Source organism: Thamnophis elegans, chromosome 4 (genome assembly GCF_009769535.1).
Source record: "Thamnophis elegans isolate rThaEle1 chromosome 4, rThaEle1.pri, whole genome shotgun sequence".
Classification (NCBI taxonomy): domain Eukaryota; kingdom Metazoa; phylum Chordata; class Lepidosauria; order Squamata; family Colubridae; genus Thamnophis; species Thamnophis elegans.
The window spans coordinates 91,754,859-91,878,011 of record NC_045544.1 but is presented as its reverse complement, the minus strand read 5'-3'; the positions used below and the strand labels follow the sequence as shown (position 1 = coordinate 91,878,011).

The following is a 123,153-nucleotide window of genomic DNA, read 5'->3' as shown; positions in this document are numbered from 1 at the left end:
AACTCAAATGAGTTTTTTCTCACACTTTGTGTGATATTGTTTTTGGCAATTTTTAAGGGCCCTGCTATAAGGCCCATGTTATCAAGTTTAAGAAAAAAGTGGGATATATTTTACTATCATTTAAAAAATCCATCTGTAAGCATTGATTCAACCTTACATTTGCCTGACATTCTCCTGGGCATATTCATTTGTCTACCTATAGGAAGTGGCTGTATGTGACATCTTTACGTGTGCTATTGGAAGAATACCATTATTTGTATGTGTGTGTACATACATACATGCATACATACATGCATACATATAAAAAGGGAAAATAGTATAAATAATATAAATACAGGGGAATTAGTTTGCTAAATTGGAAATCTGGAAAGTTGTTTCTCAGAATTCTGATAGGAAGGGTATGACAGATGAGCAAAAGGAGGGAAGTAAAGTGTTAGGTCAGATAAGGTATGTGCAGACCATATGAAAAACGTCTAAGCATTGTGTGTGTTGAGTCAGAAAATGCACTATAACTTTAATAGAACTTAATTCTGGAATGTTTCGCATGAACATGGAATTGGTTGGTTGCTGAATACAAATAGAATGGAATATGATACAAGTAAAGTATACAGGAAGGTAAATAGAATGCTTAGTGAATAGTTCAATACTTAACAGAATAATATATGGATTGTGATGGCCTCTTGGTTTAATTTATTTATGGATAAATGTACCAGGAATGCTTGCAATAATGTTAGTTTGGGTCATGAATATATGCATGCTTTTTGTGCAGATGATGTATAAAATATATCTTTGTAAGCAGATATTACCAGGGCTGAGAATCTGAATGCTTTTCAGTGAATATCACATTGAGAATTAGAAACAGAAAATTAATGTATCAAAAGCATCTCATATTTGACAGATATGGTTGATATTATACGGCCTTTTGTAAGGAATAACTTAACATGCAAATGGCTATGTATAAGTGATTTGGTGGAAATAAGAGATAGATACATTAGGAATAAATCACAAAACCAAAACAAATACATGAAGAAACATCAATAAAATAGGACACTTATTGAATGAAATTGATAAGTTCATCAAAAAAATTAAGTTGAAAGAAGCAATTGATATGTGAATTAAGTTTATGGCTCTAGAGAGAACAAAAATGATTTGTAAGCATGGAAAGGTATGATTACTACATTTCTGTTTTCCTTGTCTTATTTTTCTGTATTCCTTACTCATTTTCTGTCCTTAATAATAATAACAATAATAACATAATGTTGGTTTTCAAAGGGAACAGAATAATAGGTATGTTAAAGTTAGTGACATAAGAGATAAAGGTTTTTTATAGAATGATACTGTCCTTAAAATAAAAATTATGTCCCAAGAAGAGCAAAGAGAATGGCAACATTGCATCAAAGTTTCATGAAATATCTAAACTAATTGTGCCACCAAGTTGGCTTCATATTTTGGTAATCAAATTTATTTGTGGATATTCTCTAGAATTATCTTACTAACCTGATAAATAACTACTAATAAATAAAAAGCTGCAACATAGGAATGGAAAATATTTACCCCCATACTTTTGTTAGCTTAAAACCAACTTCCAGGGGAGGTAATGGGTCAATTATCAGTAATGGGGTATAAAGATTCTTGGAGTAAACATATCTATCATCGACAAAAAAAATATAAAATAAAAATCATAATTAAAATGTAATAAATATTTAAAAAACATTGAAGGGCAGATATGATGGAGCAGTGAGTCTGCCGTCAGTTTTCTATTTTTCTAGATTCCATTCCAGTCAGCATGAATTTGCCAGAGCAGTTGGAATGTAGAAACATGGAGAGCCACAGTTGCCCAGCCTCTTCTTTAGAATTTACAGGAACTATGCAAATAGGCAGTTCCCATACATCAATCTTATCAATATCTTTCAGTACTGTCTGTTCCAGCACTCCCTAACCATTGGCCTTTCAGATATAATACATATCGGTTTCCATAATTGTCTGCTAGGCTAGAATTAGGATACGATCCAGTACATATATAAATCACTAGATTGGGGAAAGCTGGTGTATTTCAACTGACAGAAACTCAAGTTCTTAACGGAGCGCTTCCCCTTACCTACTGCTTGATTTCTTTTATGGAAAGTTATGGAAATAAAACAATGGTCCTTGAAGCATATCTTCACTGTGGGATTATTGTCTCCCCAGTCAGTTTAATCGCTCTGGTTGTCTAAAGACTATGAACTGATCTTACGCTTACTTCAGACTCAACAAAGTTTATAGATATCATGAAGTGTCCTTGTATATTAAAGCACCAGGGTTGTTGGTTTTTTTAACAATCAGTATTCTACTGAACGTTTGCTACCACTGATTTCAATGGAAGTGTAATTCTTCTGGCTAGTCTGTGCTGAACTTGGGTGGTGGTTCCAGAAGAGGAATTTTCCAAGAGAGGCTTTAAAAAAGTTTCCAAAAATGAATAAAGGTGTTTTCTGCAATGGGGGAATAAGGTAGAAGACAGAGATAAGCTGCTGAATCTCTTTTGACTAAGTTTTTTGGGGTGGGTGGGAGGAAGGTACAATTTGTAGAGGAGAAAATTGTAACAAAAAACAGAAAATGTTTATTATTTATTAATCTCTTTCCCAGAATTTACATTTTTATCAGGCCTCAATCCTATGAGATTAAAAATATTTCATAATAAATACCTTTGAGCACGTGCAAAATACTTGGTATGTTTCCCATGAGATATGGAAATATAGCATTCTTTATCAATATGATGTAAAATTTATGTTGAAAATCAGGATTGGGATTTTGATAGTAGTTTCCTTTTCATCCCAAAACAGGACAGAATTCTGAATAGAAGGTAAGATGAAGTTTGCACTCACATCAAGACAAATATTGTATGTGATAAATGCTAAAAGAAACTAGATACTGACACTATGTTCCTTCATAGATATATAACATTGTGTGTAAATTCTTTCATGTCAGGAATGTCCCACTAGCCAGGCGAGACCTTGCAAGCCAAACTATGCAAGTCTGAGTGTTATTTACAGCAGTGTTTTTCAACCTTTTTTGTGCAAAGGCACACTTTTTTCATGAAAAAAATCACGAGGCACACCACCATTAGAAAATGTTTAAAAAAATTAACTCTGTGCCTATATTGACTATATATAAAGTGTTTTTCCCACGGCACACCTTACACTATGTCACGGCACACTAGTGTGCCGCGGCACAGTGGTTGAAAAACACTGATTTACAGGCTCTATTTCAGATCCTTGAAGAAAGGAACTGAGTATCAATGTGGTCTGTTGCATCTTATTCTTTTTAATGCAAATTAATTTGAAATAATACCTTCACAGTGTTCTTCTCAGCTATGCTTATATGTTTTCCTCTGATCCATCAATTGTATAATATGAAGATAGCCATTTGTTTATTGTTCAATTCAAAATGAAGTCAATAGATTGTCCTTTCTTCAAGGTTTCCCTTATTTCAAGGGTATAGAATGATGAACAATCAACCAATGGAACAGCTTGCCTTCGGAAGTTGTGGAAGCTTCATCATTTGAGACTTTCAAAAAGATTGGACTGCCTTTGTCAGAAATGGTGTAGGGTCTCCTGCTTGAGCGGGGGCGGGGTTGGACTAGATTACCTATAAGGCCCCTTCCATCTCTTAATCTGTTAATGTAAAGAAGCACAAGAAAGGTCAGCAACAGCTTCGGTATTTCCCATCCCCTGGCCAACAGTCCGAGGAGGCCTATTTCTTACTATAATCTTAGCCAGTATGGTAAAATGCATATTTCCATTTAAATTATTTCTAGCCATGCTTCTCTAAAAATTAACATTGGGTGAATATGAAGGAGAAATAAACTTTTTTAAAAAAAAAAAAATTATCAATGTAGAATTAGCTACAAGTGACACCAAGTCAGGGATGCTTTTCATCAATCCCCAAAGCAAGCATTGTTTTTTATCTATGCCAAGGTCATGTCTCTTGTTTTAAAAAAAACAATAGAAGGTGCTTAGTAGTGCACAAGGGCATGCACATATCTGTCTAACATTCTTTAAAGCAGCCAATTCTTTTACCAGGGTCACATGGCTGTTACATATGCAACCCTGGGAGAAAATCAAGCTGCTTTAAAGAGTTGTTAACTGCTTCTTTGTTAATATTCCATGTTCCACTTTTCCACATATTTTCAAATCTCCCCCCTCCTCCCTTTGGAACACATTTGGTGTAATACTTAAGGTGCTGGCTAGAAACCAGGAGACTGAGTTCTAATCTCTCTTTAGGCATGAAAGCCCGGCTGAGGTGACTTTGGCTCAGTTACACTGCCCAATCCACCTCAAGGGTTGTGGGGAAATTAGGAGAAAGGAATATGCATGTTGACCACCTTGAATTAATAATATAATAAATGCAGGATAAAAATAAATACATACCTAACATTTAAGGCTTGAGCTGCATTTAAAACACTGACCAAACTATTTTAAATTGATAACTGCTATCCAGAAGAACTTCAGGAGAGCAATATTGGATGAAACTGATATCTTTCTCATTAGTTAGCAAATTTTAAATTATAGGTTGATGGTTGCTGTTCCCTCTGATATCTGAAATAAAGTACAATTACTTTACTCTTCAGCTTCCTATATAATCTGTCAATTATATTGCCACCTATCTTGCAGTGCAGACGATTTTAGCAGTTTACATTTAAGCAAATATAGAACAGCCTTTTCTAAAGCTAGATTAAATCTGTTCCTATCAAATAAGTTGTACAATAGATTTCAAAGTATTAACATCTCTCAGAAATGTCTCTAATGGTACTGGCCTTAAAATGTTGGTGATATTTATTGCATTATAAATTTTTGTAGGATAATTATCTCACCTATTAAAATCAAGACCAGGAAAAGACATTTCCAAATATATTAATAGTTTATGCTCATATAAAAATCCTCAAATAACAGTATTGACAGTCACATTTTAAACTATTAATAGAGCCATTTTGTGTACAATAGTTTCAAAATGTTTGTGATAAATACTGCTTTCATTTTTGTTTATTACATCTTTAAATAATATGTATCATATTGGCATGCAAATAGAGCAGATTCTTGCTTCATTGCCATTGTTGCCTTATGGACCCAACCTACAAGCATGGGAAAACTATCCCCAAAAGATCCTGATGACAGTATTGGAAATAATGTCAGACTATAAAGAGCAGCCCATAAATACCTCAGGCCCTAAACTATAAAGCTAGCATCTTATGATCAATAGCCTCTGCAAGATCAACAAAACCCTATCTCGCTGGCAATAAATTGCATTTATGGCTGTGAAATATGATTTGGTAAATAAGTAGTCTGGGCTCTGCAGCTGTAGATAGCAAGGACTTGGCTTTCCCGGAAAAGTCTCAGCGCATTGGCAGAATTGGCTTGCTTTTTTCTAAATCCTGTTAATTGCTTTTGTCCTTGGTCACAAACCTTTCTACATGACAGTCACCATTTTTCACTCTATTCAGGCTTCCCAGAATTAGAATAAAATGAAGACTGAAGGGATGAGGCCATCCTTGCATGACATTCTGTTGAAAGGATGGCCCATATATTTGTCTTGTCTCAAATGAACTCTTCATGAAGTGTTGCTAGAAATAGCCCATGGGCCATTGTAGGCAGGCTGTAAAACATTTCATCTGCAATTGCAGGAAATAACATATTTTAGTCAGGGAAATTCAGCCCTACCCACATAAAGAGGCTTTCCTTTATCTAAGGCCTGTCTTGCTTTCCAATACATTTCCTTTTTGTTGCCAGGCAACCATATTCTATGTGGTGAGGGAATGTTGTGTAACCTCTCCAGTTCTGCTTTTATTAGAAGTATATGCACCTTGGCCAAAAATGGATATTCCACCCCACCCCCACACTCCTTTTTTTTGTAGGCAAACACACTGGAACATAACAAAGCCAGACATTCTTTTTTAAAACAGACCCTAAACATTTTAAACAACTGCTCAATAGAAATTGGGGACTGTCAAAAGATTTATCAGTTGCATAGTGGCTATGTTTCATGCCATTTCTGTCTTTGATTTTCTGTCAGTCCAAAAGGACACATGTTTTTCGTAGAATTTGAGCAATTTGTGGAATTAGAATAAATATGTTTAAACAATATATTAGTGTGCTTGGGCTCTACTAATTTTGTGCTTGTAAAGATATCTTTCCATTCAGTATTAGATGATTGGCATGAAGGAGCAAGTGATTTTTTTTAAAGAATATGTGGAAGTTCTGAAACAGGAAATTATTTCATATTAAGGTTGTGTTTGTAGAGCATGCTGGATTAAACTCAGTTAACAAGTACAAGCTCCACCTTTATAGCTACCATTGTACATAGATTTTAAACTAATGTTTTGATTTACCAAATCATGAAGTTAATTAAAAATGGCTATCTTTTGGAGTTTCCAGAAATGGAGGGCATGCAACATAAATATATAGTACAAGTCTCAATTTCCAGGAACCCAAGATGGTAGTCATTTGGCTTAGACAACGAGATAGCTATAATCACATGCCCACTACTCAAGGTTTTTAGTGCAACATTGCTAAAACTATTCATTCTAGCATGATAAACTGATATGTGTTAGCAAAGATACATTGGGAAAATGAAAAACCTAGTTGTGGCAGCCTTAATCATTAGGAATTGAGAAGGAGGAGGACTACCTTGACAAGGATATGCAGAAGCTGTTGGTTAGGCAAAAGGCTGAAGCTTTTTAAAACCCAAAACTGTCACAATAATATACTGTAATATCTATATCCAAAATATACAAAAACAGCTGAGCTATCTCCCCAAAGGTATAAGAGGAGGAAATACAACACAATATGAGATTCCAACATTATGCTATTATAGTCAATATCAATGTAAAAGTAAGTTTAACCTGTAGAGTTGATTTCCTGCTGTATTCTATCTAATGGGACTGTTATGAATCTACCTAGTTGATCTGTAGTGGATTTTGTGATCTCACAGTGAAGCCTGTAAGGTGCAAAAGCTGCAGATAATGTGTAGTATCAATTAATTAGAATTATATAGTAGCTGTATGATGCATATTGACATAATAGTAGGAAATATATCCATTGTGTCTAAGAGGGCAATTAAGTATGATACTGTTAAAGCAGTGCACCATTGCCAAGCTAGCAGTTGTTTTTTTCTATAGAGATCTTGAGTGAAATGACAAGATGCTAGGCATGCAGCTACTTATTATTGTCCTTATATTGTGCTCACTTAAAGTTTACCATGCTCTGAAAAAGGAACTATGATGAAAGGCTGTTTTCTACAAAAGGATATTACAGTGATGTTGCTTCTTGTGTGTGCTGGGGAGAGAGACATGATAACCACATCTCCAGTTCAGCTATTGTGGTTGACTTCCTCTGGATGATGTGGAGACATCTTCAGCATAACCTCTTTTGATAAACAGGTTGCAGGGACAAGAGAAAAATAGCTGGCATTTTTGCAGTTTGTAAAATAATTCTTTCCATTTGCCTTCTTCCTGGAACAATGACCATACAATACTCAAAATAAGCACAGAGTTGATTTCAAACCTAGTAGATTTTATTTTTTAAAAATCTTCAACAGCCCATTTCCTATAATTCTCAGTTTCAGATGTATTGTACCCCTTGGGAATAAGTGTGCACATTAGACTTAGAATAAAACTCTTTTCAGCACCTAGATTATGTTATTTTCCGTATGAAACTGGTGGTATCTCATTTTCAGCGTTGTGTCTTTAATCAATTTAGAGCAAATTAAATTTGGAATAGATACCAGTTACCAACGGAAAATATTACTTTCCTAATGGTTAGTAATCAATACTGAAAATAACAACTGTGAACAGTGGACTATGGTATGTGGTATACAATAAATAATTCTATACCATCTATCCAGCTCAGGATATTTTAAAAACTCTTGTGGGCAATGATGGATTATTTTTGTTTCCAGTTTGAATTACATTACTTTATATGTGACAAAACTAGTCCATTAAATGATTGACAAATAACTGATTAGATCCCACATAGTTCCTGGCTGTTAAATTACAAATGGGAGGAGGTAGCACATTGGTTATGTGCTGATCAAGTAGCCTATTAGGCAGCTTCATATTTTTATTAACTGACTAACCAATTCCATTTGGTCATTTTTGGATAGGATTTTCCTTCTTTGAATCTCCCTCCATTCTCTTTCTCCTCTGAATGCTTCATTAACTGGCATTATTTTAACTGCATGAATCACAAACATTTACACAAATAAGACCTAGGCTTAGACATTTATTTTAAACCAATTGATTTCTAATTTTTGCCATTTCACTGTGCTTGTTAGATTCCCAACCCTGTGTTCTGACCCAGCTACCCCAAAATTGACAAACCCTCTGAATTTAACTCAAATATTACTTTATTGGGAGTGCTGGCAGCCACCACCCCACTGCCCTTCACTGCAGGCTAACAAGTCCATCAGTAGGGAGATGAATAGCTATCTGTCATATCTATTCATCTCCGCCCCCTACCTTTTATCCCAAGAGCTAGGGTGGGGTTTCGCTAACAGCAGTGGCTCTTCCTTCCCAATGACCTGCCCAAGGATTTCTACTGCTCTGCTCTCCTCTCTGCCTTTTGTGTAGCCACATGTCAGGCACTGGATCCAGCTGTTCCTCCTCTTCTAAAAAATTACATAACTTTAAATGTAAAAGCTCTATCTCAAAAACTAAAACTTTTCTCAGGAACTCCTTTAAAATTCCTTAAAAGACATTTTGCATTGGTTTGAATGGTTCCTGGAGTTTGTAAATATTTATTGAAACAGTGTACCTTAGATTGAGTTCCCTATGGTTATGAAATAGTACCAGATTTCCTGAAACTGGACGTATCAAATAACATACTTGATCTATAGATGGGAATTCTGTCTACCAGTCAACATAAATCCATTTGTCTGCCCTTCAATCTAATAACACACTGTTTCTAACTGTAAATTATGGCTGGGTTCATACAGTGTTATAATCAAGCTTTTCCTAACCTGATGCCCTTCAGATGTGTTGGGACCCTGGATTCTATAAATCCCAGTCATTCTACCACAATACATGAATATATGTGGTATAGTTTAAAGTTTATGGCTGGGTGCAGTCATAAAGACCACCCAGCTAAATCTGTTTTATTTCTTCTAGAGCTGCCTGAAAGTTCTGATATCATAATTTAGTGACATGATTCTCTGTGGGAAATACATAGAAAAAGAATAAAATCCTTAAATAGGCTTCACGTGTTTTGAAAACAAAACATAATGTAAGCTCTTTGCAAAAATACTCAGAAGGAAAAAAAAATCCTGGCCTTAACCACTGCAGAATGTTGCAGCCCTGTAGAATGTTGTGTGAACTTGATCAATTGCTGTTTTGATGTCTCATCTGAAATATCACAATCAACTCTAGATGTGACCCAAATGGTGTAAAAAGAACTAGGGCAGTTTCTTTAAAAAAAAGGAGGGGGGACAAAATACTTGAACCTTCTGCATCATCCCAAGGGCCTGAGGTTTGATCAGGATTTCTGAGCAATAATGCCTTGTGGAATGTTACGATATCCAGGGCATGTCATAGCAAAGACAATTTAGCCTTTTCTTGCCTATTTACGAAGCTTGTCTGTAGCCCATATATATATATTTGTTTGTCTTGACACTTGGAGAAGAATTCTGGAGAACTCAAAAATCTACACAGAGAGTGGGGGAGAGAGATGAGAGAGAGAATAGATATTCATGAGATTTATACAAATATTAGAACTATTGTTTCTAGAGCTCACAATGGCTGCATTCATGAGGTATGATTGTAATCTCATTTCTTCACTTATATAGTACATTTTGGATTTATACAACATGTTTAGCCATAATGTGATTTGTTTCCTATTGGCTTAGCATATTTTGTTACCTGTCCACTTTTATTTGTAAATCTTACCTTATTGAATTACGCTAACCAATTGAATTTAGTTTATTCAGTATACCATACTTAAATAGATACCCTCATGTCCATGATTGGTCCAAGTTTATAGGTAAAAGCAAAGCCCTGGTTTGTTTTGTTTGGCTAACTTAAAATGCAGTACTCTATACATCCAACCCTTGTGATAAATAAACCATTATAATTTTGCATATTGACAAATAAGACAATTGCAATTTATTTCACAAAGTAGTTAAGCAGACCATAGATTTCTGTAATGTAGTTATTGAAACCTTGTTATTGAAAGAGAGTCTTTTCTAAAGTCTTTCCAGTATCTCTAGCTGGTGACCTCCAGTGAGCAAATTCACAGAAGAACCAGGTTCTTTATGGCTGAATGGAAAGTCCTTAAAGACCTAATAAAGCCCAAAGACCGAAAGTCTCCCAAGCCTGCTTAAGTGTATAAGCTTCTTAAGTAATTAAGGCAACAGTCCCCAAACTCTTCAGCTCATTAAACCCTTTATGAGGTTTCAGATTGTTCATCAACCCCAAGCATTTGTTATATGAAAACAAGATAAATAAATACTACTTTAACAGTACTAATAACATCAATTCTTTGGATAGTCCCATCAATTCTTGGAAGTCAATAGTCACATTCGAAAACCCTAAATTAAGGAAGGTGAAACAATATCATTTCTTAAAGAGATTGCAACACTGGGGAAAAATATCTTATGACAAAATAAATGATCATATTTTCAATGGAAAAGAGCCCAGTATGCTTAAAAACAAATTGTGGCATATATTATATTTATTTATGCTTCCTGGTTTGTATCCCTTGTCATGTCCATTGCTTTTTAACATATTTTTAAAGTTACAATTCTAAGTGGGTTTAAATTGGAGAAAACTAACATTAATTTGATACTCAGAATGTGTAGTTACATTCAGCCTCTGCTTCATTGAAGAATGTTAACTTACAGCTGAATACAGCACATAATATTAATAAGATCTGAGACTGGAGTTTAATTTGTAATTCTACTGTTTTGCCTCCATTATTGATAGTTTCATTAATATTTTCATATTTAATATTTTTAAAAGTATTGTAAGATTAGAATTTCTTTTAACCAACTTAACCAAGATTCCCAGCATTTATTTATTAAATTTACTAGGTGGATACCTGTGCTCTGCTATGAAAGTATGTGATTGGGCTTGATAAATTGACACAGCTTGAAAATTAATGAGTAGTTACAGTCGGCCTCTTCTCTCCCCTTCTCTCCCTCAGGCTTGCTCCACAGAGGCCTCTCCTATCTTATCCACTTCTCTCCCTCAGCCTTCTCCCACAGAGGCCTCTCTTATCTTACCCCCTTCTCTCCTCACTCTTTAGCATCAGAGTGTTTTTCAGGTGGAGAGGGGGAGTAGAATGTCTAACTCCTTAGCATCAGAGCATGTTAATAATAATATAAGAAATACTAATGATCTGATGGTCATTTCGAAAAATTCTTTCTTAGAGAGCACCTAGAAGCCAAAAGGAACATACATGCCAAATTTCAAGTTTGCTGGCTTTGTGGCTCTGGAAATTTCATGATGATGCATGAGTAGTATTTCACTTTTATATATATAGATTTGCTATGGGCCTTCTCTAGATGGCTTACAACAATAATTGATAATAATACTACAATAAACCAGAATTGAGAAGACAATGACAGATAGCAAGTGCCTCCTCTGCAAAGAAGCTGAAGGAACAGTGGGCCACCTGTTAGCTACTGGAGCAATTGGAGCACCACTTGAACACTGACATTGACAAATTCACCACATCAATTGCAAAAAGCAGCTTTACTTTGAACAGTTTACATCCTGAGACGATATCTGTAAACATCATCCACAACAAATATTCACATCTGCCTATCCCAGGTCCTGAGAAGGACTTGATAGGTGGACAACAATGCCAAATCAGTCTGAACATCTGGCTGAATATGTGGCAAACAATTATTATATACATAATAATTTGAACCATAAGAGGTTTACATACAATCAGGCATTGCAAATACTCTAGAGCAGGGGTGTCAAACTCACGTCATCACATCGTCGTCACATGACATATTGGAAATCCGCCCCCCTTCACTAAACTGGGCATTGGCATGGTGAGCGCATGGTGCATCTGGCCCGCATACTGGGAGTTGACAGCCCTGTTCTAAAGTCTAGACTGAGCAAACTAATGAATATTTGTGCATGGAGTAAAGCAGAACAAGTAATTCACTTGGCATTATCTCATCTTATAGTCAATTGATTACACATTAACTATTATTACTTTAGTGTGTTCAGCTGAAATCTGTGGATATTTGTAGGTAGATGTATCAATTTGTGCTATAAACTTCTCTCTATAAATTTATATCCTATGCCATGATATTTAATTGCATTAGTAAACATGTGATGTTGTAATCAAGGCTTTTATCTGAAAAGTACGGTATGTAAGAATGGCAAAACTCCCGGTGGTATAGGTATTCGTTCAAAAATCCTTTTATTGAGGCAAAGGTTAAATCATGACTATGTGCTTATATTCATATAACCCAGCAAATTTGGTTGATTTTAATCTGTGGTTAGTTCCCCCCCCCCCAATTCAATCTACTATGCAAACTGTATCAATATAATTAATATATGGTTCACTAAAACCAGCTGTATTATTTTATTAAAGCATGTTAACACTATCCAAATTTAATATGGTGTATGAAGCAGCCAGTAAAAGGCTTGGGGGTGGTATTGAGTTTTACTTCCAACAGGCCAAGGTCACAATACAAAAAACAGCAGGGTTTCAACCATACTGTTGTGGTCTCCATCTTAGCTTTTTAAGGACAGCTTTGCAGTTTGTAGGTGCAGTTGTTAGCTCAAATCATTGTACTCTGGAGAGGGATCATTACTTTTGACAGAATGTTGACTTCCTTGTAGATTGTCCACATTTCAATCTCAGGTGAAAAATCACTTAGGAGTTGGCAAGAAGACAATACTGGAATCAAATGTATTTCTCTACATATGCTTGCCTCTCCCCTGTTTTATTTAGTTCCTTGTTGTTTTTACACACCAATTCACCAAATTATATTAGGAGGCAGCAAAGGATTACTCATCTCTAGCAGAAGGTGTGTTTACGCTGAATATATCTGATGTTGAAAACCTGTTTTACAAAAAACACAAAACAGCTAATCAGGAGGCATACCGCATGTTCATGAACTCTGAAAGTACCAGTACCATTTAAAGGAAAAAAAGAGGTAGCTCATTGAATAGTTTGATATATTGAATGTTGCATACTTTATTCAATAAATACTTTTCTAAACAGGGATAATCTATGATTAATTGAATCTTTACTTCAAGATAAAACATAAAATGCAAATAAAAAAATTATATCCATTGTAATAATACTACTGAAATAAAATAATTAAAAGATAGAACAGTTAACACAATACTATAAAATTGGAACACTAAAACATCTCTATAAAAACTTTAATTATTAGAACAATACAGTAGACTAAATAAGGGCCTCTGAAGGCCATCAAAAATGTAAAAGAGACAGTCTAATAAATACCTTACAAAGTTATAGAGTATTACTTCATTCTTTAATCCTTTTGTTTTCATTAATAAAAAATATTTTACTATTTAAGAATAGTTCCATAGCTACAACAAATCTGTTTTTTACTCCTTGCTAATTAAATGAAGAGTTAAATTCCTGCTCATTGCTGGTAGTCTTTGGTGATATCCTGAGCCACAAGATAGGCAGCCACATGTTATGAAGTATATAGATATAGCCTTAACCTGTTTTACATGTACTAGAAAAAAAACTGTTTCCTCTGCTTCTTTGCACAATGCACACTTTGAATGTGCATTTGATAATTTTTGAATTCTGGCCTTGATTAGATTAGTTTGGATACTTTTCTCTTTTGCAGCCAAAATCAAACCTTCAATATCTTTTTTTTAATGTTTAATATCCCAGTTGTAAACTTTAATCTTAATCTCCCATGTTTGTACAAATTGACCATGTCATAATTTTCTTTGACAGAATTTATGTTTTTATTACATCATTTTGATATTTATTTTTTGTTTCCTGTACATTTATGTGTACAATGTACATTACAGGTACATTAAGTACCTGCACATAAAAAATCCAATTTTTAACTGCATCAATGCTTGTTCTTTGACATCTTTTACGTAATCAAAGAGTGCATACTTTTCTTCTTTGACAATTTGACCTAAAGTGAATCTCTGCCTTCATTTCTCATACCATCTCTGATAGGTATATCTATCAATATCAGCACAGGGATGTAATACATACAGAATAATGATCGGGTTTTTTGTTTTTTGGTGCAAACTGTTCATTTCAGCTTGTGTTCAGTTAATCATTGCAACAGGTATGGCCTAGGACAGCGATGGCAAACCTTTTTTGGCTCGTGTGCCATAAGTGAGTGGAGCACAGGGGGGTCGTGTGTGGGCGTGCCACACCCATAATGCAATGCACGACCCCCCAGTGCGCATGCGCGCACTGCAGGTGCGACCCCCACTTTTTGCATGCTTTTTTCACGCTCCCCAGACTCCAGAGGCTTTATAGGAGACTGGAGAGGGCAAACACAGCCTCCCCCCACATTTTTAACACAAGTCTTTGAATATTGGTCTTGGATGGGGTTGCACTGCCCCAAAAAGACCTAGTACACAACCTAAATATTTTCCTAGACTCACAACTCTTGCTCAAGGAGAAGGTGGCAGTCAGGGCTAGGAAGTCATTTGCCCAACTCTATGTTATGTGCCAGATCCTTTCCTAGATCGAAAAGTCCTTTTTTCAGTCATTCATGCACTGTTCATCTCCCATACAGACTACTGCAATATGCTCTACATAGGGCTACCCTTAAAAACTACCTGGAAACTACAAGTGATGCAGAATGCAATGGCATGAGCATTCTGGGTACTTCTTGAGTTTGCATGTAATACCTCTACTATGCAAGCTGTATTGAGTACCAGTTTTTTTCCAAGTCCAATTCAAGTTGTTGGATATCAGCTTTAAAGCTCTTTACGGCATGGGACCAAGTAACCTGAGGAACCATCTCATCCCAATTTCATCTGTCCATCTTACTCAGTCAGGCAGGGAGATATGTTGCAGATCCCATTAATTAAAGAATTTCAACTGGCAGGATCCAGGAAGAGACCCTTCTTTGTCATTGCCCCTGCCTTTTATAACATCTTAGCCCTAGATGTGAAGAGTGTTAAAATCTATCTCTGCCAATTGGGGGTAAAAAGTGATTTGTGATTATGGGGTAGTTGGTGATTTGAAAGCACTACATCCACATTTTAAAATCTGTAATATTTTAATTTTGACTTTGTTCTTACCTCCATTTTATTTGTTGTTTTTAATTTTTTTCTATTGTAAACCACCCAATCTCACTTAGGTGAGATGGGCGGTATAGAAATGTGAATAAATAACATAATTGGTCTTGGGCTCTTGCCACTGATTCTTTTAGTAATTTAATACTCTCCTAATGAAACTATCAAAGTACCTATGAACCATTTCCTTCCCAGTGTTTGTTAACATATATCCTGTGTTTTCCCAAGAGTTCTTCACTAAGATAACATATGTCAGTCAGAATACAAACTCTATTTTGGCAATATTATCTTAGTAGCCAGCTGTTAACTTTCAGAATCTGTTGTTCGTTTTGTACCAAGTCAGGTCTAAATATTTTTTTTAAAAAAACTATGTGCTCATGGTTTATTTTTTTATTTGTATACCATGTTGACCTGTAAGCTACATTAATCATTAAAATAAATCAAGGACATTTTCTTCATCTTCCTGCCCAAAGAGCATCTAGAGATTAGAAATTCTTGATAACTGAGGTCAAAATTTTCTCCTCATATTATCTTGTCCTTAGCTGCATGACTTCTTAGGGACACTCCAGGATTTTCACACTTATAAATCTATTATAATGTATGTGTCCAAGATCTATGCAAATTAGCTCTTTCTAAAAAAAAGAGCTGTAATGAATCAATGGAATGTACGTATCATTTGCTTAACTCTTGTTCATTAATTATGGCATTAAATTCTGGTATGAATTAGGTTGAACTATTCTAAGCCTAGGTATTTGGAATTCAAAATGTACAGCATATTTTTGTTTCTCTGAAAGGTTACATGTGTGTAAATTTATGTAAAAAAGAATAAGGAAGCAAATATTGATAAATGCATGACAAAGAAAAGTAAACCTGACTACTTTTTGACACACATTGAACAAGATCTATGTCAGAAATTTTTAAAAAAGAGAGAGATTTTATGGGTTGGAACATCAAATAAAAGTCACATTGTCTGCTTGTAGATTTTTAAAAAATACCCTTTGCTTCTTTGTTTTGAACAGAATCCCAGTGATAACACTGTGGTCTCTTGTTTAAATTGAGAAGTGAAGCTGGGAGACACAATGAAAGGCAATCAGTCTTCGACAGAGCTTCAACACGCTGGACCTGGAACAAAATGTCCTAATACATCTCAAAACAAACCAGCCTCGTTTCTATAAACACTGACTGGTTGTAACAGGTGAGATTTCTCTCCAGTTAAGTGAATGCTTTATTAATTAAAAACAAGGAAGCAACAGCATTTGGATTAGCATCAAAGAAGCAACATTAGTGGCTTTTAAGGTTTGTATTGTAAACATGAGGTTTTATAAAAACTGCAGACATTAATGCCCTTTGATTACAGACCTGTCACGTTTTTAAAGGACATGAGAGCTAGGAGAAAAATGAAAAACAAACACAAATATTCTGAGATTAGACAAACCTGTTAGAAAAATAATGTATGGATGTTCCTCATTTCTCCCATAATCAACCAACTCTTAATCTGTTTTGGCCGAGGAGGTCAAAAGAGTCTTAAGAGCTGAATTTGAGGATAGCTATCTAGCTTATGGCTGATAATTGTTATGTTGTTTAATTATGCTCCCCCCATCTGTAATTAATTTATAAAAGAGTGGTTTCTTGAACCTCTGCCTATTGAGTTTGAATAAAGGTCTGGATGAAGCCTGACAAGAGATTGGAACTAGATTCCTTGAACTCTGTTTTTGAAACAAAACGTTTACTTTTGTGGAGAACTGTATGGCATTAACAGAAACAATGATTAATTAATTGGATTTTTACCTTGCCCTTCCACCAAATATGAGCATTAAGTTGTTAATTATAGCAAAATTCAAATAAGGAGATCTACAACCAGTTTAGATATATTTGGTTCTTTCAGAGAAGGAAGAAAACAAGTGATATAGTGCTTCAGGCATTGGACCAAGATCCTACTTTTCTTTCTGGCCTGATTCATCCAGGTTCACTGTTTGATCTTTGGCTATTCACTGTCTCTCACCCAAGCTTCCGGGGTGGGGGGGGACGACGACTAGAGGACAAAATGCTATATACATCTAAAGGAAAGGTAAAGAAGCAATCAATCAACCAATCACTTAAGTTATAAGAATGCTTAAACTAAGAACTAATCAATTATTTTTTTTCCTACCTTCTCAAAATCTTTTATTTTTATATCATGGCAGGATCTAGCATGTCTTTGACTAATCTGTCAAAGATTACAAATCTTTGTAGGCTTTTGACAGAATCAATCATATAAGCTTTTCTGGCAGCCATTTTCAGTGAAAAAGTGAGGTAGGAATGCTGTATGTATGTGTATACACACACACACACACACGTGTGTGTGTGTGTGTGTGTGTGTGTGTGCTTCAGTCAGTGAATCCCTATTGCAGTAGAACTTATTCTATTACAGTGTAACTTTTTTGACCCAAAATACCTGTTAATCAGTTCAGACAAAAACAATTTTAATAATAGTCTGTCAAATTTCACTGAAAACAGAGATGCATTTCTTTTAAAAGTTTGAGTTATGCTTAATTCAATAAACAAACAGCAAGAAAGCAGAAGCCAAAGGATAAAACATTTCTTTTTTCCCTTTTTTTAAAAGCAATTACCATTCTTGTTAATTTCCTTCAGCAATCTTGGCCACAATATATTTTTTAAAAATCCAACCTAGCATGTTTCTAAAAGAATAACAGAGTTAGGAGGGACCTTGAAGGTCTTCTAGACCAACTCCCTGCTCAAGCAGAAAACCCTGTACCATTTTAGAGAAATGGTTGTCCAATCACTTCTTAAAAACTTCCAGTGTTGCAGCATCCATAACTTCTGGAAGCAAGCCATTCCACTGATTGATTGATGTAATGTAACTATCAGGAAATTTCCCCTTAGTTCTAGGTTGTTTAGAGAAGACCCCCTCTTCTCTATGGCAGCATCTTAGATATTGGAACACTGCTATCGCATCACCTTTAGTGCTTCATTAAGCTAGATGTACCCCATTCCTACAACTGTTCTTCCTATATTTTAATTTTTAAATGTGAGCTGAGACCACATCAATCTATTATGAACATTTAAATACCCATTAAGCCTTCAATTTATTTAATCTGCAAAAAAATACATTCAGCAAGGACTTGAATTTCTTGTTCAGTATTGCAAATGGAAATTTATAAATAAATCCAGTGAGGGAGAACACTTATTTAAATAGCACTAAGACTGTAGCTGCACATGGCCCTTTTGGCTAGAAATTCAGATTTGGAAGGTTGAAGAAAGGTAATTGTTATGATTGTTATTATTTGGCCATGTGCAAACCCTTACTGTAACTGCATATTAACCAATGAAGAATTAAAATATTATAAACAGAATTTCAAAAGCCTTTTTAAAGAATGGTAAAATACTTTCAAAAAGCAATATTCCAATATTTGTAATATTAAATTAAACATACAGAGTTGTCATTGGAGATTGTAATTATCTGTGGTAACACAAAGCAATGGAAATAAGAAAAGGCCACATCCAAAACAGAAAGTGAAGTTAACTAACTGATAAGCTGCTATTTTTAAAATCTTTTAAAAACCATAGCTCTAGCCTACAACTTTTCAAACTAGAACCCAAGAGAAGGACATATACATATACTATTCTTAAATTATTAAGTGTTATTAATTGTTACTCTAATTAAGAATGGAATACTATATTTCCATATATTAACTTTTCGCCAGGAGCCAAAGCTGCATACATCATTCTTTCCTTCTATCCATCTCATTTATCTTTACAACAGTTCTACAAGGTAAGTTAGACTGAAAAATAATGACCTCAACTTTTTCCGGTTATTAAACAACTATAGGGATATAATGGTTAGAGGCCACAGAGTTTAGCACATGGCGATTGTGTGGACATATGCTCATCTCATCTCTGTAAAAAATCCCTGGGTCTTTCTAAACACATACTAGCAATTTCTTTGATTCTGTTTATCTGGCTTATCCATTCCTGTCTTCGGCTTTCCCCAGTCTTGCCAAGCATAATATTTTTTCTACGCCATTACCTGCTCATATCACCTGCTCAAGGTATGCTTGCTGATCTTTGCCTCAAGGAGCAATCAGTTTTTATTTGTTCCAGTACTTAAGGATTCTTCTTGCAATCCTTGTTAGACTTAATAGCAATAGCAATAGCAGTTAGACTTATATACCGCTTCATAGGGTTTTCAGCCCTCTCTAAGCGGTTTACAGAGTCAGCATATTGCCCCCAACAACAATCCGGGTTCTCATTTTACCCACCTCGGAAGGATGGAAGGCTGAGTCAACCCTGAGCCGGTGAGATTTGAACAGTCGAACTGCAGAACTGCAGTCAGCTGAAGTAGCCTGCAGTGTTGCATTTAACCACTGCGCCACCTCGGCTCTTGACTTAACAACCATTTCTTTAATCATAATTAGTACACAACTATCTTTTTTCATTCCTTGTCATGTCCCTTTTTCACATTAAGCATTACTTCTGGAAAGACCACTTTTAAATATTACAATCTTTGTTCTCATTCTTCATGATCTGGTTTGTCATTCTTGCTGAAATTGATCTTTTTTTTACTTCTCTGTCTTTCTTTATTCTTGAGTCGTAGAAAACCAAGCTATCTACCAGATACATCCACATCAACTATGAGTTTACGAAGCATGCAAGTTTATATCACCTTAGTCTTCACAGTATTTAATAATAACCCAGTTTTCTCACTTCTTATTTTTACTTCCATAGAGAGGTCTTAATTTTACCTACTTTAACAAAGTAATATCATCTGCATATCTCTGTTAGTGTTTTAATCTCCAGTTTTGAGTCCAATTATTTCATCCTATCCTGCCATTCTTATAATATATTCCCCATAGAAATCAAAGAGGACAATATGCATCTTTGCTGTACTTCCTTTCCTATTTTGAATTTTGTTTTTCCAAATTCACAAGTGAAGGAAACATATTGAGGGATCCTTCAGCTTTGTTTGCCCTCTTCCTAACATCACCTGCCAAGAAAAAAACAACAACCTCCAATTATTCTCCCTAATGTATGGTAGGGCAAGTCTGGAATAAACAGGATGGAAAAAAAATAAATTCAGTAAGTTAAATAGGACAATCATTAAAAACTCTGGAAATCTTCTAAGAATCAGGCTTATTTTCTTCATTAAATGTCCTGAGAACTTCTCATTAAGTCCTAGACCCAGAAAGAAAGGTATGGTCTCATAGGAAGAAATGCAGCCCCTTGGACAAAAAAAAAACTGCTATCCCTGACTTGATATAATTAGTGAACCCAACCATTGTGTATCAAACACTTTGAGATGCAACCTTAAGAGGTTTTACTTAAACACTGTAAACTGCATCAAGCAAAGTTTTCCCCCTTCACATGGCACTGGACTGCACACAGGAAAAGAATTATATAAACTATTAGATTGCTGGGTTTGATGTTGAGCCCTGGTGGTGCAATGATTAGAATTCAATATTGCAGTCTAACTCTACCCACAGCCTGAAGTTCGATCCCGATGGGGCTTGAGATTGACTCAGCCTTTATCCTTCCGAAGTTGGTAAAATGAGGACCCAGACTATTGTGGGTATATATATACAGCAGTATACAAGTCTGAATGCTATTGCTATTGGTTTCTGTTTACTATTTACTATATTTTCCTAACACTGTTTCTTTAAGACAAAAAGCAGAGAGAGAGGGAGGGAGGGAGGGAGGGAGGGAGGGAGGGAGGGAGAGAGAGAGAGAGAGAGAGAGAGAGAGAGAGAGAGAGAGAGAGAGAGGGAGGTGAATTGTGCCTGTAAAAAACAATCTGTAGGATAGAAAGCCAACCCAATATATCAAGCAAGGATAGAGGGGGGGAAACAACAGTATGTTGTGAAAGCTTTCCTTTAGGACAGTAACTGATCGCTTTCACACAGCACACTAATTTTGGTTTAATGGTTCTCCTTAAAAAAAACCCATAAAGTATGTACTTATTTCTATCAACAATTGTGCTTATATCAATCATGTAAAATTGTACTTATTGTAAATCCTCTATTTGCTAAACATTTTGGGGTTAGTTGTCACAAAGGAAATGCTAAAAATAAATGAATAGATGACAAAGCTAGAGAAAGTTGATCTGGCCTATTTTGGTTATTATTATGTAATGACAAAATGTTCTTACTATATTTACCAGAGAGATATTAAAGCCAGCCTTAATTAAAACACTTTCTTTTTTCTTTTTTCTTATAACCCATATTCTATAAAAAGAACTATTAAAAGGAATTTGCCACCTGAATTATTAGAGCAATTGCAATTGCATTTTCAAAGCAATAAATTCACAGTTTAAAAATTACAATTACAAAGTTATGCATGTTTTAATGGTGGCATTTTTAAAAAAAACTTAAGTGGTAATTGTTAAGTGATATAAATGCTTCACCAGATTGGACTTGTGCAAAGACATCTATTCCTGTAAAATGGCAGTACATCAAATTATTAGGATTTATAATCTATAGATACAAGGGAAAGAGTATTGGTTAAATATAATAGAAAAAAATCCAACATTGGTCTTTTAAACAATCCAGTTCCTGGCAATATTTATTCAATGGCAGAATCACATGAAATACAAATGACAACAGGTGAAGGCACCAAAGCCAAGGTTGCAGATAAAAATGCAAACTGAAGAGATTATTGGAGAGGATTAACTAAGCAAGGCTGTACTTAACTGAGCAATTCTATACTCTAATTATATTGGATGGGAGCAGAGTGATATACTCCCACTCTGCTAACAGAATTGCCATAGTATCTTCTACTCATTCATTCTGCAGGAGGGTAGGTAATGTACAGTACAGAAAATCAGAAGATGGCATTCAAATAATAGAAATGCACTAAACTAAGCACCATAATTACAGTGCTAGTGTCAAGGTCCCAGTATTCCACCTCACCCCATATGTGGGAGTTTAATTGGGTGCTAGAGCATCTCAGAATAGAAATGTCAATCATGCAAACCTCTAAAACTCAAAAATGCCTGTCGTCATCATCATCATCATCGAATATTGGAGAAAGAAGGATTGGCTCTAAACCCCACTGGATCTGAGGATAAATTTCAGTCTCACATTGAGAAAAGACAATCAAGTTATCTAAACCTAAAGATATTTCATTCCAATATGCATTAGACTCAAAATTCTTACCCATTTCCTTCCCTAAGGAACTTGACACAATCTGTAAATTATAATGCAACTAAACAATTCAGATCATTAATCCAATTGGGATAGGCAGTTATGACCCAAGGATAGCTCTAGATAAAGGTTTGACATGGAGGAATATTGATTTTTTTTTTAGTATATGTTTATCCCATGTTCTGTCTCCCCAAAACTTTGCCTCATGTTGTCAGTGTTGTGACATAACTATGCAAGTAAAGTTGATCTTTTTTTTTTACTTGACTTCTGTAACTTGCCTACCTGAGACAATCTGTGATATTTGATAGCATACACAAGAGATTATAAGGTTCTGATTTACACATGTTGCTGGGAAAATGTACTTACTGGGAATTCTGGGCAGTCAGTCTACGATTTAATCAAAGCATATGGTTGTGCTTTACAATGCAGCATTAACATTTCACCTGCTTTTTGGGAGCTAGTTTAATGTGCCAACACTACTCAGATAAGTGCTAGGGATATAGTTGATGTCCTAGCCATGCAGGAATGCTATTTCTCATGCGTTTTCCTCCATTCCTAGTGTCCCTTGTTAAAAGACAGGGGAAATGACAGATTTAAATTTTACAAATCAACAAATATTAATTTGTGGCTAAGACACTGAGCTTATCCAGAAATGTCAGCAGTTCAGTGGTTTGAATCCCTAGCGCCACGTAATGAAGTGAGCCCCCATTACTTGTCCCAACTTCTGCCAACCTAGCAGTTCAAAAGCATGTAAAAAATGCAAGTAAAAAAAATAGGAACCTTTGGTGGGAAGGTAACAGCATTCTATGTGCCTTTGGCGTTTAGTCATGCCAGCCACATGACCACAGAGACATCTTTGGACAGCAGTGGCTCTTCGGCTTTGAAATGGAGATGAGAACTGCCCCCTACAGTCGGGAACGACTAGTGAGGGGAATATGTGCGAGGGGAACCTTTACCTTTAAGTAATACAATTTAAAAATAAGTGATGAACTAAAGGAAAAAGAAATAGGGACTTTAAAAAATTGTTTCCTCTGATACGTTTGCTTCCCCCCCCCATACATTGCATCCATACAGACTCTGTACTCTGACTTATGAATTAGTTCTCAGAAATAATACACATTTCACCAATAGTACGTGAAGTGCCATTCCTGTGTTAAGATGAAGAAAGAGTAAAACCATCTGTTTCAGACCCATAATACCTATCTGCATTTAATATCTGTATTGTGTTAGCACTGATCTTTCTTTTCATTGAAGAAACAAAGTATCAATACAGAACATAACAAAATTACAATACAGTTTTCAAAAGAAAAACTAAACCATGCTAAAAACAAAAGCAAATGAAAAAAACAATAGAAAGCCAATTGAGGAAATTCTACAAATAAACACAATCATTATTTAAAATGTTTTTTTAAAAAAACTTACTTTCACCATGTGCATTTCCAAACTTATTTTCTCAAAAGGATTGTATTGTTTAGGTTGTATTATCTGTCTGTCTGCCTGTCTGTCTGTCTGTCTGTGTCTGTTTGTCTGTCTGTCAATACATTATTTGAACCATCAGATGAACTTTTGATAAATATAAAGAGCAGCAGACAGTTACAACCTGATTTATACAGACTGTATACTGAGATACAGATCACAACAATGATTACAGTTGAAGCTGACTGTAGCTGATTGCACTCAGACAGGTAGCACAAAGGACAATGGCTTCTAGAGCCTTTGCTGAAGTCTGCTGAAGGCCTTGTTAGATATATTGGGAAGATATTTATGGAGATCTTGATATGCAATACTTTGTATTAAATGAAATGGGCTTTGTTTTAAATTACTCTATAGCTCTGATTCAACATTATGGCTCTGGATGACATTGCACATAGACAAAAAATTGAATTGTTTTGAATCATTATTTTTTATTATTAGATTTTCATCCCACATTTGTCTGTTTACCTATCTAAGCTTTCTAGCTAAAGATGGCAAACATTCCTAATTCTTCCACTTCCTATTCTCCCATAACAACTCAGGAAGTGGATTGGGTTGAAAAAAAGAATGGCTCACCCAAAACTCCCTAGTCAGCTTTCATGCATAAGGGAAACCTAGAACACACAAGTCTCCTGACTTCTAGGTTAGTCCCTTAACTATTACATCAAACTGGATTAATTGAAGAAAATAAAAGCCAATCCAATTTAAAATACAGTAAAGCATATACATATAAAATATTGAAATATATTGAAACATATAAACTAATAGCCATGATACTTGACTGGCCGTATAATATGACAATTGCCATGATTAATCAAAATGTTTTGGTAGGGGCCTGAATTTGAGCAAGCTGGATAACTATTTATTTTGCTGAAGTGAGAAACTGGGCTCTCTCTGTCCCTCCCTCCCTCCCCTCTCTGTATTTGTGTGCCCAACTCCCCCCCCCTTAAATTCTACTGACCCTTATCTAACTCCTAGCAGGTGCTAACTATTAATTCAGAATATTCCTGCTCATAGGCATGAGTAGCATTATTACATAAATTTAATTGTGGATCATCTTTCCTATCTGAAAAATCCTGAGTTCTCCTATGTCTTTTTAGGGGGGAAACAACAGATGTGTCCACAGTTTAGCTCTGCAAGAACCGCTATCTCATATCATCCATGTTGGAAACACCAAGGTGTTTCTGGGGTGAAAGAATTAGTTGGTTAAATCACCAATGCCTAGGGGATGCCCGGTTGGGGGCTCATTTCATATCCCCATTTATATGCTCACTGAAGTGGTACCTATTTATCTCCTTGAGTTTCCATGCTTTTGAAGTGCTAGCTGGTCAGGAGCTGAAGAGAATGACAGGAGCTCACCCTGTCACACAGCGGCATTCGGATCTCAAATGCGGGCTCATACATTGTCAACCGAGCATTTTAATCACGTGATCCCATGCTCCTTTTAAGAACTGTTATGAATTGGTGTCAGTGTTGAATCTCACAGACTTGAGAAATCACCAGACAGAAATGTTAGATACATACCCACTAAGTAGAGCAAGGAAACTCACATGACAAAGACAGTCTGGATTTCACCAGTAAATTAAGAGGAAATCACAACAAAAGAAAAACATTATTAAGATTAATAGCAATCAAGTTTGAGATATTTAGTGGATCTACATAATTTTCAGACTAAGTTCCTTGACAAGATGGCAGTGATTTTTACTATAGTCCAGTGTTGGCAAAGCTTTTCGGCACTGAGTGCCAAAACGGGAGTGTGTGTGTCAGTGTGTGTGTGTGGGAACACCGGAAACTGGAAGAGCATCTTCCCTGCGCACACGTAGGGGAGTGCCAGAAACTAAAAGAGCAGTTCCCCAAGGCGCATGTGCAGAGCTGCTCTTCTGCTTTCTGGCACTCCTGCACACATGAAGACTAACTGGCCGGCATGCATATGCACACTGGAACCTGGAAGAGCAATGGGCAACGGCTGGCATGCCTGGAAACATGGCTCCATGTGCCACTTCTGGCACACGTGCCATAGGTTCACCATCATGGCTATAATCACTTCTTCAAGGTGAAATTTGAGGATTTAGCATGAAAACTCTAGTAAAATAAATGAATTGAACAGCCTTTTCAGTTTGGAAAGTTACATTAAGAAGTGTTCCATTAGTGCAACTTCATTGTGATATATTGAATAACAGGATACTCTGATCTTGTGTTCTTAATGGATATAGCTCAAGTTAGAATCCATAATAGATTAAATATTGTATATACAGCAAGATACGGTTTCTAAATGCATATTTGATTATTGGCTCATGATTATTGGCTCTGCAGGAATTTTGTCTTGCTCCAAACAATATTGATACAGATTGTATTTATAACATGAGTTGATGGGAGCATCAACCAAGATGTGGAGGAGCAGAGTGGAACCAATCCATCATTTAGGATGTTGAATGGGGTGTGAGACTAGATCTCAATAAATAAATGTCAGTAAAGCTTGCCAGAAATAAACCACTGCAAGCTACAAAGACATCATGCACACATGGTGGCATCATCACACAAATGCTACCAAAAATACATTTTAGTATCTGATACAAATACATATGAAATTTGCATGATTATGTCAACATTGATTTATTTATTTTATAGGGTTGTTATAGACCACTGCAAAAGCCAATTCCAAGATGCCTACACTTACCCAAATCTGTAAATCGGAATTAAAAACAGAAAAATAACCACATTCATTATTTAAGTTTTGTCATTTAATCCCCTTAGCGGACACCTACGATTGCATAACACATCTAGCTCTTTGCCCATTTACAGTTCTATTGTAGATGGATTCAGATGCTTGGTTTCCGCTTCCCTCTTCCGCTTCTCCATGTTTTAGGCTGCTACATGGCAGCGTGGAGCTTGCACGAACGGTCCTTTTGGAGCCCAGAAACGGTAGTCTTACCCCTTTTCTTGCTTTTGTTTTCACTTCGAGTTTTTGGAAGCAGAGAAATCCGTCGAAGTCAGAGGAAGAGGCAACCTGGCAGAGTTCGCACATGGGCATGGCAGCCAGCTTTAAGCGAACGGTGTTTGACTCAAATAACCCCAATCAGTATTTCTCAATCTCAGAGCCTTCAAACTGCACGGACGTCAACTCAGCCCAATGATCTTCAGCTGGGGAATTCTGGGAGTTGAAATCCACCCAATTCTTAGATTGAGAGACGCTGCTACAGATTCTGATCTCTCCCGAATCCTAAACTCAGCGCACCTGCTATCGGGGGTCCCCAAACTTGACAACTTTAAGAAGGACTTCAACTCCCAGAATTCTCCAGCCAGCATAGTATAGCTGGCTGGAGAATTCTGGGAGTTGAAGTCCACAAGTCTTACAGTTGCCAAGTTTGAGGACCTCTGGGCTAGATGAAACGTCGCAATATAATAGCTGGAGGCAACCAAATACATAGCCGGAAAGGGCAAAAACAAGGGAAGGTTCAGAGTAGAGAGCGTTCCACAGCACGCTCAACAGTCGCAGAGAAATCTCACCGAAGCGGCTCCTTTGCCAAAAGGCATCGAAAATAAACTTCCCCCTCAACTACGGCTTGGCATCCTCCACTCCCCCCCCCCCGCTGCTCCGAGACCCAATCGCTTCCCTCTTTGAGACGTCCACCCTCCGTCTTCTCACGTTGGGCCGCTCCGCTGTCAGTCGCTTCGCCTCCTGTAAAGCCGGCTGTTTTCTGTTGTTCCGCCTTCTATGGTAATTACGAAAACCCCGCGTTTCTCCATTGGCTGCGTGCTCCCGTCAATCGCTCTTCGGCCGGCCTTCCTCTTAACGGTTGTTCCAACCGCTTCCTTTCCCCCTCCCCCGCCCCCCCTCTTGTTAATCCCCTCCCCCTATTCCCGAGTTCTGGCGCTGCTTCTGGCCCCGCCTCCGCTCCAGACTCGGAACTCTTCTTGTCCTTGTTGCTCGAGCGTTTCCAGCAGGTTGCGCGCTGGTTCTGGAAGCGTGAGCTTTTGCCCTGCTCGCAGTTACGCCGGGCCTCCCTGAGCTCCAGGAAGGAGGAAGCGGCGCTTACCCTGAGCAGGAAGAAAGCAGCGCGACGGGATGTTGGCCCGAGAGTCCGAGGGAGCTCCCGATGGGGGCTGAAGGGCTGCATCGCCCGGCGTCTCCGGGGCTTCTCCCCGGGCTCTTTGTTAAGCTCCGGTTCTCAGCCGCCAGCTCCTGGCAGGGCGACTCGGGCGACCTCTGAGACAGCTCCCCGCGCAGCCGACTCCGCTGCTCAAAAGTTTTGCTGCTCGCGGGCGGGCGGCGAAGGCGAGGCGGTGCAACCGCAGGGCGGAGTAGAAACTTTCCTCGGATTCTTGTTTGCTGCAGCTCGGCGGCTCCGTCCTGGGGAGCCCGCCTGCCTGCCTACCTGACGCAGCGCGGTATCTCCTCCGTCTTTAAACTTGGAGAGGATCGGATTTGGAGCCTCCCTTTGCGGACAACATCGGATTAACAAGCCTCCCGTCGAATCGGAAGCCCCGTCCCTTCGGAGGCTTCTTCCAAGGGAATCTCTCCCCGAGTTTGGACCCCCTTGGACAAGACTTTCGGGCACTGGCTCCCAAGCGTCCCTCCTTCCCTTCTTCTTCGTGTCCCATTAAGGGGCGACCCAGCGCTACCCGCCACTGCTTCGTTTTCAGTTTCCGGCGTGGAGTTTATGCTTCGAGGACGAAACGGGCCCGCCAGTGTCTCCTGCGAGCCCCGCCATGTCGACGGCGATCACCGCGGCGGAGAAAGTGGACGGCTTCACCCGGAGGTCGGTGCGCAAGGCTCAGAAGCAGAAGCGGTCGCAGGGCTCGTCGCAGTTCCGCTGCCAGAGCAGCCAAGTGGAGCTCTTCCCGCTGCCCCAGCTCAAAGGTGAATTTTCCCCGGATCCACGAGGCGTCGCGGCGCGCTTGGCCTGGGGCTACAGGTGCCGTGGGTGGGGAGGGTGGCTTTCCCGGGCCTTTTCTCGAGTGGGCGGCCGCTTCCTTAGCGGAGCCCCGTAGTCTCCTTTTGGCGCCTTCTCTGCCTTCTCTCTTTTTCGCCTTCACACTTGGAGACAAACTTCTCCACGCTCTTTCCCACCTTTTAATCTCCTTCCCTGTCAAGGAAAAGGGGGGGGAAAGGGGGAGTTGGGGGAAGAACAGCCTTTCTTTTCAACATTTCATTGTTTTTCTCCTGTGTCGAGGACCTTGCACTTGATAGGATTAAGCGCTCTCGTTTGGTCCCATCTAAAAAATATCGGCGTTTGCACATTTCTTTTGACGGTTATACAGGTAGATGTTGGTTATTCAAGAGGGTCGGGGATAAAAGAGGAACTGATTTGGGCCTTATATAGAGCAAAGCCTGCGAAGTTTGTTCAGAGTTCAAGCTGTTCTTTTTTCTCCACTCTGCTTTGGAAATCTTGTGCTTATTGTTTTCTTCCTGATCCTGCCCTGCAGCTGCTTCTGTTTGCTTAAAAAAATATCTGAAAAGTTTATTTGCATTAAAACTGGAGCACTATGCTAAATTTACTGCTGGCCTTCATGGTCAAATAATCCATTAATTTCCTACAAGCTCTTATAATTGTTTATTATATATTTCTGCACATTTCTTTATTCTTCCTTCATGGTTTATATAGCTGGTGCATTGTAAGACAGAACATAATTTTATACACTTGTAGGCCTAAATGTGAGATTTTACTTCTAAATACCAACATATTTAAATTGAAGTAATTTTAATAAAAGAAAGGAATGTGAATTGGATACTAAGTACTAAAATAGATGCCATGTACTAATAGCATATTTTATTCTATATAGGTAGTCCTCAACTTACAACAATTTCACTTAGTGAAAGTTCAAAGTTACAATGCCATTGAAAAAAGTGGCTTAGGACCATTTTTCACACTTACAACCATTGCAGCGTCCTCGTGGTTATGTGATCAAAATTCAGATGCTTGGCAACAGACTCATATTTATGACAGGCGCAGTGTCCCGGGGTCATGTGATCACCTTTTGACAAGCAAAGTCAATGGGGAAGCCAGATTCACCTAACAACTATGTAACAACTATGGCAAGAAAGTTCATAAAATGAAGAAACACTCATTTAAGAACTGTCTCACTTAGCAACATAAATTTTGGGCGCAGTTTTGGTCGTAAGTCAAGGACTACCTGTAGTTCAGACTGAGCACTTAAATATTTAAATATCTCAAGTACAGGCCTCGCTCTTCAGACTTTAATATATGAAAGGAATACTTACTCCGTTTTGAATAATTTTATTGCGGTATTGTAATAGATTATTTGCCATTATGATAACTTACATTTACTATTATGCATTTTATGTGAAGGCGTATATAGAATCAGGGGGTCCATGGTGTTCTCTGAGCTTGGTTGTTTTCTTGCAGAAGTTTCATCCAAACTAGGTAACATCATCAATGCCAGTATCTCCATTATTGATACATAGAATCATAATGTACGCATATACTGACAGTTTGTGGGTGGTGCTAGATGATCTGCAGAATCGGCACAGTACTAAAAGTGGAGTAGCTTTGATTTGGTAATCACTGTGAGAAGTTAGTAGGACATCAGTTTAAATTTCATCAGCACTGGTGGTTTTACAAAATAGATTGTGTTTCCTAACGGGTACTTGGAAACTTCCATATATTGTAATAGGTTGTTTTTCTCTCCATGCATTAAAAAAGTGGTAATGGTAAAACATTTAAAATGTAGAATTCATCTCTTTGTAATGTGGGGGAGGAGGTTGCCTTCAGGTCAATGTTGACTCCTATGTGGATATGTCCCTGCAATTTTCTTGACAAGATTTGAGAAGTGGTTTGCCATTGCTTCCTTCCTAGGGCTAATTGACAGAGACCTTGCCCAAGGTCACCCGGTTGGCTTTGTGCCTAGGGAAGGATTAGAACTCATGGCTTTCTGATTTTTAGTTTGGTGCCTTTAACCGTTAGATCAAACTGGCTCTTCATTTCTCTCTTTGTAGAGTTTATTGTAATTATTACATGATGTAACTCTCATTTAAACCCTGATAGCATTATTGTGGTATGTTTACAGTTTAATATGTAATCTATTGAGATGCATGTACTTTAATAACTTTTTTGTTTGTATTTTGGGAGCTGACTATCTTTTATATATTGGCTAGTATTCAAAAAAGGAAATAAATGATTGAAGAGTAGGCTTAGAACACATGTAGCAGTTGTACCCCATTGTAATTTGCTCACCTACCAGTAGATTGAACAAGATTAATATTTTTGATTGAATAAATACCTTTGGATTTATTCTGTTGGAAACTTCCTAGTATTTTCTCAGTTTTTATGATATTTACAATAAAATAAATGTTTAAATAAAATTAACTTGTCAACTATCAAGATCCTTTAATAAATATCTAAATTTAGGAAAGATAGTAGCATTGCAGACTGGCATGCTACAGAGGGACAGTAATTCTGAAGGACAGATATTATTCATACAAGCAGTGGCATAATTAAATCTCCACCTCAGTTTTCTCATTTTTCCTTTTCCTGAAGTCCCTTCAGTTCATAGATATCCTTAGAAAGGAACACTTATATCATTCTCAATGAGCTTCTTTGAAAGGAGCAAAGTGGTAGTGATGTTGATACAGTTTTTGCAAAATTGTTTCTTCTTTCTAAATTGTTTCTACATAACTCAAAAGAGAGAGGCTCTTAATGGTTTAAAACAGTAGCTAGAGAGCATACCAAGCCAACATTTGTTTTACCTGAGTATGTTCTCTATGTTGAGGAATCCATCTAGAACTTTTAGTTAACATATGGAATATTGGTACCATCCTTTTTGTCATTCTGATGCTTGTGAATTAGTTCCAATTGTTTATTGTATATTGTATGTTCTAAAGAAGTATCTTGTAAACATTAACTTGGTTTCTATTTAAAAAATAGAGCTCAAATATAATACATGTACTATTATAAATATTGATGATTTTTTTGAATTGCATCTTTATAATGGATTATAAAACATGCTAAAAGATAATAATTGAGTTTGATAAAATATCAAGTTCTTCTCAAAGAATAATTTATTTTCATAGATGCAGGAAAGACATACAGCTGAGCTTTTTTAACCTCTAGTTTCCTGTAACAAGTAACGTATAATTTAGATATGGAAAGAAATCTTGTTTGTGGAAAGAAGTCAGAATTTATGATGTATCTATCACATGTATCTCACCAGTCTTAGTTAAGGTCTTCTATAAATGTTTCATATTGTCTTTTTGCAATCCTGAGAATATAGCAAAAATAAGGAAAATTAAGAAATCTGCAGTTAGGTTTGATTTCCCCTACTTGGTGCTTTTCAGATGTGTTGGAACTATAGTTCCAGAATTTTAAGTTAGACTGTTGGCAAAGAGTAATTAGCAGTCCCAGCATATCTGGGTATACCAGCTTGATGTAGATTGACCTATGGAACAAGATAAAGCATCAAATTATTATGTTTATACATAAATATTGCATTGGTACAGGGTTTGGTAAAAATTGAGGAGATAGAATGGGGGTGCATGCTATGGATTTATTATAATGGAGGTGAGTGAGTTTCTAAATATGGCTTTGAAACCTTGAGTTTTCTTAATAAAAGTTTTGCTCTGATGTGGATTTTGTTCTGTGATCTAGCTTTTCTTTTTTATGTTCCTTAGTGCTGAATTTAGTCGGTGGGAATATACATTGAAAGTAAAGCATTTAAATTTGATTTTATTCTGATAGGGTACATTTTCTTGAACATCTAAGTAAAGCTAAACTACTCTTACCAGGTGTACCACTTACATTTTCCAGATTATTAAACCCAAAAACAAATGCTGGACAACAAAGATTTGTTCCTGAATACTTGGGGTCCTCCAGGTTTTTGAGCCTAATCATAAAAATAACTGCAATTCAATCTATTATGTACCATTCTATAGAAGTCTTTTCTTTTTGCAGTTTCTTCTTGTATATAGTTTAAAGCTACTAATTTTTTGCTTGCATTTTAAGTTGCTTTGTGGAAACATGGAACTGTTGTCGAGGCACATCCACTACACCAAGTACAACTGGAATATCTGTGGAGATCTAAAAGTAGTGGCTCTACTACTTGGAATGCAGCTTAGATATACCAAGTACTGTTGTTACATGTGTAAATGGGATAGCCATGAAGAGAGTAGCATTACATTAAAAACAAATGGCCATTCTGAAATAATTTGATTCCAGGGCAGAAAATCATGCCACATCAACCACGATGATCTGACAAAGGGTTTTGTTTTTTTTGCCTCTGTTTCACATAAAACTCAGACTGATGAGAATTTTTATGAAAGCAATGAACAAGTGAGGGTTTTCATTATTTGAGACAGATGTTTCTAAGAATAACTGATGCCAAGATTAAGGAAGGCATTTTTGTTGGTCCACAGATGAGATATGTCATCAATGACAAGTGCTTCAAAGATCTGTTAGTGGGCCCAGAAAAAAATCACCTGGAAAGCATCCAAGGATGTCGTTGAGAATTTTCTTGGCAGAACATCAAACTGCATGCAGCTATTTGACAAACTTTTTACAACATGAAGACCATGAAATGCTACATGTCACTGAAGATTTATTTTCTGCATTCACACTGAAAATCTAGGTGCAGTCTATGATGAACATGGCAAAAGGTTTCATCAGGATATTGTCACAATGGAAAACCAGTATCAGGGCAATTGGAATCCATCAATGTTGGCTGACTATTGTTGGATGCTGCAGCGAGATGAATTTCATGAATTTTAAAAAAAGTTAGTTACATCCTGGGATCTATTTATGTGAGATTAATTTAAAAAAATATAAGATGAATGAAGAAGTGGGATTGAATTGAATTTTCATTCCCCGGTTAATATTCTGCTTGAGGAATTAATTAGTCTTTATAGAAGATTAGTGCAATGAGCAGCGTGGTGACTTAGTGGTGAAGACGCTCAGAAAGTTGAAAGTTCAATCCTAGGGAGCAGCAGATGTTTCTCTCCTAGGGTGCAAAGAAAAAATATCTGCTGTGAATTCTGCAAAGCCATAACCCAGGATTGGCATCTGGCCAGTAAATGCTCAGCTCCATTCAGTCACCTCGATTCTACCCCAAATCGAAAGATTACAGGGTTCTAAAAATTGAGTTTTATAAAAGAATAATGCAGACATAAATATGGAATGTGCATTTAACTTGTATAATGGTTCAAAAAAACCCAGAGATTTTAAAATATGTAGGATGAATACTATTGTTTGTAGTAGAACATATTGTGCCATTCATTTTGACCAATTCTGTGCTAAATTATTACTGTTTATTGGAAATGCATACTATATCATTTACTTGATTTGTGGTCATTTAGTGGTCAAACCTATATATATTTATTTACAGTAGATTCATTTTATACCTCTGTGGTATGTAATCAAACAGTGTAAGTTGGTGTAAGATGTGACAATTCTTTTTGACAGCCGAATGTTATGTACTAATTGAAATGATGACTAATGTTAGCCCTATCACAAATTTTATCTAGATGTCTGATTTTGCATATTTTCATGAAGTTACAGTAACAAAACAGTGAGAAAATCACTCCTTGCTTGTGATTTTGGCTAGCTGCCAAATGCCAGCTTTGTTTTCCTTAAGAATCTAAATCCATTTGAAGTAGATCAGTTGTTCTTGCCTTAAGGAGAGCCTCCCTAAGGAAATGGGATAATTACCATGTAAAGGCCAAGCCTTTCCTGACAATTTTTGATCGAACAAATTGCACAAAGTCAATGTCATATAGCAGAGTCAGTTTGGGGATATTGTATCACTAAAGGAATTGCCTTCCCTAGTCAATCTTTTAATTTTCATGTAGTGGCCTTATATAATCTCTCTCTCAATTTATAAGTGTATTCAAATTTGTCTTCAAGAAAGCAGATGCCATGCTCAAGATCCTAACAGGTAAATAACCCCAAGAGAGAGAGAACATCCTGAAAAAATATGATACTGAAAGCACAAGCACAAACAAACAATTCACAAAAAAGGAAAAATAGAAAGAAAAGAATTAAGAGATCTGTGTGGATGAATAAAAGGCTGAAAACAAAAAAGAAATGTGTAGAAAATGGCAATTAGGGACTAACAGTTAAGGGGGGGGACACAGACTGGTAATTTGAAACAGCAGGAATAGAAGAAGGAGCTTAAAGTTAAAATGAGATGCATCTGATGAGGAATGCAAAATAGAATAACAATTTTGGGAAAAGTAGATCCAAAATAAAAGTAAAGTCAACTAGGATGTTGATCTGTTATGCAGGAAAAATGGGAAGTAATAACAGGAAATAGGAAAAAGGTGGAACAGTTTAACACTCTTTGGATCTGTCTTCTCTCAAAGAGAGGGAGGGAGCCACTTTTAATATTCCTCAGGCAAACAGGAGGGGAAACACAGCTCAGAGAAAAGGATCCTAGGAATTCTCTCTGCCACCTTAAATAAACATACTGCATGTCTTCAGGGCCAGATGAAATATATTCTAGGCTGTTGAAGGAGCAAGTGGAAGTGTTATCAGAATTATAATCTAAAACCTTTGAAAACTCCTGGAGAATTGATAAATTGTTGGAGGAATGAAACCAAAGAAATTTAAGTTTCAATATTTAAAGGAGAAGGAGGATCTGGAAAACTACAGACCCAACTAGGTTAACATCTGTATTTTGAAAGATATTTGAATTGGATTGTCAAGTCCATGTCTGTTAGGAAAAGAATGAATGCTAGGAGTCACTAGGATTATTAGGAGTCATCACTGATTTTTCAAAAGTAAGTCATATCATATCGGTACTAGCTTTATTTTTCTTATGACAGAGTGAATGGTTTCATAGACCAAGGGAGTATTTTAAGTGTAGCATATCTTGCTCTCATTTAACGAAGTCTCTCAACATATCAACGTTCCCTGGTTTTATATACTGTTGTCTACTCATAGACAGCAAACAATTTTTGATAAATAATACCAAGCATGCAAATGGCAGCATATAGGGGTGAGAAGCAGAAGTTTGATTGTATTTTATGTTTGTTAAATGGCACTCTTTTATACTTCAGAAATTAGATTTAGAACTCAGTATTATGAATAATTTCCTGATAAACAGCAGTTAAGCCATGGCGCAATCTGCTTTGAACAGTACACTAGTATGTGTCCCTTGCTGGAAATGGAGATGGTTTAGTTAGTAGATCCCTATGCTCACCATGTAAAAGTGTGGACTAAATGTTTTATCATATTCTTCTTGACTCATTTATCATTCAAAAGTTAGTCTGATTTGAATACTTGAAGAAAAAGACAAAAACATAACAATGTATCCTGCTTGATGTATCACTTTACATTGCCTTACAGAACTATGAATGGCTCTTATTTTCTGGGGCCCCATTGTGCCAAATTTGTGAAATCCTCCTATTAAATAATGGATGATACCTAAGTTGGTAAATAAATTATTTTTTCCTAAAGAATTAATAAAAAGTTTTTGGAAAGTTGACCTCTACTTTTGAATCAATATTCATGGAACTTCACTCTAAATTGCAGTGATTTCAATAGAGCCTATTTACTTTTCAGGAAGAGATTCCTGAATCATCTCTCTAGATTTAATCAAGATCTATCATAATTCAGGAACAAGATACTGGGTTTTCATAAGTATTAAAAGTAGAATACAAATTAGGTGCATTTTGCTGTACAAGTTTACTTTTTAGTAGCTTTTGCTGTGGCATCCTTCTGGGCCAACTTTGGGAGTGGGAGGCACTGTGCTCTGGTGGTTCACCTTGTTCCTCATTGGTGTTGATGGGAGGGAAGAGATTGTACCACAACACCAGACCCAGGCTTTTTCCTTGCTGTTTAACATCTACATGTTTTCTGAGTGAGGTTATCCATTGTTTTGGGGTTCAATATCATCATTATACCAGTAATGCCCAGCATTGTGTTTCAATCCTGGGCTGTGCAAATGAAGTTTTGAGTTACCCAGTTTCTGCTGTTGTTTTTTGTCTGTATAGGTAGAACAGGTTTTAGCTCAATCCTGTCAAGACTGAATGACTGTGGCTGTGGCTATTTGGTAGCCCCTCCTCTTCAAAGGCATTTTAATTGTAGGTGATTGATGGAGTTGAACTTCCTTCAAGATTAGGGCTTAACTTGTAAAGCACGATGGGCCAGTGTATAAGTCTAAATGCTATTGCTTTTGCTACTGCCTTTCATGACAAAAAACTCATTTATCTAAAGCATGGGTCCCCACTCCCCAGGCCACAGACTGGTATGGGTCCATGGCCTGTTAGAAGCCGGGCTGCACAGCTGGAGGTGAGTGGCAGGTGATGAGCGAAACTTCATCTGCATTTGCAGTTGCTCCACAGCTCTAGTATCAGTGCCTCAATTCCACCTCAGATCATCAGGCATTAGATTCTCATAGAAGTGCAAACCCTATTGTAAACTGCACATGCAAGGGATCTAGGTTGTGGGTTCCTCTTCCTCCTCCTCCCATTCACCATGGAAAAAATGGCTTCCACAAAAGCGATCCCTGTTGTCGAAAAGGTTGGGGACTATTGATCTAAAGGACTATTTTTCTCCATTGTTTCTGCCCACCTGGTAATTGGGTAGAGTGGATGCTCTCCAGATCCATTCTGTTAAATGTTGTCACCTTATGCAGCTTAGCAAGTATGTTTTCTTTGTTGTGGCTCCATCCTCTAAGTTTATCCTAGAGTAAGGTGTCTTCTATCTTGGAGTTCTTCAATGCTTTTAAAATCTGGCTTTGGTGCCATGTCTGCGGTTAATATGTTCAGGAGATGGGTAGTTGTACTTCGTTTTAATGGTTACTCTAGTAGTATGGACTATTTTATTTTGCTTATGAATTACATTTGGTAAACTATCCATGTGTATCTATATGAAATTAATAATAATCACTATACATAAACATTGAAAATGATTGATACCAAACTCTTATTCTATTTAAATTTGTGGTCATTGAAAAGTTAAAAAAAAAAAAGCATAATTTCTCAGTGGAACATCTGCAATTGAATGAATTGAAAAGAACAATTGATTTTAAAGTCACACTCCTTTAAAAAAACATTTGTTGCCTTTAGGAATGGTTTCCAGTGCAGCTTCTATCGTGGCATCTGCAAGGATCCAAATGATGAAGAATGTGTAACAATTTCATGCAAATACCATGTTGTGTCAGATTTTACGATGCAAGTACAGAAGGTGGCATTTGTGTAATGATACCTATGTTACTAGTTTGGGATTGTGTTTTGGGGATACACCACTGTCTTTGAAATCACAGTATAAACTCAGATGTTTATTTTTTAATTTCTAAATGAGGTGATACAAATGAAAAAAAAACCTATGCTTTGTAAAATAAAGAAACCAGAAGAATGATGAAATATTTTAAAGTTTGCCTGAGATTATTAGGACTATTTCTTCTAGTTTAAAATGTGGACATCCACATATGGGAGAAGTGTTCGTTCTTTGCTATCAAGGTAGATAACTCATTTGCATTTAGACCATTTTTAAAGCACATAAGATATTTTTTGGGTCAAAAGAATATTGAATTTATTTGAATTGTAGTAAATTCTAAATTGTAGACTACAGTGGCACCTCAGCATTCAACTGCTTCAAAACTTGTTCAGTTTGATACTTGATGCATTTTGATACAAAAATGTCCAGGTACTTGTTGTTTGTTTGGTACTCTATGTGCTGTGATAGGAAAAGGTCACAGAGGGCGGACAGGAAATCCTCCATATTGGGAAGGACGCTGACATAGGAAAAGGGACGGACAAGAAGTCTTTCCCAGCAGAAAGAAAAGGTAACATAAGTCACATGGTTGGTTTGGCACTCATTTTTAGTATTTTTTGCACTTCCCAGAACCAGTTAACAACAAATACCAAGATATCACTGTAGTATATTTTAGCATATTAATGAAACTGTATTCTTCCCCACCACCAAAAGTATCCATCAGCCTTACTTAAACTAAGTCTTTATTCATATGATTTATACAGTCCTCCATTTCATATAAGTCATTCTGAGCAGCTTACAAGATTAAAACAAACTTCCCAAACAGGCCACCCGCTCACTCACCCTCCCCCCTCCCCACCCAGCTCCCAAAGATAAAATGCTAACTTATCAATAGCAGTGGAGTTCTCATCTACCCCTCACCCAAATGCCTGGCAAAATGCTTTCTGCAGATAGATAGATTAATTGCAGGCTCCCTTTGTTCTTTGCAGCTACTCCTTTGCCTTACCCCTGGAGAATTCTTTTAGACTTGGTAATCATTTTCTGGGATATGTAGGGTCGTTGTGCTGGAGGTAGAGGTTGAAAAAATGGCTGTTGCTGTGTAGTGACTGCATAGCCCTCTCATTCTGTTCTTGAAAATTAAAGCCCCAATAGCTATAATGTGTATTGGAAATGAATCAACAAATGAATGTTCCTTATTGTGAACATTCCAAGAAGACCTGATAGTATTTGCAAGGGGCATTGTAGCTTTATATCTTTACTAGACAACATGTGACCCTTAAGTCATCCTTTCACAGATATTGTCAGATTCTTCAATGCGTTCACAATGGCAGAGCTTCTAATGTACTGCCTTCATTGGAAAAGCTGGGATAAATTCAAAGTTTGCCTTGAAAATAGCCCACGTTGAACTCTATAGCACAGTCAAAACATCAGCGCAGGAATGTTATGTTATGTGATAAACTGTTTTATGATAATGTTTATGCCATAAAATGTTTTATAAAATTTGCCAAATTTCAATTCACAGTTCAGATTTGGGTCCATTCTGTATGTTCCTCTATTTCAGGTACCTTGGTTCAAAAAGTGTCATCCTGTGATGCACCGTTTCATCCAGTTAAAGGTTACAAGAATCAGAATTTTAGTAATATATAGATATCAGTGGCTCCCAAGCTTTTGGGCATCAGGGACCCATTCTGTGGAGAGAAGTTTTTCTCCAGATGGGAGGGGACGTGGTTTCACATGCTGTCTACATCCCATGGATGGGGCTTCACTTGTTTGTGTGGCCCGGTTTCAGGCATGCCGCAGACCGTGCCAGTCCATAGACCAGGGATGTTGGACCCCTGATATAGATGGCTTCATCAGAAAGCCACAACATTGCTCCCTGTTTATATGTGATTATTTTAATAGGGTTTGTTTTACTTGCATAATAACTAGCCATTTTTCACTGGTCTCAAAAAGCTAGGCAAGGTCCATTCTGGTTAGCATTTGGAAAGAAGTTTCTGGGAAATACCAAGGCTGCATAGGGCTGGGAAGTTTGAAAATAAAAAACAACTCTGGAAGAAGAAAATGACAAACAACTTATCTCGTTATTAACATGAGAAATACATGGAGTCTCAGTTGGGAATTGAATTCAACAGAAGAGATTTTACATTTTTCTATATTTTAGTAATTGATTGTTATATTACCGAATGCAAGTATTATTATATTTCTGTGGAAGAGAAAATTCTATATTCATTTGTTTTTTAGAAATGAAAAGAATTGTATCTTTATATGTAATATTTTGAAGTATGGTTCATTAAAATTGTTTTTGTGCAGTAGTTTTTTCAGAGGCTGTTTTTAACATGAGTTTTTCAAGAAGTGACCTCCTTAGAACATTTGATTTTAAAAAAATAAATGTCAGTGAACATTAACAACTAAGTATAGTAGCTGCCCATTGGCAATCTTCATATTAATAACTTCTATTTAAATCTTCAACATCTTGTGCGGCAGCATAGTACGTATTATGTTACTTTTTCCATGATTATGGCATTCAAGTTGTGCTATAGTCTTAACTGTGCAGGCATAAAATTGAATTGCCATAATTTATTGAATAAGATGAAAGTTACTATTCAAATTTACTGGCTTCTTAAAGGTTTGGGTTTCTTAAACTGAAATCTAGGAATAGTTGCAAAATCTGGCCAGGTAGGCAGGGTGTCCTTGTATTTCTAAATAAATGGGTTGTTACTATTGTTATTAAGTCTAAATCTCTCATAATGTTAAGTCAGAAAGTTTGCACATGCTTTGTAACATTAGCAACAAATTGTTTCCTTCTGTCTGTTTTCCATTTTTTGTTAATCTGCATCCTCATCTTAGTTGCTTAGCAGCCCATAATAACCAAGATAAAACACTCGAGTTTCCTGTTGCATTTTATCTGGTTTTGCCCCATAGATTATACTACTAGTAGTGGTAAATTATGCTGTTGCAGCATTGATTGTTAATAGAAGCCCAAATCAAAACCATCTGATCAACATCAGCTTACCATCATTGGCTTAGAAACTCTAGAAGAAACTTGTTCTATCAACATCATGTCTAGAATAATAATCTTGAGTCACCAAGATACATTTTTAACTCTAAAATAGAGGCATATTCAGAAAACGCCCTACATGTAGAATACTCCACAAATATGTGTATATATGTAGAGGGTTGGTTATGTACTTATTTAATATATTTTAAAATAGATATAGGCAGAAATATTAGGAAACTAAAATGAGTATGAAATCAAAACAAATTCTTTTCAGTAATTTAAATTATGAATAGGACTCATATTAAGATTGTTCACATTAGGGATTTTATTATGCCCTTACGACACAGCACAGCATAATTTATCTATTGTTTTTTTTAACTTCTAGAACTTGGATTTTAGAAATTAAAATACTGAGAACTTTTTCTTTAGGTTTAAAAATGAATGAAAATAAACAAAATGTCAGAAATATAAAACTAATTGTTCAAATTTCTCTGAAAAGGATAAAGCAGTGCACAAATTATTTAGAAATCCACCCATAAACAAAGTATATATAATTTAGTTAATTGGGCAAAAACAAAACATCCATGACATAAAATAGTTAATGTCTTTTCCAGCATTTTTGTCTTTGTTGTATTGATCCTAAGGCTATGCCTGATCTGCTTTAGTTACTTGGATAAGAATTTATGAAAATGATCAGCATTCTTAGATGCATTGTGGCATTAACACTTCTTAGATGAAGCAAATAACCCCTAGTATTGTGCTCTTTTGTCAGCATTTTCTTGTAGATTTGAATTTATTTATGTGAATATAACACAAACATGTTCTGGGTCTAAGCTTGCGACTGTCTTTAATAACCTTCATGTCAAGATAGTCAGTTAGATTTTGCTCTTGTACTGGAAATTACAGTGTGGTTACCAAACATGCACAGCTCAAAATAGGTCATGTGTTTGGCAGCTTGAGGGTTACACTGAAATAACCTTACTTTAAAAATAACCTTTTTTCCACTATGGGGTTCTTCTGTTCTTTTAGCATAGTCATTTGTCCTGGATGGCAGTTTCGGTTTCATCTAAATTTATAAAGTTTGTTGTTGTTTATTGCTTTAGGATACTGAATTTCAGTATTGAAAAATCAGCTGTGACATTTTTGATCATGCAAGATAAAATGCATTGTTTCAGTACAAGGATTGTCATCTCTTAAACTGTCCATGTGATATTATTTGTTCAGTAAAACTTCCTTATGTATTTATATATTATAAATATGTCAGGTGCTTATTGCCTTTTGGTTTCTGCTGGTTAATGACCACAATAAAGCGATTTGCATTTCCTTTTGGTACAATTCTATGATTCATTTCCCAATTTTTATATTGTTTCTAGTTTGTTCCCTTAAAATGTGGTATTCTAGAGCTTGAGAGTAGTCATTGTCTAAGGTAATAACTGAATCCTCAATCATGCAGATTGTTATAGACAATCTATCATGAGTTAATTTATTTTGAATCCCCACACTAAAAGTGAGAAATTAAATCAGTTATTGTAATGAATAGTTTTAATTCACACTTTCTTTTCCTCTATTAATGGAACTGAGAACACAAAAGGACACAGTTCCTTGTTGAAGCCTCCCCAGCATCATTTTTTCATCTCTTCTTAAATTGAAATTTGTGCTAAAACGAACACAGTGGCCACATCTTTCATTTGATAAGATACTTGAGGTCATTTTCCAACAGCCTTGGCATGCACATTGCTACCCTGATAAAGCTTGAACAGGCAGTTCTTTCACTATCTACAATTATTTAATTTTAAAATGAATATGGTATTGAATCCAAATGGCTTAAGATCGCTTACAATTAAAATATAACATCAGTACCAGCCACGTACATAACAATATGTACATTATATGCATATATACCAGTGGTTGGTTTCAAAAACTTTTAGAATGTCTTCTGTAGGTGTGGCTTGCCAGCCATGTGACCAGGTGGAAGTGGCTTGCCAGCCATGTGACTGAGTGGATGGCAGTCATGTGACTGAGTGGGCATGGCCAACTTGTAAAATGTGGTGAAACTCACTTAACAACGCTCTTGCTAAGCAACCAAAATGTTGGCTCAGAAACTGGCATTTGAAGCACGCAAGTCTTAAAGCTGTCAAGTTACAAGACCCTTGCACCCCTAGTCCTTTAGAAAAAAACACCCCAAGGATGTTCAAACTTGACAGCTTTAAGACTTGTGGACTTCAACTCCCAGAATTCCTCCTCCAGTCATGTTGGCTCAGGAACTCTGGCACTGAAGTGTGCAAGTCTTAAAGCTGTCAAGTTACAAGACCCTTGCACCCCTAATCCTTTAGAACCCCCCCCAGGGGTGTTCAAACTTGACAGATTTAAGACTTTAAGGTTTAGATAGGATTCTTAGAGGTGGGCGGAGTGATTGGTGAGCCAGCCAATCAGTGTGTGGTGGGCGGGGCAAGCATGGTGTGGACAGGCGGGGGGAGGGAGCTGGAACCAGTTCTAAATGGCATAGTAGATTTGTGGAACCTCTTCTATAGAAGAGGTTAGAACTGGCAGGAACCCACCCCTGATATATACCTTAGAGTTCCATGCCTATTTTCAAGAGTGCAAATTGCTGAGTGAACATTACCTCTGTGTTCATTTCAAATAGGGAAAATATTTGGAGAAATTTTGGTTATCTTATTGTATGCTATGTGTGCATTGGAAATGGATATTGTGCATTTCAAACTTTTAATGCCTCATATATGCCTACAAAATCTGTAGCCCTCCACAATTGTTGGATTTTAGCTCACAGCAGCCCCAGCCCTTACACCCAATCATAAGCTGAGTCTGATTCTGTACTCCATTTTGTGGCTTGTGGAGGATTTCACTTCATTTCTAAATCTACTGCTATAATTGACTTCAAACGATCATTTGAGGTCATTTACTTGCTAATTTTAGCCCACAGTCAGAGTCCTTTTCCAAATTTAACTTGTATAATCAAGACTGATGGCAAAATTCAGATTCATGTGGTTTTTGATTGAATTTATTCTGCTAATATGAATAGTTATTAGTGTTTTGAAATAAATCTCATACCTAACTGCCCAGAGAAATAATTTATACAAGTTCTGGCAATGTGATAGATTCCTTTAGGGAACCCCATGAAATAGGTAAAGGTGAGACAGAAAAATATATTGCTGATTATATTTTGTACTGGCAGTGAGATTTCAAATTTTTGTCTAGTTGGGAAAAGAAAGAGCTAAATTTCTGAGGTAGCCAGGAAACCAAGAATAGCGAAACCAACAGACCCAAGGTGTGAAAAAGTTAACCCTATTATACTAAAGTGATCAGTTGAAATTCTATTATTTCTAAACTTTGCTTTTATATTGGGAAATAGTCTAAAGTGGATTAAATAGATGAATCATGTTTTCATATAAAATTCTCATAATTTTGGCAATTAACAATTTTTAAATAAATTTGCTTGAAAAAATTCAACATGTTGGTAGTTCTTGTTTAGTTATGACAATTGCATAATACTAAATGGAAAACCACGTGACTGCTTAAGATTTTACTGCAGCTTTCCTTTTCCCTCACTCCCCCACCCTTTGAAATGCTTACCTAAGTCCTGAGATAATTAGCAAGAAGGGAATTAATGTTTGTATTTACATTCATTCCGCAAGAAAGAATTGCAAGAGAAAAAGCAGGCAGACAATGGGGAATACACATCAAAAGAAATGCATAGCCTGAAGTGTGTTAGGCAAAAATCCTGCATTGGTACATTCCTTATAATGAATATTACCCATTATGTGTTTGCTTTCTCTCTTTTTGTCCCTTCCTCTCCAATCTCTCTGATCTGTAAAAGGGAAAAAAAGAAAATGGTGAGGCATAGGACAATACATGCAAATTGACTGTAATAGCAGAGTAATAAGAGTTGGAAGGGAGCTTGGAAATCTTCTAGTCCAAGCATGAAACCCTACATCATTTCAGAGAAATAGTTGTCCAATCTCTTCTTAAAAACTTCCACTGTTGGAGCATTCACAACTTCTGGAGGCAAGTACCATAGTTCCACTGCTTACTTGTTCTAACTGTCAGGAAATGTATCCTTAGTTCTAGCTTGGTTCTCTTCCTTTACAATACAATACAATAGCAGAGTTGGAAGGAACCTTGGAGGTCTTCTAGTCCAACCCCCTGCCTAGACAGGAAACCCTATACTGTTTCAGACAAATGGCTATCCAACATCTTGTTAAAGACTTTCAGTGTTGGGGCATTCACAACTTCTGGAGGCAAGTTGTTCCACTGATTAATTGTTCTAATTGTCAGGAAATTCATAATAGCTTTTGAATAGTATCCATCCATTGCTTCTTGCCCTGCCTTCAAGTGCTTTGAAGAATAGCTTTTTTCTCCAGAAATTTATTTGTTTTATCAGTATCAGGAATAACATTTTAAAGATTAGGCTAGAAGACCAAAGTTAAATTCAGTATTCATAATACATTTTTAGTAGTTCCTGTTTTATATTTAATTATATTCTATATAGAGGGGCTCCATAGATAAGATTGTTTCACTATATAGGCTGAATAATGGAATATTAGATCAGTTGTTGGACAATTAGTGTTTTAGTATCTGCTACCTTGAACTCCCTGAGGAAAGATATACTATGAATGTGATATTAAATAAACTACATATTTGGCCTATACACTAAATGTTATAGAACAATAAATTTTACTTGACTTTTTTCCTTTGGTAGATGCTACTTCAAATGAACAACAACTCCTCTTCTGTCAGAAATTACAGCAGTGCTGTGTATTATTTGATTTCATGGACTCTGTCTCTGATTTAAGGAGCAAAGAAATTAAAAGAGCAACACTGAATGAACTAGTGGAATATGTTTCTACAAATCGTGGTGTGATTACTGAATCAGCATATTCAGAAATTGTAAAAATGGTAAGTAAGTCATGTGAACTATAACTCCTTTGAAAGGATTTAGAATGAAATTATTTGAAGATTTCTCTGTCTTCTCAATTGCTTTTTTATGGAGATTAGATAGTGCTTTTGCTGTTAATCTCCTGTAGTTAATCTTTAACATTAAAATTGGTCTAAAGGGTGATTATTTTTTTCATACTAACAAAGTTTGTTCAATTATTTATTATATAAATGGAACAAGTTTCATACTGGGGTTACTTTTTCACTTGGATTCAGTTTAGATATCAGTAAGACCCAATGGAAACTCTGATAATATTGTGGGAAACATAAGCATAAATTCAGAAAAACTGAAATAAAACTGAATATTTTATATACCTTCCTACAGTTCTGCTGTACTGCATTTTAGTTCCTAGCTTTTTGTGGTATCACCTTGGTTCTTTCTTGTTCAATACCTTGTGACATCCAAACCCCTTCATCTTTGCACCATCAAAGTTTAATTTTAGTAGTGTGATGGCTAAAAATCAGTGATACAGTTTATTATCACATTCAGGAGGAAAACAATGAATGTGATAATAAGGCTTACTATGGTTTAAAGAAACAAGGGGCCTTGTTGTATAATTTGGAAATATGAAAATCTGTGAAGCTCTCTCGATCTGTAATATACGTTTTTTTTTTAATTTTCCATAATCATGCATCTTATCAGTCTTAAATTTGGCAAGAAACAAAATAAATCAAAATAATACTCCTCCCTCACAATATTTAAGTGTGGCTTCTTGTCATCAAAATGTTGCCTATGCACTTCGATGTTTTAATGATTGACGAATGATGAAATATTTGTGTTTTAAAAGAAATAAAACCTTTGAATTGCGAAAAAAAAATGTTGCCTATGCTGGTAGATATTGCCAAATCCCTGAATTCAGTTCTCCATTCTGGGAGTCTGGTGGCATAGAACTAAAACAAATTAAAGTAAAGCTAGCTATCTAGCTAATTGTGGGGTTAACTAAAAGTTCCTAATACTTTCCTCTCAGGAGTATAGAGTATTTGGATCTGAATTGCCGCTTGTTTAAGGAACCATTGACAGCTAGCAAACACTGTACCCATACTGAATCTAAAGTAGCTTTCCTACTTGAGATCTGAACTGTTCCTTCAGAAACTGTTGTCTCATTGTGGTACCTTACTACATCCAGAACCAGTTTTGTCCTCAAACTGGTTCTGTAAAGGACATTTTGGAAGAGAAAGACATGGAATGATCAAAGAGAATAATCAGAATTGCACTTTGCTTTTTTCCTGTGCGCTGCTTGGAGAGTCCAAGCAAGGGTTAAATTCTGTCCTTCTGCCCAATGGACTGGATTGAAATTTCTGACCATGTCTCCCGGTATATTCAGTTTTTCAATTCAGTCTATTGCCCATTAGGATGTCTTTTCTCTCTCTCTCTCTGAGATTGTTCCAACCATCCTTGTTTAAGGCTTTTATATTTAAGGCCTCCACCCACATAGAGGTGGAGGTTTTCCCGGACCAGACTGCTGCGGATCCCACAGATCACAGTAAAGGCCTGTTTGATGACAAGGTTCCCGCCCAGGAGATTGTTCCTTCTCCCAAGCTCTTTAAAGACATAGTCCAGCGCCACTGGGTCCAGCCTGGGACTCTGGCCACTCTGGGGGGAAATGACAAATGCCTTTACTCAGTGGATCCCACCATGGAGGAGCTTCTTAAGCTTCCTTCCGTTGATCCTCCAGTTCAAGCTCTCACTTCCTCTTCAGTGCTGCCACCTGACCTTTTAGAGAGCCTTAAGGCAGAGGACAAAAGAGCTGAACGGGCTTGCCACAAGACCCATCAGGCAGCAGTTTGACTCATTAAGGCAGCCACCTCCACCTCATTCTTTAATAGGGCCACTATAGCCTGGCTTCGCCAGTTACTTACTAGACTCACGGCAGGGGAAACCAGACTGCAGCACGATGTAAACAAAATTGTGGCCGCAGTGGAATACTCTGCAGACGCCACCCTTAACGCTGCGAACTTTGCCTCGTGGGCCATGGCCTCTAACCTCTCGTAGACTCCCATGGCTCCGGCACTGGAACGTGGACATGCGTTCAAAATGGAAGCTTGCTTCTGCCCCCTTTAAAGGGGGCAAGTTGTTTGGGGAGACCCTTGACTCAGTTTTCATTGAGAACAAGGATAAACGGAAGGTGATGCCTTCGGTTTCCAGGAAACCGGACCGCAATTCATCCTCCTTCTCCCGCAGGCAGACTTCCCGCCCAGCTGATCCTCTGACCAACAATTCCTCCTTTCAGCGTTCCTACTCTCAGGGGACGGATTGCAATCAGGATAGGCAGCCATTTCGGGATAGGGCCCATCAGCAGCCCTACTCCCGTCGTCTCCCTTTTGGGGAGAGTCTGGAAACAAACCCTTCCATCAAAACAAATGACCACCATCCCAATCCTCCCATTGGGGTGTGGCTGCAACTCTTTGCTGCCCGATGCGAAGAGATTACCTCAGATGTGTGGGTGCTCCAAACGATTCGGATAGGCCTTAGTCTGGAATTTCTCTCTTCCCCCGGCGCCACTTCATTTGTTACCTGACTCCCAGGTGTCCCACCAAGAGGGGCCTCATGGAGGCCGAGATCCATCAGCTCAGGGAGATCAGGGCCATAGAAACAGTTTCCCGGGGCAAGAATGCAGGGGGTTTTATTCCATTCTATTTCTAGTGCCCAAAAGCTCGGGTGGGGTGAGGTGGAGAGCGATACTCGATTTGAAGAAGCTGAACCAATATGTGGCCTACAACAAGTTCAAAATGCAGTCCCTCCAATCCATCTTGGGCTGCATTCGACAGGGGGACTTCTTAATATCAATAGACTTGAAGGAGGCGTACCTTGATATCCCCATCAGACCCGAGCACAGGCGCTACTTAAGATTCTTCTATGCCTTCAGTACAGGGCTCTTCCATTCGGCCTGCCGTCAGCCCACGGATGTTTACAAAGATCCTGTCCACGGTCGCTGCCCACTTAAGAATGCAACCAATCCGCCTACCTAGACGACATATTGATTCAGTTGTCGCTGGTGAAAGCAGCATGAGATCTACGTATCACCATGTGGACGTTACAGAACTGCGGCTTTACCATCAACCTCGAAAAGAGCCACTTGGCTCCAGTCACCAGGATTCTGCACCTGGAGACCATGGTAGACACTTCATCTTGCCAAGTCTTCCTGTCACCAGACTGCATCAAAAGTCTCCGAGAACTGGTCCAAAGAGTCCGCCTCTCCCCCAGCACTCGCATTGTCACCCTGTCGCAGTTGCTGGAGAAGATGATCTTGTGTTTCTCAATCGTTCCTTGGGTGAGACTCCACACAAAAGATCTGCAATGGTTTCTCCTGCCAATGCAGAGGGCGAAGACCAGCAATTCACTGGTCAAGGTACATCTACCTACCAAAGTCCTTCAGTCTCTCCGATGGTGGTTGTCCTCAGCCCTCCTGAAAGGAACCTATTTCAAGGAACCACTCAGGCTGACCATCACAACTGATTCCAGCCTCTTTGGCTGGGTAGCTCACTTGCACACCCTAGTGACTCAAGGACAGTGGTCAGCCCATGACCTCTCGCACAACATCAATTGGTTGGAGCTGAGGGCGGTCAAACTAGCGCTTCGGAGATTCCAGCACAATGTCCAGCATCACCATGTCCTTGTCCTGACCAACAATGTGGCAACGAAGGTGCACATAAATCACCAAGGGGGTACCTGGTCCCGGTCCCTCTTGACAAAGGCAGAGGTGATTGGCCAGTGGGTGAAACGTCATCTACTATCCATTCGGGTGGAGCATATCTCCGGGGTGAACAATGTCCAGGTGGACTGGCTGAGCCGAATCATACTAGACAATTCAGAGTGGTGCCTCCATCTGCGCCTCTTCCACCAATTATCTCAGACGTTTGGTCATCCCCTGGTCGACCTGTTTGCCACTCTGGAGAACGCTCAGGTCCCCCGATTTTTCACCAGGTTCCAGTGTCTCTGGGTGGAAAGGGTCAACGGTCTCCGATGCCCCTGCCCCCCGGGACTACTTAATGCCTTCCCTCCACTGGCGCTCATTCCCAGGCTGATCAGAAAGATTCTGGAGGAGCAGGCAGAGGTTCTTGTGATGGTTCCATATTGGCCTTAGCGGACTTGGTTTGCCAATCTGACTTGCTTTTCCATCGCACAGCCCTGGAGGATTCCTTAGGAGTTGATCTCTCTCAGCCAGGGAGCAGTTATGCATCCGGAACCCCAGTGGCTCAAGCTAACTGTATTACGTTTGAGAGGGACCAACTATTCTACCAAGGAGAGCCAACTATTCTACCAAGATCATCAACACCATCCAAGCCTCCAGATAACCCTCCACTACACGGATCTATGATGCCACCTGGGCCATCTTTGCTGGCAGGTGCACGAAGCGTCGTCTTCAACCAACAGCCGCTTCACTTCCTCAGACTCTAGAGTTTCTACAGGAGACCCTTGATAGAGGGCTAGCTGCTAACACCTTGCGACGCCAAGTCGCAGCTTTGTCCACCGTGTTCTCACATGGCAACAATCAACTGCTCAGCAGACACCCGGAGGTACGCAGTTTCCTGCATGGAGCCTCCAACCTGAGTCCCCAGGTTGTCCATCGTTATCCTTCATGGGATCTTGCCACTGTGCTCAGGGCACTTACTTGCCCTCCCTTTGAGCCACTACATCATGCATCCTTACGACACCTGACTCTTAAAACTGCCTTCCTTCTTGCCATTACCTCAGCCCGCAGGGTATTGGAAATTGCGGCCCTATTGGTCCGAGACGATTTGTGTACCATCCACTCAGACAGAGTTGTTCTCCGTCTCGATCCTTCATTCATGCCGAAGGTTAATTCATATTTTCACCGGGCCCAGGAAGTTGTCCTTCCAGACTTTTGTCCACGCCCAAATCACCCAAGGGAGCATTGTTGGCACTCCCTCGATGTTCAGAGGGCAGTTAAGAGGTACATCAAACACACGGCCCCCCTTCGCCGGTCAGAGGCCTTGTTCGTTGCCTTTCAACTGACCTTGTTGGGTCGAAAGGTCACTTCGTCTACAATTGGGAGATGGATCAAGGCTTGCATCTCCCTTGCCTACGAACAGCAGGGCAGACCCGTTCCTTCTCGAGTGACTGCACACTCCACACGTAGTGCAGCCACAACAGCGGCCTGGACCACTCAGGCATTGGCGGAGGAGATCTGCAAAGTGGCAACTTGGGTGTCCCCATCATTATTCGTCAGACACTACAAATTGGACAAATTTGCATCCGCAGAAGCTGCGTTTGGCAGGAGAGTGTTGCAGGCCATTGTTTCTGAGACACATTAGGGTTGAGTTGTTACTCCTTTTTTGTTCCCGCCCTTGGACATATTTTGCTTGGGTATGTCCCTTGCTTGGACTCTCCAAGCAGCACACAGGAAAATGACTATTGGCTTACCTGAAGGGTCCTTTTCTGTGTGCTGCGGGAGAGTCTAATTCCACCCTGTTTTTTCCCCCCTCACTTTCATCGGATTTGCTCTTCTTTTTTCGTCTGTGGACATTGTTGGGAAGGATAGAGCATTGACTTTGACTTACCTTTTCGGGACCATGCCTTCATTGAAAAACTGAACATACCAGGAGACCAGGAGGCATGGTCAGAAATTTCAATCCAGTCCATTGGGCAGAAGGACAGAATTTAACCCTTGCTTGGACTCTCCCGCAGCGCACAGAAAAGGGCCCTTCAGGAAGTCAATGGTCAATTTAGTCTTCCCACAGAAGTTAAACCAGGATTGGCAGGAATCTAGAAATGGATATTATTAACTTGAAAAGATTTCCTGTCAGCTGCCCATGTCTTTTAGATTCTAAAAATCTTGTTTGTTATATTTTGCTACACTAGCCAAATCGGTTTGTAAAGATACAGCTGACATTCTTTGAAAACAGTTGGCTTTCAGTAGGCAAAGCTGAACTGAAGGACTGCATGTCCATGCATAGCTGTATATGTAACAGAATAACAGAATTGGAAGGGACCTTTGGTTGACTCCCTTTTCTTTGTGTCAACCACTTAAATATTGGAACAAGACCTCTAATCTTTCTTTTCATTAAATTAGACATATCCAATTCCAGCAACCATTCTTTATCCGTATGTTTTAACCTGCAGTCTCCTTATCATCTTTATTCTTCTCTGCACTCTTTCCAGAGTCTCAAAATCATTTTTACATTGTGGTAGCCAAAGCTAGGTGCAGTCTTCTAAGTGTGATCTTACCAAGGCTTTATAAAGTGATATTAATACTTCATGTGATCTTGATTCTATTCTATCCTTCTGTTAATGCAGCTTAGGACTATGTTGGCTTTTTTGGCAGCTGCAGCACATTGCTGGCTTACACTTAAGTGATTTGTCCACTAGGACTCAAGATCCCTCTCACAGTTACTACTATTGAGCCAGGTACCACACATCCATACTATATCTGTGCATTTGGTTTTTCTTGCCTAAATGCAGAATCTTACTTTTTTCACCATTTAATTTCATTTTGTTAGATACCTCCCAATTTTCAAGTCTTGTCAAGATCCTTCTGTATCTTAAGCCTATCTTCTGGAGTATTATCTGTTTTTGCCAGCTTGGTAACATCTGCAAATTTGATCCACCCCCTCATCCAAATCAAGTAATGTAAAATTCGTCTACTAGTTCTAAATCTTCAATGGATTAACTGTAAAAAGAAAAGAAAAAGAAAGTAGAGGTTAATAGACTTGATGCTTCATACATTCCCCTACACAGATGGCCTGTGTAGGGGAATTATGGTCAAATGGTCTGTTCTAAATATGTAGCAGCATTGATTTCAGCAGTTGAGAAAAGTTTTTGACATATTTGAACTTTAGTAAGCTACTTTTCTATACTAAAATTAATGGTAATGTTTTCATTTATTTAAGTGGCTCTGAATTTTAGACATTTCACAGAAATCTTTTTTTTTTTTTTGCAAACATGGCAGTAGTCAGGTTTCATTGTCAAGTTTTTTCACACTGAAATAGATGAGGAATAGTGTTATTTTTTTACTAAAGGTGGCTACTTTGAAAATAAATACCAGCCCATGATGGGAATAATTGTTAATATATAGCCCTTCTTTGTTTTGGTTGAATTAAAAATCTTCCAAGAAGCTGCTGTTGGTGGAATATTTTGGGAGAAGTGTAGTCCTTAATGAAACTTTATTAAAATAGAAGGAAGCATTCAGTGGGGTATCTCAAGGTTCTGTTTTAGATCCACTATTCTTCAACATCTTCATAAATGATATAGCTGAAAGGATGGAAGGGGGAAGTCATTACATTTGCAGAAGATTTTGAACGGGGGGGGGGGGGGAGAATAGCCAACACTTTAAACAATAGACTCAAGATACAGAAGGATCTTGACAGTTGAACACTGGGCCCTATCCAACAAAAAATGCAATTCAGTGGTGGCAAAAGTAAGACTTTTCATTTAAGAAATAAAAACCAATGTACAGATATAGAGTAGGTGGTGCCTGGCTCAACAGCAGTAACTGTGAGAATGATCTAGGAGTCCTAGAGGAGAACTATTTAAGTACAAGCCAGGGGTATGCCATAGCTGCCAAAATGGTTACATCCTAGGTTGAATCAATAGAGGGATAGTGTCAATATTAATATTATGTTAGTACTGCTTTATATTACACTGGTAAGACCACATTTGGAATATTATGTCCAGTTTCAGTCACCATGATACAAAAAATATGTTGAGACTCTAGAAAAAGTGCAGAGAAGAACAGCAAAGAAAGTTAGGGGCATGAAGGCTAAACTATACAATGAATGGCTGTGGGAACTGGCAATGTCTAGTCTAATGAAGAGAAGAATGAGAAGAACTGGGAGGGGTCAACCTAGTTTCCCAAGAACCTGAGAGCAAAATAAGAAGTAACCAGATGGAAGCTTAACAAGAAAGAGCCAACCTAGTATTAAGGAGAAATATCCTGTCAGTGTCAACAATTATTCAATGGAACAGGTCGCTTCCAAAAGTTATGGGTACTCCATGACTGGAAGTTTTTAAGAAGAGATTGGACAACCATTTGGCTAATTGTTGAGCAGGGACTAGAAGACTTTCAAGATCCACTCCTATTGTGTTATTCTATGCTCTATGTAAGTAAGCAGAGTCCCAATACAAAGTACTCTGTTTTGCACAAGTAGATCTTCCAAGCTGATGTACTTGAACTCAGAACAAACAAAATAAAATAGGTAATATAGAATAAAAAAATAAGAAAATGGAGAACTATTCTATTCTTGGGAATACTCTCCAGACATTCAATAACTTATAATGGTAGCAGTTTACATACAGCTCTTGCTTAGTTTGGGGAGATTTTGTTTGTACTTCTTTTATCCTGGAAGAGTGATGTCAAATGCCATTGTGACATTCAGATAATAGAATTTGTTAGGTAAGCTCCCCGAGTGCGTGCAGAGAAGCGTAATGAGAGTGGTGTAGAAGAACACATAAACCAGCATACGGAGACACTGAATTGTAAAACAGATAGTGTTGTACTTCTGTAGAAATAGAGGCATGCAGAGTCCAATTCATACACAGTTAAGACAGTCAGTCATCAACGTTCGCAGTTAAGGGGTGATCCAACAAACACAGTCAATACATGACACATCTACAACCATCATACAACAATCAGCCTCTAACAATCAGCCTAGCTCCATCTTATGGCCGCTTGAGGGAACAGCAACCAATCACAAAACTTGCATCAGCATATGCAGTTAAGCTCAGTTCATCCTTAGGCTCTAAATATAAGGCATAATGTACTGTTTGTTTAAGATATCTCAATACACACTTAACAGCTTGCCAGTGCCTTTCAGTAGGTTCAGCATTAAACCTGGCTAATTGATTAACATTATATGCTATATCTGGCATTGACCAATTACTAAGATAAGCTACCAATTAGAGATTGATAAATACCTTTATCAAATATAGGGCTTTGTACATCATTATGGCTAAATTCTTGACCCATTGGAGTTTTAGCCGGTTTACGCAGTTCCATTTTAAAAGTCCTGAGTAACTGGTTAATTTTCTCAGTTTGTGATATTTTATATCCTCCCCTAGTTGTACCTATTTTTAAACCAAGATATTGCTTAATCTCACCAAGATGTTTTATTGTAAACTGTGTTTTCAACAGTGTAATAACCTCAATAGCTTCTTGCTCAATTTTAGTGATTAATGCTATGCCATCAGTGAACAATAGCAACAATGAAATCACACCATCACTTTCTTTTTTAAACAAACATGGATCAGTCATGCCAGCTTTTAAACCTATCTTTGTTAATTCCTTCACTATGCATTGATTCCATTCATATCCTGATCCCTTTAAGCTATAAAGACTCTTTTTTAACTTACAGCAATCAGTGTTATTATCAGAGTTTAATCCTAAAGGCTTTTTAAAATATATAGTATGTTGCAACGGTGCATGGAGATATGCCGTCTCAACATCTAAATGATTCACTACATATTCATGCCTAGCTGCCCAAACTAATGCTGCACGTAATGTTGTAGAACTTAAACTAGGTACAAATACTTCATCATAGTCATTGGCTGACTGATCAAAGCCTTGTGCTACCAATCTGGCTTTATGGGTAACAGTCTTATCTACACTTGTTTTAATCTTGTAAATCCATTTACATCCTATGGCATGTTTATCTGGGGGTAACCTGACATTTTCATACACCTCTAAATTTTGTAAGGATTTCAGTTCCTTTTCCATTGCTGTTTTCCAAGCTATCTGCTCCTCATTTGGATACAGGGTTAATTCATGATAAGTAGCAGGTACTTTATTTACATGACACACTATAGTAGCTTGATATCTGTCAGGTGGTCGTGTTACATGAGTTGAATGTCTAGGCAACTCAGGGCTCACTAGTGGACTCTCCTGTTTCACCTGCTCCCGTTCTTCTAATTCCTCCTGTATCTGCACTTCTTCTTTAATTGCTATTGCTGGTTTTACTATTTCATCACTAGGGACTACCCGGGTGTTGATAACTACATCATTATTAAATTCCAATTTATTCCACCCAACGGTTTCAATAAATCTAGCATTAGCACTACAGTATTCCTTAGCCATGCCTTTTCCCCAAAATCTAAACGACCTATGGTTGGCCTCGTAACCTACAAAAAATAACTGTCGAGCTCTATGTTGCCCTTTCAGTCTTACTTGTGAGGGAATATACACCCATGCCGGAGCTCCAAATGTGTGTAGATAACTTAAATCAGGTTTTCTGCCATGCCACCGAGTGAATGGCAATTCACCAATTGTTGTATTCACCACATTGTTTAAAATATGGTTACTACACATTATAGCTTCACCCCACAATGTTTCAGGCAAACCTGAATCAACTAACATAGTTTGAGCCATGGCTTGTAATGTTTGCCCCCTTTGTTCTATAAATGAGTTATGTTGTGGCCTATAAGGAGCAGAACGTTTATGCTCAATACCAGCTGATTTAACATCATTTGAAATTTATAATTTGTAAACTCAGTCCTGTTATCTGTTACAACAGTAATCACCTTAGTTTTCATCTTTCTTTCAGCAAATCTTAGCCAATTAAAGAAATGTTGGAACGTTTCAGTTTTGGTTTTCCTTAAATAGCAGAAACTGTATCTTGAATAATGATCCATGATACTCAAAACATAACAGGCACCTTCCATACTGGGTTTCATAGGTCCAATTATATCAGCAAAAACAACCTCCAGAGGTTCCTTTGTTTTAAAACCATTCCGTCTGTTTGCTGGAGTAGCCTTGCTTTTCTCCTGACTGCATAGATTGCAGTTTAAGTATTTACTGCAAGGTTTTAATTTTACTTCTTCTGACAATTTAACAGTTTGTTGCAGCATCATGAAATTAATGTGACCCATACGTCTATGTAGTAAATGTATACATTCGTTATGTGGTCTCACATTATTATAAACTGAGTTAGCTATCTGGGCATCAGGTATAACGTATAAACCATTTGTTAATGTAGCAGTAACCCTATTACCTTCTTTTTCAATTATACAGTTATCACCCCTAAAAATTACTACATAGCCAATATTAACTAGAGCCCTTACTGATAATAAAGTAAATTCTAGTTTGGGTACATATAGCATAAATAAATGCTCATTTACAAATGAACAATATGCAGTACCTTCACCAGATGCTTTCACTTTCCATCCATTTGCCAAAAATACATGTTGCTTGGTCGTGAACATTTTTATAAAATTGTTTCTATTTCTAGTAATGCACTGTGATGCTCCACTATCAACTACCCACAAATCATGGTCTATTGGTGCATTGCTAGACATAGCCAAAGTAGACATAGCTAAGTAGACATTAGCGTTTTTCTTAGCTTTTCTAGTATTCTGTTGTTTTGCATTTTTACAGAATCTAGCTATATGTCCTTTAGCCCCACAAGAAAAACATTTTCTAACAGTATAGGCAGTCGAAGATGACTCCTCATGTTGTGGTGGTTTCTCTCTCAGTTGTTCTCTTTCCATCCTTCTTCTTGACTCTTCCAACAGTCGTGTAGTTATGTCAGTCAATGTTAGTTCATTTTGGGTTAGGACTTCAAGGGAAGATACAAAATCATCATAACTCTCATCCAATGAGGAAAAAATGATGTAAACTTGATGTAGCTCTGAAAAAATCAGTTCTTTTTCATGTAGCTCCTGGAAAACTCCTTTCATAAAGGACACATCTCCACCTTTCAGAAGACATGCCCTAAACAGTTTGCATGTAATATGTATATGTGCACCTACAGTGCCACGTACATAAATCCTCTTCAAATTCTCCCAACATCTTGCGGCAGAATTTTCTCCACAAATATGTACTACTTGTTGGTCAGTCAGCGTTAGACCAATTATACACAACACTCATTCATTATGTCATTGAAAATCTGCTATCTTCTTGGCATTGTCCTCGTCATCTGGATCCCAAGAAGTTATATCTGGTGGATTCTGTACAGCATCCCATAATCCCTCCCTACGAAGGAGTAGACTGCACTTCATAGACCAGGAAACATAGTTTGTTTCATCCAACCGGGTTATCAGTGATAGACTTGTTGATTGGTCGTATGCCATCTTCTCCAGGATAGTAACAATTACAAAAAAAAAACAGCTGTTTGTATACGGTATTGCGTATCAATACCAACTCTCCTTTAGCTATGTCTGGTATAACCTGGGCCCATAACTAGTGTTAGGTAAGCTCTCTGTTAGGAGAATGAGTGTGTGCAGAGAAGCATAATGAGAGTGGTGTAGAAGAACACATAAACCAGCATACGGAGACACTGAATTGTAAAACAGATAGTGTTGTGCTTCTGTAGAAATAGAGGTATGCATACACGGTTAAGACAGTCAGTCATCAACATTTGCAGTTAAGGGGTGATCCAACAAACACAGTCCAGAATCATATAAACAGTTCAGCACACAAACATTGCTAACAGTTGCAAAACTCACAGTAATTCATGCTGATCAACACATCTACAACCATCATCCAACAATCAGCCTCTAACAATCGGCCTAGCTCCATCTTATGACCGCTTGAGGGAACAGCAACCAATCACATTTACAGCAGTAATTAAAGATACAGTATTACTATCATGGTTTATATATTGCCAACCCAACTGTTAGATTACATTCCTAACAGAATTATATGTAAGAAATTTTCAATTTTCTCATGAACCTCATGAGGGAAATTTGTAGTTTTGGAATGTAATAGAGCAGTGATAGTAATCAGTGTTTTCAGGAATCAAAAAGTTCTTAGTAGAAAAGTGACAGAATTAATTTTGTGTTGTGTAGCTTAGTGCTGCTTTGCATGTCTGTTAACGAGTAAGCCTGAACTAATCTGCAAAATACCACATTTTCTAAAATTTAATTATAAAAACAAATTTGTTTCATTGATTCATGTTTACAGTAGTTATATAATCATCCTACATAATTTTAAAATTTTGAAGTAGCAGTGTTGGATAAAGTTCCTACAATTATAATCAGTATTCAAAATAACTGAATTTAGCTTTCTTCTAAATACAGGTATTCGGTAGTTAAAAATTTTTAGTTCTTCAGTTAAAAGACGCCTACAAGTAATAATAAAATTATTAGCAGAAGAAAAGAAATGTTTAAAGTTTCTTGAAAAAATCTTCTTGTGGAGATTACTGCTAGTAAGGTTTGCTCACCAGGTTCAAATTTGCATCTCTCTCATGAGCAGAAACTGGGGATTATTCTGTAATATCTGTGAAATTCAGTCATTAAAATTCCAATAATTACTGTTAGCCTAATGTGAGACATTGTATCTATAATTATTTCCTGTCACAGTGTTGCTCTTGATACCAGTGAGTTTTACCAAATTCAAGAGTGTCTCTTGGATTTCCACATTCTACCTGTTGTTATAATGGACATCATTTATATCATTTTAATAGTTAGGTTATTGAATACTCCTCTGCATGAAACAATCAGTTGTTTTGTTTTGTTGTCCTGACAAATATATTTAAAAGCTCTTAATATTACCTACAATCAATTGTTTTGATCATCACAATATTCCTTCTAGAATAATTTTCCATTCCTTTTCTTACACCTTCTATGGAGTTATCTGCATGCTACAATCTGTTACTTCCAGCGATATTGTTCTTTTCTCTAGTATTGAAACCAACAATGCTGATGATTTATTTAGTCACTGTTCTTCCCTTGCTATTATTGTCTTTTTGCTCCTGCAGTCTGAAATGTTCTTTCTTATAAGGTAGTTTGATGCATCAAGGTATGAAGATAGTGACTCCGAGATTACATCCTCAATTTCATTATCCATTTCATCCTCAATGTGACCATTCTGCTTCTAAGATATTGATTAATGGCCTTTTGTTTCGAATACAGCCTTGCCTAAAGCCTTCTGGTTTTCTTAGATATGCTCAGAATAGGGTTAGAACTATAGAGATCATAGATGTAAATATGAGATTTAGTTTACAGTCTGCCAATTAGATAGCAATGTTGGGAGAGGCTGTTGCCAATCAGTAGAAATCATATAGCCACTAAAACGGACTTGCTAAAAAAAACCAACATGGTCGTATCAAGAGGGATAGGATCAAGATCACATGAAGTATTCATACCACTTTATACTGTACTGATAAGATCACACTTGTAATATTGCATCCTGTTCAAAAAAGATACTGATCTAAAGCAGGGATGTCAAACTCAGGATTTCATGGCGTGATGTATCACGACTTCCTTCACTTTGCTAAACTGGGTGTGGGCGTGGCCAGCATGTGATGCATTTGGCCCACAGCCCATGAGTTTGACACTCCTGGTCTAGAGAATACAGAGAAGAAGAACCAAGATGATTAAGGGACTGGAGGGTAAACTGTATGAATGGTTGTAGCTACGAGGTATGTCTAGTCTAACAATGAGTAATACTAGGGGTGACATGATAGTAGCCTTCCAATATTTGAGGGTTTGTCACAGAGAAGAGGGGCTTGACCTATTCTCCAAAGCACTTGAGGACAAGACAAGAAATAATGGATGGAAGATTATCAAAGAGAGATGAACCTAGAACTAAGAGAAATTTCCTGACAGTGAGAACAATTAATCAGTGGAATGGATTGCTTCCAGAAGTTGTGGATGCACCACGACTGTAGGCTTTTAAGAAAGGTTTGGACAGGCATTTGTCCAGAACGCAATAGGGTCTCCGGCTCAAACAAGGGGGTTGGGATAGATCTAGATCTCCAAGTCAATTCCAACTATGTTATTTTGTATAGATTGGACTAGAATGAAACAGTGGTTTTAAAAGTATTTTCTAGTTGTGCGTGTATGTATGCAGTAATAAATGTACTTTATGTATTAAATAAAATCAAATTGAAAATAGCTTTTAAAATGTGATCATGTTCCCCTAGATTAGCTCTAATATCTTTAGAACACTTCCTCCGAGTGAAAATCCTGATTTCGATCCAGAAGAGGATGAGCCTACATTAGAAGCTTCTTGGCCACATATACAGGTAACTTCTTCAAATTTCTTTATTGATATTGAGTTTTATTAGCATTACAGATATCAGATGCAATTTCAAACAAAAGTCATGTTTTCTATGGCTTGCTGCTATACTAGTAGTCATCCGGATTTCTGAAATCCAGCTCAGGTAACCCTGAAATTTTGTACTTTGTCATCTACAATCAGTTTTGCAAATACAGTATATACATTTTTATATGCTCCTGAATCTGTTTCAAACCATTCCATATGGTCACCTGATTTTACCTTTCAGGATTCTGAAATGTTATTTTTCATCTTTGATTGACATTTTACCATTTCATTCAGTCCTACCTTCTAAAATGTAGGACCCACTTATCAGTAAAATTACTGGTTTTACTATTACCAAATTAAACCCTGGTTCTTCTTTATCCTCCATCTATAACTTGTTCCTGTCTCAGATGCTACTGATTATCTCCTCTGGCCTTAACTAAATTGAGTTCTTTGACTTTTAACTTGAATTTAGTGAGGCAAACTCACCTCTTAAAATAAGGCTTAATAAATCTTTTATTGGCTCTTCTATAGTAGTGGCCAAAATTGTGGAAATCTTTTGGGAAAAGTCTATTTTCTAAAACTAGCTAATAGTTTGTTTTAGTAGGACCATAAAATTATATATGAATGGAAAGATAATTTAAGAGTGTAATGCAATAACTTTTATAAAAAATTTGCTAATAGAATAGCAGTTATAAAAAATAAAAATGAAACAAGTTATACAAAAATTATCACCATAGAAAAAAATGAGATATACAAAAATTATCACCGTCAGTTAATACTTAGTTGGATAATCTTTAGCATGAATTACGGCCTTACAACATTTTCCTCTGGAGTGAACCAAGTCTTTTAGTTCTGCAGCTATTATAATGTGAAATCAAGATTGAATGATTGCTTCTATTAACTAGATTTTATTGCTGGGTCGCTTCTGACTAACAAGTTTCTTTAGTCGGCTTCATAGATTCTCAATTGGGTTAAGGTCTGGGCTATTCCCAGGCCATTCCAGCAGTGGAATATGCTTATCTTGAAACTGCAAAAAGAAAAGTGTTATTAGCCATCAAACCTCAAAAATAAACTTTTCTCAAAAGGATTCCACAATTTTGTAGAAGATTTTTTAAGTATAAATTGCCTTGAGGGTTGGCAAGAAGTTTGTGGGATTTATATTGGGTGTTGATAATGGTAACTTCTTTTGTTTCTTTTTGTTACTCAACCTAAGATGCTTTAAGATGTATGGACTTCAACCCTAGATTCCCCCCCACCCCCCAGACAGCATGCTTTAAAGAAAGCCTTTAAGAAACCTAATTGTCTGAAAACAACTGCAAACATTAAGCATAAAACTACCCCCAGAAATTACTCTTTTTAAAAAAGTGTTTTTAAAACTCTTTATGAATTCTGTTCAAAGATACTTTACTTTGAACTCTGTTCAAAGATGGTTAGTGTTAAACCTGGTGCACTTATAATAAAAATAGCACTAAAAAAAAGGAAGAATTGGCTACGTCATGAATAGGGAGAGAATAGAGAATAGGGAGAGAATAAAAAGATCATATAGGAGAAAATATAATGGACACTTCAGAGCACATCTGATTTCTTAACTATTTTCTGCACCAGACTTGAGAGAAGTCATTCCTGCAGCTTAAAGATTATAGTAATGGAGTAGAAATATGTGGTTTTAAGAGCCTGAACAGTTAATATGCTAGTTAATATACTAGTTAATATACTAATATGGCATGCTGAATTTTATTGAAATGGATTTTTGTTATCTTCTAATGGGCTTTACTAATATATGTGAAATGTATTACATGTCAAAATGTTTTACAACATTTATTATATTCTTTTATAGCTGGTGTATGAATTTTTACTACGATTTTTAGAAAGTCCTGATTTCCAACCTAGCATTGCGAAACGACATATTGACCAGAAATTTGTACAGCAGGTAAATTCATCTGAAATATATAGCTTTAGCTTAGATTATTTTTTTTAATGTAAATGTTTCTTTTATGGATAGAAGGTTCATTTTATTTCGCAGAAATATTTTTAGACAAGCATATTTATATACTATAGAAAGGGAAGAAATGACATTTTTTGAAGATATTCCTTTTGAGTTGCAAAGCAGTTATATATCTTCCTTCCCATACAGTTGCAAAGTTTATAGAATCATAGGGTTGGATGGGAATTTGGAGGTCTTCTAGTCCAACCCCCTGCCCATACCACCCCACTCCCAAAGTTGGAGAGTGTGCACTTATTTCCCTTCTAACTACTGTTGAAGAATAAGTTCCAAACAGTGCAGCACAATTTGGGGTGTTTCAAAAGAAGCACAGATTGTCAGCTAGAGTGCCCTCATAAGTAGTTTCCCACAAATCAGAGTTCAAACTAGCATTCTTTATATTGTTAGAGGGAGAAATAGAATAGTAATCTGTAAGACATGTAAGTTTGCCGCTATTGAACTGTTGCTCTGAATTACAATGACGTGATTTTTTAAAATTATGGCAAAGATAACTTACCTTAGGTTTAGGTGGGAAGGTGTGGAACAAATTTGGTTGAACATTTGTATACCAATTAGTGCTTATTGAAGTAATAAACTATACTTTATTAATAGCTGTTGGAGCTTTTTGACAGTGAAGATCCACGAGAACGTGACTTTCTAAAAACAGTACTTCATCGAATTTATGGCAAATTCCTTGGATTAAGAGCATTCATCAGGAAACAAATCAACAATATTTTTCTCAGGTATAATATATACTATTTACAATCTTACTACCACCTTTTGTATATATTTAATTTGTACTTTAATTAATAACCTACAACTTGTTCTTAATCTACTAATAACATATTTGGAGTTAAACTACTGAAAGGCTTTGGGTAATTAGCTTGCCCTCAACCCTCCCACAGGACAAATTGGCTTAATTACGGTACTTGAGGGTTTTTTTAGGTCTAAAGGTTGTAAATGATTCAGAAGGTTAAAGCATCCTTTTTATGCCTGGTTTCTGTGGGACCTCTGGGTGGGGCTGTTTGAGGCCATTCGTGGGCTGTAGGTTACCCCTTTCTGTTTTAGAGGTTTGTTGTGATCTACTTTGGATCTTACCCATAATGTGAATATCTATTTTAAAGCAAATTTCTTACATCAAATGGAAGGTGCATTCTGCTAAGAGTTTTCAGGAAAAATAGTAACCCCTCAATTCAGAGGTAGTATTCAGCAGGTTCTGACCAGTTCTGCAGAATCGGTACTGGAAATTTTGAGTACTGTATATACTCGAGTATAAGCCTAGTTTTTCAGCCCACTTTTTGGGCTGGAAAAAGCCGCCTCGGCTTATACTCGAGTCAGTGAAAAATTTGCCCGAAATGGAGGAGAAAAAGGGGCGGGGCCATGCCGCTGGGTGACACTCGTGAATGGCCCAGTGCCCCTGTGAGTTTCCCCTCCCTCTGTGTCAGTTTGCCGCGCAGCGCGCACCGCACCATCCCCCCTCCTCACGTTCTAATGTAATGCAGGGCTGTCTTACGATTCCCCTTCCTCCCCCTCCTGCCGCTCTGCAACGATGTCCCACCTCCTCCTTGTTATGGCAAGCAGCCACATAGCGATGTCCCACCTCCTCTGGTACAGTGATCCAATGATAGGAATCACTGTGCCGTGTGTCATAGGAGGCGGGACATCGCTCCCGCGGCTGCACGGGACATCATCATCACAGCGGGACATCAGCATCATGAGGTGAGTGAAGTATTTCATTGAATACACCGCTAGTTTACTGTTTTTCTTTGAAATAAATATTCAAAAACATTATTGGTATCTATTTTATTTTTGAAATTTACCGGTAGCTGCTGCATTTCCCACCCTAGGCTTATACTCGAGTCAATAACTTTTCCAGTTTTTTGTGGTAAAATTAGGTGCCTCGGCTTATATTCGGGTCGGCCTATACTCGAGTATATACGGTAGTTCGGAAAATTGGTAAATACCACCTCTGACTGGCTCTACCCCCATCTATTCTTTGCCTCCTGAGTCCCAGCTGATTGGGAGGAAATGGGGATTTAGCAGTAACCTTCCTTTTGAGTTGGGTGGAAATGGAGATTTTACAGTATCCTTGTCTTACAGTGGGGAGGGACTGGAAATTTTACAGTATCCTTCTCCTGCCACGCCTGCCAAGCCAAGCCATGCCCACAGAACCAGTAGTAAAAAAAAATTGAATCCCACCACTGCCTCAGCTATCACGTGGAGATATTTAATTTTATTTTATTCTTCACTGTTTGGTGAAATATTAACTGCAATTTTTTCAACAGGTTTATATATGAAACAGAACATTTCAATGGTGTTGCTGAGCTACTTGAGATACTTGGAAGGTAGGTTGATTTCTTCATCGCAGTTAGGAAGGACCAAGGTTTGCATCCGTTTTTTTAACCAATGGTTACAGTTATCATCACCAACCCAATTGTTATCAGGCCTGCAGGGAGATAAAGATGCTGTAACTGGAATGAGCTCTTGGAGTTAAGGTACCAAAAATATTGCAAGAAGATTCCATGTGGACATTGGTACTGGTCTTAGAAAATCAGGCGCTTGAGTAAATATGCTTCTACAAAATCTTAAAGAGCTGTACTATGAAGTTCAGATGACTTGCAGAATTGCTATATGGGGACATCATCTACAAATAAATAATTAAAGTATGTTACACAGTATGCAATGCCACAGTACGTGTCTGCAATGTAGATAGTTCTCAACTTAATAACTGTAATTGAGCCCACAATTATAGTTTTAAGTTGAGCCAGTTTTTAACAGGTCATCACATGGCCATCCTGATTTTATGTCTTTTTTTTTTGCAGCAGTCATATAAAACAAGCCCATTGTTTGCAATGGGTGAGTGCTAGAAACCTGATTTCCTATAAGAAACTAGTACATTGTGGACATGTGACCATGTAATGCTGCAAATGGACATAAATGAGGGCTGGTTGCCAAGTGTCCAAAATGCAATTACATGATCGTGTGAGAAGGGGTAGATACCAGAACATTTCATCTGGGTCATAATAACTTTTGGGGTGTTGTTGTAATTTCAACTGTTCGCTAAGCAACTGGTCCTTAGACGAGGATTGCCTATAGGACAGATACTGCTAGTCTGATATCTTCCTTTCCCCTTTTATTTCAAACAGGATTTGATAATTTGACCAGAAAAGAAGGGGAGGAAAGAAAAGGAAATATTCTATGAGATCCATAAACTGCATGTAATTAATTTTACATTTAATGGAACAATTATAATTTTCCTGCAGTTCCAAATGTGTTTTTTTGAGTTGTAAACTTTTTCATACAGTGAAAGTCTTACAAATGACCTCAAGTTACTGCCAGTTGGAGTACTGAATCTGTCCTACTTAAAGCACTTTTTTCTCAGTTGGTGGAATCTGCAGTTGGTGCTCATATAGGGAACCAAGCAGCCAAATTAGTGGATACAAACAAGCAGCATCTAGGATTTGCTTATTTGTAGCCACTAATTTCATCAACAAGGTTCGAAAAGTAACTGGTCCTTACTACCCTGTGGAAAATAGAGCTGGTCTTGTTCTATGTATTTATAGGAATAGTGTTGTTCAAAATCTTCATAATAAAACATAAACTTAATAATACACATTTATTATATGTATTGCTATACTGTAATAACTTTTCATGTTGAATTTGTTTCTCCTCCTCAGTATTATCAATGGTTTTGCATTGCCACTGAAAGCTGAACATAAACAATTCCTTCTGAAGATTCTTATTCCCATGCATACTTCAAAGGGATTAGCTTTATTTCACGCACAGGTATGTTGATCTGAACAAATAAAATATTACATGTTGAAGCTCAAGTAATATTGTAGTTATACTTATTTAATTGCCCAAGTTGAGTCTTTTAGGGCCAGAGGTAATTATTTAAAGATACATAACTTTAATATATTTCACACAGTGGAAAATCAGAATGAGTATTTATTTGCACACTGCTAAAGTTTTTATGAACCAATATTGTAAAATAAATAAACATTTTTCTTCAACTACTTGTACCTTTGAATTTATTATCTGTTAGTGATTGTATGCTGTAATTTTAAAAATAGCTTACCTGTATTCTTCTATGGGCATAGCTTGAAATCTCTGCTTCCCAAGGTGTTTGATGGAAGAGTTAAACAGGGTACTAACAATAACACTAAATAGTAATCATCTGCCTTCTGAGGGTTGTCTGATGATACATCTGCGTGTGGCACTTGGGAAAGTGTTCTCTTTGTACTTGGCAACTGAGTTTGTGGCATTCATTGTGATCATGTGCTACATGATCTTATAAGAGTCTTTATTTTTCAGAACTAAAGATTTAAAATGTTACTTTAATATATAATGTATAAAACATTAAAGAGGTGTACTGTGAATTCAAACAATCGGTGACATCACTTTTTCTCTTCATTAAAGGGATTGTTATACCAGTCTTTGAAATTAAAAAAAAGTTAGGATTTATGTCCAAATATGCTTGGTATTCAGAGAAGATGGGGCACCCATCAAATGTTTGTATAGTCTATAATCTTCCAAAAGAGGCTCAGTACAGACACAAAACCATACATATGAATGACAGACGGTCATTCAAATAATGTTACAGATAATCTTTTTTTTTTGAAAATTATGAGAATTTAATAATCCTGTAATGAACTATGAATTTTCAAAAACTTTTTTTTAAGCTGGCGTACTGTGTTGTTCAGTTCTTGGAAAAAGATATGGCATTAACAGAGCCGGTAAGTATTGTTTGTTTGTTTCTTTCTTTGTTTGTTTATTTGACTTATATACCACTTCATAGGGCTTTCAGCCCTCTCTAAGCGGTTTACAGATTTTTAGCAAATTGAGTCAGCAAATTGCCCCCACAGTCTGGGTCCTCATTTCACCCACCTCGGAAGGATGGAAGGCTGAGTCAACCTTGAGCCGGTGAGATTTGAACCGCTGAACTGCAGATAACAGTCAGCTGAAGTGGCCTGCAGTACTGCATCCTAACCACTGCGCCACCTCGGCTCTTCTTGTATTTGTCTCTTTCTGAACTTTTGCAATATAGCTCAAACTTAGATCTAGCAAATAATGATGATTATACAAACTGCTGCACCAATGTGGTTCAGCAACTAGTTTTCAGCAAGAAAAGAACATCCTGCTGTTATTTACAGTGTATCAATAGAATAAGAATGGAAGACTTTTCCATACATGTGCCCCAGGAATTAAGACAAGACACTTGCTTAGTGTCCATGACAAACCCTGACCAGAGTCCTGGTATCTTCATTTGTTTGAGTTTAGAAGTGCTTTGCTTCTAAAGCAAGTCATTGGCTTTCAACTACTGTTTATGAAATGTGTTTTAACTCTACAGATATTTCTAAAACCAGTCTGTTCTTTCCTTGTATTGTCATAATGAATCTACTTATCCAATAATTTATAACTGCAGTAATTACCAGTGTATAGTTTGTTATATTAATACAACAGATATACATTCAAAATTTAAAATTGTTTAAATATTTAATTGGACAGCTATTTACCAGAAGTGGCCCCTTGGTTTAGAATGCTGATAAAATAATATGTAATAACAGGGTAAGGGGAAAAGCTGAGTATTGTAAATAAATATTGTACCAGCAATTTTAGAACAAAGTATTCATAGCCTTCACCAAATGATATCATGTATCATCAGTTTGAATCAGGAGAAAATAATGTAAAATGTAAATGAAATTGAATTCTGTGGTTTGTAACTCTGTGAACTGGTTGTACAAAGATTGTGACCATACATAACAAAAAAAAAGATTGCAATTGTATAAACATACACAACACCTGAGCATTTTAAATATATTATTATAAAATAGAATTGATTAATCATATGCATGTTTATTAAAAAGTCCAGTTGTGTGCAGTAGTTTATTTCAAGTAATTAAAGGTTCATTAAAATTGCTTACAAGCTTTCAAACTGCCATTTACTTTTATTAAACATTTTATTAAATATTTTTAGAACCCATGTCCCCTTTCCACAGTCCTACAGAGCAAATGATAAGACTGTGACACAAAATATGTCTCTATTCTTTAGCAGTTGAAACATTAAAGGGATGCAGTCTTTTAAAGTGAAAATACTGTGCAGTTACACATGAATAATAGTACTTAATAGTCTTTTTTAATAGATTTTATTTTCCACTGACAAGCCTATTTAAGGAATGATTGATAAATAGACTTAAATAGGAAAAGGGACAGGTGATAGAAATTCTAGAGCAGAGGTCCTGAAACATTTTGGCACCAGGGACCGGTTTCACCTAAGAAAATTTTTCCACGGACCGAGGTGGAGGGGAATGGTTTCGGTTTTGGTTTTGACTACTGGTCATGTCCAGCTGTGGTCGAGTTCCTAACAGCCAAAAGGGGACTCCTGTTGTAGAGAAAATGTAGGCATTTTATTTTTTAAAATGTTAATGCAGTTATTATGTCTGACTGAGCCCTAAAGTGATGTGTTTATCTACATTTGTTGTATAAATCCCGTCAGTTATCCTTAAATTCAAGAAATCATTGTTAACCTATGATGGTTTAATGTGATCAGTGAATCCAATAATTCGGAACAAAATTCATTTTTGAACATACACCTGTGTCAAATACATTGAATAAAATGATTGAATTTAGCAAATCTAAAGGCAGCCATATCACCATTCAATTATCTGTTTTCATAGATATGCTCTGATGAGTTTTTATTTTTGCAACCCAGGTTATCAGAGGATTGCTGAAATTTTGGCCAAAAATATGCAGCCAGAAAGAGGTAAGTTTGATTATTTTGCCAAAAATTATACTAAAATCAATTTACTATAGCTCAGCAGGTTTATTCCAGCTATAATATGGATAATACATAAAGTCTCCATTTTCATCTTAAGAAAACTAACTTGGTACGCTAAGGAGAGCCTTAAACATGGTCCTTCTTTGGAAGAATCATGTGAGATTAGAGTTTTTACTTATCTGCCTGTGATAAAGCAGCATGACAGGTTATTAGGCAGAACATGGGTATTCTCTTTGAACCTCCTCCAAATGCAACTTCCCAAGCTGATACACTTCAAAATGTGCTTTTGAGGGAAGTTTGCAGAGTTTTCATTCTTTTTCTAGTATGTATACGCTGCCTATTTATGGACCTGAGTCTTGCATGCAAATTTTAGACTGGGAGGAAATGTGCCCTGCATATTCTTAAAAAATAAGTATTGCATTGTGTTAAATTGGAAATAATTAAATGTTATCTTTTAAAAATTAAATGACTATTGAAATCCTACTGTAAAAAGATAATACTTAATGCATTTGTACCTTTTCATATTATATAGTAGTACATAGTGCAGTTTTATGAGTAATAATGCATACAATATATAAATACTGTTCACATTTTGTTTTATATAATTGTAGTCATGTTGTTGAGTAAAACTTTATGAATTATATGTTATTTTAACATAGAAAATATTTGTGCTTACAACTGTTTAGCTCTGAATCACCATCTGTCACTCAGGCCCTTGTCACCTCAAGGCTCGATTATTGCAATGCGCTCTACATGGGGCTACCCTTGAAAAGTGTTCGGAGACTACAGCTAGTCCAGAATGCAGCCGCGCAAGCGATATTGGGTGTACCCATATTACACCTGTCTTCTGCGAGCTGCACTGGCTGCCAATTGGTCTCCGGACGCAATTCAAGGTGTTGGTTATTACCTTTAAAACCCTACATGGCTTAGGACCAGCCTATCTGCAAGACCGCCTACTGCCATACACCTCCCAATGGCCGATAAGATCCCACAGGGTGGGCCTCCTTTGGATATCATCAGCCGGTCAGTGTCGGCTGGCGGCCCCCCGGAGGAGAGCCTTCTCTGTGGCTGCTCCGACCCTGTGGAATCAGCCACCCCCAGAGTTCTGGCCTTACCCACTCTCAAGGCCTTCAGGAAAGCTGTTAAAACCTGGCTGTTCCGGCAGGCCTGAGGCTGTTGATCTTAGTGTTAAGGTCCAGCCCCGATTAGAACGTATGTGTGTTGTGAATTTTAAACTATTTTTTTTTACTTATTTTGCTTTTCTTCTTTTTTTCTTCTTCATTGTAAGCCGCCCGGAGTCCTCCGGGATTGGGCGGCCTATAAATTTAATAAATGAAATGAAATGAATCTGAGTATCTGTATAAACCTGTATTTATCCATATAAAATCCTAGGAGTTTTTAATTTAGGTAATTTTTAAACCATTTACTAGACTAGAGAATCTTACATAGGTGGTTCTAAGAATACTAGATCTGTAGCATTACTGATATTTAAAAATTGAGGAATTTGTTGATAATCTGGGTTGTTTCAGTAATTTATATCAAATTAAGGATATTTATGTTTTAAAAAATCATGGGCAAGTAGAATTAGTGTAGATTACAGAAAATCCTAGATTAAAAACAAATCAATCCATTGTTTTTCTGTATGCTAATGATGTTATCATACAAGCCTTTCTTGCCTAAATATTTTTTTTCTTTGTAACAGGTCATGTTTTTAGGTGAAATCGAAGAAGTTCTGGATGTAATAGAACCGACACAGTTCAAAAAAATACAAGAGCCTCTTTTCAAACAAATAGCAAAGTGTGTGTCAAGTTCACATTTTCAGGTAATAACTTGAGATTTTCTATAATTAAAAATTGGATACTAGCCAATCTCATTGTCCTAATATTTTAAATGTGTATTTCAGATTGCAGAAAGGGCTCTGTACTTTTGGAATAATGAATACATTCTTGGTCTAATTGAAGAGAACATTGATACAATTTTGCCAATTATGTTTGGCAATTTATATAAGATCTCCAAAGAACACTGGAATCCGTATGTACTTCTTACTGTTTAACCTTTTAAAATGTTTTTATGTATTGCGCATTAGTTTCAGATATAAATCCTTTTGGTTTGTAACGCACAAACACCATGTTAAAATAATGCATTTTGTATATGACAATGCATGAGAATTTCATTGTCTGCACAGAACTGCAAGCACTGAATCATTGATACTGCTACTTGAAAGATGTGTTTTGAAATGATTTATTATATACATTGTCATAAAATCATAAAATTGGAAGTGACTTCAATTCCTCTAGTGCAACCCTCTGCTCAGTACAGGATCCATTAGAGGATTTCTGATAGATGACCATCCAATCTATTTTTGACAACCTCCAGTGAAGAAGATATCTCTTTATAAGGCAATCTATTCCACTGATTGATAGTTCTTATGATAGGAAATTCCTCCTCATATGTCTCATCTGAATCTACTTCTTTATACTTTCACCCTAGGGTTCTGGTAGTTCCCCACAATACAAAAGAGAACAGATATCATCTAATGACATATTTCCCCTCAATCGGCTTTTACACAAGCGGAATGTATCCATTCTTTTAACCATTCCTCGTAGGATTTCATTTCCAGCCCATATCACCTTGGTACCATCCTTTGAATTTCTTTGAATTTCAGTTTATGGTTCTCCTTTTTGGAGTTTAGTGTCCAAGCAGGATAGTGTTGTGGGTGGGATCTTATGAAGACAAAATAGAGTGGGACAATTACTCAATCCCATGATCTTTATATTCCTGTGTATATATTCCAAAATAGCATTTGCATTGTCAGCAAATGCATCAAATTATTAACTATTTCTTAATTTGTGATCTGTTTTAACACCCAGATCCTTTTCATGTTACTTCTGTAAAACAGATCTCCCCCATTGTTTTGTTTGTTTGTTTGTTTGTTTGTTTCATTTTTCTTTTTCAGAAACTTTTATTTGGATTACTGTTTAAATCTGTAGATTTTTTTAAATCTTCCCTTTCTCTTTTGAAGTTTTAGCTAGTCCTAGTTTTTATGCCATATGCAGATTTGGTAGTCATCCCCTCAACTCCATCTAGTCACTTGGTTGAGTTGGGCAGCCATAGTAATTGAATAAATAAAAGATAAACAAACTCTTTCCAGATTAGTAATAAAAATGTTGGTCCCAAGACAGATTTGTGGCACTCCATATTGTGCTCTGTCCAGGTTAATAAGGAGACATTTATGAATGGCCATTCAGCCAATTATAAATTCATGCAACAGTGATATCATCTAACCCATATTTTACAGTTTTATTGAGGATTTCATGAGAGGCTTTGCTGGGGTCAAGGTACAACTTTTCAGCCAAAATGCAATAAAATGTTACTTACAAAAACTATGACAGCAACCAACTACTTACAAATCTATTTTAAAAGCTCAATATGATATGTAGGGTTATGTAAACGTCACTGACTTGGGACTCTTCTCCATCCCTAAACTGTTATCCACAATATTTGATGGTAGAGGTTTTTTTTTCTGAGAATGGACATCAGTAGATTCATTCTCAAAGTTAAAAATCTGATACCAGGGAAGCTTTCTTAGGAAGGCATTTTATAATCAAAATAATGCTTTGTTAAAATTAATAAAATGTCTGTTATAACTTATAAAGGAATTGACTTGTTAATGGAAACTCATTCTCAACAAAATCACTTTACTGGCCAGATAATCTTATCTCTTGATTTTTCATTTATTGCCAAGCAAATTTAGTTGAAATACTAAATATAGGAAGCCCTTATGAATATATTTTTTGCTTTTTGTACTTTGTGTTAGATTTGGGCAGCCCCCTTTGTAAGTGCACTTGACTTTGACTTCAGTTTCAGTTTATTAAACTTGTATGCTGCCCTATTCCCAAATGGACTCAGGGCGGCTAACAAACCAATAGGGAATAGGGTCAATAAAAAGAAAACAAACAAGACAAAAACAAAGTCCAAAAAACAGATTAAAAAGAAAACTTCACAACAGCCGCAACAACTTGAGTGGGGCTGGGAACTCATCAGCCCCAGGCCTGCCGGAACAGCCAGGTCTTGACGGCTGAAGGGTGGTGAGGGTCCAAATCTCCACGGGGAGATCGTTCCAGAGGGCTGGAGCAGCCACAGAGAAGGCCCTCCCCTGGGTAGTCGACAGTCGACATTGGCTAGTTGATGGAATCCGGAGGAGGCCTAATCTGTGGGATCTAATTGGTCGTAGGGAGGTAATTGGCAGGAGGCGGTCTCTCAAGTACCCAGGTCCGATACCATGTAGGGCTTTAAAAGTAACGACTAGCACCTTGAAGCGCGTCCGGAGTCCAATAGGCAGCCAGTGCAGCTCGCGGAGGATAGGTGTAACGTGGGTGTACCGAGGTGCACCCACAATCACTCGCGCAGCTGCATTCTGGACAAGCTGAAGTCTCTGAATGCTCTTCAAGGGCTGCCCCATGTTACTTATATTAAATTGTAACTTTGCTGCTATTCATTATGATGATAATCCTATCATACTGTTGTTTTAAGTTTGAGTGAAGACAAACAAGTCTAATGTACATGCTTTGAGTTTGCAGACCCCATCATTTCAAAAGCATGATTGTTTCTTTTATGTGAAATGGTGTCAAAACTAAAGCAAAAGCTAGATAATAAGACTAGATGATAGAATACATCTCTTAATAATATTTTTGCAACTTACCCTGTTTTAGGACCATTGTAGCATTAGTATATAATGTGCTGAAAACACTGATGGAGATGAATGGGAAACTATTTGATGAACTCACAAGCACTTACAAAGCAGAAAGACAAAGGTACACTTTTCCAATGTGTTTACAAACATGTGCCTGAAACAGTCTTCCGGGTTAATGTTGATTTGACATTAGAATAAAAAAACAGTTTTGCAAATGGATGGTCTCTTCCTACTATTCATATTAACAATGTTTATCCATTTCTTCTAAATAAATGCATCCCTTCCTTAATCCCATTTCTCCTAAGGGGCCTTGCTTAGGAAATTTAGCCTTGTCTTGTACTTAGCACCTCTTCCTGCTACGCATCCAGTCCTTTCCTTTTCCTTTTTGTTTTTGCAAGGATTTATGCTTATGAGATTTTCTGATCAAGGGCTGTTGCAGTTTTTCTCTTTCCATATAATGGTATAAATTCTTTCTTTTTACTAACCCACTGATTATTGTAAATCTGCCTAGCTCTTGCTCTAGGGGCCTCTTACCAAATATATGTTGAGACATCAGCCTGTACATCCATATAAGATGCTTTCATCAGCAAAACCTTTGGGATATCTCCAGCTGCTATTAGTGGGGTAATTAGCAGGCATGTGGGGCACAACCTTTCCTATGCTTTCATGCTTCAACTTTTTTTCTCTGTTGAGATTTTGTTGCTCTGTATGGCAATGTGCTTCTGTTAGTTTGTTTTTACATATGTACAGGTGGGCTTCTGTTGAGTGTATGGAAGGAAATGTGGGTAAAGAAGTAACCCAAATAGTAATACAGAGTTAATCTATTCAGGATGGGTCTTTTCTGTGCTGTAGCTCCATTCCAAATTGTTTGAGAAGCTGTAGTCATCTAGTTTAATAGTGTCACTTATTTTGTACTCCTAATAATTTCTTATTAATTAAAGGAGAAAAGACAAATTTAGGGTTATGCTAGTAGAACTATAATTTACTAGGTCGCTACCAGTAAGACTTCACTTTCTAGGAAGAAATGAAATACATTCTCCCGGAGATGTTTCCCTGCTGGGGAAGCCTGGAACACTACGTGATGTAAATGCTAAAGAAATGTTTTTGAACCTCAGAAACTTTTAATATGTGTGGACTTTAACTCCCAGAATTTCTCAGCCAACTACAGAAGATGGTTTGCTATAGGCTGCCAATCTGACCAGCCCTGATCTTGAGACCCTTTGGTTAAAACTAAATATCTTAAATTAAGGGTTTTCAATGTATTCAGAGTATATTTTTAAAAACCTTCATGCTTTACTTCCTATTGGGGGGGGGAAATCAGTGTGGTTAGCATAGAGTCCTACAATGCTATGGATTAAAGGCAAAAATATGCTGTGGAATGCATAGGAGACATGCATGGAGCCTTGTCTGTAATTCCTTAAACACACCCGTTCCTGGAATCATAGTATAGCTGGATGTTCCTGAGAAGAGATACAGCTCCAGGTAGACCTTACTGACTGCCTTATGGAGTGACATTCAAAGTTATGACAGTACTGGAAAAATAAACAATTTTGCCACCATTTAGTTACTTTTAAAGGGTTTCTTTCTCCGTCATGTGTTTGCCATTACAGTCAATTAGTATGCATTGTTCTGACATTGACCTCTGAATGGCTATTGGAGAAGAATGGGATTACAAGAGGAGAAGCAAGCACACAACGGGGAATCCACATTGAATAGAATGTACTAATGCCAGTTGTTTGCCCAGCACACTTGCAGCCAAGTCCCTGGTGTGCTAAACAAATAGCCAGTCCCACCAAATTCTTTCCAATGTATATTCCCTATTGTGTACTGGCTAACTCTTGTAATCTTGTCCTCTCCAATGAGTGTAAATGCATAATTCCCTTCTTGCTAATTATCCCAGCAACACATGAGCTTTCTAAAGGGTGGAGAAGTAAAGAAAAAAGTAAGCACAGTTGCTTTTCACAGTAACTAAGATGCTGGTCACAGCTGTGATCACTAAATAAGTACTACTTGTATTTAAAGGAGTTGCAAAAAGGTTCTGTTTGAGCGCCTCTGAAGCACTGAATGTTGTTCTTGAGCAGGGGTGTCAAACTTGTGGTGTCCCATTGCCATCACATGACCTATCACAATGTTTTCCCCCTTTGCAGAGCTGGGTGTGGCCTGTGCATGACGCATCTGGCTCACAGGCCACCAGTTTGACACCCCTGTTCTTGAGCATCTAAAAATCAACTGCCAACTCTTGACTTTTTTGAGTAAAATATCAGAAAAATCTTATTGGAACAGCTGATTTTTATATGGGTTGATCAGACTTAGTTTAATTAATGGCAGGTGTGTGCTGACGTCACTTTGAATGTGATTCTGAACATATCCCTACTTATAAGAGAGAGTGAACCTATTGCAGCCACATTATTCTAGGTTTTTTTTTTAATTTCCCCCCTTAACAGATTTCAGTTTGTTTTTAATTGAATCATACAGTCAATGTTATATTAAGGGTGGAAAAAATTCTGAAATATCTTGGTCTGGTGTTTTTTTTTTACATTTCAAAAAACCTAGTATTTTAACAGGGATATATAGACTTTCTTTATCTACTGTATATACTTATGTGGCTTATTCAAGGAGACTATGCTTTAGCAACAAATCCAAACTTTTAAAATCTTTTTAATTTTTTTTAAAAAAAGGGAACAGTATGCTCAAGACATACTGTTGTTTCTGGTTTAAGCTTCAGATGTATAGTTTGAAAATTCAATATATAATTTTAGTAGAAACCCCTAAAATTAGAATGTGTTAACATAACTTGCTCCATTCTTTGTCTAAGCTGTTTTTGAATAGGAAGATTGGAGAACAGTGTTTGAAAATACCTAAGAAATCCAGCCATAAAGGCTTTTGATATATTTGGAACTGATCTTATTCTAGCATCTTGTCCAATACCAGTTTTGGACTGGCAAAGACAATGTGGCTGCATTCTTTGTCTAAGCTGTTTTGGGATAGGAAGATTAGTTAACAAGCAGTTTAGACATACTGTAATCTAAGCGCCCCCCCCCCCCCCCATTATAATGCCAAGAAATGCAGCCTCCTTACTTTAATAGTAATATCTAAGGAAATTATTTGTAGTTTAAAAACAAACTCATTTCAACACTTTTTGACTACTGTATTTTCTAGCACAACAATATACTCAAGGTTATTTATTCACGTAAAACTTTACTTACATTTTCTCATCACCTTTTTATTTTCCCAAACTTTAGGTTCTTATAAATACAGAGACTGGAATGTTAAAAATTTGTTTTCTAGTCCACAACCATGACATTTAACTAGCTCGCCATTTTCTGTACTGATTGGTACCAAACAGGTTCATGCTGTTCAAGTCAGTCTTTATGATATATTTAGGATTTCTGATCATCTTTATTAGCTCCGTAGATGCATAGTGATTAAGAATCTTACACTTCTTTTTACAGAGAGAAGAAGAAAGAATTAGAACGTGAAGAACTTTGGCAAAAGCTAGAAGAACTCAGGCTCACCAGAACTTTGTCTAACCAGTCAAGTAATACCTCCTCTTCTCTGACAAATATACCAAATGATAGTGCCAAGTGAGTGCGAAAGCCTCTGTTTGTGAGGCCTACCTTTTCTATACAGCTTTTTTAAAAAAAAAATATGTAAAATAAAATGCAGAAGAGAAACCTCATCAGTATCTTTGAAATGGCCATCCCACCCACAACATGTAAATGAAATATTTTTGAATTGAAATACAGTAATTGAATGTGATATTATTTACCATAGCATATTGTAAATTTGTTTCTAATCATTGCTATGTTGTCAACTTTTGACATCTCAGAGAAAGGAATTTTATCATCCACGAAGTGTGTGATTTAATTATGGGAATGGTGAAATTTTGACTTGAAGTTTTTTTTTCCTCTTTTTTAAATTGTGTTGCACTTAGGCATAGATGTCAGGTAGCTACATTTTCTCCTTCCTATGTGCTTTTTATAGTGCTGCAGCCTTTGGCTGAGACTCAGGAAGAGATTTCTAGCTTTACTGTATTTCCTGAAATGAAACTGATAATCTAGTATCAAGTTGATGGGATTGACTCCCATGAAGCTTGGTGGGGTTTGCTTCTGAATAAATGTGTATCACTTGAGTTGAATCTTCCCATTACAATATCACAGGTCAGGCTATTTTATAAGAATGTTTAGTTTAAAGAGATTAAGATTCAAAATTATATGAGGGACCTTTTCAAGTAGAAAAGACTTGTTACAGAGGTGGGTAAAGTGGGCTATATAAATGGATATAGAGACAGGGAAAAGGGAGTAAGATCAGTTTACCTGAGTTGGGCTTCTCCCTCAGATAATTGTAACTTGGACAGGAGTTAGGCTGCATTATGTGTTTTGCTTCAGCAGTTATGTGAGCTCTGAATGAGGAAAGATTGTTAACTTTTAATAAAGAATTATTCATATAGTTCTCACGCTTCCTCTTAGAAAAGATTCAGTAGTCATGTTTCTGTTCCCATATCTAAAAATTGGAACCTATCAATTACACTCTACAGTTCGGAAAATTTTTGTAGAACCTATTCGATCTTGTTTTCCAACTTTTACTTGTGTTTACTCATGCCATGGACGGGGTTGGACTAGAAGACCTCTGAGATCCCCTTTGGCCCTATTATTTTATGATTCAACCTGGCCCTGCAGGATGGCCTAGCTGCTCCATTTAAAGCTTAGGCTATGCAATTTGTACGCAGACATGCAAGACAGCTCTTTGTGTTAAAGAAAAAGCAGTGCTTAAGATGGCAAAAAAAAAATGATTCTTAAAAGTTTTGTCTGTTTTTACTTGATCAGTGGGGTGTTCTTTTGCAGATCTTTATATCAGAGTATCATTCCAATCTCTTAAATTTCAGTTGTGTGGAAAATGGTTTTGTATTGAAAGACTGAGGGATTGAGCAGCATTCAATAAAGTCTTTATGTTTGTAATTAGTGCTGTATATTACCATTTTTGTAATTTAATAATTATAAATAGGAAAATGGTTAGATTGATGGGCTATTTTCCAGCAAAATATTTATATTTAATTAAAAAATTTAAATAATAAGATTAAAGCAGGCGGCAATTATCAAACTTGAAATGAAGGTAGTTTGACAAAATAAATGTTGATACTCAAATTTTAGTTAGGCTTTTTGCAGAAATACAACAATGGGTACTACCTGGTGGTGCATGGTCAGTTGTACACATTTGGGTGGGATTTTTGTTACTCAGATCTGCTCCAAAGCCCTCCACCCCCCACACATTCCAGACTAATTTTTAGGAGAATGGGATAGAGTGGGAAATTACAGAAGAAAAACCAATTCATTCTACTTAATGGATATTATACATTTTCACATAACATCAAATTGTTATGGCCCTCATCTCCTCTTCACTTTATTGACTAAACAAAACAAGATTCTATCTTTAATGCAGAAGGTATGTTCACACTTAAAAAAAAAAGAATGCCTTGCGCATATTCATCTTCATGTCTGCAAATACTTGGAATTAAATATAATGATAGTATTTTGGATTTGTATGGGCAACATTCCAAAATATAAACACAATCATAGACCCAATCATGCTTCACATGATTCAAAATAAAATACTACAGGCTTCACTTTACTATATTCTACTGCTCCCTCAGAAGGTGGCAGAAAGCTAATGCAGACTTAATGGTTAGCATATTTTAAAGTAATTTTCTTTATCATACCACCATAATCTGCCTGGAGGTTTTAAAAAGGAGAAAAAATATTTTAAGTAAATATAAAATTAGTATCTAAACTAAGCTAAACCTTTCTCATTTAAGGAATAATAATCTTTGTAATATTTCATTCTTACATGTGTTTTCTCTTTTTAACGCTTATGGATTTTAAAGTAAGTTATCTATAGGTTTTGGAAGAGTTCTGATTTATATGACAGTATTAATATTTTAAGTAAGTGTAGCACAGAGGTATATTTTATTGAAAAATCTTTAGCATAAGTATTATTTAATAAGAACACTTGATAAAATTCCTGTTTTCAATGTTTGGTTTTGTTTCAGTAAATAATAACTCTTGCTACTGAACTATTTTTAGGTTCATTGTACTGTATTCTATGAACAGAGGAGTAGGCAAACCAAAATGGGCACTTGGCACCATATCCACCCAAATCTGGCAACATATTGTGTCATAGCAAAAGCACTTAAGACTTGTATATCACTTCACAGTGCTTTACAGCCCCCTCTAAGCAGTTTACAGAGTCAGCATATTGCCCCCAACAATCTGGGTCCTCATTTTACCGACCTTGGAAGGATGGAAGGCTGAGTCAACCTTGAGCAGGTGAGGATGGAAGGAATCGAACTCCTGGCAATGTGAGCAGAGTTAGCCTGCAATACTGCACCACCACAGCTCTTATAATCTTCACAATGCCTCCAGTTGCCTTCAGGATATCAGTTGTCCTTTTTATAAAAAAAGATTGTACCTACTTTTGCAACTAAAAATCCAACACATAAAAGAGCTGAAATCCAAGAGAGAATATATTATTTCAGTTAGAAATGGTAAGAAATCAAACAGTTATGTCCTACAGCCAACCAATATTGATCAATCTCTTCAGTCATGCTTTTGAGGTTAGTTCTTAATCAGTGGTATGTTCAATGTACAGTTAGTGCATATAACTTTAACAATGTGTTTTCATCCCTGTGGAGTGTGTTTGTCAGCGCAATAGCTGGAATGTAAGTAATAATGCTGAATCAGAATCCAATAAAGCACTGTTCTCTCTGATTGGCAGTATATCCAGTGGAAAGCCTCGAAGCAAACATCTTTGTCCCTGAGATGATTAGTCATTGGACTCAATGTTTGGGAACAGGATTAACTAAACCTATTACTGGTAGATACTATATTTTAAATTCCCATTTTAAAAAAAAGAAATCTTAGTTCATCCATACAAATTATTTCTTTTTTACAGGAAGTTAATTCTTTCTCAGGAATATTCTTACCACTAAGTAGCAGCTTGTAAAAGAAATCATATTTGTGGAAAAGACTGGATTTATAAAGAGTCAAATCATTTTCTAAAAGCTCCAAATGTTAAAGTTCAGTCCAACAAAGCAATTTGTCCTTCCATCAATGCAGTTTTCTTGTTGTAACATGGACGTTGGTTTAGTCATCCTAGCTGAACTTCTCAGTGAAACAGAAATCTGTGAAGCACATTGTTTTCAACTTATATGGTTCAAGGCTTGAGTTTTTCTCTTGAGATGCCGTTTTCGGATTTTTATCATCCATTTCACACTCAGTTTGGCAAAATCGGCTGCTTTAAACAAAGCCAGGAATATACCACACAAAAGAGCAATCATGTTCCAAGGATTTGCAGTGACAATCTATGAAAATAAATTAAAGAAATCATTTAAACTGTTGATTAAAGAATTACTATTTACTTTTTATGACGGAATGTCTTATAATAAAACACTTGGCTTATACCAGTAATAAACATATCAAACTTTTATTTATGGTTACTTCTCCAAACAGACCAAGAGAAAAAGTTGCACTTCAATATTATTTTCCTTGTTACATATTCACATGGCTAAGATTGAGATTTTTTGTTAACAGAACAATATCTAAAACTGGTTTATTTGTCCTGTCTATAGTGATGCTTAAAAGTTGGTGAGCCCTTTTGAATTGTCAATATTGGTGTATGACCTAAAATGTGATCAAATATGTGGCTTTGAATCACTTTCCTTAATAAACAGAAGAACAAATATGTTTTTGACCTATTCGTTTAATTTGGTTCTTTTTAACTAATTTGGGACGTGGGGAGAGGTGATAACATTTTAGGTTATATTTATGCAGAAATAATTGAAAATTCAAAAGGATTTACAAATGTTTAAGCACCAGTGGATACATCTACTTTTAAGATGTAATCAGATATGCATTTTCCATGGAACAAGATGCCATGAAAGCAAAGAAACTTCCTTCTCAACAGAGATGTTACTGCTAAAATGTTGTTTCCATAGATGTCTATGGAGATTCTCAGTCATCTGGTTGCCAGAGCAGAAGAAGCTTCTTTGACGAGAAGTGAAACGTCTTCAAAGAAAAACCAGAAAGTCTAGTTGCCTCTTGAAAAAAAGCACCTTTGGAACATTATGTTTCCATAGTAATTATATTTCAGATAAGTCATTGTGTAAAGCAGCAATCAAGTTTTTTCTGTCATTACAGCACTCTTCGATAGATCTTCATCTGGGAGTCTACATAAGGTGCAAATTTCTAGCTATTTTGACTGTATTCCAAGTACAGATAGTCCTTGACTTACAACCATTCATTGAGTGACCATTCTAGTGAATTATTTATTATTTATGATTATTTTTCACACAACTGTTGCACTTAGCAGCAGAAATTCTGGGCTCAATTGCGGTTGTAAGTCAAGGACTACCCGTACATCATCTTGAAAATAGTGGATGTCCTATTTGTGCTCCCAGTTTATACTTAGGCTCGCACTTTACATCAATGGAAAAATAATCCAAGTTTACTCACATCTTGAACTTCCTGAATAAAAGGATCTTTCCATTCAAACACCACAAAAAATAGCTGGTCAGTGTCAGCTTTTGTCCTTCGTTCAATGTAATTAACCACACTAATCTGACAAAATAAAGGAAATATTAGGTAATTATTCATATATAACATAGCAAAACACACTACTTAAAAAAGCCCAAGAATCCAAATGCCTTAGAAATAATAAAATTGACAGCCTTTGTGCGACTAAGTTGAGAGAAAAATAAGAACCTTACCAAGATTATGTACAAATGAGGCATGCAAACAATCCAGGTTTCTAAAAGATAAAGTAAAATGGGGGAAATTCCCAAAATGGCTGACACATGGACGTAGCCAGCAATAACAATAAAACTTTATTTTTTCAAAAAAGCAAAATGTGAGAGCTAAGGGACAGACAGTACAATGCCATCAAGAATAGCTACACCTTTTTTTCTTTTACAGATAACTGATGGGGAAAATGCTAGAAAAAAGTCTTGAGCAAAAGTCTTAAGGATCAGTAGTTCACAGATCTAATTCCACAAATGTATTTCATTAGGAGTTTAATGGTAGATCATTTTTTTCCCTTTACTATTTGTTGCCTTCAGAATGCAGAAAACTATAGAGGCCAGTAGTTGTCAGGACCAGCTTTACCATTAAGCATTACTATTAATCTGCCCCTTAGGGGCAGATACTGGGGAGTAAGAGAGAACATGCTAGTCTACTGCATCTGAGTGGGGAAACTGTATGCCATCTCAAACATTGTGAAAGATACCATCGTGTTATCAGTGCTGAAGATTAAGTTACCAGTTTAGCTAATTTGTGTAGTTCAGAATCGGAGGGGAAATCTAGATTTTGATGTCTGGCATAAAAGTTCCTTAGGAAATCCCTTAATTCCAAGTTAAAATTGTGATTTAAGCATCTAAAGGGGAGATTAGGAAAAACCTACCTACCTTAATACTTTGCTGATTGATACTTATAAATAGCAAAGAAATTCTGCAAAGTCTTCAGTGAGTACTTTTCCAACCTTTAGTTTTTCACAAAACTCAAGACGATACAACCAACAACAGAATCCCAGCTATTTGTACAACAGTAAAAACTGTGTGGTCAGAAAGCCTCTTGAGACATCATTACCTCCTGCCTGAATTCAACTGCCACCAAACCATTTTCTTCTTTAGTTTTCACCAAAGACATTTTGACCCAAGTTCGGAAGCCTCCAGAGAATTTCCAACTGGAATAGGAACTCTCACACACCTTCATAAATTCCGATTTGTTTGGGCTGTAATGGGAAGAAATTTTATGTTTCAACACATTATTATGGTTTACTATGAAGCTTTCTTATTTTGAGGAAGAAAAAAAATGTGTGGTGCTCCTGGCTTTACAGATTGTTGTTTTGACTATCTTCCTTCATTCTCTCATTTCAGGTTTCCGAGCATATTCATAATACTTTTTTTTGGAACCTGTTAAGATTACCTATTATCACTTGATTTAAAAAAAAATACTGTTGTGTTATTTGGCAATCTCCATGTTGTAAAGCTTTTCAGTTAAAGCTAAAACATAGTTTAGCTAAAATTAAAATTTCAGTTATATTGTTCTTTAAGGTGAATGAAATGATAACATAATTTTGGCAGCTACTTGCAGCAACAGTCAACACAGAACAGATCAATATTATTTGCACCCTGAGGATGCAAAAGTAAATGGGAATGAATGGGCAACAAATTGCAACGCAAACCACAGGGCTTATTATATATATCAGCACACAAGTGCAAAAGCTGGTGTTTATATTGTAATATACATTTTACCATTTTCTCATCGTTACAGTTTGACTTCACATTTATGGTGAGGATCTGAGGCTAAGAAAATTCTGTCTTGCCTTAAGAACAGCTAATGAGATTTTAAAGAAATTCAGAATTATAGCATTATTTATCACTTAAACTTCAGTTATGCCTCAAAATCTTTCCTAGGGCTTTCCAGACATTTTGATCCTACAATTCCCCTTACTCCGAGGCAAGCTGAACGCTGGTGAAACTGAGCCTTTACCCCAGAACCTGTGGAGGAATCCATTCTGGGTAGAGCTGCTATATACACTTATTCAGCATCATCATTTTAGCCATTGTCTATCCACTGCAGGATGAAAGCCTCTTCCACATGTTTCCAACCAATACGGTCCTGAGCTTTCTTTTGCCAATTGAGCCCACAATGCTTGCTATTGTCAATCCATCTTCTTTTAAGGCTCTGATGAGTGCTTTTTATCAAGTGGAATCCATTCTATGACTGCCTTGGTCCATCTGCCATCTGTGTGTGTGTGTGTGTGTGTGTGTGTGTGTGTGTGTGTGTAAGATATAATTCCCCTGAAGTTAAAGGAGGTTGATTTCTGAGCACACAAATAGTGCACTTTGGTTGGTATGCAGATCAATACCTAAGCCTAACAGAATGGTTTTGAATTGCATATTATACCAGTTTGCTGGTCTTTGACTTTTCTCCAGGCATAAAGGCCTATCCTGCTATTGTTTGTGGGGAAAACAAACAAATTCCTCCTTCACAGGATCACGTTAAAAAATTCCATTGAAAATATTTTTTTAAAAAATCCAGGCACACATGGATTTAATTTTTCAAATTGATTGAATGAACAATGAATGCATGAATGAATGCTGGAAGGATTAAGCTTCCTATTCCCATGCAGAGTACATTGGACTATCATGCATTTCAGGTAGAGTGAGTAAAATATGGAAGTAGAAGTTTATATAATGTTTAATTTAACCTTTTGTTCTTTAGAACTTGAGTGTGCGCGTGCATGCATATATCAAAAATCTTAGAACTTTGCAATCTTCCAAATACATTAGCAAAATTAGTTCCAAGCTCACCTTGGAAAGTGCAATGTAACCATGAGACTATCACACAAACCTGAGCTTTTCTTATGGCCGAAAAGCCACAATCAGTGCGAAATGTTATCAGGTGGGAAGCTTGCAGCTATAAATATATAAAGCTGCCTTTCTGAAGGTGAACTTGTTTCCTGTTTGAAAATACATGTCCTCTAATGATATGCAGGTCCTTTCTAGTTTTCAACCCTGCCTGAAAGGACATTTAGAGGCAAATTTAACTGGTAGCAGCAATAGCAGGGGATAAAGTTCAGTTAAAATTACACATCAGGCACAAATATATGAAAATGAAACGTAAAAATACTGATTTTATGGATTATAAATCAGTTTTGGAATTTTAACAGTTTTGAAATATGTTCAAACAAGCCCAATAGAAAAAGTTTGAGGTGACTTTGTCTTTTCACACAGTGATACTCAAAAGTCAGCTGTACAGGTAACAGGGTTATCCTCAATGCATTTCACTTCTGAAATTTTTCAGTTCATTTATGGATCATTCTACATTCAAATTCAACACTGTCCCCATTTCGTTCTTTTAAAAATAGAACTGTTTTTCTAACTTGCTTCCGACTCTCTTCCCATACAAACATTAAATAAATGTTAGCTCTTCTTTTGTATTCCTAATCTATTGAACTGCTGCTTACTTCTGGAAATGCTAGCAGGCTGGAAGCAAAACGCTTTAATTTGAGGGCCTGGCATTCTTCCTTCCTCATCACTATTATATTTAGGTTTCTTCAAAACAAGAGGTTTGTAGCAGGGAATCAAGGTGACTTATGTTTCTTCCATCTATTTTATATCACAATACTATAAAGTTGAGCTGAGACATGATTTGCTGTACAGTGGCCAGAGCTTTAGATTCCCAATTATTATACCAACAATCCCCCCCCCCTTTCTAAAGTAGGTTGCAGAAGAAAAATGGGAATAAATTGGCAGTGGATTTGCACGCTTAATTGACTAAATAATATGCCTATTGTATCTTTCTCTAACCAGCGTGCCTCAAGATCAGTGGTGGGATTCAACGTTTTTTACTACCGGTTCTGTGGATGTGGCTTGATGGGCATGGTATGGCTTGATGGGCATGACAGGGGAAGGATACTGTAAAATCTCCATCCCCACCCCACTCCAGGGGAAGGTAACTGCAAAATCCCCATTTCATCCTGATCAGCTGGAACTCAGGAGGCAGAGAATAGATGGGGGCAGGGCGAGTTAGAGGTGGTTTATTGGTTCTCCGAACCATTTATTGGTTCTCCGAACCATTCGAAATTTCCACTACCAGTTTTCCAGAACTGGTCAGAACCAGCTGAAAACCACCTCTGCCCAAGATGTATATAACTGTTGATGAGGATTGTGAAAGTTGTAGAGTACAGATCAGGAAGATCCCTAAGAGAAAAGATATGACTTAACATAAGTAACTGAGGAGCTATTAGATCTGCTCTTTCGTATCTGATTCTTTGGTGAATCTTGGAATCTTACTAAAAAAAGGTCTTCACAGTCATGAATTTGCCCAAACTTTTTATGTCATACTAGTCTTAAACATATAGTACCTTTACTTTCTGATGTGACTGAAAATTAAGGAGGGATGTACCTGTTGAGAAAATCTTGAAATGAAGAAAAAAGAAGATAATCTATCGCACTGAAATCCTGATCAGTCTCATTCAGATGAAACTGCATGAAGACCAATTCCCGTTTCTTCACATTTTGGGGTCCTTTGACAATCACAGCATATTTCTACAAGGAGGAAAAATGGGACATGTGAGAAGCTTTTTCTTTTATATGGATGTAAATATTACAGGTTTAATCAAGACAATTTAAGATAGTCCTGATCCTATAATCTATTCACTTACCAACATTCAGAAAAATAATACTCCAAAGCATTCCATTGTTTATATTAATTACAACAGGCTAGATCTAAATTTAGACAAATGATACTGACAGATAGGGATTTCCCCTCTTGTCTCCCTACCCCATAGTAATTTTCATAATACCTACTTCCTGTGCATTACATGATCAGCAAACTGTGAAGAGAGAAGGCAGAGGAGGCCCCTTCTCTCAGCAGAGTGGTTGTCCCAATAAGATGATCTGCCTTTATTCATTCCTTTCATTTATAGCAACCCCTGATTCTTTGCACAGCATTTGAAAAAGGTGGTGATAAGAACTACACTTCCATCGCTATGGCAGAACATGTACTTTTAAGATAAGCCAGCATTATAGAAAGATTCACAAAACACCCGCTCACAGATATGTGAATTGGCACACCAGCTAGTCCTATTCTACAAAAATTAATGTTTATAGATCTTATCCATTGCACATACAATAGATACATAAAACAATATGGATTCTGCACAGAAGAATCTTATTGTTCCAGGCTTATTTTAAATATTAAGCATATAGCTGGGGGAGGATGTGGCCAACAGACACAGCCAGGGAGGCACCAGGTGTTATGGACACATTTATGCAAATATTTCTATTGCTGAAGCTTACTTCTAAGTACATGTAAGTCCAAGCTTTCTTACAGCCAATGGCTACCTGCAGTAGTGAGGACTGCTAAGACTGAGTTATTACTATGGTACAAATTGCAAGACTGAAGACTGCCAAGAAGGGATTTGGTTTTTTATTCCCTTCTTTAGAAGCCCAGTTTTAATTCCAAAGAGTGTCCCTTTAAAACATTTACTTACTAGGTGTCTGCAGGAGAGACACCTGGTTAGTAAGTGTTATTTGCCCAATGAGGGCAAATAGCAAAAGCAGCAATGTATCATGTGATACAAGCTCTACAACTTTTGAACATGTCTTGTTGTGTCTTCACACAAAGAGGTGGAATTTGTATCACTATTGTGCTTCTGTCATTTTGATGGAAGTGCTGTGTCCTGCACATGCTTTTAATACTAGTAAACAGGTGCATCATACAGACCTCTGGGAAAAGACTTTGTTCATCTTAGCTTTATTCAAATCACTATAATTAGTATAGCATAATACTGCTATAGCAGTGTTAATGCTGCAGCATAAAATTATGTTCCAAATTGTTTTGCATCAAGAGCGTGTTATGCCTGTGTTGCTTTCTAAAACAATGTAAAGTGCTGATTTAGGGTCTGACATTTTGAGCAATTGCTTAAATTGATAGGAACCTTTGTGGCCACTAAGGTCAGCAAGAGAAGCCCTCAAAGATGCCTGTGTTCTCCTGCTTTGCTTCTAGTTATATGCTCTATGAGTAGGAAAGTGCAGTATGACTATCATACTAGCTCCTGTTTTGTCTGAGGCATCTCCACTCTGCACACAGTGGACTTTATTTTATGTTCTTTAATTATTACCTTGGTTGCATTAGTAAATGGATCTGTGTAGTTGATTCTCTGGGTAACGCAATCAATTTTCCCTGGCTGGCCTGGGTTGACCAAAGGTGGAATGTAATCGTAGAAGTGATGCTTGCAGGTTAGCAGTTCAGCCTTGCCTGGGTAGAGGGCAATACCTATTTTAGAAAAACAGTTTCACATTTGAAATCAATGGAACCAGTCCACATGTCCTGCCAAGCCCATGGATAACTATGTAAGCAAACAATATTGCCATTATCCATAATGCAAAATGTAATATGGTAAATGGGGAGATCTTTAAGCTAACGCGAAGGATTATAGTACAAAATCCACTCTTGGCCAAAACATTTCAGAGGGACCATTCAGTTCAATAGCACAGCACAGGCTCTATGTCCAAAGATTAACCACCTGCATTTCTAAAGGAAAGTCTCTGTCCAATATGCTTAGAACTACTGATAGTCTAGAGGGGAGATAAATGAATAGCACAACAGTATGAAGCTGCAATTCAAAATACCATTACTTGTCCCATAAGTGAACATGTGATTCTCCAGTGCACTGCTCAGAGAGCCCAAATGCTGGGTTAACACAGCCTATCTGCCCTTGGACTGAGTGATGTTTTTCTTGACCACGCCTCCCTTTGCCTGCACATGCTCAATTCGAAAACTCAGTCTGCCCGAGTTAGGACTGTTTTGGGAGAGCTCCAGTCTAAGAGCAGAAAGGCTGGAAAAAGTTTCCCAATTTGGACCATGTTTAAATTCTCAGATAGAGGAAATCACGCTTCTACATCAGGTCTGTCTATTTGCCTCCAGTGAGGCTTCCGCTTTAAGAGAAGGGCTGCCGGGTTTCCCTGCTGTTGCTAATTGCAAGCACTGCAGGGGGTTGAAAAGGCTTGCACAGCGGGGGCTGGCTAGCAAGGGAGCAATTAGTGGGATAAACCAAGTTCCCTGTTGGAACAGGGGCGTCCCAGGGGGAGGAAAAGTCCAGCAAGGCTCTGAGAAGGCTCTAAAGCAGGTGAGCCGGATTGCTAGGATTCCCTTGCCTGCTCCATTTTGCCCGGCAACAGCAGCGACGGCTGGAGCCTTCGCGCGCCTTTCAGGGCTGGAAAGAGCGGGAAGCGGCTGCGTGCGCATCCCGCGCCATTTTGGATCGCTCCGACTCACTGGGCAGAGCGGCAGAGCTCAGAGCGTGCGAGGAACAAGGCAGCAAGAAGAGCCCAGCCAGCCAACGGAGCCTCAGCGAGCCCTCAACGACTGCAGAACGCCGCGGGGAGGCTGGGGGCTAGTCTGGGAAGCCAGCTAGTCTCTCCCTCCGGAAAATAAGCTAAGTCTCGGGGAACCGAGGGCGGTGGGAGGAAGGAAATCCGACCCCAAGGCGGCCCTTCCCTCCTGGAGATTCTGCCAGCGCTTTTGGACTGCAAAGGCCAGCGCGTGCCCATCCCAACTCCAGCTATCTTCCAGGCCTCGTGGGGACCTGAAATGGCTGAGGAATGCAGGGAGGCCTTAGGGGATCAGGTGGGGCCCTCCAGCAAGCGCTGCAAGCTGGATCCCTCTGTAAATAAAGGCAAAGGGCACAAAGGCTCACTTGAAAGGTCTTCTCCAAGAGCCACAGTGGATCCCAGGGAGGTTTCAAGGCCCCTTCAGCCAGAACCTAGCCCAGACCGTCGCAGCAGGGAGTCAGCTTCCCCTGATCGTGAGGCCCAATCCCCCGGGGACAGTGAATTCTTGTCTGGGGATAACTATGCATCCAGGGATCCATCTCCTGAAGCATCTTGGGGGTACCCCAACTCCCCTAGCTCCTCCATCGGAGAGGAACGAGATTCTGTCCAGAATTCCCCCTTTGGGAAGGGTGGATCCAGCTCAGGCAGGCCTAGCCAGCGCAGGCCCAGTAAGCAGAAGAAAAAAAGGGGAAAAAGTCCTGCTCTTTCGGATGAAATGAGGGAGGTAATTGCCTTAGCCATCTCCCAAGGGATAGCTGAAGGCATTAAGCGCAAGGGCTCTCGCAAGGGCAAGGCCCCAAAGGAGAAACGCAAACCTAGGGCCTCCACCTCTAAGGAGCCTGTACCCTCCTCCCCATCTTCAAGCCCCTCTCACTCTGGGATATCAAGTTCTGAGCAGGAAGAAGGGGAGATTTTCGCCCTTTCCGAAGACGAAAACCCCACCCCTGACAAGCCAAAATTCTCTGGCCTGTTTCAACCGTCATTATTCAAGTCTATCTTGCACAAAGCCATGACGGCCACAGAGTTAGGCCCCACTTCCAGACCTGAGGCCTCTCAGGCTTCCACTTCCAAGGATCTTAAGCATGGGTTGTTCAAAGAGACAGTAGAAACTCCCGAGGTTATTCCTGTGCCAGACCTATTATGGACGCGGTACAGCGCCAGTGGCTACAGCCGGGCACCCTGACCAACCCCAGTGGGGGGGATAGAACTCTATATGCAGTAGAAGATAAAATGGAGGAAATCCTCAAATTCCCAGAAGTAGATGCCCCAGTCGTGTCTCTGACTTCCAATTCCAACCTGCCAGCTGAGCTCCTAGAGGGACTTAAGGCAGAAGATAAGAGGTCGGAAAAGGCATGTCAGAAAACACACATGGCGTCTGCCTGGGCCATCAAGGCATCCACCTCTGCCTCCTTTTTTATTAGGGCCACCCTATTCTGGCTGCGCCAACTCAGGTCCAGACCCCCGCCCAGGAAATCTAGGTGGCGCCATGAGCTAACCAAGATTATTACCGCTGTCGAGTATTCGGCGGATGCCACCTTGACAGCAGCAAAATTCTCTTCCAGAGCTCTAGCTTCCAATATCACCTCCCGCCGCCTCCTATGGCTCAGGCACTGGCAGGCCGAAATGAAGGCTAAATGGAAGCTGGCATCGGCCCCATTTAAAGGGGGCTTTCTGTTTGGAGAGGCCCTGGACAAGTTTGTCACCGAAACCAAGGACAAACGCAAGATCCTTCCGGCAACCTTTAAAAGGGGTGACCGGAAAGGGGCGGGGTCCTTTCGTAAGAGACCCTACAGGAGCCAGGAAACAGGGCAATCTTCTCACCCTTCCTCCTATCAGAGGCCCTTTCAGGCAGGGGGGGATAGGCACCAAGACAGATCCTTCGGGGCTCGTGCCAACCAATCCCAGTCTTCCTTTCGGAGACCATTCCGAGGAGGAGGAAACAACAGTGGTGGATCCCGGCCCTTTCGTAAGGGAAAGTGACGGTCACAGGGAGCCCCCCATCGGGGGTCGGCTACGGCTGTATGCCGACAGGTGGGAGGAGATAACATCGGACAAGTGGGTCCTCAACACCATTCGCAAGGGCCTTCTCCTGGACTTCCTATCCTTTCCCCAAAGAAAGTTTATCCGCTGTCCTACCCCCAGGAACCCAGAAAAGAGGGAACGCATGAGGGCAGAAATCTGCCATCTCCTAGAGATAGAGGCGATAGAGCCAGTCCCCAGGGATCAGCAGGGGAGGGGCTTCTATTCGATCCTCTTCCTAGTGCCCAAAAGTTCAGGGGGGTGGAGGGCCATCTTGGACCTCAAGAGCCTAAATCAGCATCTGGCTTACAAGAGGTTCAAGATGCAGTCACTCCACTCCATCCTGGGCTGTGTGAGGGAGGGGGACCTATTGACATCAATAGATCTCAAAGAGGCCTACCTGCATGTCCCCATCCATGTGGCCCACAGGCGGTTCCTGAGGTTCTACGCGGAAGGGAAGCATTTCCAGTACAGGGCTCTTCCCTTCGGGCTATCATCTGCGCCCAGAACATTCACCAAAATTCTGGCAGTGCTAGCGGCTCATCTCCGCAACCATCCGGTTCGTCTGGAATGTTATTTAGATGACATAATCATTCACTCTCTCACCACCAAGCAGGCACACCGCGATGTTTCTCTAACTGTGCAGACCCTGCAGTACCATGGCTTCTCTGTCAACATGGAGAAGAGCCAGTTCCGACCATCCACCTGTATACAGCACCTGGGTGCGGTCATCAACTCCACCTCCTGCCAGGTATTTCTTTCGCCAGACCGGCTGTCGAACCTGAGACGCAGAGTGAAGCACTGCAGCCTTGCCAGGTCGGTACCCATCATTCAGCTGTCCCAGCTCCTAGGGATAATGATCTCGTGCCTGGGGGTGGTTCCCTGGGCTCGCCTTCACGCCAGGGAGCTGCAGTGGTTTCTGCTGCCAGTGCAGAGGGCCAGGAACAGCAACTCACTCAGGCGGGTTCGGCTCCCACGAAAGGTGATCCGGTCTCTGGCATGGTGGAGGTCCAAGGCAGTCAGGAAGGGCTGCCTGTTCAAGGAGCCGGAGAGACTAGTTGTCACCACGGATGCCAGCCTCCCGGGGTGGGGCGCCCACTGTCAGGGCCACCTAGCCCAAGGCCGATGGACTCAGAGGGAGGCCGTCCACAGCATCAATTGGCTGGAACTGAGGGCAGCTCGCCTAGCGCTGAGAAAGTTCGCATCTCTAGTAAGAGGGGCTCATGTACTGTTGATGACAGACAATGTGGCGACAAAAGCGCACATAAACCGGCAAGGGGGCACTCGATCAAAGGCCCTCATGCTCGAGGCAGAAGCGCTGGGCAGGTGGGCGGAACGTCATCTGGCTTCTCTCAGTGCAGATCACATCTCCGGCGTAAGCAACCGGGAAGCAGACTGGCTGAGCCGCCAACGCATCGACCACTCGGAGTGGCGCCTGCACCCGGACCTGTTCCAGCAGATCGTGAGGAGGTTCGGCAAGCCACAGGTAGACCTGTTTGCCACACACAACAACACACAGCTCCCACGCTTCTTCAGTCGCTACCACTCGCCCCAGGCGGAGGGAACAAATGCTCTGAGGTCAGCGTGGCCTCAGGGACTTCTGTATGCCTTCCCTCCACTTCCGCTCATCCCTCAAGTGGTGAACAAGCTCCTGACCGAAAAGGCAGACCTCATTCTGGTGGCTCCCTTCTGGCCCAGAAGGCCCTGGTACGCAGACCTGGTCAGCCTCTCAGTTCAAAGACCTTGGAGAATCCCCCGGGACAAGATTGCCCTCAGCCAGGGGGCCATCACCCATCCGGAGCCCCAGTGGCTGCAGCTAGCCGTTTGGCACTTGAAGGGGAGCTCCTGAGAAAGCAAAAATTCTCTGACCAGGTCATTCGAACAATCCAAGCGTCCAGGAAGCCCTCTACGACTAGAATCTACGATGCCACCTGGGCCGCCTTCTCACGGTGGTGCAAGACTAGGAACATAGAGGCCCCCTCAGCCTCGATCCCCCAGACCCTAGACTTTTTGCAAGAGGGTCTGGATAAGGGCCTTGCAGTCAGCACCCTCAGACGCCAGGTTGCAGCGTTGTCTACCATCCTGGCAAAGGGCTCCTCTCGCTCGCTGAGTCAGCTCCCCCAGATCAAGAGCTTTCTCAAGGGAGCAGCGAACATCAGCCCTCCAACTGTTCACCGGTATCCGTCATGGGATCTTCCATTTGTGCTTAAGGCCCTGACCAAAGCCCCATTTGAGCCTTTAAAAAAGACCAGTCTGCGCTACCTCACCATCAAAACCGCTTTCCTGGTGGCCATTACATCCGCTCGCAGGGTAGCCGAGCTTGCTGCGCTCTCTGTCAGGGAGGATTTGTGCGTAGTTCACCCGGACAGAGTAATATTGAGACTTGATCCGTCATTTGCCCCGAAAATTAACTCCCTGTTTCACAGGACTCAAGAACTTATTTTGCCCAACTTCTGTCCCCATCCTTCTCACCCTAAGGAGCGTGAGTGGCACAAGCTGGACGTGAGACGGGCCGTGCGCACATATGTAAAGAGAACAAAGGACTACCGCCGGTCAGAGGCTTTCTTTGTCTCCTTCCTCCCTGCGTCCCTGGGCCGCAAGGTCTCCTCTCACACTGTGGGACGTTGGCTACGTGCTTGCATCAAACTGGCATATGAGCACCAGGGCAAGACGGCTCCGAGACGAATCACCGCTCACTCCACCAGGAGCGCTGCAACGTCTGCAGCCTGGGCAACCCAGGCCTCTATCCTAGACATTTGTAGAGCGGCCACCTGGGCTTCCCCCACGGCCTTTATTAGAAACTATAAGATTGACACCTTTGCCTCAGCCGAAGCCTCCTTTGGCAGAAGAGTATTACAAAGAGTGGCTGAAATGCCAGAGGCTTCGGCGCTTCCCCACCCTGGGACTCAATAGCTTGGGCATGTCCCAGCATTTGGGCTCTCTGAGCAGTGCACTGGAGAAAGACCGTTGGCTTACCTGAACGGTCGTTCTCGGGGCACTGCGAAGAGAGCCCAAACCCACCCGGGTGTTAGTATTGAACGATGTGGCTGTATTGACTGTAATTGATTACAGGACGGTTCCTTCGTTTTCGAATTGAGCATGTGCAGGCAAAGGGAGGCGTGGTCAAGAAAAACATCACTCAGTCCAAGGGCAGATAGGCTGTGTTAACCCAGCATTTGGGCTCTCTTCGCAGTGCCCCGAGAACGACCGTTCAGGTAAGCCAACGGTCTATCAGTCAAACATAAGAGAAGAAACAAATGGGTACACTTGAGACTATTTTGAAGTAAAAATCTGACACTAATGGGACCAGCCACTGAGACACAAATCTGCTTTTAGCTATATAGCCCTGTCCAAGATTCTACTGCTTAGTCATACTGAAGTGCAACTGACTCCAGTCAGGTTCTCACACCCAAGTGAGTGAGGATACTGCTGGCCTGCTTTGCCCAAAGCATTACATTATACCAAAAATATAAATCCAGCTTTGATACCCATATTATTGTGGCTAGTTCAACAAATGTTGCCACATTGCTATGGATGCATCTACAACATGAATATGTACTCATTGCAAAATGTTAGTATCCCTTTATGTTGCTTATATGTCAAAGAATTGTATGACTATATTGATCAATTGTGGAAATAGATACATAGTTTATATGGACACTGAATGAAATATGAATCACTTTAGAACAGTGTTTCTCAACCTTAGTGACTTTAAGTCCTGTGGACTTCAACTCCCAGAATTCCCCAGCCAGGACTTAAAGTCGCCAAGGTTGAGAAACACTGCCTTAAAATAAAATGGAGTAAAATGTTGGGGATAGGTTTTTCAAGACAGATAGAATGAAATATTGAGAATTAACATGGAGCTTGCATTACAGAAAGCTAATGAAATGGGTTTTCAACACACCAACTTCTGGAATATAGTGAGTAAGAGTGCAAATATTATTGAACAGCCCTTTCCTCTCACCCTAGATATAAATACACATACTGAGTTTATCCATTGTGCTACACTATGATTTGGTGTATAATGCCCTTCTGTGGAGTGGATAAATGTCACACTTACAGGAACTGTTTTCTAATTAGAAGCTGTAGATTCATTAATCAAATCAGAATTAAAGAATTCTGGGCATAGGTCCCGATTATCAGAAATAAATGGAGAAGACAGATAATGTGCCAAAATTCCACTACTGGTAAACCTAAGTTTTCTTCAATTCCTATAGTTTAAGATACTTAGTATAACAACTCACAAATCTTTACTAATCAAGTGGAAACCCCCAGGTATCTATCAGATGATCCAGTCACAGTTGCTGTCTACCCCTTTAATACAAGCACATTAAGAGCATGCCTTTGGATCCCACTACATGTAATGTCTCCTCATCCAACTGAGACTCTTTGCAGATCACGTCACCTAGAGATCATGCGGTAAAATTAACACAAATAATTCTGGAGGCTCCACAGAGAGGAAGATGAGATTAGAACACTGTTCTCACCTCACAAGAAAACTACAATGAATGAGAATATCCAAACACAGAGCTGATGGAGAAGAGTCTTCTCTTCCTCAACAATCCTGCCCTAGAGCAGATCCTACAGTACATTACAATTCATCTTCCATAAATCTATGGTATTTTATATGAATTGTTGGAGAAAAAAGATGCTATGACCAGAGTTTCACTGTTGCAGCTCACTAACGTAAACAAAACTTTATTACACATTTCTGCTAAATGGCCTCTGTGCTATTCAGAAGGACAACTCATGACTACAACATGACTTTAATCCAGTAATGTTTGGCACAGAAGCTTCTATTAAAGAATTGTTCCACAGGGAGATAATGGGTACATTATTCATTGTTCCTCACGACTGGCTGTCTTGACTATGACTGATGGATTGATTAGATTTCATTAGTTCTGGAAGGTGCATGTTGCCTGTCCCCAAATAAAACAACCTGCTTGACGCAAGGAAGGGAAAGGCAATTGTATGTGGTTCCCAACCCATTCTACAGCCTCAAAAGTCTGCAAAATTCCCATTATGGGTGGTATCACTTCTTCATTCCCCTTAATGAAAACCCACATATAGATATGTGAAATTTCTGGCAAGTTGAACAAAAGGCCTTCAGTTTTAACACATGCTGGAAATTTAAGCATGTTTGATCAAGAAAATGCCATCTTATTGCTCCTGTGTTTCCAGGAATTTTTGAAGGCCTTTAAAAAAATAATTAAGTCCATCCTATTGCTAAAACCTTAAAAAAAGCTGTGATAGTGAAATAACGTTAGGTTTAGATTCACACAATAATACTGAGTCACAGTGTAATCTATGTTTTGGTTTACTTCTTATTGTTGTTATAATATAAACCATCATGTCAATCCTGTCTTCTGGGGACTACAGGAACAAGTCCGTGTGGTTTTCTTGGCAACATTTTTTGAAGTGACTCACTCTCATCTCCTTCCTAAGGCTGAGAAAGAGTGGCTGGTCCAATGTCACCTTGCCTAAGGCTGGAATAGAACTCACAGTCTCCTGGCTTCTAATACAATACCTTTAACCACTCTATCAAAGTGGCTCTTTGACTTTAAAAGATGGGTAAAACCATAAATTGTGATTTATAAAACACTATGTGTGAATCAGGCCATTGTGGCTTGTTCAAGAAATCTTAATGAAAACCATAGTTTAACACAGCAATTCTGCTATAGAATACAAAAGTGTAAATTTGCATAATATTGCTCTATTCATTGATACATTTCCACCCCAAACTTCTGAATTCCCAATGCCTTCAACAGAATTTGCAGAATTACAGCTCCCAGAATTCCTTCACAGAAACTTCACCTTTATAAAGATAGCATAATATGTACTGCATAAATTTAGATTTCAGCCACTGAGAATTGCTTTATCGAGGAGATGGGCAGCATTTAATTTAATAAAGAAAAAAGCCCCAAATAAATAGCAGTTAAGATGAAAGCAGTAATGGCAAACTTCTAATTCCAAGGATAACTGCAGATGCTATCAGATTCCCAAGAAAATATGCTCTCCATCCTCTAATCTTACCAGGAGCATCGTAAGAGTGCACTTCCTTGAATGAGACGGACATCACTGGATGCTTGAGTTTTTCCCTAAAGTCAGCAATGGTTTGATAGGCCAAAAAAATGGCCACTGCCATAAGCACCAAATATATGAAGAGAAGTATTACGGAGAAGACGTTCTTCAGGCAGGACTTGCTGAAATGCACTGAAGGGCTGCCACCATCTAGGACTAAATATAATATTAATTTGAAAATGAAATTTATTTATTTAGCATATGGAATACAATGTCAGGGAAATCTACAAATGCTAGACCCAATGCAGTCCTGACAGCCTAAATTGCTATTTCGTTCTGCTCCACACTTGTGTTGTTAGCCTTTGTGCACTGCAGGTGGCAAACTAGTTTGAGCTGACTAGCCTCACTCAGGTTATTGGCTTTTCCTGGCTCCTCCAGATTCGCCTCACCTCCTGTCTCGTGTTGCATTGTATTGCAGGCCCAGCACCTGCTTCTGTTTCCTGCACACACAAATGCAGCTCGGTTTCTAACTACTTGCAATATTGCATGCTTTCAAACTGCTGGGTGAGCAGGAGCTGAGGATCGAGCAGTGGAAGCTCACGCCATCTCACAGAGCCAGGCTCAAACCGCCAGAGTGTGGACCATTTTTAGTCCACTGTTCCAGTGAGATTAAGCTATTATGCCATTGCAGTATCTAATGGACTCTTGTGAAAGAGGCTAGTTTCAAAACTCTGAATCTAATGGAGAGTATTTGGAAAGTCAGATCCTATTTTCTTCTTGCATAGAAGAATGTAGAAAGGAATCAAACAATTGTTTTGCTTTTTTTTTAAAGAACTTTTTAAATCTTTTTATTCTCTCACACACTATTTTAAGTGTACATTCACATAATTGTTATTCTTCTTTACATTTATCATTCTTATACATTTATTATTTCATTCAATAGGTTATAATATATAGTTTGGGTTGCTTTATTTACCATCCTTTCCTCCTGTTGTAACACCACCTTATTTTCCCTTTCTTTTCTCCCTCCCTTCTCTACTTCCTTCCTTCCTCCTCTCCTTCCCCTTCCTTCTTCCCTTCCCCTTCTCCTACTCTTCCTCTTCCCCTTCTTCCCCTCTCTCCTTCTCTTCTTCTCCCTTCCATCCTCCTCTCCTTACTTCTTTCTTCTTTCCCCTATCTCCCTTTCCTTCTTTCCTCCCCTCTCTCTTTTCTATTATTGTAGGTGTCTCTTTCAGGTCTCAGTTTATGTTTCCTTGGGATGGTATTTCTGCAAACCCAAATATAATTTGATATCATTTCTTATTCCCTTACCTTCGCTAATCTATCCTAACTATATCCCTCCATTTATGTCTCGCTCTTAGATATATACTTATATATTTAATATTTTCTTTTCTGTTTTCCCATTCTTCCCCCCTTTTTCCATTTAACAGTGCATCATCTGGGTTCTATATCTTCTTCCTACTTTCTTTTATAGTTTCTTTTCTCTAGCCAATTATAAAATCTTCCCCATGTCTTGAAGTACTCCGATTCCTCTTTATCCTTTATTTTCATTGTCAACCTATTCATCTCTGCACAATTGTTTTGCTTTTGAAGCAGCATTTTTTAGCATCCAAGGCCACAGGGAACATGTCATTCATGCAATTATTTCATTACAGATGGTGGATCTAGAAGTTTCACATCTTTAAAAAGAGACCTTTTAAATATTGGGTTGTTATTTTCAAAGCAATAAATCTGTCCAAGACTTCTTTCTTTAAAACTATTGAAAACCATGCCCTTGCATGCTGAAAAAAGGGATGCAGGGCAGTGGTGAATGACATTTGCTATGCAACACTTTGGATTAAATTCCCAAAAGAAGTTTCTCAGCATACAGTGTATGAATTGTTGTAGGCGTCTACAACAATTTAAAGCAGCGACCTGTTTTCATGGTATACCATTGCTGCCATACGATTCTAGAATGCAGCTGTTTAATTAGTTGCAGACAAGCTACTCCCGCTGGCTTTCAAAAGGTCCGAAGAATTATATAATCTTATTGTCTATCACTGATGTAGAGATCAGTTTTCTCCACACTTCCTTTGAGCATCTTAGTACAGTATTCCTGGTGTGTTTGTGTGCTACCACAAGCAGAACATTCATTGTAAAGGAGACCCTTCCCTCATCTTATAGTTTATATACCTTATATCTGTTGAATAGTTCAGTAATCTACCTATCTTTCACAAATAGCAACTCTCTCTTGATACTTTGGAGAGATATCACTGCTTTGAGTATTACTTGTCAATCTATCTAATAATATCTAACAAGAGCTTAAGATGTTCCATTGTAAATTATTCAGTTTGACAAGATCAGAAGGCCTCACCTGGAAGGATGGTTGAACTGGTATCTTCCTTACCCTCTTCATCTAATGGTTCAGAATTTGCAGATCCACACTCCATATCTTCATTTAGCTGCAAACAGAATTACAGCTGCTCAGAGTACTGTGGTTGGCATATTACTGGGCTCAAATTAAATATTAGCTATCTCAATAGACCATTCTTATTCTGGCCACTTCGTATCTTATAGATCATGCCTAAAACATACATGCATTACAAACAGCTTGTTGAAACATGGAATGGGTGATCTTGGGTTTATGATGGATTAACACTGACCCCTGTGAAAAAAAGAAAAGTTTCTTTGACTCTTAGGAAGTATAAATTTGTCTTACTAAATATGCATCACTTTAGCCCCAGTTGTGAAGAGGCAAAGCTAGAAAATATTTGGATTTCTTAGATTATACAACTGAGTACACTTTAACTTCATGGTTTAATTGCTACATCCAAAATTCAATTTCTCACTGAACTACAGAGTTCTCAGGGTAACTTTGGCCCAGTTACTCTCTTCTTCAATGCCGCTGTTTTTATATTTCATTTCAAATGACCACAATAAAAAATGGCCAAAGACTTTGTCATGCATCAATATACGCTAGAAGCTTTCTTGCTCTGTCCCTCAAAGCTTATGGCTCAAGCTGTCAAGATGATTTTTGTCAATGTCGTCAGTTTGTCATGTCTAACAATCCTTACATACTGTACAGCAATCTCAAGAACTGGATGAAAATAAAGGAAGGAATCTCAGGAAAACAAATCTAGCTTTCCTTTGATTTAACCAGCTGAATCATAATATAGTATCTCCCATTCTCCACTGTAAAATTGGGCTATTTTAAAATGATGTTTTTGCAAATGTTTTAAAAGGCTCTACTTACTACCACATTTCAACTTGATTTTCCATGAGACAGGAATAGGAGATTGCTACATGGATAAGTCTCACTCTAGAGCAAGAGGCACTGAACTCCAACAAATGCCCCACAAAGATTTCATTTCCTTTTCTAGGCTGCTTGCTGGGATTGTATTACTTCTGAGGGTTTGTGGCTTGTTCAGGTGAAAGCAGGAATTCTGCTGATGTAGCAATTGTTAGGCTTCCCAATCAGAGCTTCACATTAAATCACATTGTCAGCCCTCAGGCGCCATCCAGGGGGAACCTATCCATCACCATGCCCGCTCGGCCATGCTTACACACCACTAATGCTGCCACATTGATGTTGCCTCTCATGTTGATTGAGCCTGTAGCTGCATGTGGCTCTTCTACTTGGGTGCAACCGCCTACTCTGATGTAACTCTTGCTGGGATGCGGCTAACCAGGAAAGAGGCTATGACACTGAGTGGGTGTGTGGCTGAGGGTGTGGGTCATGTGATTGATGATGGTGGGTGGGTGTCATCTGGGTGGAGTTGTGGGTGGAGCTGGGTAGGGTAATGGTATATATATGGGTGATGGTGTTAACTTGGTTAGAACTGACTTGGATTTGATTACCTTTGTATCATTGTCATTTAGTGCTGGTTATCACGTAGTTTCTTAGATAGATATAAAAGTTTTTCACCAAACAAACTGAATTTCTGTTTGTATCAGTGGTGGGTTTCAAAAATTGTTCGAACCTACTCTGTGGGTGTGGCCTCCTTTGTGGGAGTGGCTTGCTGCCCATGTGACCGGATGGGAGTGACTTGCTGCCCATGTAACCGGATATGAAGATCCCGACGACACTTGTCAGAACTACCTTAAATTACCTCACACACAGCACTGGCATGCATAAGAATATGATGTAAACTTGTTTTTTAAAAGGCATCTTTGGTTTGCGTTAAAACAACTTCAACACACGGAATGTTCTGATTGCACCACAAACACAGTAGTCATCCTTACCTTTCTCAGAGGCACTGAGTTTTATAAATATGAGCATGATAGTGTAGAATAATCATATCCAAGGAGCAGTGGTGGGTTTCAAAAATTTTTGGAACCTCTTCTGTAGGTGTGGCCTGCTTTCCAGGTCCACTGGTGGAACCTCTTCTAACCGGTTCGGTAGATTTGACAAACCAGTTCTACCGAATAGGTGTGAACTGGTAGGAACCCACCTCTGGTTTGTATGCAACGTGAGCGCCGGAATGTAACACACATCTTACCAGCACTTTATCATCCAGCTCATTACCTTGACTTGAGTTGGCAGAAGCCTCATAGACACAGAGCCATCAAAGCATAAAGATATCTAAGGATCTGATGGATTTTATAGTTTTTGGGGGCCATAACTAGACTGTTTTAGGAACCGTCCATGAGACTGGCCATACCTTCACCTGGGATTTGCCTTGGAGTGGAGAAGTTGATGTACTGGAGTTCCCAGAAGTGATGTCTTGTCATGAATGGATCAGTATCTAGTCAAATAGATGGGTATTACAGCATGGCCTCCTCTCTGAAGACAGAGTTCAGAGTTCCCTCCATCTCCAGAAGTTAATGATCTAACTGGATTTGAAGTAGCTCTGGGGAATGTTTCTGATATCTGACCAATCATTCTAGCATCCATTTAGTTAAGTGGTCCAGATATTGTATTGTAGTTCTGTCCTGTTTCAGAAACAAAAATGCCCCATGGTATATGGAGTACATGTGGGAAATGGAGCAGAGAGGCCAGCAGCTTAAACAACAGTACAATTTTGAAATGGATACAACTGAACATAATATAAGTATCATTACAAAGTATGTGGTGAAGACATCAGGGAGGAAAAGAAGTAAAATACTGCATATAATCCCATGCGCACAGAATTGGCCAGTTGAACTTTTAAGGGCTGCCAGGTAGAAGACATAGCTTTTATTGCTAGTAATGACCTCCTATTGTTTTATGAAGAATTCCCAGGGTTCTTCATGAGTAATAGTATACCCATACTGGGCTTAATAATGCTTAAAATGTCCAATCTACCAACTAATAAGATCTGTGTGAATTTGTCCCACTGCTGATTTGTACTGGAAATGAATAAAGTACTTCAATTTATTCACATTGCAACTTCCTTTTTAGATTCCTTCTATAGCTGACCAATGATCTTAGATTAAGATCTCTCTACAGCAGAAGGGTTCCTCTTTCCTTAAAAGAGAATATGGGGAAGATGTTACTTGACAAACTACCTCCAAACTGGATTGATTTTAATGACAATAAATATTCCTGGCTTGTCTAACGTTCTATATTTAAGCAAGCGAATAGAAAAATCAATGATCCTTTTGAAGATATGGATTATGTAGATCCTTTCCAGTCTCAATTCAGACCTAGTTGTGGCACAGAGATGGTTTCCATTAACCCCAAATTTCGGATTGTCTTTTTAAGTATTTCTAGAAAGTGGCACTGAACATACCTATTGAGTCCCAATATTTCATCTTGTTTCCCATGTTATTCAGTAATTGTATGAAGTTATTTGGAAGGATCATGCCTGATTTAATACCAGTTGCAACTGGCATGTTGAAGATCCTCAGCTGTATTACATTTTTCTTACAAGCTCAGTATTGATGTTTTAAACACTATCAGGTGTAAGGGACTGAATAGGGGAGAAACATAATTCAATCAAGACAAGTTGTGGCTGATTCCTGGAATGGATTTCAAACTTTAAGTGAAATACCTGTTCTGGATGGAACACACTCCCACTTATGGAAAATATTTGCCATCTGGGAATTGTCTTAGATCTAGCATTGACCTATGTAACATTTGCATAATGTTGGAGGCCCCACATCGGTAACCCATGCACTAGTAGCTCAAGGTTGGATTATTACAATGAGCTTTTTATATGTAGCTCCGGAAGACAGTTCAGAAATTGTAGCTGGTTCAGAATGCAACAGCGCATATGTGACCTTGCTTGCTTGTTGAACTCCAGTGCAATGCATTTATACTTTACTGTATAAATCTTGACATGATTTAGATCCAGATGGTTAGGCACAGCCCCCCCCTTTTTTTTTTGCAGATCCTGCTAGATCAACATGATAGAACAATCCGCCCTTAGAATGACAACAGAGCTCCTACATATAATAGCTTAGGAGGAGGAATAACACTGATCTCCAATTGCTTTCAATGGCATGATGGGTGGACCACAAATTTAATATGAACTAAATAAATAAATCTTCACACTTAAGGCCTTTTAGATGTGTAGAATTGTTTTTATGCCCTTGGTCATACTGCATGGCAGTTAATTAAAACAAAAAGAGTAAGCTGCCTAGAATCATTGGAGAGAGCAACATCTGCTGAATCATTGCCATGAGATGTGGCCCCCACAGCCATCAAATATTGCTCAGTACTGCTTCAGTGTAAGAGCAACCCTTGGATTCAGCATATTATTCACTCTATTCCATTTCCCCCCATCACCATCCTTCTGTTTTCCACCCCTAGCCTCCTTGTAAGCTTCCCAAATGCATCTGGTTAGATCTAATCAGACCAGAATGCTGGAATTTAAAAAAGCTCTTCTTAGATTCTTGTAAGGGTTTTTTAAATCTTTGCTTGGATTCGTGGGTTTATATCACCACTATAAATCAGGCACAAATAACAAGTGGCATTTATATCATGAATATTATTTTTTATTATTAATTGCCAATGAGAAGATCTAACATGGTGCTCTTTAATTTTGAGTTTCCATTTATTTAATTCTCAGCTTCAGTGGAAGAAAAACTGGAATTTCCTTTCAATCAATTATGGATTAGGACTGGTGTTCTGGGGGGTTCACAGGAAATATATTCCATGTAACTTGGGAGGCTCACTTTATTTGTTACGTGCACTGGCTCAAACTTCAGCCCACTTTCCCATTTACAAGCATGTGAGAAAAACACAGATCTCCTTTTATCTTTAAAGGTTTAAAGGGAGAGTAAATGTTACTTCTTTTCCATTCATCTCAGCCACAAACTCAATAGCCTATCACTTTCCCATTCCATTTTTCAACCATGACTTCTTTTTTAATGTTGCCTAACAATATTTTCAGTTTGCCTAGTTCATTCCTTATGCTTTAAGTTATTTTGTTGATTAAAAATGAATTCCAAATTAGTTCTCTTCTTTGCAAGTGTTTAAGAACTCCTAACCTAACCAAAGTTCAGAAAATGATGAGTGCTGGGCCATAGAATCCTTTGAATCTTGACACCGATGGCTGCTTCTAGTTACCTCACAGTCTGTGCTCTTATGACACTTACATCCTTGCTTCTGTAGCCAAAACTTAAGGAACCCTCAAGGTTTACAAAAGAAAACTCAAAAACCTTTCCCTTCTCTGAGGCCCTGTTCCTCTGAGAAAGAGCTCAGTAGAGAGATTCAGTGGGAACATAACAACAATGTCAGTTGGGGAGAAAACTCAGGATGAAGGATGAAGAAGAGAAGATGCTTGCAACTCATTTGGAATCCCAAACAGGCATGTTCCACACTGCAACCACAATTTGTTGTAGCAGCCTTTTGTAAAAGAAATGAATATTCTTCAACTATGCTCCCGATTGAAGACAACGATTTTTCCTCAGTATGTGAATATAAAAGCTGCAACAAAATGGCCAACTTGTTTATGGATTAAATTTATTCCTCTAAAATCATCTGGTGTTTAAGGTGTTACAAAACGTTTTGGTTTCCCTGTCAAAGATTTAAGAAACTAAACTTGCCACAGTTAGCAGCCTTTCCTAAACTGATGCTACCCAGAGATACCCGATTACAACTCCATCAGCCAAGCCAGTCTGCTGATTGACTGATGGGAGTGGTAATCCAGAGCACCTGGACAGTGTCCTCTTAAGGAAAGCTGCTCTTTAGGCTGAAGAAGCAGGAAAGCAGACTTATGATTGCAGCAGCTGATTTATTGAAATGCAAAACAAGAAGCCTCAGACTCTGTCATGGTGACCAGCAGAGAATTTGTCAGCACAACTCAGTCTGATCAAGCCAAGCAAATGCAAACACACAGCCAATTTCCGGAGCTTTCTAAAAATGCATTTGAAAGTGTCTGTCTGTCTAGGCTTGTTTATCTCGACAACCAGCAGTACTCTCTCTCCTTCCTTTTCCTGCCTATTTACTGGCACACAGGTCTGCCAAGCAGAGATGCAGCAACTTAAAAGCTGTTCCATGCAAAAGGCAGCACAATGGTTTTTTTCCCCTTTAAAATATGCTCAGAGAAATAAAACACTAAGCAATCATTAGAATTAAGAACAAAAGCAAAGTTAAAATTAGTGCTTTAAGCCAGCTTCTTTTATTGTGAAAATCCAAAGGAAAGGAGAGGGTAAATTTAAATTCTGTGAGACTGAAGAGTGAAACTGATGTACTGTATAACAAAAGCAGCCTCAACTATGTTAGGTAACATATGGATAACATCTCCTTGCAATATTACTGAAGTAGTCTTTCTAAGTCCAGTGTCCTCCAGATCTGTTGACCTACAACAAGCCTGTCAAACTGGCAGTTGCGGGCCAGATATGTCACCTGCAGGCCATGCCCATCCCAGCTCTGCAAAGGCACAAAATGTCACTATATGTGACATTTCAGCTCATGACGCGGTTGAGTTTGACCCCTGGGATCTACAATCTCCATCAGTCATGGAAAAGGGGAAATGAGTATAAAATCCTCAAACTCACTGGGGACTTACTTCTGAGTAAACAGATAATGAGAACCAACATGGGTTAGTTTCTTGGTATCCTTGAATTATTGCCTGATAGTGGCAGTTACATATAATTTTCCAAAGTGTTCTTCAAATGGTACACATGCAGTGCTTAAAGAAGACATATTGAAATTTGTTGACTTCCACATAATCAGAACGTGTTCAAAAAGCTTCAAGAAGAGTTTTGGAAGACTCTAAAGCCTGGATATTGGTCTCATTTCAGTCGCATAATTAAAACTTCTAATATATATATTTAGTTTTTCCTAAATCCTACTATTTAAAGTTCTTCCTGGAGGAGCAAATATATTAGTCTGATATCACAAAGCAGCAGTAACAACAAAAAATCTTAAGGCATCTGTACGATTAATATTTAACTATGACACAACCTTTTGTAGGTAAAAAAAGCCCCTGTAAGCTAAAATTCTCTGGAAGTTGAAATCCATCCATCTTAACGTTGCCAAGATTGAAAACAAAACAGTGTACACTATCTTTGAAGAAGGGGTGCCAAAGTTATAGGCACTGAGTCACCCTGGATGGTGAGACAGGTGGCATATAAATTTAATAAATAAAATCCAAATACAGCTTCCAGAGCTTTTTAAAATGCTGTTGGAGGGAGGGAGGGAAGGAAAAGGCTCAGGTCAGGAAAGCCTATTTCTGAATTCTTGCCATCTTGCCTTAAAAATTGCTTTAAATTCTTGGGAGGGGGGGCGAGAAATAACCTAATACAATCCAGTCCTACTAATCTTTAGTACGAAGAAAAACTCCCAACTTCAGTGGGCTTGTTACCATGTATTAAAATTCTGCATTAACAGGAGTCCCGTCCACAGCCAGTTTGTTCAAAGGGCATCCTCTCCGGCTGCATGGAGCTCTGCAAGGGTTTGAGCTGGTCTCTCCTTAAATTGTGCGAGCTGGACTCGCTTAAACTCGGCATTCCGATGCATCCACAGCGGCAACGCTGAGGATACACATGTAGCGTAAAGGGGCACACTATGCATATCTGCCCTAAGGCATCCCTTTGTCTACTACGACACCCACAGGATTGTACTGTTACTTTGGAGTAAGTCTCGTTGAAGTTTGGCAGGACTTCCTTCCGAAGTTTACATTGTGGTTGCTGTTGCTTGCTTGCCAATGACCGTGCAAAGGCACGGTCTCTTCGGTGCAGGCTGGCGTTGTTTCTCGACGCCGCCAAGCTGTAACCTTAAGCGCCGATCTCATACAAAGCCTCGCCTGCAGGCACCTGGTATCAGCAGAGTGCAAATACTGCGCCTCCCTCCCCGCTTTTCTCCCAATACCTCTTGATAAGATGACGAGCTCTCTTGTCTAATCATGGCACCGGCGAAAAGAAAGCGCAGGGGAGAATCGGATCAAACAGCGGCATCTATTAAGAGAAAGCGGGGAGGAAATCGAAGCAGCAGGCATCGAAGAGTCAGCGCCGCTCCGAACGCCGCGTTTCAGTGCCCACAGTGAGCGAACATGATCCGATCAATAGCGCAAGCGCATGTAACGCACCGACTCCACAAGGTGTCGCTAGATTATCTTCTTCCACCGCTCTGGCCATTACTCCTATGACGTATTGCTGACACCGGTTGCGGAACAGAAGTCGAAGCAGAAAGGCTGCTGGGAGATGTAGTTTATTATCAAGTATAGAGGTATCTGGCGGCTCAAGCAGCTTTACCCTTGACCGGATACTGTTCGGCCGGGTTAGCCCATTTAGGAAATAGGTCGAATTGTATGAAGAATGCAAGCGGGAAGTACATTGGTTATATCTAAGAGCTGCAACAAGCTGAGTGAGCGGTATCCGTTTACAGTATATGATGAAGCACAATTTTATTAGGACAGTTTTAATAACCCGTTAATTATTGTAATTATTGTGCACAAGGTTGCAGATAGACTTGGAAGCATTCCTTGGTAAACAGGAGTTACATCAAATCCTCAATAAATAGAAAGCAAGTTATTGTTAAAACACATCCTTAATAGTGAAATGTGGCTATCATTAGGACTAGCATACCTCAAAATGTATAACGTCCGGTAATAACCATACCTGGGCTGCAGAGTAGCACACAGTAGCAAAGAAAGTTTCCTTTAACATGACACATTAATTCTGGAGAGTATTGTCAGTTCTCTTGACTGTTAGTATTCCTGCTAGCAGTAGTAGCAGCAGCTGCCTCTTTGTTATTATATACCTCACTGTAAAAGTAATAATGACTCATTGTAATCACTTAAAGCCACTTGTTGCATAAAGATCTTCTGTGTATACAGCATGGTGGTTTCCAGATCTGAAGCCATGATCATACATGATCTGGCTTGGTTTGCAGCAAGAAAAGCAAGAAAACAAAACTACAGCACATTGTACTTGCGAAGGGTAAATCAAGCAGTCAGCACCGGACCACTGGTGCATTGTTTAAAAAAAGGCCATTTAAATAGATTTCTGAAATCATAGGCATGCTAGTCGGCAGAGGTTTTCAGGTTTAAGTCCCGCTATTCACTTTAACCCGTTTCCAAGACGGAAAACAAAACCCAAGAATAAAAAAAAAATGCATTTAAAAAAAAATCTTCTTCTCACTTGTAGTACCTTTTAATTAAACTTGGGCCTTATTCCGAGGTAGGCCATCTCGAATTCATAACCACGGACGAACAGCACCATCTGAGTGCTGGAGTCATTCATTCTAAATAGAATAGAATAGAATAGAATAGAATAGAATAGAATAGAATAAGAGAGTTGGAAGGGACCTTGGAGGTCTTCTAGTCCAACCCCTTGCTTCTGCAACTATACTTTACATTAGCGTTGCAAGGTAGACATTGCTTTAATCAGTCAAAGAATTAATCAAGTAGAGGGATTTTTTCTTCTCTCCTGTCCCACTCCGCCAGTGATTTTGTTTTGTTTTGTTTTGAATAGATGAAGGACCCTCTCATCCGGGAGTCACCCATAGCTTTTTCGAACTAAGTAAAGGGAAGGGATAGGAAGGACTTTCTCGGAGTCTGCAGCCTCCGGGATGAGGCGGCACACAAGCGGAATGGGACAAACCACGCAAGCACGAGGAGCTCCGAGAAGGCGTTTCCCTCGCCAGCCTCCTCTCCCGGCCGGATTGGGAAGCCGCCCGAGAGCCATGGCCCAAGGCCACCGCCTGGCGCTTGCCCTGCTAGCGTTGACCCTCGCGGGCCCTCGGGAGGCGCGAGGCGAGCAGGAGCTCCGTTTCCAGCCCCCACCCTCGCAAAGACCGGTGCGGCTCTTCACGGAAGACGAGCTGGCGAGGTACGACGGACGCAAGGTAGGGGAGAGCTTTCGGAAAGACTGCCCCCTCGGGGGTTGCTGGGACGGGCCTTCTCGGCAGCAAAGCCCCGATCGAGCCTCTTTCTCGGCGGTGTGGGGGTGCGGGTGGCCTTTTCTCGGGAAAAGAGGTAGCAGAAGCGACCTGTTCGGAGAGAGCTGCGCCCTCTGGACCCCGTTTGCAACAGCTGGACTGGAGCAGTTCTGCGCGCTTTGATCCCGCCTTGGAGCTTTCGGCCGGAACGGACCGAAGTTATTCTGCGGAGGGCGAGCTGGGGAGCTCACGGGCTGTGATCTCTTTGAACTCGGCGAAGTTTGTTAGGCGGCATATTTTGCCTTGTAGTTAAAACACCTTTGATAAGCCACAAGAAAGAGTGTGACATGACTGTCAAAATTTGGATGCTGCGCGTTAGGACGAAGTAGTGAGGTTTCACGCTGTCTCCAAAACTTTGTTGTAGCATCTTTTCCTTGCTTTTGTGGTACGTTTGTGTAGAGTTCTCCTGCAATGCAAAAATAAATGTACCTAAGGTCTGTTTTGGGGCGCCTTGGCATTTTAACAGGAGAACGAGTGCCTTTAGTGTCTGCAATTTTGTTCCTAAAAATGGCCATGATCAGAAACCCCACTAATTCTGGATTGTTTGGGGTCTTTAGAAGGAGCTTTGGGTTATACTTTTGTAATTAAAAAAATTGGCAACCTAGATACCCTTGTGGGAAACTGGACACAGTTTCTTATGCTTGTGACATTTAAAGACAAAAGAAAGTCCAAGGTTGTTTGTAAAATATTAAAGGCATTTCATAATGTGTATGCAGCAAGTTTTTGCTTGCTCTTCCTCTTCATTTAAAAAAGGGGAGTTTTTATATCAAAATGAATAATTATATCTTAGTAATCAGAACTTTCATTTGCACATGTTATATCATAATGTATATGATAACCTCTATTATTTTTATTTCATTAACAAAGGAATTTGATGTAGAAATTTTCAGAAGCAATGAAACCAGGGCCTTCCAGCTGCATTTAAAGTATAACAATGATCAACACAAGCTATCATGGCCAAGAATAAAGATATTTGAATTGTAGAGTTCATCAACCACCTCTGGAGAACCACAAATTCCTCACCCATTAATAACCACTCTACATTTACCCGAAAAAAAGAAAGGGTCTTATTTTCTTTTGACTCCTGAAATAAGTGCTTGGCCTTATTTTCAGGGAGGTCTTATTATTTTGGAGGTGCAGAAGGTAGTGAGCATGGTCCCCTCATGGCTGCTACTGTGTTGTAATATTTTCAGGGCTTATTTTCAGGGGAGGCATTATTTTAGCGCATGCGTGCAAAAGCTCGATTGGGCTTATTATCCAGGGAGGTCTTATTTTCAGGGAAACAGTGTAGTACATTCAGTGCGACAGACTTTTCTTTTTCTTTTTAATTTTATTTACACACATGTAAAATACACCTGCACAAAACTTAGACGTACACCACATTTACACAATACAATACGAACAGGAGCTTCCTGTTCTTTCTAATAGCAATTGCTAATCGATATCGCTCACCTTATATTGTTTTCCCTTCTATTATATTTCATTTGCATTTCACCATTCTTAACCCTCTTATCTTACTCATCTGTCTGTTATATTGGACTTTTCTTTTTATTTACACCAATCAGAGATTTATCTGCTCAAGTTTATTCTGTAGACTTTCTTGTTAGAGCATCCATTTGTTAATGTGAATAGACTTTCCTCTTTAAAGATGAGAACCTTTTAAAGTTCTAGTTAGCAACTTTTGGTTTTCTTGAAAAAAAGAATGACCAGGTAAACAGTATGCTGTTGGTATTTCTTATTAGTACATGTCATGATAAAATATATAAATTGTATTTTCAGGAGGATGAACCTATTTATATAGCTGTGAAAGGTGTGGTGTTTGATGTCACTTCTGGAAAAGGTAAGATCACCTTACAAGCAGATTGTCCCCCCCCCTTTCAGTATGGTTCACAATAGGTATATCTCGGTGTTGTCACCTCAACCAGATGGCCTTTTTAAAGAGCAAAGGCAACTGCCTGAGGATATCCTGAAAAAAATGTTCCTCTCATTTATAAATGCTGCTAGGTTTTTCCCCATATGTTTATTATCCTTAATTCCCAGGGCTGGATAACCTTTACCTTTCCAGTTGTTGAATTTCAGCTCTTATCAGCTCCAACAAACATGACTGATGGTGAGCAATCCTGGGACTTGTAGTCCAACATCAGCTAAGGTCACAGATTGCTCACATCTGTTTAGAAGAAGGACAGCACTTGTGTATAATGCCAGATTTTATTCATTCAGCAGCCCTCTGTGCTAATTTCATGTGAAGAGTAACCTAGATCTTCTCCTGTCTTTGCGGCAAGCTTGTAGTAACTATGTAGCAATAGTTTCATATATTTGTAAGAGTCTAGTGCTGCTGCCCCAGGGATATTCATTTTGCCACTGTTTAAAACCAAGGGGAGCAAGTTCCTATTTGCTTTCCTCCTGGATTTCAAAACCTCAGCTATTTCTGCCTGGTTTGCCTTTACTAATTGAAGTGTTCAATTTCAAACCAGGGTTCCGAAAGGAATATAAACAGTTTGAAAACTATTGCTGCTTCAAAAGATTCAGCAACCAAATCCAAATCTGAATATCTTATCTTAAAATCCCATCGGATAATTTTTAAATAGTTTTAATGTACATGCCTTCACACAATGCAATAAATCCATAAAGCAATATGGATGAATAATCCCCAACATCAATATAGCTCTGGCCGTACCTTATCAGTACAGTGTTGATGAGAAAAGATGCTTTATTTGCATACTTTAGCATAAGGTTATTAAAAAGGGATGTAAGTAGCATGTATACAAATGTATATGGCAAATAGCTGGGAATGGGCAGTTTTGTAAGGACAGTTTGGTAATCCAATTATTGGAATCTTACCACATGACATAAATTTTTGAGAAGAACTCAAAAATAATATTTTTGAGAAGAACTTCTGGAGGTAGGAGAGGATGCAGTTCCACCTTGGAAGACCACATAATACAGAAATTTGACACAGAGTGAAGGTTCCATCTTTCTTAGTTTAATTGGAAGTAAGTCCTTATATTCTGTGAATGTAGCTTCCAGTGGGCATTTTATATTTCCCAGTTTTGGGATCATCCAAATGTATGGTTGCCCTTTTCAATTTGGTATTTTCTAAGTATTTTGGACAACAGCTCACAGAATGCAGTCAAGCATTGATTGCGCCCTGGTTGGAGAGATGGTGTACTTCACTTCCATATTCCTTTATTTCTCTTTCCCTTTCTGATCACCGTTTCACTCTAAACTACCTCTTAGATTATTGACTGTTTGCAATATGCCTGCTCTTTCTGTGTGGTGGTGTTAAGGCTTCAAAATGTTGGAGGATTTCAGCAGTTTAGGATGTTTATATTGTATTAAAGTTGGTTCAAGACAAGCTGAATCATGGGCGTGCTACTCTTGATATATAATTGAAGATAAGACAACATTTCATGTTTACTAGTTTTAGAACTTTTTAGGGCCTGGCATCATGCAAAGCAAACCAATCTCCAGAAGTCTCAAAATACATTAACACTTAATTCTAGGCTTGTGAACAATGAAGTCCTTGGGATGTAATTTACGATAGTTGTCCTTAAAAGAGTGTCATCTTCAAAATACCTCAGATTGTCTGTCTATGTGAGAGAGATCTTAGGTCCTGCACTTAATTGCTATTTGTGTTATTTTCCCCCCACAGAATTTTATGGGAAAGGAGCACCATATAATGCACTAGCTGGCAAAGATTCAACACGAAGTGTTGCAAAAATGTCCCTGGATCCAGCAGATCTCACTTATGATACAGTAAGAAAAAGATATTTTCAGCATAGCTTGATCTGAAACCACAACTAAGGAATGGTTTTATTTGCACATAGCTTTTTTGGGTCCTAGTACAGGATCATTAAAGATGGTGGGATTGGGGAGGGATTTAAAAATAGAAAAAGTACAGAGCTCTGAAAAACCTGGTTCAGTGCAATTAGTAGTCCTTTGCATTCACATTACATAGCATGGAGATGTGCAATAATCATTGAATTTGTTCTGTCTACCCCTCTCCTCTCCTCTCCATCTTTCTTTTTTTACACAATTGCAATTCATTGAGACGGGACTCACAGAAGAGCAGTTGCGATCTCTGGATGAGACCTTTAGCAATGTCTACAAGACCAAATATCCTATTGTTGGCTACACTGCCCGAAGAATTCTCAATGAAGATGGCAGCCCTAACCCAAACTTTAAACCTGAAGATCAGCCACATTTCACTATTAAGGATGAGTTTTAACAATAACTTGGCAATCCCATGACTACTACAAAGAACAGGAAGGTATCTAAAAACTGAAGAATATAATGGACCTAAATTGGCTTCATATCTTTGAGGATGATTGCTTTTTATCATCATTGGTTAGTTAATAATATTAATACGCATGATAAAACTATAGTGTGTGTGTGAAAATTGTTTTGACCAGCAAAGTGTTCTGTTTCAGTGTCAGTGGAGAAGCAGTTATTTTTCTTTAGCTAATTATTTGGCTAACTAAATGGAAAAATTTAAGAGCAGCATCTGTTGACAAGGAGTCCCATGGTCAATCCCACTGAACATTACTTATTCAAAATCCTCATGGCCATATAAAACATACAATTAGACAAACCATCCTGGTTGGGTTAATAACCAATAATTGGTTATTAACAATATCCAGTTGAATTAGTGATTCTTGATGGAGGTTACCTGTGCCCCCTTCTAGGGCAGTGGGTTCTGTCTGTCTTGTCTATTTCGTCTACTCAACAGTCAGTATTGAGGGAGTTTCCTTTGAGTGTTTTCCCACCAACTCTGCATTATTTCCATAAACTAGTAGTAGAAAGTTTGTATCTTTCTGTTACAAAGTTCCCTGTTTTGGAGTAAAGTCTGTAAAGAAGAGAGAGAGGGCATAAGTCTCAGGAGAGGAGTGTAGGCTACTGTTTTGAGCAGTTGCATGGTGACATAGAAAATGTTTACAGGAAATTAATAATACTAACCTATTTTGCATATTGTTTTAAGATTGAATTAATACAGTTTTTATGAAGTATCAGAAACATTAACAGTCTGATTTTATTTATCTTAGTATTCAAATGGATATACTTGCTACAGTGTGTGTTTACATAATTCTTCCTAACACTGAATTCCATAAAAACCAGGTCTGCAATTCTGCAGAACAACTACAATATGTGCAGCATGACTTGGGTTCCATCTATACTGCATAGCCTTTCACTCGTTCTCCTGATGCCCAATAATGGTTGAACTGGAAGAAATAAAGGTCATTGGATGCACTAAGCACTGACTATAATAACTATGTGGATCTGATATTTGGTACATCATGTGTATTTCTGCTGTATTTGTTACTTCTTTCTTGTGGGCAAAATAAAATAATCTTAAGACTCAAGTCCACCTCATTAAATGACTTTGGTCATATCAAAAGAATATCATGTCTCATTTGATAACGTGTGATATAGTACTGTATTTTTTGCACTATAAGGAGCATCCCCCCCCCCAAATCTGGGTGGAAATGTCTGTGCAGTGTGGGGGGGGGTGGCAGCCTGTCACCACCACCGCCTGTTATTGCTGCCGTTGGGGAATGCTGGATCCTTCACTGTCAAGCACTGATTGGCAGTTGGATCAGCCTCCTAGAATACCACCAATCAGCTGTTCTGGGTGGCGGGAATCGCTGTCGCCAGTCGGTGGCGACCATCAGCAAATGGCTGCGATCCCCTCCTAGAACAGCTGATTAGCAGTATTCCGGGAGGCTGATCTAACCATCAATAAGCTGATCGGCAGCGAAGGCTCCAGCGTTCTCTGGCAGCTGCCGCTCAGCTCAGTTGACCAGTGGTGGGCGCAATGGAGCAGAGCCCTGATGAGCCACATGCTGGGGCTGCGATAACGTGCTGACTCTGACCAGGCTGTTTTGCTGTTTGCTGCAAGGACACTATCCAGATGAATAAGTGGATGGATTCTGGGAGGCAGATGCAGATTTTTTTTTCTTGTTTTCCTCCTCTAAAGCTAGTGTGTCTCTTATGGTTAGTGCATTTAGTGCAAAAAATATTTCTGCCTTGCCATGCCTTTTTCATTTTTCTTCTTAAACCAAGTTTCAGTCTTGCAGGTTCAGTTTGACAAACACTATGAAATAGGTTGAATGTTCTCTTTTCCAGGTGATTTTTAGGCATCATACCGATGTGCCTTCATATCCTGACAAAAAAAGCCTCATTTCATTAATTAGCAGTCAATTAAGGTTCATACATTCCTATATCTGCTTTAAAATACATTTTGCAATTATTTGACTACAACATTTATGAAATAATGCCTTAGCCGAAACAAATTTGCTGTCTCCACATATCACTGGATATAGCCTTACTCTCTGGCAGTGCTACATTTCAGCTATTCTGCAGAAATCCCCCCAAAATCTTTCCATCTTGTTAGATGGAAAGAGGTTATTCTCCTTTTAAGGCACTGGGAATATTTTGGAGGTTATTACATGCCATGGCCTTTTGCAATTGTTCAGAAGTTGAGTGAATGATTTCTCTGTATTTGTCCAAGAGGAGACAATGAATTGTTTGTCAAGGGTGGCAATGTCTCTTAGTGGCAGGAGAGTTGCTATTGTAAAATTTCAGTTCATGAAAGTTTCCCTTTTGATACCTTCCCACAAGATTTAATCATAAGTATGAGAAGTCAAGGAGTGTATGATTAAAGTGCAGTGAAAGACAGATTATTCATATGTACTTCTTGGCTAACTCATACTGAGTGTAAAACCTCATATTCCACCCACTAACATCTTCATAGAAGTGCTCTTCTACTTCAAAGAAAATTTGAAAGCAAATTCCATTTACCTTTCTTATCCAACTGAATGAAAACTGATATGAAAATATGCAGAGAATGTCACTGTGATTAATATTTGTACTGTTTCTAATTTCCATTTTCAGGAAATGAAGATAAAGAACTGCTGCATGTTATCCATTCTCTAAATCTATCCCTTCTACAATATGTATTCTCTAGGCTCATTCACGTCAATCAACAAACGTGATTTAGATTGCAAAAATGTGCCTGTTTTTATTATACCCTTCATGGATTTTAATGCTGGGGATTATCAAATTTGAGTAGGGTACTAATATGTTACATTAGGTAGATAAAAACAGAAACTGGAAACAAGATGATTGAGTTTCTACATCTTATTGACAAAGTTAAGTGGTATGCTTTTTTTAAAAAAGCGAAACTATTTGGGACTAGGAACAATGTGCATATATATTCAAGCCACTAGAGGGCAATGCCACACTATTAGAAATAATATAGTTGGCAAACACAGTAATTGGCACTTGGTAACTGGAGAGACCGAAATTTCTTCAAGTGTTCTGTTAAAACTGTAAACTGATAATGCATAAAGCCTTTAGTAAGTACTTCCTTGGATTACCTTAGCCACCACAAGAAATATACCCGAAGAGACATACTTGCATCATTTCAGTTTAACCCAGAACCCTTAGATGTGTCCCAAAAACCAGAAGTGTAGTCATGCTTGTAGCCATATAACGTGCAGACACACAACTTCCTGAGATCTCAAGTAGAAGAAGCCACAGAGGTGGAGGAGCTGATACTATATCAAAGGGTTGCCCAACCTCCTCACAACTTAGGCATGTTTACAATAACATAAACAAGGAAAAACACTCAAACATTACACCATCTTTTATCGAGCATTATCTAAAAAATATTTCTTGATAATGAGAAAATAAAGTAAAAATTCTCCAGTTACTGCATGTTACTCTTGAATGTCAAATCTTCCATCACACTATGCTGAATTCCATCTGCTTCCCTTGAATAGATCACAGGGCAGAAAGGTGTGGAATGAATAACTTTTTCCAACTTGCATGTTTTTGATTGGGGACTCTTACAATCCCCCTCAGTTGTGATAATACCTTGCAAGAAAAAGACAAGAAACCCAGAGCTATCAATGAAATAAGTAGCAACACAATTATTACAAATATGTAAAGGTACATTCGCATCTATATACCACATTTAAATGCTCATAAATGTTTACTTAATTTATGAAGATTTGTGTACATGATACACACACACACACACTTTTCCAAAATTACAAACTTCAATTTTTTGGCAACTTTTAAGATGTAATACAATAATACAATAGCAGAGTTGGAAGGGATCTTGGAGGTCTTCTAGTCCAACCCCCTGCCTAGGCAGGAAACCCTATACTGTTCCAGACAAATGGCTATCCAACTTCTTCTTAAAGACTTCCAGTGTTGGGGCATTCACAACTTCTGGAGGCAAGTTTTTCCACTGATAAATTGTTCTAACTGTCAGGAAATTTCTCCTCAGTTCTAAGTTGCTTCTCTCATTGATTAGTTTCCACCCATTGCTTCTTGTTTTACCCTCAGGTGCCTTGGAGAATAGTTTGACTCCCTCTTCTATGGACTTCTAGCTAGAGAATTCTGGCTGAGAATTCTAGGAGTTCACATATCTTAAAAGATGTCAAGGTTGAGAATTATTGGTCTAGTATCTTAAGGGTAAGGCATATAACAAAAATCTAGATGTCCATTAGAATGAGAAAACACTTTGCTTCTGGCCAATGATTTTTTAGATTGTTTTTTCAGATCAGAACTGGTAACCCTAGTTTGATCTAAGCTCTTAAGCTGAGCCTTGGGCAAAATTCAGTTGCTGCTTTGGAATATTCTTTCTTGAGCAGAAGCTCTACCCCTTAGTAGCCCATTATTCATAATGAGTCCTGTATCTTAGGTCGGTGCTCTTGAACCTGACAACACTGTGTGTATGCACTAGCACACAACACTGTTGTTTTTTAAAAAAGTAAAGTTGGTATTTTCCTGGTTGAATACAGGCAGGAAAACATTATAAGCGAAATCAGATAAAAAAAATTATTGTATCAAAAATGTGCCTATTTTCCTGCACATATTTCTCAAGTAATTATCAAAGAGGATGTTACACAGAAATAGAAGCTCTGTTCTCTATCACTTCAGAATGGCAGAACAGAGAGTAATGGATTCAAATGGCAGATGTCAATTGAATGTTAAGAGGACTCCGCTTCAAGAGTGTATTCAACAGGGGATCCAATTACCTAGAGAGGGGATGGGCTGTCCTAGCTTGGATGGGGAAAAACAAGGATTTGTCTAGGATGCTTTAAGTTGGATTTGTGCTACTCTCAGTGTGCATTGGGCAGGAGCCATACTCCACAGGCTCAAGAACTCTTTCCAGCCCTGTGAGTATATTAAACAGTATAGGAACCAGGCCATCTACCCACATTGCCAATCTATTCAAGATTATATGTCAACCTAGTTCAAATTCATTTGCCTGGAATGAACCTCTTTCCCCCTCTGTGCAACTTGAAAATGTACGTGCTTCTCTGCACAAATATATTCCTTTTGACCAAGCTAGGAACACAGGAAGCTGCCTTATCTATGGATTGTTTGGTGAGTTCAGGAAAACTCACATCGCACATAGTGATCTTTACAAGGGGCAACTCTAATATGTTCGTAACAGCATTCCTTCCAAGTCAAGTCCATTGTTCACCTAGTTCAGAAGTATCTACACCACAGATGAGCTGAATGTAGATCATCTCCCAACCCATTTCAGTTTCACTCCTTCCTCACAAAATCAATCAAAATACTCCTTTGTCACTTAACTCGTACAGGTAATCCTTGATTTATGACCAGCCATTTAATTTATGACATGTCATAAATTTATGACATATTCTTAATGACGACTGTCATGTTCCCAGATCATGCGATTATAGTTTTGGGCATGTGGTAACTGGCTTGCATTCATGACTAGCTACAGTATTCCATGGTCATGTCACATTTGGTGACATTTTTTGCCATTTTCCACCACCACCACCCAAAAAAAGCAAGCAACTACGGTATACAATGGATTTGCTTAAGAATCATGTGGTTTGCTTAACAACCACATGCTTCACTTTACAACCTCAGTGACATTCTTTCCAGCCATCATAAAAATGGTCATAAAATCAAATCCATTTGCATGGTACTTCGATTTCCAACTGCAATGACTTAACGACCAAAATTCTAGATTTCATTGTGGTAGTAAGTCAAGGTTTACTTGTAGAGAATCAAGGATTATTAAATCCAGGAATTATCTTTTGTTGAAACAGTCACTGGACACAGAATAGGTTATTATCTGAGAACTCTTCCTTGGACTCAGAGGTAGTTCTTGTTTTAACCACGGTAATTGGAACGGAATTTCCCTCATTAATGTGATTGTAAACCTCAACATCATGTGATCACATCACTTGTTGATGGCAGTTCTGGCACTTCCAGTTGCTATTGTTAAGCAAAATCCCATGATAAGAGAGAAGGGGGGGGGGAGGGAGGGAGAGACTATAGTCCCCCAACTGAATTCTCTCTGCTGGACTGCTTTCCTACTCAGTTTCAGTGCTGAGCTGCTAAAAGTCATGCAAACAGGAGGGAATGAGAATCTGGAGCGAGATGTAGAGTCTGATGCAAGGGGAATGACTCGCACTTTTTGTGTTTTCCTTTTTAAATGCTGCAATATGTACCAAACGTGCAAAACAGATGTAACCCTGTGCAAGACTTTTAGGCTTGGTGAAGGTTGATAATTTGAATTCCTGCTTCAGCACTGAGTCACACGGTAGAGAGGGGCCTTCCTCAGAAGCTGGGTGTGGGTGGGCGTGTATGCTTTGGAATGTACAAAGACATATACATACAGACTTCAGAAAATAGTCCATCCTGACTTGTTATGAAATCTAATCTTGTGATGGTAATATTTATTGTTTCCTCAAACTGAAAACAATACCCAACTTAGATTTTGAAAGAACAAAACTCGGGAAGGCAGAGTTGTGATTTCCAATTTACAGATAACCAAGGAGCTAAAAAAATTGAATACAGTGCCATTGTATAACATTCTGCAGAAAATGATAACAATCCTTCAGAACAAAGTGCTTCTGATCCTACATACACACTTACTCAGAAGTAAATCTTATTTCTGTGAGAACTGTTCATAAATAAAGATACCTAAGATTTCAGACATACTGTTAATTTCATAAGAAAAACACCTTAGTGGTTTTATTGTTGATAAGTATTTTTAAAAGTATAATTCTGATTTATAAGTAAAGCTGATTGCTAGTTGGAATTCCTTGAGGATTTGCCATGCAAGAGTTAATAGAATAGGAGACTGACACTCACCACCCCACCTAGCTAAAGTTGTAAAGGGTGATGCAAGGGCTGATGTAAGAGGTGTGTGTACATGTATACACATGTATATGTGTGCGCGTAACAGCCTAACAACTTTTTGGAAATGAGAGAGAGAAAACGGCCAGCTGATTCCTGATCTAATTTATAGCCTCCTTCATAATAACATGGATAAGAAATTTTAGATAGTGGGTGCTGTACCTCTGGTTTTCAGTCTTAATTCAGCTCATCACCCCTGCCCATCCAGTCTGTGGTCTTAGGTGAAGCTCTCCCTCCCTCCTTCACTATCATTGGCCATTTCCAATGAAGGGATCTGGAGAAAGGTCCTGCTCTAGTTTCAGTCTTGTCCATACGCCTAATTTAGATTGAGACACCGAATAAGTGATCTCTTCACAGATGATCACTTGGCATTTCCCACACCTCAGCATTTTTTGGCAGCTGGCATCATTGCAAATTCTGGTGGGATATCCAGCAGCAAGATAGGGTGGGGCTTGAGTCAGCATGCAGGAACAGAAGAGCTTTATGTTCGGAGGGTTGGTTTTTTGGCAATAGCTGTGGGCTTTTTCTCAGAGATAATATGTCTCAAGTTTTTCTTTCCCTCTAGGTCTATTTGCTGTAGTCCTCCACTCACGACCAAAATTGAGCCCAAAATTGTTGCTAAGCGAGATATTTGTTAAGTGAGTTTTGCCCCAATTTAAGATCTTTCTTGTCACAGTTGTTTAGTTAGTAACACTATTGTTAAGTGAATCTGGCCTCTTCATTTATTGTGCTTGTCAGAAGGTCACAAAAGGGTGATTACATGACTGTGGACACTGCAATAGTCATAAATATGAACCAGTTATCAAGCATCTGAATTTTGATCCCATGATCATGGAGATACCGCAATGGTTGTAAGTGTGAAAAATGATCAAACGTCACTTTTTTCAGTGCCATTGTCACTTCAAACTGTCAGTAAATGAACTGTTGTAAATTGACAACTATTTGTATTTTTCCAGAACAATTGGTAATTTGAGGAGTCTGCAATGCAAAATATATTCCAATCTGCCTTACAAAATGCATAAGTTACAATAATGCATATGGAAGGTGCAAGCTGGAATTAGCTTTTCAATGATATAAGTAAACTGTATTTATCTTTGTTGACTGAATGCAACAATTCTGTGCATTTAACTTTGCCAGCTGGGTGTTCTTGGGTGTATTGGACTTCCCACAATAGGCTTAGTTGGAAGATCAGCCACAGCAACCGAACTGAAGGACTATGAGCTAAAGAAGCCTGTTTCAGAAGAGAAAGAGGGGGGGGGGGGGCTGGGGAGGATTGCACTGTTCATTTAATTCAGAACCAAATCTTTGTCCTGGGTTGTGCTCTCTATTGCTGCAGACAGTTCACTAAGTAAAGAGAAAAAGGAAGGTAAAGACAC

The 123,153-nt window shown here is 38.5% G+C and overlaps 3 protein-coding genes and 1 long non-coding RNA gene across 7 annotated transcripts; 2 read left to right on the top strand and 2 right to left on the bottom strand.

Annotated features, from left to right (window-relative positions):
- Positions 1 to 3,553: 3,553 nt before the first annotated feature.
- Positions 3,554 to 27,157, bottom strand: LOC116508515. Its single transcript, XR_004255354.1, has 3 exons — positions 26,783 to 27,157; positions 4,407 to 4,574; positions 3,554 to 3,650 (listed from the first exon to the last, which is right to left on the bottom strand). It is a non-coding gene; the product is annotated as an uncharacterized LOC116508515 (long non-coding RNA).
- A 1,101-nt stretch (positions 27,158 to 28,258) lies between these two features.
- Positions 28,259 to 81,517, top strand: PPP2R5A (protein phosphatase 2 regulatory subunit B'alpha). Of its 3 annotated transcripts, none has more exons than XM_032217161.1 (14): positions 28,259 to 28,766; positions 45,734 to 45,930; positions 60,787 to 60,888; positions 62,746 to 62,838; positions 63,502 to 63,632; positions 65,175 to 65,234; positions 66,567 to 66,675; positions 67,572 to 67,625; positions 69,602 to 69,652; positions 71,370 to 71,489; positions 71,571 to 71,698; positions 74,380 to 74,481; positions 77,813 to 77,944; positions 80,441 to 80,609. In XM_032217161.1, exons 2-14 carry the CDS (start codon positions 45,805 to 45,807, stop codon positions 80,535 to 80,537), a joined length of 1,305 nt encoding a protein of 434 aa, XP_032073052.1. In that variant the 5' UTR covers positions 28,259 to 28,766; positions 45,734 to 45,804; the 3' UTR covers positions 80,538 to 80,609. The 3 variants fall into 3 exon arrangements, with proteins under 3 accessions (XP_032073052.1, XP_032073051.1, XP_032073050.1); XM_032217160.1 differs by lacking the exon at positions 80,441 to 80,609 and adding an exon at positions 81,309 to 81,517 and having other exon boundaries at positions 28,462 to 28,711; XM_032217159.1 differs by having other exon boundaries at positions 28,462 to 28,711.
- A 16-nt stretch (positions 81,518 to 81,533) lies between these two features.
- PACC1 (proton activated chloride channel 1) lies at positions 81,534 to 108,708 on the bottom strand. Its single transcript, XM_032217162.1, has 8 exons — positions 108,515 to 108,708; positions 100,649 to 100,736; positions 98,308 to 98,511; positions 89,043 to 89,197; positions 87,323 to 87,465; positions 83,996 to 84,140; positions 82,868 to 82,972; positions 81,534 to 81,717 (listed from the first exon to the last, which is right to left on the bottom strand). The coding sequence occupies exons 1-8, from the start codon at positions 108,548 to 108,550 to the stop codon at positions 81,556 to 81,558; spliced, it is 1,038 nt and encodes a 345-aa protein (XP_032073053.1). The 5' UTR covers positions 108,551 to 108,708; the 3' UTR covers positions 81,534 to 81,555.
- A 1,527-nt stretch (positions 108,709 to 110,235) lies between these two features.
- NENF (neudesin neurotrophic factor) lies at positions 110,236 to 115,944 on the top strand. Of its 2 annotated transcripts, XM_032216804.1 has the most exons (5): positions 110,236 to 110,491; positions 112,364 to 112,424; positions 114,237 to 114,340; positions 114,636 to 114,854; positions 115,700 to 115,944. In XM_032216804.1, the coding sequence occupies exons 1-4, from the start codon at positions 110,237 to 110,239 to the stop codon at positions 114,810 to 114,812; spliced, it is 597 nt and encodes a 198-aa protein (XP_032072695.1). In that variant the 5' UTR covers position 110,236; the 3' UTR covers positions 114,813 to 114,854; positions 115,700 to 115,944. The 2 variants fall into 2 exon arrangements, with proteins under 2 accessions (XP_032072695.1, XP_032072694.1); XM_032216803.1 differs by having other exon boundaries at positions 110,238 to 110,491; positions 114,636 to 115,944.
- The last annotated feature ends 7,209 nt before the right edge of the window (positions 115,945 to 123,153 follow it).

Coding starts and splice junctions, on each gene's coding strand:
- PACC1 (XM_032217162.1), bottom strand. CDS start 108,550: ATGATTAGACAAGAGAGCTCGTCATCTTATCAAGAG. Junction 89,198..98,307: donor GCACTCTTACGATGCTCCTG/GTAAGATTAGAG, acceptor TTTCTAAAATAG/GTATTGCCCTCTACCCAGGC. Junction 81,718..82,867: donor TTATTCAGGAAGTTCAAGAT/GTGAGTAAACTT, acceptor TTATTTTCATAG/ATTGTCACTGCAAATCCTTG.
- NENF (XM_032216804.1), top strand. CDS start 110,237: ATGGGACAAACCACGCAAGCACGAGGAGCTCCGAGAAGGCGTTTCCCT. Junction 110,492..112,363: donor CGAGGTACGACGGACGCAAG/GTAGGGGAGAGC, acceptor TTGTATTTTCAG/GAGGATGAACCTATTTATAT. Junction 114,341..114,635: donor CAGATCTCACTTATGATACA/GTAAGAAAAAGA, acceptor CAATTCATTGAG/ACGGGACTCACAGAAGAGCA.
- PPP2R5A (XM_032217159.1), top strand. CDS start 28,561: ATGTCGACGGCGATCACCGCGGCGGAGAAAGTGGACGGCTTCACCCGG. Junction 63,633..65,174: donor ATCAACAATATTTTTCTCAG/GTATAATATATA, acceptor TTTTTTCAACAG/GTTTATATATGAAACAGAAC. Junction 77,945..80,440: donor ATACCAAATGATAGTGCCAA/GTGAGTGCGAAA, acceptor AACTATTTTTAG/GTTCATTGTACTGTATTCTA.